Consider the following 117282-nt stretch of genomic DNA (forward strand, 5'->3'; position numbering starts at 1 on the left):
GTCACCGTAGGAGGCACGCAGCACTAAACTGAAAAATGCGGAAAACCAGCCTTTGTGTAAAACACTTAGTCCATTCATTTCTTGTAGACGCGCTAATAACAACACAAAATAATGTAATTATAGCTGCACGATAAGTAATAATTAGTTTCCGACCACGCATTTACATGCCACGCAAACACTTGTGAATGGGCAAATGGCAAATGTATATAAAAATTTCAATAGTTAAATGGCCATATTGCAAAGTATATGTAACATATAAAATATAATGTATTAAATTGATTGGCTGGTCTGGTAAAATCGCAATTAGTTTACAGCTAAAATCCTCACATAAACAAACAGTAATTATATACCAAATACAAAACAATTTTGTCAATAACATAACATACAGCCATAGAAGACGAATAAGTCAAAATATTCATGCTAAAGATATATGGGAAGAAACACATACTAATGAGAGTCCATTTTCGTGTTTCCAGCTCATCATGCCAAATGCCATTAAAATATTTAGTATCCTTGAGTTGAGTTTTTATCCATGTAGCAATAGCTTTTGGATGATAAACATGTCCAATGAATACATTTCTTTAGCAATTCAAATGCACTTTTTGCACCATCAAATTCTTTCGTATTGCTGCTGCCTACTTCGTTTGCCCGTAAAGATGAAATACCTTCATGTTATGCCTGTCTAATTATATTATTAAAAGAAATTAAGTTTATGTGCTACAGATGTACACAGTAAGTATAATTAAGAATAAGATGATAGAATACTAATGTTTGTCATAACATTATCAGCTGGATGCTTTCTAAAATCGAAAGTTGGCTATACTTCATGTGTGAAATTCCTTCAAACATTTGGTACGAATTTGTGCAACGATTTCATGAGCACTTCACATGAACATAAGAGTTTTAAGAAGGTGATAGACAAAAAAACACTGACTCTTTATGAATACTACATGGTTTCTTCATCAATCCTATCATACAAAATAGATTTATTGAGTAATTTACATGAATCTGAAGCATAGCCTATATAAATATCATAGTGCACCAACCTTATATTGAGTTTTTTGTTATACATTTGTCCATATCTCCCGATTGACTAGATTCTTTAAAAGAGGAAAAATCCAATGAAGCATTATCTTTAATATGCTTTTCGTCTAGCTCTTCATCGGGTAGCATCTACATAGGCTGTCAAGTTTTTTCTTCTCGTGCGAGCTGCTTGTCTTTTGAAGGACCTTGATATTTTTCTTTAAAACTGTTGCCTGTTGTGCACGAATTTTTTGAAAAAACTAAAAATTTCTCAATGCCAACAATTTGACTTTGTCACTTTCTCCACTCAGTGTTGTTGGAAGTTCTTCAGCGTGAGGTGGAGGAAAAGCCGAAAAGCAAACTTTACATGAGATAGTCTTTAACTAAGACAAATCACCTTCATCGTTCCTAAACGTAATTTTACTGGAAAATTGTTGATTTCAATAAAGAAAACGAGATCCATTCTTTTGAATGCAGCTTGATTTACATTAACAGTTCTGTGTTTGCGACGTTAAACAACCTGAGGAACAATTCAAGATAAATCAATTGTACCACAGCAACATCCTTTAAATTCCATTTCATTCCATAGGTTTTTGCCAGCTCAAGATTCACGTTACAGCATCTTTGTCGTCATTTGCATGCTTTGTAAATGTATATCGAAAACAGTCAGGGCATTTGACATTTCTAAACGGATAAAACCAATCTTCACAAAATACACACTTGCCTTTTTGAAACATCGCAAATCATTTTCATGTCCAGTGATTTAAGGTACAGATAATTTATTTTTCAAGATCTCTAAAAGGGACGTAAAGACATTAGTCAATGTGAGTGCATGTAACGACATTATGGATCCATTACAACGGTTCTCAAAGAAGCACCTCTTACCTGCCTGTTACTCATTAGTCATTACAATTAATATGTCCAAGATGGCTTAATCTTTATGAAGATACTCAATTTTCGACTCCTCCTTTCCGCCGTATCATTATTATATTTCGATAATACAATTTGAATTCAAAACTCTAGCCTCTAAGTTGTGTTTACACTTTGCACAGTGTACGCAATGAGGATGCAAAACACAAAAGACAATGGCTAGCAATTAACAATAAAATGATTAATTCCTTAAGATAACAGAGCTCGACAGATTGTAAAACGCATAAGACAGCAGCACATTAAGATTGGAAAGTTGTATTATAGCTCCTTCAACATAACAAAACAATTCGTCATTATAATAGTCTTATCCTTCACAATATATGTGTGGTCTATACATAACTACAGTGTTCGCAATCGTTTCCTTAAATCAAACCAAGTGAGCTAAAAAAATCTACTTAATGAGTGTATCAGTGCTGGTTTATTTTTTCATAAGAAGCTTCACAACGCTATGGAATTAACAAAAAATTAGTGGCTATAATCTGGTACCTTAAACAAAGCGGAATTTCTTAAACATTAATGCACATGTGTTTGGTTAGACATCGAGAAAAACATCCTTAAGTTGCTTTGGCAGAACGATGATCAATATTTCCTTATTTACATTTGTGGAATAGTTATTCATGCAAGTGTTGCTAAAGATAATATGGTAAAGCAGATTAGCCTAAACATACAAGAATGGTGAGTGGATCCCTATTTACCAAAAGGATGATGAACTCGACAAAACGATCGCTTGATATAACTGACATGTGTACTAATTATTATTTTCTTCAGGCTTTAGATAATTGATTACAAGAAGGAAGTATACATTACGTCACACCCACGTAATATCTGGTTCTCTTTTGCAAAAAATATCTCTGGGATTTTTCCATCTTAATTTATTTGTTTCTTGTATTTTCTTGGCTATTACGTTTATCTCACAAGCTATCTTCTTCATTTTTTTTCTAAAATCTTCAGCCTGCTCCAACTTTCCATCTTCTTCATACATTATGTAAAGCAGCTGGTAAACTTCAACTAACCATGGATGACTTTCTGAAAACAAACTTTTGATCATGTCCAAAGCTTTCAAAAGATTTTTCTTTGCTTCTTCAAGTCTTCCAGCTTTGAAAAAGCACAGACCAACAACTGCTAAGGTAATGGCAATCCCAGGATTATTATTATCTTCAACGACATGTTCTTTCATCATTTCTAGAGCTTGTTGTGCGTAAACCAAGGCAAAATGGCAATCTGATGGTTTTTCTAAAGACAAGCATCTTGCTAAATTTCTTAAAACAATGGAAATGTAATTTTTTAAGCCAATTTTTTCGTATATTTCCTTTGCATTCTCTAAACAGTTTCTTGCTCCGACGTAATCACCATTCTCAATCAAGCAGAGCCCAACGTTCAAACGAGATCGAGCAACCAAAGTATGGTATATCTCGTGAGTTAACTCACTTCTCATCGTTTGGGCTTGGCGAGTAAAATCGAGGGCTTCTTTCTTCAATCCAAGATGCAAGAAACATAATCCCAGGTTATCAAGTATTAGAGCTTGGTCAAGGCTATAGTTGTCAGCAACGAGTGTGGCTGCTTCCTTGTAAAGGTTGACAGCTTCTTCAAGTTTTCCTTGTTCCTGCTTGCACCATGCCATGTTTGCTAGGACACGTGCAAATTTCTGCTTTTCGTCGATGCGTTTCTTGATGAAATATTCATTTGCCAGTATTTTATTTAAATACATTTCCGCATCACAATAACGAAAAGTTACCAAGTAACATTTTGTTATTTCATTCAAGGCATCAACAAGTAGATCATCACTCTTAGGATCATCTCGAAAGTGAACAAGATCGGTCACGTTGGATTTAAATATTTGTAATGCTGTTTGAAAGTTTTTCTGATTTTTATGGCAGTTTGCAATTTTATTAGAAATCCTTAACAATGTGAGATCGCTGCTGACTTTCTTTTGCAAACGTTTGCTCGTTTGGTACGAAAAGATTGCTGACTCATATTCTTTCCTCTTTTCGTAAGCACATCCAGCAGCATAAGCAAGTTGTGCCGCAACACTCAACGTGGATTTCTGATCATTTTCTCCTTTCTCAATAGACGTGTAAACGATAACCATTGCAGTGGCAACAACATCAGCAAGAAACATGTCGTTCTCAAGCTTCTCTCTTTCCATGGCTTTTAACATCTTTTTGGGATTGATTTCATCAAGCTTGAATTTTTTTAAGCTCTTACCACGCGGCGACAACCTTTGAAACAAAATTTTTTTATGTCGATTTTGCTTAACAACATCGTTGAACACCGAGTTTCCATCAGTTGACACTTTCACAAAATACCGTAACCAACTCAAAAGACCACCATTAGAAGGAATTTCCCATTTGGGAGACGAGGGAGGTGCAATTGATAAAACAGAAACTATGTTTACGTGTTCAACATCTCTTCCAAATAGTGACTTTGCTCGCGGGATTGCTGGTGCCAAAGGACAATTTCCACCGACACATCCGTCTACATATTTTGCTTCGCCAATAACAACTGGAGTGTCAAAGTAAACTGGAGCATTTGAGGATGCAAGCAAGACTTCGTAGGCCTTGTAATCCCGGTAGTCTTTACTTGCTGTATCAAACAGTACGAGATCTTCGTTTTTACCAAGTTTTCTTGTAACAGCTCCCGCTATGTTTTTCAAAGGATTCTTTCCTCCCATATCACTTAAGCTGCAATAACCAAACAGATCATACAGGGTTTCTTTAATGTTGTATTGTGAATATGGTACTATTGGAACGCGAGATAATCCAGGTACGTGAGAGAAAAAGTTGTGCAACCATGACTTTTTGAATATCATCTTAGTTTTTGCACAATACATCTCAATACATTCTTCAACAGTCATCCGTTTCCTTTTATGATGGTCGTTTCCGACTTTATTTCCTCCAACTAAACCAAATGCAATCAAACTTCCTGTACTGGTACCAACTATCATATCATAAACATTGATGGGATGAATGGGATCCTTAACTGCTTCCATGTCCTTGATCAGACGCTCTCGAACGCTTTCATCTTCTAAGAAATGCACTTCATTTTTATCATTGTCTTCGTTCACAAGGTAGTCTACCCTTTCAGGATTCGTTGACACAATCGTTGCTAATCGGAATATGTCGTCCAAAATCTTCAGCTCCATCACACCTTTACTTCCTCCACCATCGAACGACAATATGGCAATTTTCTTTCTGTTGAGACCATTTTTCGTCTCTGACCTGAATATCAAAAGTGATGAAGCATGTCATTTAATGATTTGAATCACCACTCCCTATCTTTCACTCGATCTCATTTACATAAATTCAAGCAGAGATTTTATTCATCTTGTTTACCGGTACGAGGCCATCACGACACTTATTTCTTTAAGAAATTTTCAAAACACGCACGACGTGAGCAATGTACAAGAAAGTCGACCTAAATTGTGTTTTGGGAACGGGGCATTCTGAAAGGCACACCGATAACACTAAGATAACATTTAGCCCTAGACACCCTAATCACGCTCAAGCTGTCATTCAGCAAATATTTATGACCAAACATTTACCACGATGCTGCAAATGGCAATCGTTTGTCTTTAAATTTGAAAACCATGATTGCAAAGTTATTATGCAATAATTAAGAGAGTGCAAATAAACAGTAATATTTCTTGCCACAAAGTTTGGAAAACATCCTGCATCTGCTTTGTACAGAATTTACACGAAATCTGTATGTATGTCAATGTGTCGGCCAATAGACAGCGTAGCTTTTAGCTCATTGTTACAGGGGCGGATCTAGGATTTTTCAAACATCAGTCATAAAACGTGGGAGGCGCTCCGCACCTGAGGGGGGTCTGAGGCATTCTCCCCTGAGAAATTTTGAATTTCAGTGCCTTGAAAATGCCATTTTCATCGTTTTAGAGCAATACAAAATGTATTTTGTGCGTATCGTTTTTGCGTAAAAACAACACATTTTGTTTACGTTTTTTTCAAAAAAAATAATGAAGTGAACAATACTTGAATGTTTTGCCAAATGTTTAGGCTCATTATCATGCCAAATATATGGCTCATTAGCATGTCTAGGAACGTAAAATTTATTTTACAATAATGCTATTTAAAAACAGATATAGTCTTTAAAAATTTCTACCAAATTGTCAGGCATAGACCCCCCTAGAGACCCCCATTCAAACCTCTATGTAATGAGTTAAGTTAGAAATTTGTTACTACAAGTGACAGTTCATAGATATAGAAAAGCTCAGACTACAAACCATGCAAGTTTATTGTAACCCTTTACCCATCTCCACCTTAGTGCCAGCAAATTCACCTTTTGAGAAAAAACTCAAAATTTTTTTCTGCCAAAGATTAAGCAAAAATTATCAGAGTGAAAATTTGCAGTTAAGGACAGCTTAATGCAATAAATATTTATTAGGCATTTCACTAGACTATTATCTTCTCCAAGGTGTGCTATATAGCAATCACTAGTAGCATTGTATTTGCAAATACAAACAGAATGTAACCAACGTGTCTTTAATTATATAATTACATGAATGTTAAAATTGGTTCATGTGTCATGCTTACTGGTTATGATAAATATCTTTTCATATGATCAAAGCTCGTTTAAATGTAAATCTGAAATAATTTAGTTTTGAAATTATAAAATATAATGATCATCAGAAAAATTACCTAGTGATCATGAAAAATACTTTGCTGTTTTACCAAATTTCAAGGTTTATCTGCATACATAGGAAGACATTTCTACTTTATAGAAAATGCTTTTCATACATCAATAGCCCTTTGGAATTTATGGCAAACAATCTGGTATGAGCCAAAGATAACACACCTTTACATCTCTACATGAGGTTTTCAGTTAGAAAAGGGGACAATATGTGACATGGGACATTTCATGTATGTGAAATACTCAGGTTTAATACCATTCCAGTCAAATTGTCAAAATAAAAAGCTTCATGGATCAGAAGACTCAAAATCACAGGTTATAGTAAACAGCTTCTTATGTAATCAATGTTAGTTTTCTCAAATCTTAAACAATATGTAGTATAACTATCCAATGATTGAATGATCAATGATCATAAACTGAAAAGCCCCAAACATTTGTTTATGATAAAGTAAATAATAGTATGGCGCCTTATGGCTACAGATTTTTTGTCCATTGAAATATATTTGCAGGAATGTAGAATTTCGCTGCCATATAACGGCCACGATTCCCCAAGCACTAGAGAAATCATAGCTAAAAGTCCTTCGGCAACAATTTTAGAAGCATCAATCTGCTTATCATACGCCATATTGACATAAATCGCATCACACACTCGCATAAATTAACTTTGATAAATTACATTCATGCATACACTTCACTTGTCCTTTATTTACGATTTTGAATGTAAATTTCTGCTGATAAAACTCAAAAACAAAGTTGGCTTTCTTTTGAACATCAATGACAGAAATGTCACTCGCGAGATCGTCTTTGCCAAGCATTTACAATTTATCCATAAATTTTTCACCCTCTTGAAAAAATTCACACTTTCGACAGCAGCATTCATGTCAATATATGAATTTGTAAAAGATTTCCATAAATTCCATCTGATTGTAGTTTAGTTTCTATCATGCTTATAAAAATTACTATGAAACGATCAAACATTCAATTCAGACAGTGAGCTTGACTAAGTTAATTCAGTTGGCTATCAGACGAAATCTGTCAAACCAATCAGAGTAAAACAAAAATTCAAATGAACCAATTCTAAGATAGCCATTGGACTCCCTTATACGTCCGGCCACCCCTCTTATCAGTCCAGACCATTCCAGACTGTCCACTGATCTGGCCATTGACCAATAAAATAAGCGTTTTTGGCGTTCATAGACTCCTATCAGTCGGTTATTCCAGGTCACTTAAAATTCAACTGATCTGGTTACCAACGAGATATTCATTGGATTAAACATTAGTTTTCAATAATAAATAAAGCTGGATTTTTATCACGAAGTAAATGCGATAATAAAGTAAGAATAATTAATGAATTTTTAATTAATATGAAGAGGTAATTTTTGAATTTCAAACATCAGTCGCGCGACGGATTTGACATACTCTAGATCCTCCCCTGCATTGTTACGTGAAGTAGGCCAAATGGCTGCATAATTTAAGCTGGATTTTTGACAGGCGACGGTTTTTGAGTACGAAGAGCCCATCCATATTTTCCCAAAAGTCGTGCGAATGATTTGATCGAGAATTATTATAAAGAAAAATGCCAACACCAGTGTAATTGAGTAAATACATTACGTAGTAATTATAAATTAATAATAATGGTAATCAGTCATCGCCTCATAAACTGCTCCTCACAATAAGTATGTATTTCTGGAGTATTAAAACTGCATGCTGAATAAGAACCAAACTATCAAAAATTGGATCATATCTGTCAGGAAGATTTAGCAGAGACAATTTTCAAAATCTCTTTCAAAAACAGGAGCTAAGACATTCGATTTTGCTGTTTTTACCACTGCATACCTTTTACTGTGAATTCTTTGGTAATAAAATTTAGAAAAACTATATTTTCGACCATTCTTTGAAAATAACGTTGTTTGACTGCAAAAGCTTCCCACGTTGCAAGTATTTTCCTCATATTTTGACACGTCTCAAGTGTCATTGTTATTTGACGTTATGTAGCTAATACCACACGTACGGTGCTTGCAAGTCTCGAACGGAATGCCCCGCGGCTATCCACAAAAATCCAAAACAACCGCAAGTAAACACAACTTTCATAACTTTCTATCTGCCCTTAAAGGACATCACTGATTTTTTAGAAATCCGTGCCAACAACCAGTCAACTTTTAGTTAATGAATGTTATCTCGCGTATGTATTAAGCTATTTTTACGAAAAATCTTCTCATTGTCCTCCAAACTATAGCCCTGCGTTTTCCCAACTAAAGGGTGTCAAATCGATATATCAGACAACATTCATACCTTAGCTTTCTTTATTTGGAGGACATTCATTTCAAAAATATCTCACTAAAACATGACGCTATCCGTTGCTTCATTTAATAGTTGTAAAGCTAAAATGCAGTCTTTAAATAAAACAGTTGTATTTCAATTATACTATTGACAATTGATAATTTTGTAAGACTTTCGATATTTGCTTTTCGACGTACATTTCTAAATAAATTATGGTTTTACCAGTAAAAGTAGCAGTAATCCTCTAAAAGTACAGCCAATACACAAATAAGACGCACCTCAATAATTTCCTTGAATGTTGCTTGTATTCCTTGATATTTCCTTGTTTGTAAATATTGTTAAGGAAAGAGTTGTGCTCCTTTAACACTTACGATCTTAGGACGGTGGTGTTTGTACTCGTTCTGTTCACAGTTTGCTTTAATACGAACAGTTTGATCATGGACATACCAAATTGTTCTAACCTAATAATAGCAACCACACTTATATATGGATATAAACGTGCCTAGTAGCTACTAGGGCACAATCAATAGCCGTAACGGGTAACTATATATTTAGCATGGCATGTCAATTGCAGGCTCTTTCTTTGTGCAGACATTATGGCCAGAAGAAATCTTTGATTTGTGCAGTTTATATGCTGTTTTGCAAAAATCTGTTATTTCACATGTTTTAAAGAGTGTATCAAAATTGCAGCAAATTTTTTCATTGCAACTGTCATTATAAGCAAAATTATTGATTTCTTTAGAAAATGAATCTCATTCATAGTTTTTCCATTAAATGAACACAAAAATATTTGCATTGTGGGAGTAAAAAATGAGCTGGCTTCGCTACTGATCCACAACTAGAAAATAGCAAGCAAATAATACTGTTAGAATTGTATTTCAAGAATGATTACACTATCCAACTATCTGAAAATCATTCATCAACTCATAACTGTCATTTGTATACCAGAGGACAGAGTTTCTTGATGTATCTTTGATTATGAACATTGTTTCAGGAAGGTTTTAAGATGATACGATGGCAGTGTTTGTGTTTGCTACAGTTTGACCATTTATATTCATGTCTTAATTTTGGAAACTTCTAACGTAACTAAGATTGCATGGGTCAAAAATTGCTGAACAATCGAGAGTCCTAATGGGTAACTACATTGTATGCATGGCATGTTAATTTTGCACTTTTCTTCTTTACCAAGATTTATATTTATAGTATTATGTGTATATATATACTATAGAAAACTATGATTAAAAAAACTACTTTCCTTGCACTCCTTACAATGGCGGTGATGGAAATTGCTTTATTCCAACGGCCGCATTTTTATTTTATTTATACATACAACGTAACAAACATATGTCATCCCCCAAATCACATAAATTACCTGCAATAGAAACATTAAACACGCACGAACTTATCTCACTTACTATTTCTATTTTCTCCGCCCCCCCCCTCTAAAAATTAAGACAGTTACCAAGATTGATAAACCATTCAACAAAATTCATCTTCATGAGTAAATATAAATTATGATGCTTTATTCTGTGTGTTTATTTACCCAGCATCATAGAAATTATAAAAGTATTCGCGTACAGAGACGTTCACTTTTTACTGACACGATTACACGCCAATTAGACACACTTTCACAAGTTATTCTCATGTTAAAAAATCATCGAAAGCTAACGCTGAGCAAGATATACCAGCATTTACATACACAACAGGGGTCTAAGTGAACACGCTTCTTTTGTGTAATAATTAGATCTTTTGAATCTTTTAAAATATCAAAAAGGTGTTATTTCAAATTGTTAAAACTGAGCTAGAACTAGCGAATCTACTTTACATGGTAAGAATTTATCATTGGTTTTGAAATATAATTTATTGCAATCGAGAAACTATTCATATTAAGTTTGCACTTTATGCTCTTTGTGAAATTACCTAAATAGCCCATAACGAAGATAAATTTCAAGTGCTATTTCATTCCTAGCTACGTTGATGTAAATGTTGATGAGGTATAACACACTAGAAGAGTCTTTGACTAGAAAAATTTGTTCCTTTATTAAGTAAACATGTAAAATTGTATGCTACGCGTGCTTCAAGTGAATGGTTGTTTCACTTTTACTTTGTAAATATTTCTATGTGAGCGTAATTTGGTAAGAAAAATGAAATGTAACTGTATATAAATATGTGTAAGGTTTGTCGGCTTTATTTGAAACAATAAATTAATTCAACTGTTAAAGAAGCTTCCAATAAATCAATCTGATTGCACATATTTGTCGGAATCTACTTTTCCTATTTCAAATCTAACAAGGTTTGTGCAGCTGATACGTCTTCTGCCTTTTGATGTAGTTTTACTTTCACAGCTAGATCTAGAAGTCGTCTCGATGCTTCTCTCAATGGAAATACTCGTTTGATTATGGCCTTAGAAAATCTTTTTTTATTATGTATTATTTCAAAAGACAAAAATATGAAATAAATACGTTGCAAATACTTATTGGTAAAAGTAGAAAAACATATTAGAATAGCTTCAAAACATATTGGAATAGCTGGAATCTTTTTAAATGTTCCCTCAATAAATCGCTTAGAGGTTATAATATTATTTTACTATTGCGTGACGACACGTAGAAAGGTCTCAAAGTACAAACGCTCGTGATTGTTTACATTTTTAATTATATTATAAGTACATGTGTCTGATGCTGTAGTAGGTAAGCGGTTGGTTTGGATAAGCTCAACGTCTTTCAAAGCAAATACTTAAGAAGCAATCCAGGTTTCTTGTTTTTCATCAAACTCAAACTAACGCAGTTAACATTTATTTACTTTTGAGACAATTATAAATCAGTCCAAAACTACGTGTCACCGTAGGAGGCACGCAGCACCAAACTGAAAAATGCGGAAAACCAGCCTTTGTCTAAAAACACTTAGTCCATTCATTTCTTTTAGACGCGCTAATAACAACACAAAATAATGTAATTATAGCTGCACGATAAGTAATAATTAGTTTCCGACCACGCATTTATATGCCACGCAAACACTTGTGCATGTGCAAATGGCAAATGTACATAAAAAATTTCAATAGTTAAATGGTTATATTGCAAAGTATATGTAACATATAAAGTATAATGTATTAAATTGATTGGCTGGTCTGGTAAAATCGCAATTAGTTTACAGCTAAAATCCTCACATAAACAAACAGTAATTATATACCAAATACAAAACAATTTTGTCAATAACATAACATACAGCCATAGAAGACGAATAAGTCAAAATATTAATGCTAAAGATATATGAGAAGAAACACATACTAATGAGAGTCCATTTTCGTGTTTCCAGCTCATCATGCCAAATGCCATTAAAATATTTAGTATCCTTGAGTTGAGTTTTTATCCATGTAGCAATAGCTTTTGGATGATAAACATGTCCAATGAATACATTTCTTTAGCAATTCAAATGCACTTTTTGCACCATCAAATTCTTTCGTATTGCTGCTGCCTACTTCGTTTGCCCGTAAAGATGAAATACCTTCATGTTATGCCTGTCTAATTATATTATTAAAAGAAATTAAGTTTATGTGCTACAGATGTACACAGTAAGTATAATTAAGAATAAGATGATAGAATACTAATGTTTGTCATAACATTATCAGCTGGATGCTTTCTAAAATCGAAAGTTGGCTATACTTCATGTGTGAAATTCCCTTCAAACATTTGGTACGAATTTGTGCAACGATTTCCATCGAGCCATATCACTTCACATGAACATAAGAGTTTTAAGAAGGTGATAGACAAAAAAACACTGACTCTTTATGAATACTACATGGTTTCTTCATCAATCCTATCATACAAAATAGATTTATTGAGTAATTTACATGAATCTGAAGCATAGCCTATATAAATATCATAGTGCACCAACCTTATATTGAGTTTTTTGTTATACATTTGTCCATATCTCCCGATTGACTAGATTCTTTAAAAGAGGAAAAATCCAATGAAGCATTATCTTTAATATGCTTTTCGTCTAGCTCTTCATCGGGTAGCATCTACATAGGCTGGCAAGTTTTTTTCTTCTCGTGCGAGCTGCTTGTCTTTTGAAGGACCTTGATATTTTTCTTTAAAACTGTTGCCTGTTGTGCACGAATTTTTTGAAAAAACTAAAAATTTCTCAATGCCAACAATTTGACTTTGTCACTTTCTCCACTCAGTGTTGTTGGAAGTTCTTCAGCGTGAGGTGGAGGAAAAGCCGAAAAGCAAACTTTACATGAGATAGTCTTTAACTAAGACAAATCAACTTCATCGTTCCTAAACGTAATTTTACTGGAAAATTGTTGATTTCAATAAAGAAAACGAGATCAATTCTTTTGAATGCAGCTTGATTTATATTAACAGTTCTGTGTTTGCGACGTTCAACAACCTGAGGAACAATTCAAGATAAATAAATTGTACCACAGCAACATCCTTTAAATTCCATTTCATTCCATAGGTTTTTGCCAGCTCAAGATTCACGTTACAGCATCTTTGTCGTCATTTGCATGCTTTGTAAATGTATATCGAAAACAGTCAGGGCATTTGACATTTCTAAACGGATAAAACAAATCTTCACAAAATACACACTTGCCTTTTTGAAACATCGCAAATCATTTTCATGTTCAGTGATTTAAGGTACAGATAATTTATTTTTCAAGATCTCTAAAAGGGACGTAAAGACATTAGTCAATGTGAGTGCATGTAACGACATTATGGATCCATTACAACGGTTCTCAAAGAAGCACCTCTTACCTGCCTGTTACTCATTAGTCATTACAATTAATATGTCCAAGATGGCTTAATCTTTATGAAGATACTCAATTTTCGACTCCTCCTTTCCGCTGTATCATTATTATATTTCGATAATACAATTTGAATTCAAAACTCTAGCCTCTAAGTTGTGTTTACACTTTTGCACAGTGTACGCAATGAGGATGCAAAACACAAAAAAGACAATGGCTAGCAATTAACAATAAAATGATTAATTCCTTAAGATAACAGAGCTCGACAGATTGTAAAACGCATAAGACAGCAGCACATTAAGATTGGAAAGTTGTATTATAGCTCCTTCAACATAACAAAACAATTCGTCATTATAATAGTCTTATCCTTCACAATATATGTGTGGTCTATACATAACTACAGTGTTCGCAATCGTTTCCTTAAATCAAACCAAGTGAGCTAAAAAAATCTACTTAATGAGTGTATCAGTGCTGGTTTATTTTTTCATAAGAAGCTTCACAACGCTATGGAATTAACAAAAAATTAGTGGCTATAATCTGGTACCTTAAACAAAGCGGAATTTCTTAAACATTAATGCACATGTGTTTGGTTAGACATCGAGAAAACATCCTTAAGTTGCTTTGGCAGAACGATGATCAATATTTCCTTATTTACATTTGTGGAATAGTTATTCATGCAAGTGTTGCTAAAGATAATATGGTAAAGCAGATTAGCCTAAACATACAAGAATGGTGAGTGGATCCCTATTTACCAAAAGGATGATGAACTCGACAAAACGATCGCTTGATATAACTGACATGTGTACTAATTATTATTTTCTTCAGGCTTTAGATAATTGATTACAAGAAGGAAGTATACATTACGTCACACCCACGTAATATCTGGTTCTCTTTTGCAAAAATATCTCTGGGATTTTCCATCTTAATTTATTTGTTTCTTGTATTTTCTTGGCTATTACGTTTATCTCACAAGCTATCTTCTTCATTTTTTTTCTAAAATCTTCAGCCTGCTCCAACTTTCCATCTTCTTCATACATTATGTAAAGCAGCTGGTAAACTTCAACTAACCATGGATGACTTTCTGAAAACAAACTTTTGATCATGTCCAAAGCTTTCAAAAGATTTTTCTTCGCTTCTTCAAGTCTTCCAGCTTTGAAAAAGCACAGACCAACAACTGCTAAGGTAATGGCAATCCCAGGATTATTATTATCTTCAACGACATGTTCTTTCATCATTTCTAGAGCTTGTTGTGCGTAAACCAAGGCAAAATGGCAATCTGATGGTTTTTCTAAAGACAAGCATCTTGCTAAATTTCTTAAAACAATGGAAATGTAATATTTTAAGCCAATTTTTCGTATATTTCCTTTGCATTCTCTAAACAGTTTCTTGCTCCGACGTAATCACCATTCTCAATCAAGCAGAGCCCAACGTTCAAACGAGATCGAGCAACCAAACTATGGTATATCTCGTGAGTTAACTCACTTCTCATCGTTTGGGCTTGGCGAGTAAAATCGAGGGCTTCTTTCTTCAATCCAAGACTCAAGAAACATAATCCCAGATTATCAAGTATTAGAGCTTGGTCAAGGTTATAGTTGTCAGCAACGAGTGTGGCTGCTTCCTTGTAAAGGTCGACAGCTTCTTCAAGTTTTCCTTGTTCCTGCTTGCACCATGCCATGTTTGCTAGGACACGTGCAAATTTCTGCTTTTCGTCGATGCGTTTCTTAATGAAATATTCATTTGCCAGTATTTTATTTAAATACATTTCCGCATCACAATAACGAAAAGTTACCAAGTAACATTTTGTTATTTCATTCAAGGCATCAACAAGTAGATCATCACTCTTAGGATCATCTCGAAAGTGAACAAGATCGGTCACGTTGGATTTAAATATTTGTAATGCTGTTTGAAAGTTTTTCTGATTTTTATGGCAGTTTGCAATTTTATTAGAAATCCTTAACAATGTGAGATCGCTGCTGACTTTCTTTTGCAAACGTTTGCTCGTTTGGTACGAAAAGATTGCTGACTCATATTCTTTCCTCTTTTCGTAAGCACATCCAGCAGCATAAGCAAGTTGTGCCGCAACACTCAACGTGGATTTCTGATCATTTTCTCCTTTCTCAATAGACGTGTAAACGATAACCATTGCAGTGGCAACAACATCAACGAGAAACATGTCGTTCTCAAGCTCTCTCTTTCCATGGCTTTTAACATTTTTGGGATCGATTTCATCAAGCTTGAATTTTTTTAAGCTCTTACCACGCGGCGACAACCTTTGAAACAAAATTTTTTTATGTCGATTTTGCTTAACAACATCGTTGAACACTGCGTTTCCATCAGTGGATACTTTTACAAAATAGCGTAACCAACTGAAAAGACCACCATCAGAAGGAATTTCCCATTTGGGAGACGAGGGAGGCGCGATTGATAAAACTGAAACAATGCTTACGTGTTTAACATCTTTTCCAAATAATTTCCTTACTCGCGGGATTGCTGGTGCCAAAGGACAATTTCCGCCGACACATCCGTCTACATATTTTGCATTGCCAATAACGACTGGAGTGTCAAAGTAAACTGGAGCATTTGAGGATGCTAGCAAGACTTTGTACGCTTTGTAATCGCTGTAGTCTTTGTTTGCTGTATCAAACAGTAGGAGATCTTCGTTTTTACCAAGTTTTCTTGCGACAGCGCCGGCAATGTGTTTCAAAGGATGCTCTCCACCTAAATCACTTAAGCTGCAATCACCAAATTGATTATACAGTGTGTCCTTAACGTTTTCTTGTGAATATGGTACTATTGGAATGTGGGATAACCCAGGTACGTGAGAGAAAAAGTTGTGCAACCATGACTTCTTGAATATCATCTTAGTTTTTGCACAATACATCTCAATACATTCTTCAACAGTCATCCGTTTCCTTTCATGATGGTCGTTTCCAACTTTATTTCCTCCAACTAAACCAAATGCGATCAAACTTCCTGTACTGGTACCAACTATCATATCATAAACATCTGTGGGATGAATGGGATCCTTAACTGCTTCCATGTCCTTGATCAAACGCTTTCGAACGCTTTCATCTTCTAAGAAATGCACTTCATTTTTATCATTGTCTTCGTTCACAAGGTAGTCTACCCTTTCAGGATTCGTTGACACAATCGTTGCTAATCGGAATATGTCGTCCAAAATCTTCAGTTCCATCACACCTTTACTTCCTCCACCATCGAACGACAATATGGCAATTTTCTTTTCTGTTGAGACCATTTTCCTGTCTATCTCCTGAATATTAAAAAGTGATGGAGTCTTAATTTTTAATGATTTGAATAACCACTCTCTCTTTTCATCACTTTCATTTACATAAATTCAAGCAAGTTTTTCAAGACAATATTTATTGGTACGATCAAGAAAGTTATTTCTATATCAAAGTTATAAAAACAAGCACGATGTGAAAAGAAGGCATATTTTGAGACTTATTTTAAGAAAGTTGACCAAAATTGTGTTTGATGTGTGTGAGGGAGGAGGGGGGAGGGTCTTTCTGAAAGGCGCACCGATAAAAATTCATATTTTGCCAAATGCGCACTAATTATTCCAAATTGAAAGTTTAATAGAATTTCTAAAAGCTGTCATTCAGTAAATATTTGTGACCAGACATAAATTTCACTCGGTGCAGCACTTTGCAATCCTTCATATTTAACTCGAAAACAATCATTACAAATTATTATGCCTCAATGAAGAGACAGCAAATAAACAGTAATATATCTCGCCTTGAAGTTTCAAAAACATCTTGTATCCGCTTGGTCTAAAGTTTGCACGAAATTTTATTGTTTTCGAGTTTCGGCTAAGAGACAGTGTAGCTATCAGTCTACAGTTTTAGAGTCTACGATTTTTAAGCACAATGCAACTAGTGGAACTTCTTCGTTAAAGCGAGGACTGTCATCATGCTGTTTGACATGTGGGACAGGAATTAGTGCAGACTGATTTATGAAGAAATAATTTAGAATGTCTTAGTCTAAGAAAATGCCAACACTGTAATAGAGTAAACGTATGACATGAACATCAATTAATGGGCCAATCTTTCTCATGATTGGTTGACGCCAAATGAACTTCCTCTCACAACAAGCTTTTCTAAAGTTTATAACTTTTGCCTCGATTATTGCAATGTTTTTCATCGAAACTGCTGAATGAGAACAAAACTATCAAAATTGGGCAATATCTGTCAGGCAGATTCAACACCAGATCTTGAGGAATCTCTTTCATTAACTTAGTCAATGAAATGACTCGATTCTGGTATTTTACGCATCAACAAAGCGCTAACCAACCAAATCCTTTACATGGAAAATAATAGAATCCTTTAGCTATATCATGAATTTAATTAATTTTTCAAAGCTTTCAAATAAATGGTTATGTCATAACATTTGACTTATCATTAATGATACCAAGCTTTCTGTTCTTATGTTATATCGATTCAGCAGTTTTAAGGTCGTACCATGGGTGGATGACGATTTGTTACTTGATGAAAAGTTAATGTTAAGACAACTGTCGTTATCATGTGCAATTATGTGGTTGAAACCAACCTACATTGGGATTCTTGTTCACTGTGGTTGGCTTGTGCTCAGGCTTTGCAATTGCTCTCAATGTTTTCGTGGCGAGTGAAAATTATTTTTATTACATGTTTCGCTGAATGACTTGAGCATTTTGCCGCTTGGTTTATATTAACACCTGGAATTTAATTATGAGCGATTGAAGTTGTGTGACTTTCTTCTTTATTGCTGCAGTTCTATAAGACAATTTTCGCTGTCGAGCGAGTAGAAATCGTAATATGATGTTTCTGAAGAAACATTTCTATAGCTAACTAATTTCATAAATCCTAAACAACCGCAATTGAACACAAGTTTGATAACTGTATCTGCCCAAGAACATTAATCAAATTTTCCAAAAATTCGTACGTAACAGTCGAATTTCATTTCATAAATGTTACTCGCTATGGCATTAAGCTATTTTCATGAAAATCTCGTCTTTATTGTCCAAACTAGTCCTGCTTTGTCCAAATTAAATGATGTCAAGTTCAAATCGATTAATCAGACAATACCTTAGCTTCCGTTATGGGAAGACATTCAGTACAACAATAACTCACTAAAACATGACGTTATCCATTGCCTCATTTTATACTTGTAAAGCTACAATAAAAATGAGATAGTTAAATAAAACAGTCGAATTTTAGTTGTACTATTAACAATCAACAATTTTATAAGATCTTCGATAGTTTAATTTAACCATGCTCAACACGTTTATTCATGAAAAAATTAATATTTTGTCCGTAAAATAGCTGTAACTCTGGAAAAGAACAGCCGACACAAGTATTACGCACCTCTAAAACCTCCTTGAGTGTAGCTAGCATTCCTTGATATATCCTTGATTGTAAATATTGTTCAGGAAAAAATTGTGCCTCTTTAACATTTAAGATCTTACGACGGCGGTGTTTGTATTTGTTCTGTTCACAATTTGCTTTAATTCGAACATTTTAATCATTGATGTTCTAAATTGTTCTTAGTCTAATAATGACAACTACTTAAATACAGACACAAACATGCCGAATATTTTTCACAATCAATAGCCGTATCGGGTAACTACATATTTAGGATGACATCTCAATTGCATATTCCTTCTTTTATCATACAAATATTGTTGCTAGCTTCAAACTTGACTTTTTTCCAATATTTCCAAAAAAAACTTTTCTCGTTCTTCTTAATACGATTCCTTACAATGGAGGTGACAGAGGTGTTTGTTTTCCAAAGCCTACATTTTAATTGCCGTTATTTATAAAATAGGAAACTCGCGCTACTCTCTATAATCACCGAAATTATGTACGACAGAAACACACGAGTACTTGGTCTCATTAAACATCGAGGATTGTAAGTACTTCTATAGAATCCAAATTATGAATCTTCTTATCTATAAACAGCCTTCTTTTGAGGTTGATAAACCAATCAACAAAACTTATCTTCGTGAATAAAGAATGCCATTTTTATAATACTATTCATTCATTATATAGTTTAATTGGTGATATGAAACAACTAATTTGTGTGAGCATGCAAAATATCATAATATCTAAAGTTTCCGTGCCTGATGCAGGCAATAAACCAGACAAACAAATTTGCTTATCGCTTGCATGTTGATAAAGTATTTTGTTCAAGTTTAAGACTACAAACAACAAAGACTTCGGGAAGTTAAGTCTCAATATTTTCTCGAATACAATACGGAAATTAGTTGATTCTAACCGTATCTCTCGTTTGTAAAAGAATTAAGAGAATTATGATCCTTTGAAATTCAAAAATTGCCAAAAATTCTTTCATGAAAGCGACTGTGTGTATACAAAACAACGTTTAATTTTTTTACCGACTGGCTGACACGTCATTTGTAGCATTATATAACTGTATATTAACATTTTCGAGTATTCTAACATTTTTACAGTCTCCTTCATTGTCTTCTTTATTGAGTTGTATATTTCAACAATACTTATCATATACAGACAACAAAGAATAAGGTTCTGCTTTGAAACATCGCATATTTCAAATGTATATCTACCCAATTCCAAAATTATATTTATTAGGTATGTATACTTTTGTCTCTTTGTAAGATAAACTGAAATCCCGACTTATCCAAAGTGAAAAACCCACGACGAAGAAAGTTTGGAATGGCTGATGTGCCAAATGAGCAAATCTTTCAAAATAAAAACGGACGTCACTTACTTCAGGCTTTTTGGATTATGCGATATAGCTATGTAATCATTTAAATCGTCATTCTATTGAGTGTGACCAATATGGTGTTGTTTCATACAAAGTCTCTAGGATGATTATAGTATATTTCTAAACGAATATTTGCTATGATTACAAATAGGGCAAAATTAATTGATTGCTATGTTCATATAAATGTTGGTGTAGTGCAACACATTAGAGCAGGTTTGGAATGGAGGTGTGCGTTATGTGATTAGTTGTTTTACTTCTAATTTGTATTACTTTTCTATGTACGCATGAATAGCAGCAAACTACAACAACTTTAGGTAACGTGTAACATTTTAGATGTTTCAATTTTGGATTTTAAATTAAATAGATTTAAGTGTCGATAAAGTTTCTCCAATAATAACATGAATTCTAGAGCATTTAGAAAATTATGCTCTGATTCTCTGGCGATGGTTTTGGAATAACTTCTCTAATAACATCTAATTTTGCCTTTAATGTAGTTCTAATTTCAAATAAAGATTTTGAAGAGTCATCTTAATGCCACTCTCACCGCTAACGCTTGTACTGATTGCTAGGTCAACTGTCTGGTGTAACATCTTTGACTGGGCATTATTTCAAAAACGTTATTAAATAAATACGTTACATATAAAGAGGAAACTACTTTTTCTTTCGAGGCAATAGCCTATATCTGATCTGGATGATTTTTGGTTTGTGCTTTTGTCCCAAAAAAGCATAAACTACATGTCTTTCGTACGATTAAAATCGTCACACGACTACGACACGCAACAGGCCGTGTTTTTCATTTTTCTGCCATCAAACCGCGCCAGAAAAGCATGAAACAAAATATCGTTTTGCTTATTTCATCAAAATATCTTGAAATAACTCTAACTCTTTTCACACGCTCACCAAACACAATACTTTGGAGCTAATGGGGATGCAATTAAATAATTTTTAGAATATGCAATAATAATTGATGTAATCATAATTAGATTCCGTCTAGCCATTGCGTTCGTATGGTGTGATTTCATGACGTCAATCGGTAATGTTGATAGGTTACTTCAAAGGGCCGATGCAAATCATGAAATCAAAAGAAGTTCTAGGTACAATATGGATTTTTCTAAAACATGACCGACAGGAAAAACAAGCTATAACACGAAAACACAAATTAGTAAATGCCAAACTTAATTAAAAATCTGAAAATTTTAATTGGCATTACTGCAAAGTACAACAAACTTAAAATCATCGTAAGCACTTATTTTTTTCAGTATTGGCCTGAGTAAATGTTAAACCCTTCAGTGTTGTGTATTTAGTTTTAAAGTGGTACTATGACGAAAATTTTGCCTCTCGTTTTTTTTTCATAGATTAATAGTGTATGTAAAAAAACTCTTCTGGCGAAATTTTAGCGCAATGTGTTTCATGCTGCTCGAGTTACGTAGCGATAAAACTTGAACTTTAAGAGCCGCCATTAAAATGCGCCATATTTGAATTTTCAAGAAGGAAGATGCTTGTGACGTCATAGTCTTAACTCGCGGCTGTTTACAATATAACACAATATACAAATAGAGATTTAAAAGGTTGTATAACTCAATTTGTTTAACATGCCTTCAACACGCTGTGTCGTGCAAGATTGCAGTAATAAGTCTGATAGAAGTACAGGCATTTCATTACATAAAAGCCCAAACGACGAGTCTTTGAGAAGAATTTGGGTTAAATTTGTTCAGACGAAGCGCGCAAACTTTAATCCGAGTTCGCGCGAAATTCGATTTATGATTTGTTCGAATCACTTCTCGGATGATTGTTTTGAGCGTTTATTCCATTTGGGTGGTATGACTAGACGGCTCAAACCTGGTGCCGTACCTACTATTTGGAAGAAATCACAAACACCAACAACGTCAAGAGAGCGGCGTCAGGTTAGCACAAGTTGCAATTGTTATATACTTTCACATATTGCAGATGATAAATTTTCACAATTTGAGAGAACCAATAATACATCCAGGCAAACTTTCAATATATAATATACATTTATACTAAGGTTTTAAAGGAAATACAAAATGAAGTGTCTGTTTCATGCGATGACCTTTGGTCTTTAAACCTAACGAAGCTGCTTGAAGAACACATTCGTTCAGGCAAACTTCGTTAAAGCCAGGGTGATCCAAAATGCATTTCCTTTCATCGATTTCAAACTGATACATTTTACCACGGCATTGCTCTATTTCCATGCAGCATCGGCACTCTTGAGGGTTGACAACAAGATCCAACGAACAATGGCCACATTCACACCTTTAATATTGGCCAAATTGTATGTTTCCATAAAGTTATCATAGCTAACGGCAGACGATTCAGGTCAAAGTAACACACTAAGAATGACATCTTACCATGAAGTAACATCAACACGGGCATCAAAACGATCTTGCAGCATGTCTTCAACCCGCCGTTCTTCTGCGACTGTAGCTTCGTACTCAGCAATTTCATCGGGCGAAGCAAGCGGTTCAATATTATCGACAAATGGCAAAATTTCCGAATTAGATTCGTTCGAATTTGCTGTCAGAAATTCCGATGAAGAAATCGATGCGTTTGTCTCGATCGAAGACTCAGAAAGCGAGCTAGATCTCGATGAATTTGACATTTTTTTGCTCTATTTATGTATTACTTTGTATACTTTCCAATGTGCGCTTCTTGCCGTGTTAAGACTATGACGTCACAGACCTTTCCTGATTGCAAATATTCAAAATGGCCGATTTTAATGGCGGACATGAAAATTAGACATTTCAAATGTTCATAACTCCCTCGTTATATTATTATTTTTGCTTACATTTTACGAAAGCAATAATTGATATGTGCTTAAACTATTGAATGCTAAAATCGATGATTTTTTAACGTTAAGTTTTCGTCATAGAACCACTTTAACTCTTGGGGAGTTGCAGCTCTAGCAATGTGGTCAAAATGACTTCTAACTGCTCAATTTAAAAGTCAAACTATACCTTCAGACCATTGCTATTTGTAATGAATTTCCAATAGAAGAAAATTTTGCCCATAGAGTTTCAAATAAGTTGTTTGTTAATGTAAATATATGCAGGAAGAGCCGGAGTAACTTGTTTTCACTCACCCGAGACACGCCACTGCTCTTGCTTGATTGACATACATATTAACAAGATCTTACACGTAATTTATTTCTCTATAGAATTTGATCGACTGTTAAATTTAACCACAAGTTCTGAAACAGCTTGTTGGCCAGTGTAGTAAAAAGCTGGTTTTTACAAAACAAAAACCCAACTCAAAGCGCTGTTTGTTGTCTCGTTACCAGGAAGTTTAGCGAGTACTCAATATCATTATAGTCTGGATTCGTCGGGCGTAAATCAAAGCGTTCTACCGAAAGTAAGTTATACTACAAGTTCTCAAAATACGTTAAATGCATCTGTATTTCAGAAAACGCCAAGGTAATGCTCGTACTGAAATAAAATTTCTGTTTTTCAAGAAAAAGTAAAATTGAGTATGAAGTGAACATTTGATAGGAAGACGAGTCCAAGATGAGCTACAACACGTTTTCTCTTGAAATATGTCACACTAGTCTTGAACAAGGTAAAAATGGAATACGTAAAAATTTGTCATAATTAACAACAATTTTTGGTGGAGTTAAACTCAAACATGATCATTTTGTTTCGCATGTGTGCTATGTCCAGTTATTTTGCAATGCCTTCAATACAATGTTTTATCATTGCAATGTCAGGTAAAAATATACCTTTGCTGTAATCTTTTTCCATGCATTTAGATCAAAGAAAAGATCAATGTAAGTGAGGCTGTAGCAGAGTGAGTCAGGTGGGGGGTGCTCTCAATCTTAAAAAATGCTTTAAATTAGCCAACTGGGAGACCCTAAAAACTTCAAGTTCTTCCTAACCAAATCTATAAAATATGAACACACCATACAATCGCACGAAATTCATGCAGGTATCAATTGAAACACTTCGTCACAAGGTAGCTACATATAGAAGTTGGTTTCTTATCTCCCATCTTAGCCGGAAATTGTTAAGAGATGTCATCTTTTATTCATTGTTTTTTCTATTCTTTGAAAACTGGTATCCATTCTGCTTGTCTATGAATTTTGTTGGCAAGTGAACTTGTGTCCAGATTCAGTTGCGACAAAAATTTCTGTCTTTTTATAGAAATGAATGTTTGCAGCCGTTCATTTTATTTTTAGAGTTTTTAGAGCCTCATTGCTGTCACACACATCACAACTAAAAGCTGTCGCTTAGAGCCTTTATTCAGTGTTCTGTTTAGATTGTCTATTTTGTTGTATCTCTGTTGAAAGAACAACTTCCTTCTCCTTATAAGTTAAATTTACATAGTGAGGAGCTCTTAGGTCACCTGTCTTCTCTTGTGTTTGATTTTTCATTGCAGTTTTGTACAGTTGTAAAATATGCATATGATATGTTTGTAAATTGTGCTGTGCACTAGACTGTCTAAAAAATTACACAAGAATCGGTTAAAACAACTTTTGCATTCTTTACATCTTATCTGTCAGGGACAAAATATGCAGTACTTGCTTGCTTTATTACTGTATAAGATATTCCATTTGTGTTTTTTTTTGTGTAAGCTCACCATCTTCTAAAAATGCATCATTGGAAAACCTTTGTAGTGCTACTCTTCTGTAGATCGCCTCTTAAGATTGTTGTGCTAAAGCTCCCTCCCTATGCTTCTATATCAGCATGTTCGTGTTTATTCTCATCTTCTTTGCATTACAATAGCCCCAGCTCGTAGTTCGTCCAAGCGTTTCACAGCAAAAATAGTCGTAGAATTCCTTACTTAATTTTGGAAGATGCTCTAAAAGTGCATTTGTATAACATGTAGCTACTGACACACGAGGACTTCTGTTTGCTGCAATAGAGTCCATTACATTTTCTAAATATCTGCTTTCAGAACAGTGTCTTTAAACTTACTCTCAGGTCCATTGGCCATGCTCCACAAAACAATTTTTTGAACTTTCTCCCATCACTCAGAACTAGGCATTGAAAAATTGAACTGCTGGATCAGACATTAGCGTCAGAAAAGCGAGATCTCATTACAGAGATCTGGTTCCTCACATTGAAATAATACACACACATTTGTGTAAAGTCTTCACGGTTTGAAAGTCCCCCATGCATTAGGCACGCCTCCCCCAGATATATCTATAACGACTATCGAAGTTGATCCATTATCACACAATCTCTTGTCAGGAATCTTTTCTAAAAGAAACATACCCTTGCTTAATCGTTTGGATGTAATCGTGCATCACCTAGCCCAAACGAAGTCTTGGTATCACATCCTTTTTTGTGAAGTAGGTTAACAAAGTATGATCAACCTATATTTTGTATCCTTGATAAGAATGACATACCTCAGCAATATCGTACCTTCATCACTGTCTTTTGTTGTTTCAATTCATGAAGGGCAATTTTCAGTTGTGTTACAACTCTCAGAAACATTACTGTCAACTGTAATACAACGTATAAACTACAAGGGAAGTCATAATATAATAACTTATAATTTTGCATGTCTCATGCGACAAACACAACACTTTGCTGCTAACATTATGACGTGTTCTTCCTCATTCCATTTCGTTCAGCAAAAGAGCAGACATGTTGAGCAGAATGCTGCTTTTTGATACGCCTCCTTGGTGCAGAAAATGTGGAGCAAACCACATAGCACAGGGAATACTTTTCAGGTATTTTCTTTCATTTGGTTGTTTTTATTTTTGATTTTCAGCGAGTTACACTCACTTTTTCGGTGTCATTGTTCTTCTTTATCTCCGCCTGATCATCTTTATGAATATTTCTTGATACAGATAATTTTGATTGTCAGACCAGTAATCGAATTTACCTTTTTTGTGGGTGTAATGTCATTGCTCTTGTTTATGTCTGTCTTATCATCTTTGTTAACGTTTATACTGTAAAATGTATTTTTACTTTTGTATCAGGAGTTAAATTCACTTTTTCAGTGGGTTTAATGTCATTGTCGTTTTTAATTTCTGTTTTATTATCATGTGCAAAAAACTCGTGTTGCTCTGATGATTGATGCTTAGGCCAAAATTGTGGGGTAACTGGTTGGTTGAAAGAATTACTTTAAATCCAAAAACTAACATCAAGTCTCTGGAGTTTACTGAATCTTGCTGGATTAGGAAAGTAAACGGGGGGAATTTCTTACGTCAAAGAGATCTTTGTTGTGCTAATATTGGCAAACATTTCAATTTTGTCACAAAGTATTGCAGCCATAATCATTACAACACCACAAACACTATTACAAGTCAGTAGCGGGTGGTGTTTTGCACACCTGTTTCTAGCACATTTGCCTTTCTATTTGGGTTCTAATTGTGTGGGTCATTCGAAACTAATGCAGAGCAGTTTGAAATATCATTTTCTACATTTACAGCAATCAGGTAATTGTATATTTGCAGTTTGCTCACGGAGACCACAAAGATCTAACATAATGAATCACATTGCATATACAACTTTCGGCTGAATCAAGATGGCACAAAGTTTAGTGACTCTCAAGATGTTGTTTATATGCATGTGTTTAACATTTTTTATTCTTGCTAACATTGGTGGCAAAATAGACTTTGAAAGGCTTGATTTTACCACGGATAAATTGCCATTGCGTGGTAGGGAGTAGCTTTCCTCCAGTGAGATGAAAAAAATAAAATACATCCTGGTTTGTTAGACACAGTATTGGTAAGAAAACATTACTGAAAATACATTCCATTTTAAAATACTATATAGAGCAAATCCTATTGGGAGTGCTTTAGCCCTAAATATTCTTTAGAAATTTCTAACTCACAGCGTTATTACAGAAGAAGCATTGGGATGATCTGCATCTTGCTTAGTAAACGCGTAAACCATAGACTTCCTTCTTCGACAACAGCTACAAAGTCCATAACTGTATGGAATCATCTCAAGGCAGTCAATATCCAAACAACCTAAGGTTGTTTCTATGCACCTCCACTGACGGTATCTTGTTGGTGAATTGCTCTTTCCACTCCTCAAGTTGAGTTTTAATTACCAGGTAGAGATATCACAATGTAAGTATTCACAGCATATTGCTTGGCAAATTTCGGGAGTGAACACTCATATCAAGCCTCCTCAATTGGCAGCAGCTTTTTTGAATTTGTTTTGAGAAAAGTCCTATGTACACAACATTACATTCCTGTTACTTTTCATAGTTGTATACGTATTTAATTTAACTATATTTCATATTTACTTAATTTCATTCCATTATATTTCATCTTTACACAACTGAACTATGATAATTGAACATCTACATATTTCATTGAATCATTTTGGTATATTTTTGCAGTTGGCATAAAATAATTTCACAATGATTCAAAAACAGGATTTAAATTTGCCAGAAGTTTAGAAATAACGATGTTCTGAAAGGCTATTTGTGGAATTTTCGTGCAAGTCACGTGGTAACCCGTACGTTGGTATAATTTTAATCCCTGATATATTACACTTCTAGGAGACAGATATTATTACACAACGACATTGACTGCTTGACTTACTTATGTTTTGGCGTATCACATTTTTTTATATCATCAAAAGGACCGAAAATTTTATTCAACGCCGTTGCATGTTTCCAACAACCGAAAACGCACATCTTGAAAAATTTTGCATTTCACGTGAAATAATAAGTTAATAAAAAAACGCAAAGAAGCAACTTTGTAATACAAAGGTGCAGTAAAGTGGGACCGATAAAACGTATGCAAATGAACTTTCATCTTCAAATTTCGTACTATATCTTAGACGTTGACAAGTTATCCAGTTTAATACGCATATCAGTGGGTACACGAACGTGACTCTCAATCTCCATAGTAAGGCAGATATAGCATCAGACATCCTTAAGATGGTTCAGAGCAATGAAAATGTTTTTAATTAAACATATGATCATATAAGACTTTCACCAACATACCTTCCATATTGAAAACTGCAATATTCACAGGATCGTTACAAAACTGTCTCCAAACCTGCCTCGTAACCTCTGTTCCATAGAACTTGTTTGAAAGGTTCTGTATTATAATTGACCATAATCAAATGGGAAAAGTAGCTCTCATTTCTTCTGCGGCAATCTCCAGAATCTAAAATTGACAAGTAGGCATAATGAGAGCAAGAAAAGTGATATAGGAGATATTTTGGAAAGTATAAGCCAGACTGGAAAGTTTGTATTGCCTACCCGAGATCTCGGGTCCGCATTATGGATCTCCTCTCTATTAAATGCCTCATATCTATGAAACAGCTCACACTAAACTGCTAAAATTTATTATTTAAAGGCCAGGACATTTATCAGATCATTTGTGATGGAGGAATGAGTGGGAAAGATTTTTAAACATAAGGGACAAATTTTGGATTATATAAAGAATATTGGAGAATGCTCGAATTGGACCAATCACAGGAAAGTTATTTTCCAAAATTTGGTCACAAAAAATATGGCCATCTATACATTAAATTCTATGGGTCTGCCTGCAACCAGCCCCAGATGTTATTGAACCTATTATTGAACCTACAAACTTAAAGTACTAAATAGAACATAAAAATAACCATTTTTTACATTGGTTGTTATGTATTTCAAATTCCTGACAATCATTCGTCTTGACAAATCTTGGATCCACTACTATCTGGCACTTCTAACCTGAACTTTAATGCAAGCCGAATGACTGTTCAGCATTGAAGATTTCATGTTTACACAATGATATGTAGAAAGGTAAAAATCTTGATAAAACATTAACAGCAACATTAATTAGTTACACAATTGAAAAAAATCACTGGTACTTTTATAGATGAGTTAGATTGTTCATGTTTTCTGGCAGTCATATTTAACACAAGGGGGTTAGGTATTGTTGCTTGTTTTTCTAAAACCACTAGACCAAATCTGCCTACTGAAAATGTAAACAATCTAAATTATCTATAATGTATGAGTTTGAAAGTTGTTGTTGATGTTTTCATTTGTTTTAACCACACATTTAATTTGGCTTTAAGAATGCAATTAGTAAATCTTAAGTAAACATTAAGGCTGATATTATCAGGAACAGCTTTATTATGTGTATTCAAAAATCCTGATACCGCTCGTTATCCAAGCTCTCCTGGCTTAAAGTGAAAAATAAGTGAAATCATAAAATACTCAGTTAGATAAGCCGTTACATGAATACGGCTACTTGGATATGCTACTTTAAGGCTTCATCAACAAATGAGAACAGCAAGGCTACACAGTATGCACAGCAAGTTGGGATTAGCGTTCAAGTTAAAGTTTAGTTCAGCTATCAAGTTTATTGAATGCCTTTATCTAGTAGGTAAATGCAACTGGCAGGGTATTACATAACTGCTCCTAATATTTATCCATTTTTAAAGGCATCATTTAATTAAGTCAATAATTTACCAAAAAAAGTCTAGCATACACTCCACAGACCATAATAAAATTGACAGAAAAATGCTACATTATCCAATGGTTACATTATCCAATTGAATCAAAAGTGCAATTTGCTCATGATGGGAGAATATTAAACAGCTATGTGAGACTGAAAATTTAATAAGTAAAAACAAAAACAAGCATAATAACAAAGCTTCACTTGGCCGAAACAGTTTTTAAAACTGTTTAAAGCCCAAAAACGCATTTCAATATTTGGCTGACCATACTGCGCTTTCCATCACTCAACTGTAGTTACTTTGTTACTCAACAAAAAGCTGTTAAAGTTAAATGCATTATTTTTAATAGGAAAGTTCATTCACTTCATTGGAATACCAAATGCTTTCTTGAATGCAAGATTTGAATTGTCTGATTTGTCTTACCACTTGTACAATACGGTTGCATGCAAAAAAGGTAATGACCTCATGCAAGCAAGCACGTCATGACCTTTTTGTCCAAATATGTTTAATTGCTAACAGTTCAATTGATTTGCTTTGAAAAACCTATATAAAAACTTATATAAACTTATTTAGCAACAATAAAATGACTAAACATTTGATTGCTTTCTATATTTTTATTTAGGAAACTATTCATTGAACTTCAGTCTCCTATGAAATTCTTTTTTGACATTGTGTCAAGGAATTTCACAAACATTACCGTCAAAAATTTATCATTGACAATTTTCAAAGGAGTGTCGTCGAAGATCGTTGTAGTGTCAAAGGTTGCAAGCAAAACTTTATATGTTTTATAATCTTGCTAGTCTTTGCTTTTTGTGTCAAACAGTTCAAAATCTTCCATTTTGCCAAGTTGTTGTCTGGCAACAGCTTAATTAACAACAAATTCGAATAATTGATTTGACAAAATATTTCAAGCTAATTTCACCAAATTTAGAATATGAAAGAATGTTTTATGCAGTGCGGTGTTTTGAAATTAAATGAAGATATGATCTTCGCACTTTGCTGGACAATTTAAGCAATTGTCTCATTTTTCTGAATTTTTCAGGTTCATGAGACAATTGCTTAAATTGTCCAGCAAAGTGCGAAGAACATATCTTCATTTAATTAAATTTAGAATATGTTACTAGAAGTAAAACATTTGTTAAACAAGAATTAAACCATTGAAACCAAAACTTCTGCAAATAACTCTGGTCATCGCCAAATACATCTAAGGCATTAATGCAAAAACATTTTTTTACGATGGTTTTTTCCAATTTTTTTCTCACTAACAAAACAAATTGCGATGGGACTTCCTGTACTGGTAACAACTATCATATCTTAAACATCAATAGGATGAATGGTATCCATACACGCTTCCATAGCATTGATCAGTCATGATGAGTCATCAGACGTTCTTGAATGATTCAGGATCATTTAAAAAATTTAATTCGTCTTAAAAAGATTGTAAAATGTCGTACAAATAGCACTTTTACACCACGATGACTTCAAATTTTAACCCCATTAGAAAAGCAAATTAAAAAATATTTCGATGCTTGTTTTCTGAGGTGCATCCTTCTGATAGTCCCTTTGCTTTCAGTATTCGTGAATCTTTTGAATTTTTGTGTTATTGGATTAAATAATACACGATTTAAGATCATGATCTGTGATGCGAACTCAAATACAATAATTACTTCAAATAAGAAATTTCAGTATACGTCACCTATACGATGGAAATAAGATAAAAAGAACAAATGCAACAGAAGACTACACAAAGTTGCTAACAAGCTATATTTGATTTCCTTTACATGAATATGAAGCTTAATTATGTAAGTGATACGAGCAATTACTAAATTTGGACAGCTATTTACAGGAAGTAAACTTTTGCCTTGATTTTGGAAAAATTGACTGTTCTACTAATTGACGCTTTTGTATACTGTGCACACACCTCTACTGATTAATATACATAAATTTGTATTTAAAAATAGAGCTGTTATATTCGTGATGCTATCTAGATAAATTTTTCATTTCAGTTCCATTCAAAACGTAAATCTAGTGTTCCACTGAATTAACAAAAAAAAAGTAAAAATACAGCCAATACTTAAGATTTGCATGTTATTTTCTTCATCGTTTCCTGTATTTTCCCGAGCTTATCACAGATAATGGTCTTTTTCTTTTCATACTCTTTCGCTCGCTTTGGATCGCCTTTTTTTTCATAAAGTTGGGAAAGAAGATCGTAGATTTCAGCGAGCTGCGGATGACTTTCTGACAGGAAGTTTTTTTAAAAGATTTTTTTCTGCGTTCTCAATTCTTCCACGTTTGAATTGAGAATTACCCATAATCAAGCGGATCGTAGCAATTTCTGGATTATCAAATCTTAGGACTTGCTTCTTTCTGTTTTCCAAAGCCAATTATCTCATGAACCTGAAAAATTCAGGTGACTCAAAGGGATTCGAACCCATGACCTCTGCGGTGCCGGTGCAGTGCTCTGACCAAATGAGCTATGAAGTCACACAGTGGTGAGCAGGTCAATTTTGTTGGGCTAATGAGCCCAACAATTGCTTAAATTGTCCAGTAAAGTGTGAAGATCGTATCTTCATTTAATTTCAAACACCGCACTGCATAAAACATTTTTTCATACAACCCAACATTGTTAAGTTATTTGGCGACAATATGAGGATTATATTTTTGTTCACTTTTCCTCAAATCTTGGGCTTGGCGAACATACACAAGAGCGTCGTTCTTCATTCCAAGGCCTAAGAAGCATAATCCAATATTATTAAGTTTTTCCGCCTTCTCAATGTTATCCAAAGTAAACTCATCCAACTCGTTGTAAACATTGGCAGCTTCCTCAAAATTTCCTTGTTTCTGCTTGCAATACGCTCTATTAATTAATAATTGAATACGTTTCTTTTCACATCCAAACTTATAATCGAATTTTTTTCCAGACAGTTTTCAGCATCGTGATAATGAAAGGTTTTCAGGTAACAGCCAGATTTTTCAATCAAGTTATCAACAATCAGGTCATCATACCTTGAGTGATCGTACTTTGAATTATCAAGATATTCATCAAGATCCTTTATGTTGGCTTCGAATAATCTGATCGCTTGCATGTATTCTCCCTTTTCTTTATGGTATTTTGCTATATCAAAAGAAAACTTAAACACAGCAACAGAATCGCTGACTTTCCTTTGTAGTTGTTGACCTACTTTGTAAGAAACAATTGCCGAATCGTAATCTTTTCTGCAATAGTAGGCACCTCCTGCCGCTTTAGAAAGATGTGCTGCAACATTCAGCGAGGTATGGGGATTTTCTAATTTTTTTTCAAGGAAAATAAGAACGACAAACATTTCAGAAGCGACCACGTCAAAGAGAAACATTTCATTATCAAGCTTCTCTTTTCCCATTGCATCTATCATCTTTTGGGTATCATCTTCGTCGAATTTGAAACCCATCAATTTTTCACCACGAGACCTTTGAAACAAAATATCCTGCCAATTACTATTTGCACAACATCTTCAAAGACTGAACTTGCATCGGTGGATAGATTCACAAAATAGCGCAACCAACTTAAAAGACTACCATTATTAGAAGCTTCCGGACTCAAAGAGGAGGAGGTGCAACCGATAAAACCGAAACTACTTTTGCAGAATTATTTTCACTTGCAAAAATTTTAGTAGCTCGACCAATCGCCTTTATTAAGGGACAATTTCCACCGATACATCCGTCGACAAAGTGTTCATCGCCAATTTTGACTGGAGTGTCAAAGTAAACTGGAGCATTTGAAGTTGCAAGCAAGACCTCCTTGGCTTTGAAATTCCAGTAGTCTTCGCTTGATGTATCAAACAGTACGAGACCTTCTTTTTCTCCTAGTCGTCTTGCAACAACTCCAGGCACGGGTTTAGAAAGATCCTCTCCACTAAAATCACTTAGGTAGAAATCTCCAAATTGTTCATGCAGAATTTTCTCCACGTTATCTTTCGAATATGCTACCAGTGGAATATTGAACAACCAAGATACGGGTAAAATAAGCCATTGTGGCCATGATTTTCTGAATATGTCTTTAGTTTTTGTGTGATTTATTTGAATGCATTCATCTACAGGCATTCGTTCCCTTGCATGGCGATCATTCCCAACTTTATTTCCACCAACTAAACTAAATTAAACCTCCTATACTGGTACCAACTATCATATCGTAAACATCTGTGGGATGAATGGGATCTTCAACTGCTTCCATATCCTTGATCACACGTTTTCGAACGGTACGATCTTTTAAGAAATTCACTACGCTTTCACCATTCTCTTTGTTTGTAAGGTAGTTTTGCGTCTCGGGATTTCTCAAAACAATTGTCGCAAGTCATAAAACGTCGTACAGAATTTTTAGTTCCATCACACCTCGACTTCCTCCACCATCAAAAGACAATATGTTGGTTTTCTTTTCTGCTGAATCCCTTTTGAGGTTTCAAATCTGTATAAAAAGTTATTATGCAGAATATTCCAGTTATTTTAAAAACTTTTCACCAGTCTTTAATTTTTAAATAGACACTGCTAATAAACTATTGGTAAGATATTGCTAATAAACTATTAGATGCCTATGTTGAACGGTTTGTTAGTCAGTTTATTAGACATCAGATACCAAACTATCAATAGTTGTATTTCGAACAAATGTTCTTCGTGGTATAAGTAAAATTTGTGTACATTAGACACACCTATGTTTCTACTGGACTGAAGAGTTTGTTTATGTGCCTTATTCAGTTTTGTTGCATACGTAAAGTAATTTTCGGTTGACACGAAACTAGGTGTTTTGTCTAAACTTTATTTGTCGAATGACCTTTGCTGTGTTTGGAAAAAATTCGGTGTTTTGAAAGGCAATTGCCTTCCTCTCCTCAAAATAGGCAAACGGTCGCAATCAATGCAATGCATTGAAATTCCATGAAAAACCATGCTGAGAGCTTGTTTTAAAAATATCTAATTTAATATCAACTTTTTGCGTTTATTTTTTATTTCTCTTTTGGCTAATTTTTAAATCTTGATCTAATAACGGCTACAGCTTTAGCTTTCCTTACACAGTATAAAGTCAACGTACGCATTGTTGAAGCATCAAGTTACTAGAGCATTTCAACTATTTGCATTTTAATGCCCATGAGATCATCAACATCACGATTTTCCTTAATTATCCCATTCGCACAATTTCCCCTTCTTTTTTATAACTTAAAAACTTTATGGTCTTAATGAAACCACCATCGAAAGTTATTCTTTAATCCTTTCGATCCTTGATCAAACGAAAATTTCATAAAGTATAAAATAAAATAAAACAAAATCCGAAAAAGGACATCGTGTAAAACTTAGATTTGACTTTACAGGATATACTTTTAGACTAAATAGCAAGCTGTGCTGAACACAATCATGTAACGGTCAACAATAACATGATTTCCTCCAACACAAAGAATGAAGTAATAAGTAGCTTAAAGCAGTGGGTTACTTTGTTATTCTTGGCCACCTTATTTTAAAAGAGAACTCTAAGTACTGTATCTCATCTAGCGATGAGATGTTTTCAAATCTCACTTAAGACATTCTATTTTGACCATCTATAGTTGATCATTTAGATGTTTGCATGTAGCTACGTGAAACTACTACTTATAGCAATTCTGCTTTAAGAATTTTTTTTGTTTACTTCATTTCGTTTTAACAGAAACCATTTGCAGACAATTACTCAAATTGGGGCATCAATAAATTTAAAGCATACCACTATCATCTGAAAAGGTACCATTCATGCCAAAACAAGGAACCTAGATTATGAATGAAAAGTTCAAAATCTTTTAAGAAGCTATATTTGAATTCGTTTAGATGAGATATGGATTACTAAAAACTGAGTGATATTAATAAAATGATCAATTGACTGTTCTAGCAAACATCCGATACAAACAACGTCAAATAAATAAGGCATGATAACATTTAATAACTCATAACAATTAAAAAATAATAGGTCAAGACATTATAAAATTTGACTTTAAAAATTTTCTTTATCTGATAGCTTATCAATTGCTCACTCGCAACGTAATTCATGATAGAGACTAGTGATCATAATGATAATACGAAGTTGTACTAAAACATGAAACTTTGCTGTTTTGTTAAGAATTGTAATTTTTTTTATAAAAGTCGTTCAGATTGTGCAGTCTCTTAGCATAAAATTCAAGAAAGAATTACGCTAGGGATTTGGTCTAGGCGTTGTTTACGTAATGTTTTTAACGCCACGCTCAAAAGTGATGACGTTTTAAACTCATGCTTTCCACTTGACAGCAAATAGTCCTGTCATATGCTTTCTTGACAGCATACTATATTCTGATCGGCCAAATTTGGAGAAGGCCGTAATTTACTGATCTACGGCTTTATATATAACGCTGGTCAAGAAAGAATCGGGTGTTACGGAGTAAGATCCTTTACAAAACCGACATTTAAATTTTACAAAATTAACAATAAAGATTATGATAGACAATGTTTCTTTAAAGTTTTTGTGACCTTCACAGAGAATTTCTAGTGAGGATAACTAACCTATCTAAATAGCTTTCGATGTATGAGCCTTCGATGTATGGACCTAGTATATTAAATCACGACAAACATAAATTGCATTCAAACCCCCTCCCCCTAAATATTATTCGATGTATGATTCGTTAGAATTTTTGCCACTCATAACATACTGCAACGTGTTCATGGAAGCTTTGGCACTAATTAAATAAGTGAAACAACTTAAAATAATAACAATATATGACAAAATGTTGAAAAACAAAATAGGGTATGTACAGTATCAAACAGCATGTATCACACAGCAGTGGTTACAAATTGAAAGTACTTTTATTATAGCGCTGGTTGGTTGGAAATTCCTAAAGAACGTTTTAAGCTAAAAGATGTTTTTATTTTGAAAATGAGTCATATAAAAATTTCTATCTTATATTGTCTACAATTATCTTAACATCTTTCAAAACTTAGTTCTAATATCTGAACGCTGTCAGTGCAACCTGGTGCAAAATCAATCAATAAGTGATATTTTCTGCTTAGCAACCGACAATTTCCTCAATTACTTTCTTTATCCAACTGTCAGCAGGAGAGTGTGTTTGTTCATTTTACAGAATGCAACAAATAGAGTTTACTTGGACTGATAAAGTTAATCATATTTATTTTGACATCATTAGTAAATAAAAATGACCTTAGACTTATGTACATTAATGATTCTTCTTAAATATATGTACATGAATGAGTATTCTAATGTCAAGAATCATCTTGGTAATTTTTTAAATACAATACATGTGTTAAACATACAAATAATAATTATCAGTTTCTTCTCTTTTACTTATGAGACCAAACAATTCTCAGAAATGGTGACTAGTCTATTGACCATTCAACTTTCAATTATTTTTGGAAGCTGCTCTAACTTCTAATTACAAAAATGAATTAGTATGACCAGTGGTTTTTATACCTAATCTTTTGCCAAGCCCATTCAAATAATGAAAAATGTAAAATGCTCTGAATCCACTTATTGACTTTTATCGAAAAACTTTAAGAGAGAATGAAGTAATAAAGAACATTAAAAATTAGAGTTTAATTCATGACACGACAAACTCTTGAGAATGCTCTGTGGCTGTGCCATAATGCGATTAGTATAATAAAAGAGCATATCAATACAAATTGTGTTAGAGGTAACAATTATGGCAGTCTAAACCTAACATACAAATCCGAAACGAAACCATCAAACACAACAAACATGGGCTTCTGTAGAGCGTATGAAAACGCACCTTAAATCCAATCTTAAACCTCATAGATTGCATTTCAGGGCATATAAATTGCTCAGGTACTATTGCCCTGCATTTTTTGACCATAAAAATTACGTTTGAGACCAAAAACTGACATTAAAGGCTATTAAGGGTTTCTATTCTCACTTTCACCACACTAGCGTATAATGATTTGGCGAAGGAGGCTTTCTTTCAACATGGCGGCTAAGATGCGCGGAGCGACATGTGCGAGCACAAAAACTTCAAAGGCTCCGATGCGAGTGAGACATCTGCTTACCATCTATTCTGCTTACGATCTGACCAATCAAAATCAACCAACAATTTTTAAATTTTATATAAAGAAACCAAGCGGAAAAAACAAAGTATAAAGGGAATAGTAAGACCATTTCACTCTGAGCTCAATGCTGTATACTTCATAAGAACGCTGGCAGCGTTAGAGGATGCTCAGAAAATGAAATTGACATACAATTTTCTTCAATCAAAATAATTTCGGTGAAGCGGGCCTGGTGTTTGTTCCTTTTTTTTGTACTAAGTACACAAACATTTTGTATACTAACGCCAAATGAAACATAGAATACTGCAAGTAAATGAAACAAATGATATACAATAAGATTTGAATGAGAGCAACATTGGGCCAATAGTGTGTATACCCAAAGATCTTTGTATAAAATAACAACAATGAAACGCATGCGCATGCTGGTTCTTTAGCTGAGTTTCATTAGCCTGTACAAATCGATCTGAGTTCAGCCAATTAATTCAATCTTAGAATTTGCAAAACAATCATGAATAGAAAGAACGTTGTATATATACCAAAAAAATGGAAGAAGATAAAGAGATATAATGTGTTTGGCCAAACGCTCCAAACAAAAATAACGGACAGTTACAACGAAAACATCCAAGTATTACTTATTTTGATTTAGAATTTTACAGAGTCGTTCAATTTGTTCATTGTACTTTGCAGTACTTCCATTTAATGATTTTTACGATAAATATTCAAAATAGCATTGTAACTTTGAGTTGAGCCAATTTTTACCCATAGCAATTTTGGCTAACCGTAAGTAACATTAGGTCATTACGGCGCCGTTTGAACTAGGTCTTTCTATGGCTCTTCTCTTAATAGTCTGTTGTCGGCGCTTTTATCCCGTGGAAAACAAATTTCACGAGATAACACAAATCACTATGACACCGCCACTGGCATGTTTCAATTAGTCAAATCTGATACGTCACTTATTTGTGCTAGATTAGAATTGAATTAACGGATACCTTGACACGTATATCGATGTAATTGGCTAAGGACAGTATTTAGGGGAGGAGCTTTACTGGTCTTAACGTTATTGTGTTAAATGAACAGTTTGTATCAGATAAATCTCTTTACTCGCAGTTTACTAGGACATACAGGTGCAAACGAAAGGTGGCGTATTTTTGACCAAAACGATGTCTTCATCTAAGAATTCTAAGGTGCGTAATGCTTCTGTCTATACAATTGAGTATTTGGCACTGTTGTTTATTTGTCAGTGACTTTTTTTAAAAAACGTACAACTTTTTACATTCATGTTGTAATTATCTAACGGATAACGGTCAGCTATCCAGATGGACTAAACTGTTGAGGGTCAAAAATAATGATCGAAGATTTATAATACTCAACCCATTTCTGCTTTAACTAAAAAACCAGAATTTACTACAGCGTCTTTAGTGAAGGATCGAGTGCTGCAATATGTCTGGTTAGAGTCACTATAGTCCTTGAAGCATTTATATACTTCTTCAATGCTATATTCTTGTACTGTACTTTCAACCTTCTACTCAAATGAGTACCATTATTTGTTTCAGTCTGGCTCCAATGTTTTATAGACGTTAGTATGTGTGCATAGTTATAGCAAAGCATTTCGTTAGTGAACAGAAAATATAAAAGCATCTCGGTTGTTTCTTCATGTTTCGATGAAACATTTTTTCCATTAAATTGATAGATGAAATGGTTTTAAAGCTGAAGGTGTGATCTTATAGTGTCTATATAATAGTACTCAATGTGGACAGAAGCTCCATTAGAGCAGTGTAGTATCTTATCTATAGCAAGTTCATTTACACGGTAGCTCTCAAAAGTAAGTGTCTTCTAAAGTTTTGGTGCATGTTTAGAATCAACATTATGCAACCAACCCATGAAGCGTTACAATACATCAGCAATGCTTTATTCTTGTAATGTACATCAAATTTTTAATCAAATGCATACTATTTGATTCTTCCCAGCTCCAATGTCTTCATACATGTTAGTGTGTGTGAAAAGTTAGCGATGCATTTCAGAATTGAACATGTAGAAGAAATTAAATAATCACGGTTCACTCTGAGTTGATAGATATAATCTACAAGTGTATAGGTCTCAGAGTCTTTGCAAGAATTTTAATGTGGTTTGATAAGACTAATCTGAACGGGGTAGTGTGAAATTTAGCAAGTTCATTTAAATTATAAGCGCACAATTAATCAATATGTTGACAGGTAGAGTCAACAGGTAGCTGTCAACATATTCAAAGAGCGTCGTTTGGAATTTTATTGTATATTCCTCGAAAACAAGCCAACAAATTTAGTATGAAATGTAAACTTGTGTGTCTCGTTTATTATAAGGCATTTGTTTCAAGACAAATAAATAGCAACAATGCAATTGCAATTCTTGATCTTCAGTGCATGACGTTTGACGGGAAACATTCATTTTGCACCAAACGCGCATATATTCCTCAATAATATTAAAGCCAATTATATCTGCTGCTGTGAACTCAAAAAGTTTGAAAGAGCTTAGTACACTTTTTGGGTTAGAAGGAGAATAAGTTAGAGAGCGAATGGAATGAAAAAGGCATTATGATATAAAGAGCAAGTTTGGCAAGTCTGTTTAAATGTTAGTATAGGACAAACATTTACGGACAAAATGTGGTGTATTTTTGATCTAAACGATGTCTTCATCTAAGAATTTTGGGGTACGAATGCATCTGTCTATTGAAATTGAGTGTATGGCACACTTGTTTGTATGCAGCTGTTAACATTCATATTCTAATTATCCAATCAAATATTCAACGTTAAGCCATCCAGTTGGACTAAACTGTTGGAGGTTCAGAAATAATGGTGAAGGATTTATAATACTCAACACAGTTTGTTTTAGCTAATTTAATAAAATAGAATTTACTACAGCGTCTTTACTGTAGGAATAAGTGCTGAAATATGTGTGGATAGAGTCACTTTTATCCCTGAAGCATTTAAATACTTCTTCAGTGCTATATTCTTGTACTGTACTTTCAACCTTCTACACAAATGTGTATCATTATTTGTTTCAGTCTGCCTCCAATGTTTTATAGACGTTTGTATGTGTGCATAGTTAGCGAAGCATTTCGGTAACGAACAGAAGAGATGAAAGAATCTCGGCTCACTATACATTTTTCGATAAAACATTGCTACCAGTGAAACGATACATAAAATGGTCTTAAAGTTGAATGGGTGATCTTAGTGTCTCTATATAATAATACTGAATGTGGTAAAAACCCTTATTTGAGCTGTGTAGTTTCTTATCTGTAGAAAGTTCATTTACAATATGACATAATGGGAGAATAGACAGGTAGCTCACAAAAATGAGTGTCTTCTAGAGTTATAGAGCATGTTTAGAATCAACATCAACCAATCCCCGAAGCATTAAAATACATCAGCAATGCTATATTGCTATACTGTACTTTTAATTTTATAATCTAATGCATATTATTTGATTCTGATCAATTCCAATGTCGTCATACATGTCAGTATGTGTAAAAAGTTAGCAAAGTATTTTTGTATTGATCAGAAGGGATAAAGGAATGACGGTTCACTCTGATTTAATAGATAAAATCTACTTGAGCATATCTCATAGTCTTTGCAAGAATTTTCAATGTGGTTCGATAAGACTAATCTGAACGGGGTAGTGTGATATTTAGCAGGTTCATTTAAATTATAAGCACACAATTGATGAATATGTTGACAGGTAGAGTCAACAGGTAGCTGTGAACCTATTCAAAGAGCGTCGTTTGGAATTTTATTGTATATTCCTCAAAAACAAGCCAACAAATTTAGTATGAAATGTAAACTTGTGTGTCTCGTTTATTATAAGGCATTTGTTTCAAGACAAATAAATAGCACAAATGCAATTGCAATTCTTGATCTTCAGTGCATGACGTTTGACGGGAAACATTAATTTTGCACCGAAAGCGTATATATTCCTCAATAATGTTTAAGCCAATGATATCTGCTGCTGTGAACTCAAAGATTTTGAAAGAACTTAGTACACTTTTTGGGTTAGAAGGAGAATAAGTTAGAGAGCGAATGGAATGAAAAAGGCCTTATGATATAAAGAGCAAGTTTGGCAAGTCTGTTTAAATGTTAGTATAGGACAAACATTTACGGACAAAATGTGGTGTATTTTTGATCTAAACGATGTCTTCATCTAAGAATTTTGGGGTACGAATGCATCTGTCTATTGAAATTGAGTGTATGGCACACTTGTTTGTATGCAGCTGTTAACATTCATATTCTAATTATCCAATCAAATATTCAACGTTAAGCCATCCAGTTGCACTAAACTGTTGGAGGTTCAGAAATAATGGTGAAGGATTTATAATACTCAACACAATTTGTTTTAGCTAATTTAATAAAATAGAATTTACTACAGCGTCTTTACTGTAGGAATAAGTGCTGAAATATGTGTGGATAGAGTCACTTTTATCCCTGAAGCATTTAAATACTTCTTCAGTGCTATATTCTTGTACTGTACTTTCAACCTTCTACACAAATGTGTATCATTATTTTTTTCAGTCTGCCGCCATTAGTTTATAGACGTTTGTATGTGTGCATAGTTAGCGAAGCATTTCGGTAACGAATAGAAGAGATGAAAGAATCTCGGCTCACTCTACATTTTTCGATGAAACATTGCTACCAGTGAAATGATACATAAAATGGTCTTAAAGCTGAATGGGTGATCTTAGTGTCTCTATATAATAATACTGAATGTGGTAAAACCCTTATTTGAGCTGTGTAGTTTCTTATCTGTAGAAAGTTCATTTACAATATGACATAATGGGAGAATAGACAGGTAGCTCTCAAAAATGAGTGTCTTCTAGAGTTATAGAGCATGTTTAGAATCAACATCAACCAATCCCCGAAGCATTAAAATACATCAGCAATGCTATATTGCTATACTGTACTTTTAATTTTATAATCTAACGCATATTATTTGATTCTGATCAATTCCAATGTCGTCATACATGTCAGTATGTGTAAAAAGTTAGCAAAGTATTTTTGTATTGATCAGAAGGGATAAAGGAATGACGGTTCACTCTGATTTAATAGATAAAATCTACTTGAGCATATCTCAGAGTCTTTGCAATAATTTTCAATGTGGTTCGATAAGACTAATCTGAACGGGGTAGTGTGATATTTAGCAGGTTCATTTAAATTATAAGCACACAATTGATGAATATGTTGACAGGTAGAGTCAACAGGTAGCTGTGAACCTATTCGAAGAGCGTCGTTTGGAATTTTATTGTATATTCCTCAAAAACAAGCCAACAAATTTAGTATGAAATGTAAACTTGTGTGTCTCGTTTATTATAAGGCATTTGTTTCAAGACAAATAAATAGCAACAATGCAATTGCAATTCTTGATCTTCAGTGCATGACGTTTGACGGGAAACATTCATTTTGCACCGAACGCGTATATATTCCTCAATAATATTTAAGCCAATGATATCTGCTGCTGTGAACTCAAAGATTTTGAAAGAACTTAGCACAATTTTTGTTAAGACGAACGTCATGAGTTACGTTTGGGAACTAGATCTATGACCGCGGTTTTGATGTAAAGGTTTTTGTTAAGCTGACTCAAAATGTAATCTAAGTTTTCTTTTGCCTTCAATTAAGTGTGGAATTTTTGTTTTAATCATGTGTCAGCATAACACAATTTTAGGAAATAAAACATAAAAATTACGCTTGGCATTTTGTTTTAATTACATGTCAACATAACACATTTTAAATGTAGATATGATCTTCGCACTTTGCTGGACAATTTAAGCAATTGTCTCATGAACCTGAAAAATTCAGGTGACTCCACGGGATTCGAACCCATGACCTCTGCGGTGCCGGTGCAGTGCTCTGACTAACTGAGCTATGAAGTCACACAGTGGTAAGCAGGTCAATTTTGTTGGGTTGATGTTTTCTCGTGAAAGGAATGTCATACGAAAGAATGTTTTATGAAGTGCGGTGTTTGAAATTAAATGTAGATAAGATCTTGGCACTTTATTGGACAATTTAAGCAATTGTCTCATGAACCTGAAAAATTCAGGCGACTCAACGGGATTCGAACCCATGACCTATGCGGTGCCGGTGCAGTGCTCTAATTAACTGAGCTATGAAGTCACACAGTGTAACAATTTTGTTGGGTTGATGTTTTCTCGTGAAAGGAATGTCATACGAAAGAATGTTTTATGCAGTGCGGTGTTTGAAATTAAATGTAGATATGATCTTCGCACTTTGCTGGAAATTTAAGCAATTGTTTCATGAACCTGAAAAATTCAGGTGACTCAACGTACGGCAAAGTGCGAAGATCATATCTATATTTAATTTCAAACACCGCGCTGCATAAAACATTCTATCATATGACATTCCTTTCACGAGAAAACACAGCCCAACAAAATTGACCTGCTCACCAGTGTGTGACTTCATAGCTCAGTTGGTCAGAGCACTGCACTGGCACCGCAGAGGTCATGGGTTCGAATCCCGTTGAGTCACCGGAATTTTTCAGGTTCATGAGCAGTTGCTTAAATTGTCCAGCAAAGTGCGATGATCAGATCTACATTTAATTTCAAACACCGCACTGCATAAAACATTCTTTCATATAACACATTTTTATAGAAAAAAACAAAAAAATTACGTCTACCTGTCACGTTTTTGTTAAAAAACAAGAGCGCCAAAACAACCAATTGTCCGTCTTTGACTTCGCCTCAAATAGGCTACGTCATCAAAATCGTTAAATTTACTTCCGCTTGACGTTACAGATTTCAAAACATCTCTAATTTAAGCTCTCTAATATAAAGGAAGAGCAAACTGAACTCACAAAAAAATAAGACTTAACTTGTACTATTATTTCTTTCAAACGCAGGATTTAAATGTGGAAGTGGATTTAACAAAAAAGAGGATTGACATATTGTCTTTCGATGGAGGAGGAAGTCGAGGTGTAATGGAAGTGAAGATTCTCGACGACGTTTTACGTTTGGCAACGATTGTTTTGAAAACTCCTGAGACTGTGAAATATCTTGTAAAGGAAGAAAATGATGACAAAGAAGAAAACTTCCTGGAAGATCGCGCAGTTCGAGAACGTTTGATCAACGATTTGAGAGACGTTAAGGATCCTATTCATCCAGCTGTAGTGTACGAGATGATAGTTGGTACCAGCACAGGAGGCCTGATCGCGTTTGGTTTAGTTGGCGGAAATAAAGTGGGGAAAGATCACCATACAAGAAAACAAATGAGCATAAATGAATGCATTCAGATGTATCTCACAAAGGCTAGAGAAATTTTTAGGAAGACCTGCTCTCAGAGGTTTTTTTCTCAAATACCTGGGTTGTCTAGCATCCCACTTGTGGCATATTCGCAAGATAACGTAAAAAAAGTCCTGCAGAATCAGTTTGGTGATTGCAGCTTAAGTGATTTAAGTGGTGAGGATCCTTTGAAACCTGTTGCTGGAGCTGTTGCAAGAAAAATCGGCAAAAACAAAGATCTGGTGCTGTTTGATACAGCAAGTGATTACTACAAGAGTTACAAAGCTTACGAAGTCTTACTCGCAACATCAAATGCTCCAGTTTACTTTGACACTCCAGTCAAAATTGGCGACGATGAATTTGTCGATGGAGGCGTTGGTGGAAATTGTCCTTTGGCACAAGCAATTCCCAGAGCACAGGAACTTTTTGGAAGAGATGGTAAACACGTAGAAATAGTTTCTGTTTTATCAATTGCACCTCCCTCGTCTTCAGAATCAGAAATTCCTTCTAATGGTGGTCTTACAAGTTGGTTACATTATTTTGTCAACGAATCAACCAATGGAAACGCAGTGTACAACGACGTTGTGAAGCAACATAAATGTGACAAAATTTTGTTTCAAAGGTTGTCGCCACGTGGTAAGAGCTTACAATCGTTTAAACTTGACGATGTCGATGTCCAAAAGATGTTAGATGATATGGAAAATGAAAAGGCTAAGGATGACATGTTTCTCGTCGACGTTGTTGCCACTGCAATGGTTGTTGTCTTTACGTCTGTTGAAAAAGTGAAAAATGAGCAGAAAACCACGTTGACCACAGCAGCACAACTTGCTAAAGTTGCAGGGCTTGCCTACCAAAGCAGGAAAGAATATGAATCAGCAATCGTTTCGTACCAAACAAGCAAACGTCTGCAAGAGAAAGTCGGAATTGATTTCACTTATTTCGAAGTCTCATATAAAATTGCAAAATGCACGAAAAAACAGGGTAATTTTCAATTGGCAATGAACTTATTCAAATCCAACGTGAAAGACCTTGTCAGTCAACAAGATGATGAAAATAGTTATGATCTGCTTGTCGATAACATGATCGAAATAGCAGACTGTTACCTTGCAACGTTTCGATATGCTGATGCGGAAAAATATTTGAAAGGAAATCCATAAACAGTACATCAAAGAGAAAAAGAAGTTTGCACGTGTCCTAACTAATGAAGCATGGTGCAAGCATGAACTAGGAAAATATGAAGAAGCTGTCAATCTTTATAGAGAGGCAGCTACATACACCGCAGATGACCTCAATGCTGAAAAGGCAGAAATTCTGAATAACATTGGATTATGTTTCGTACGTCTTGGAATGAAAGAAAAAGGGCTTGAATTTGTTCGCCAAGCCCAAGACATAAGAAAGAACTTAAATACACCGAATAAGGATTCTCTAGAGGCTGATTCTCTTTTCTACGTTGGGTTTTGCTTGTTGAAGAAAGGTGACTATGAGGAGGCTATGAAAAATTTGGAGGATGCTAAAGTTAGATACGATCAACTTGGGTCTGAGATAAGCATTTCCTTAGCACTGAGAAATTTGGCAGCATGCCTGTCTTTAAAAGATCACCCAAACTGCGACCTTGCTTTGGTTTACGCCCAACAGGCTCTGGAAAAGATAAAAAATTCTGTCCATCATTACTACAATCCTGGAATTTCTAGAAGCTTGTCAGTTCTTGGTCTCTGCCTTTTCAAGGCGGGAAGATTTGATGAAGCAAAGCAAAACCTGTTAGAAGCTTTGGACATCACCGAAATTTTGTTTTCAGAAGACCATCCATGGCTGATAGACATTTATCAGCTGCTCTACGAATTGTATACAAAAGATGGCGAGCAGAAGGAGGCGGAGAAATACGAAACGAAAAAGATAAGCATAGTCAATGAGATAGAAAAAATGGCTAAGGATGTGGATACGACTAAAGATGTAAGATGGAAGTCTCTTCACGGACTTCCTTTTTTCTGAAAACAATGGAAATGGTTTCATAGTAAAGTTTATATAGCTTGGGTGAGGATAACTATAATAACATGAAGTATACACGGGGAATAGAAAGAACATAGTTAGCTTTACATATGCATAGCTAAGCGTCACCAATCACTTTTTTATATAGCCCAAAAAGGTTCGTGTAAATAACTAATCAGGTAATGAATGTAGAAAGTCACAGAATAAACACTTGAAAAGCATTTAGCAACATTAATCTTTACTGTTTTTCGAAAACAACTTGACAGAAAGATACAACGACAAAGCTATTTGTCGTAAATACGGCAAACTCGCGTTCTTTTACAATTTTGCGATAAGATGGCCGGTTTGTCAATAAGATCTTTCCCAGTGCGTGCCTGCACCTCTGAAATTTATTTATTGCAAGATTCTTTACTGTGATTGCAGTTGATTTGACCTTTCCAAGTTATATCACGAAGCTCGTTCAATGATTCACTACGTTTGTTGCTAAGTTCATAAGTATCATCCGATTCTACTACGTCATGAGCTATGGTCGTGTCCGAGTTGTACGAGAGAGCATACTCATGCGCAAGCTAGCCAGTTGTGTACGTCTTGTCGCAAGCGAAGCTACGGACAAATTTAGGAAAAATATTTATTCATTATAATCCTTCCTATCCATAATACAATTTCTCACAGTATCTTCTAAAAAGGATACAATCGCTAATTACAGATAGGTTTATCGTTTTCCTAACGTTATTGTTCATAACTTTTGTTCCATTTATGTAGAAACAATTAAAGTATGTCATCCGAATCATTAACCGATGACGAACCCGCCGTGTCTGAATTTTATGAAATCAGCGCGCCGCAACGGCCTGATAGTGTTCCCATTAGCGGTGACTCACGTTTATACTCATCGCTTTCGGCTATGGAGGCTAACATGTCAGAAACGAATAAATGTCTGAAAGGTATATTTGACGAGCATAATGCCGCCAAAAAGCGACCACGTGCATCTATTGAAAACAATGAATTATTGATAATAGACGAAGCCGAACAAGGCGAACAGCATGAGAACTCGGCCCCAAAGAGGGCAAAAATTGCCACAAAGTCTGGGCACAATTCTGACGGCAATGACCGCTCATTTGACCAGCAAAGTCCTGAGTCTGAAAGTACTGAGGGAAACCATGAGATTGTGCATGAACAATCAGACGAAACTTTGAGTTTATTCGAAGGACCAGAAATTGATTCAGAAATTGAAAACGCGGTCGATAACGATGATCTTCTTTCTGAAATTGCCCAAACACTATCTTTTAAGGACCACCCGAGCCCCCCATTTCAGAAAAATTGGCAAAAATCATAAACGCCAAGCTTAGCGAAGATTTCGACGCTACCAAATTAAAAGAAATTCTTAATAAATACCCTCGGCCTAAAAATTGCGAGCAAATGTATGTGCCGAGAATAAATCAAGAAATATGGCAAAATATGAAGCCATTTACTAAAAAGGGGGATATCAAAATGGCAAATCTACAAGATTCCACCATCAAAGGTTTATCAGGGCTTGCTAGTAGCATTGACAACCTTTTACAATGCCGGGAAAATAAGACAATTCCAAATTATATAGCTCTTATACCAACACTGCTTGATGTAACTGCTTTATTTGGCCATGTATGCAAAGAACTTTCATACAAGCGCAAAGAGGCAATTCGGCCCATACTTCATCCTGATTTTAAACTGCTCTGTGCAAGGACTCACAAAGTGGGCCCTCTTTTGTTTGGGGAAGACCTAGCAAAATGTGCAAGATATTCGAAGCTCTAGTAAGACAGTAATGAATCTAATACCCAATCCAGGCCAACGGGCACAAACTATTTTTACAAAATGGTTTTCATCAACCCAATCACAGGCACGCAAACCTTTTTTATACCAACAAGGGAGGGCACAGTTCCCTCCCAGAAAACCCCAAAACTTCCAGAACCGGAAAACATTCACAAAGAACTAGAGTTATTAAAAATCAGGTAATGAATCATTAAAAAACTTGATGAATCATGTTCAACAGGCTCAATCCATGTAAGTAAGTCTGGCCACATCAATATATTTCTTTAATCTTTCGTCAAATCATCCCATTTTATATCTGTCTCCAAACTAATTAAAACAGTAGAATTATCTCAAAACAAACGGACAAAAAATATGCAATCATTGAAGGCTTCATTATGTTTTACATTATAATTTTCAAAAAAATACCACTATGCAAATATTTTTCGAAATAGTTAATTATCATTATTTCAATGTAAATATCGTATGCACTTTGTATTGTGATAGATTGAGCAACTTGAATGAACCGTTATTAGAGAGTAGCAAAGCACTAAACAACTGATTGTGTAATTCCAGTTGCAGGAAGAGAAGAAATAAAAATTTGACGTGCAAGTAGTATTCAAACTGATAATGGATGTGAACCAAACTGCAAAAACCAAGTTTCAGGTTTGTTTGTTACTTTCATGAACAAATTGATGAAATTTCCTATTGAACATCTCATTTTCTTACGAACATAGCTAACAACAAAAATTTTGCGGTCAAACGTTCCCTAGCATAATAATTTTTATCAAACGAGCTTTCAGCTCTCTTTACTGCCTTGACTGGTTATAAGAGACGTCAAAGGCTTAACTTACAATTATATATCCACGATAACAAAAGTCTGAAGACAACTTGCAGATTCTGCGATAATTTTACGGCGAAATGTTTCGTTATTACGTTTAATGTACGTTTATATATCAGTTATTCGTGTAAAGCTATATGTAAAAGATTAATCACCAAAAGAAATAATTTAAAGTGAGACAACATCTCCCTTCGGTACTCAATATGACTTGATAACAACATAATGTTTTTTAGTAGCTTATGTTTTATTCTGAAATTTCTTTCTTGTGCTTTCAACGAGATTTTTGACTGTCTATACCACGTCATACGTCTTAAATACTGCCATCATATCGTTGTAAGATGCATTATATAAAATTGCTGATCTCAATTGTTCCGATTGCAGAATGCTTAACCATCCAGACTTAATAGGGGATTTCCCAAGTGCTGTCCACCATTTTTTGCTTACTCATTTGTGTAAGCAATCATCTAAAGACTAAAAACGCGTAGGCGTCATGACATTAAAGTCAAGAGCAGGTCACTTATCGTATAGAATTAGGATATTGAACGAGACTTACCTTAAGTTGAAGTTCGATTGGGATTCTATTAGCATCTACAGAGCAGAGATCCCACGAGATACTACGCATGCGCACATTGGTTATATTTCAAAGATAGTGGTTACATGAACCCCCTAAATGTGCATATAAACGATATTGCAGGGAGGCAGTAACATGATGGGTGGGCGGGTAATCTCTGGTCTGTAGATGCTAATAGAATCCCAATCGAACTTCAACTTCAGATAAGTCTCGTTCAATTTTCTAAGTGTATTAGCATCTACCGCAGAGATCCCACGAGATTTGAAAGTCATGTGGACACACTTCATGCCTACACGCAAATACGACATTAAGTTATAAACTTATTTTAATTGGAGATGTGTTAAACATACCCAGAAATAGTAGCAAATATGAATTTAAAGTATTTCCTTCTCTTGCACTATACATCCAAGTATATGTGTTCTGAAAACCCTGCCAAGTTCAGCTAAAGAGAATTCTCACCCAATATCTTTCTTATTGGGACGCTGCATGAATGGCATTTCCAAACTCCGAATCGCCACGTTGAGACACAAGGTTCTTATTGTAAAACCGATGAAAAACGCAATCAGTCTTCCAACTTGCAGCTTTCAGTATAGAGTTTATCGAAACATCACATTGCTTCGCTTTACTGGTGGCTGCGGCTCTTGTACTATGTGGTTTGAACGTTTCTATATCAATACCTGCAGCTTGCATGACAACCTTTATCCAACGAGATATAGATGACTTTGATACTTTATGAAAGGGTCGAATTGTGCTAAGAAATAGTTGATTTTCCCGACCTGGAATGGGAGCAGTGCGTTTAATATATTCTTCCATGACTGAGGCAACACATAGTCGGTGATCGGCAGGGAATTTTGGTATCACTAAAGTAGGTTGAATGCGTGTTAGTCCAGACTGTTTGACAAGTTGGTCGATATAGAAGATGTATGGAGTGATAGGGCACGCTGCCCTGTGACTAATGCACAGAGCATTACATAACTTTTGAGTTAGCTGTTGTAGGGTTAAGTCTTCTACTGCGGGATATGTCTTTAAATACTCTAAAACAATGGAGGTGACCCAGGTCATTTGATATCTTGGTAGTGCTGGTCTAGAATGGAACACTCCCTTCATAAATCTCTGAACCATATGATGTGTACCAATCGTAGAATTCCCTTCAGTAATAACGAATGAAGATAACATATTTCGAGCAGTGTTTATGCAACTGTAACGCATCCCTTGATCAAATAGGTGCTGTAGAAAGCCTAGAACTACCTGTAAAGTTTGATAAAGGGGATCTGCATTCCGTTTATTAACATAGAGTTGCCACTTGTTAAGGTACACCTGATATTGTTTTTGTGTTCCTGGCCACCTGGAATTAAGTATTGTTGCTTGAGCTGGTGGTGAAATGCCTTTACTTGAGAGTGATCTCCGGATAAGAGACAAGCTATCAGTCTCAGTCTCTCTTTGAGTGGATGTTCTTTAGTTTGATTGAGTGGTAAGCTCACGTTGCTTTTGTTTTTGGGTAGGAGAATGAGTCGGTGAATCATTAATCTTGCCATCATCGGATACCAGGATTGAGTTGGCCAATTCGGCAAAATGAGAATTGTCCGTGCCTGGGCCATTTCTACTTTTTGTAAAACTTGTGATATAACACTAAACGGTGGAAAAGCATAAAGAAACGATTTACTTCAATCAATGCGAAAAGCGTAAATAACCCACTCCTGTGGATCTGGGTGCCACGAGACATAGGGTTTAAGTTGATAGTTTAGTCTAGAAGCGAAGATGTCAAATTTTGGAGTCCTAAAATATGCTGGAAGCTTTGTCAGCCACCACATTAAGTTTCCCAGGGATATAGCTGACAGTTAACCATATGTCTCTGATTCTTCCCCACGCCCATATATCCCTTGCAATTTTATTGCAATGGTGAAAGTAGCAGCCTCCATGTGGTTAATATATGCAAAGGCTGTGGTATTATCGATCATTACTTTAATGTGGGTGTGAGCTAGATCTCTACAGAGAGATTGTAGCCCAAACAGTATTGCTTTGAGTTCCAGACAATGAATGTGCGAGTCTTTTTCGGCGATTGACCATTCGCCTCACGTGAACTGTTTGTTAATACTTGCGTCCCATCCCTTGGTAGAGGCGTCCGTATACAATACGTGGTCGATCGTGACATGATTCAGATGTTTTTTGGACTCATATGCATTATTAATCCACCAAGATACGTCCTCCAGCGCCGAAGGGGAGAGTTTCAATGTCGAATCAAAGTAACCCCTGTTAGACTTAAGGGCTGTTGTTTTGTCCCTATCAAGATCACGATAAAACAGTGGGCCATATTCAACGCCTGGGAAACAAGCTACTATCATACCAATTAGCTTGGCTACTTCCCGTATGCTAGGAGAGTCAGATTTCAGCACCCCCTGGCCACCTCGCATAATTTGTTGTGTTTCTCTATGGATATAGAGATAGTCATATCTATTGAATTTAAAACAAACCCTAAATGTTGTAAAATCTGTGTGGGTTCTATAGCAGATTTATCTTTATGGGGTAGAAATCCTAAATTCTGAGACAATAGTAGAGTGTCATGTACATTTTGCTCGCATTCTGAATAGGAGTAGCTCATTAAAACGGAGTCATCAATGTAACCGCTAGAAATGTGCCCAAGCTCCCTCAGCTTAGAATATACAGGCTGGAGTATCTTTGTAAGTAAGCGTGGAGCGGAAGATAATCTTTGAGTAAGGCATGTGAATTGGTACAGATTACCTTTCCACATAAATTTTAAGTATTTTTGATGCTCTATGTGTATTGGTATTGAGTAATAGGCATCTCTAAGGTCAACGGATGTCATGTAGCGCCCAGGTCACATGAGCTGAGTACAAGTATGGATAGATTCCATTTTAAAGTGGTGATATGTTACAAATGTGTTGAGCTCTTTTAGGTTTAATATCATTCTACAAGATCCTTCTTTCTTTGCTCTAAGAAAGATATTGGAGATAAACTCGTCCTGTTCATGCATGCTTGTAACAATGATACCTTTCTCTTGAAATTTTGTAACTTGACGATCGACATTTTGGACTTCCGAAGGAGACATTTTTATAGAGTGGGGTTGTTTCAGCCGGACTGGGTCTATAAGAAAATCAATCTTGTATCACCTTACAGGTGATAAAATGGAAGGATCGTGAGTTAACCCCCCCACCACTTCCCACTAAATTGTTGTATCCGTCCTGCAACTATACTACAATCATTATCTCCCCCAGATATGATAGAAGTACTACACTCGCGTTTACTAAAACTTACACTGTCAAGAGTAGGAGTCACTGCTTTCTTAGTGTTTTCCCCCATGTCTTGACTTTCCTCTTGGGTTGGTTTTGATAACAGTTGTGTCGTTTGGGTCGGCTTTGCAAATGACCGCCCCGACGTTGGAATAAAAAAGGTAAATTGGAATTATATGAGCTGGTCGACCGTTGATCGTTGCGTTTCCGTTTTTGGCTTGTCAGTTGCTGTGCAGCCTTTTTGCTTTCTTTTACTGTTTTCAGGCGTTCCTTTAAATCATCACCAAACAGTTCTGCAGCAACAGGCTCTTTGTTGCTACAGATTGCCTTGTAATTTTCATCAAGCTCAACTTTGAACAAGTCTTTGCGGTACATGTTCATATCATGATTAGCTGAAGCGAGAAGCACAATAGATGTGGACAGCCTAGATAACCTCTGGTGTTGGTGCAGGGGTTATAGGGTTTGTTCCAAGAGAGGTACTAATCGATCCCGCAATTCAAGAAATCGGAGTGAGGCATTTTATTAAGGCTTCTTGTAATTTTTGTTGACGTGCATCCATGCTACGCGTGGATTTCCAAGCTACGTCCAAAATTTCTGGGTTCACCTTTGTAACTCTTAACAGGTCACAGTTTTCGAGGCGTTTTACCCCTTTCTTCCGTTTTGATAATGTTTGTTCGTTTAGTCTAGTGGACAAAATGATGGTCAGGATTTTAGAAATTTTAGTTTGCAATGGCTGGTCTGTCGGTTCATTCTTAGTCACTTCGTGAATCAGCTCATCTACCAAAGCATCGCTTTGGTTTGCTAGAGCTGGAGCTGTATCTGCAAATACAGCAGCAGCCACGTTGGTTGAGTGTTCCTCCTTAGTTTCACCTTCAGACATAACATCATCATCGTTCATTTGACGTGCAGCATCATAAGCCTGCTTGAGCTCTTTTACGACAGGAGCAAAAGTATTCATGAAGCCAGGGGCGGATCTAGAGTATGTCAAATCCGTCGCGCGACTGATGTTTGAAATTCAAAAATTACCTATTCATATTAATTAAAAATTCATTAATTATTCTTACTTTATTATCGCATTTACTTCGTGATAAAAATCCAGCTTTATTTATTATTGAAAACTAATGACTAATGCAATGATATCTCCTTGGTAACCAGATCAGTTGAATTTTAATTGACCTGGAATAACCGACTGATAAGCGGGGTGGCTTGACTGGTTCGACTTATAAAGGAGTCTATGAACGCCAGAAACGCTATTTTATTGGTCAATGGCCAGATCAGTGGACAGTCTGGAATAATCTCGACCGATAATAGGGAGTCCAATTGCTATCTTACAATTGGTTCATTTGAATTTTTGTCTTACTGTGATTGGTTTGACCGATTTCGACTGATAGCCAACTGAACTAACATAGTCAAGCTCACTGTCTGAATTGAATGTTTGATCGTTCATAGTAATTTTCTGAAGCATGATAGAAACTAAACTACAATCAGATGGAATTTATGGAAATCTTTTACAAATTCATATGTTGACATGAATGCTGCTTTCCAAACTGGGAATTTTTTCAAGAGGGTGAAAAATTTATGGATGAATTGTAAATGTTTGGCAAAGACGATCTCGCGAGCGACATTTCAGTCATCGATGTTCAAAAGCAAGCCAACATTGTTTTGAGTTTTATCAGCAGAAATTTACATCCAAAATCGTAAGTAAAGGACAACTGAAGTGTATGCATGAATGTAATATATCAAAGTCAATTTATGCGAGTGTGTGATGCGATTTATGTTAATATGGCGTATGGTAAGCAGATTGATGCTTCTAAGATTGTTGTTGCCGAAGGACTTTTAGCTATTATTTCTTTAATGCTTGGGGAATCGTGGCCGTTATATGGCAGCGAAATCCTACATTTCTGCAAATATATTTCAATGGACAAAAAATCTGTAGCCATAAGGTGCCATACTATTATTTACTTTATCATAAACAAATGTTTGGGGCTTTTCAGTTTATGATCATTGATCATTCAATCATTGGACAGTTATACTACATATTGTTTAAGATTTGAGAAAACTAACATTGATTACATGAGAAGCTGTTTACTATAACCTGTGATTTTGAGTCTTATGATCCATGAAGCTTTTTTATTTTGACAATTTGACTGGAATGGTATTAAACCTGAGTATTTCACATACATGAAATGTTGTCCCATGTCACATATTGTCCCCTTTTCTAACTGAACACCTCATGTAGAGATGTAAAGGTGTGTTAATCTACGGCTCATACCAGATTGTTGCCATAAATTCCAAAGGGCTATTGATGTATGAAAAGCATTTTCTATAAAGTAAAAATGTCTTCCTATGTATGCAGATAAACCTTGAAATTTGGCAAAACAGCAAAGTATTTTTCATGATCACTAGGTAATTTTTCTGATGATCATTATAATTTCTAAACTAAATTATTTTAGATTTACATTTAAACAAGCTTTGATCATATGGAAAGATATTTATCATAACCAGTAAGCATGACACATAAACCATTTTTAACATTCATGTAATTATATAATTAAAGACATGTTGGTTACATTCTGTTTGCATTTGATAATACAATGCTACTAGTGATTGCTATATAGCACACCTTGCAGAAGATAATAGTCTAGTGAAATGCCTAATAAACATTTATGGCATTAAGCTAACCTTAACTGCAAATTTTTACTCTGATAATTTTTGCTTAATCTTTGGCAGAAAAAAATTTTGAGTTTTTCTCAAAGGGTGAATTTGCTGGCACTGATGTGGAGATGGGTAAAGAGTTACAATAAACTTGCATGGTTTGAAGTCTGAGCTTTTCTATATCTATGAACTGTCACTTGTAGTACCAAATTTCTAACTTAACTTATTACATAGAGGTTTGAATGGGGGTCTCTAGGGGGGTCTATGCCTGACAACTTGGTTGAAATTTTAAAGAATATATCTGTTTTTGAATAACATTATTGTGAAATAAATTTACGTTCCTAGACATGCTAATGAGCCATATATTTGGCATGATAATGAGCCTAAACATTTGGCAAAACATTCAAGTATTGTTCACTTTATTTTTTTTTTTGAAAAAAACGTTAGAAAAATGTGTTGTTTTTACGCAAAAACGATGCCCACAAAATACATTTTGTATTGCTCTAAAACGCTGAAAATGGCATTTTCAAGACTCTGAAATTCAAAATTTCTCAGGGGAGAATGCCTCAGACCCCCCCAGGTGCGGAGCGCCTCCGACGTTTTATGACTGATGTTTGAAAAATCCTAGATCCGCCCCTGCATGAAGCCAGTAAGTTGATCGACTTTCCTGTTCTACGAGATTGTTGTTGTTGGCTTTAGCAGGGTGTTTATATCCAGCCTCGCCAGATTTGCTCATTTTCCCTTGTAGACGAGACCGTTTCTGTTGTGGTTCATCGTCTACATTCACGTCTCCTAATAAGCCCGACAGCGTCGGAATAAAATGGTTATGCAAGAGCGTCAAGTCGTCTGCTTTCTCAATTGCTTCGCTGACTTGTGCTATTTGATGTTGAATAGATTATCCAACCACAGAAAAAACGTTTACCGCGCACACTCAGTGGTTATGTAGATGTTTTGTCCTGGCAATTTATTTAATGGATTATTCGTATATGACCAAACACGCCATTTGTAATGGCGGAGAGTGAGGTAGAGAATGACGAATGTGCGCATGCGTAGTATCTCGTAGGATCTCTGCGGTAGATGCTAATAGAATATTAATTCTATTACGTTATTAGCTATAGTCGTTACGTAGTGTAGTAGAGAGAGCACTGTGCATGAATTAACCAGTTGTGCTGTACATGTGAACCAGTCAGCAGGCGTTAGTTACCGCTTCTCAACGATTTTGGGACTTTTTGGATTGTAAGAAGTTCCCTTTAAAGCGGATTTCCGCTTCCACGAAGTGCGAAGTGTTTTGCGTGAAATTTGATGTGGCGCATGCGCAGTTCTATTCTTTCAGTTCTATTCTGACTCTGCGCATGCGCCTTATCAAATTTCACGCAGAAAACTTCTCACTTCGTGTAAGTGCAAATCTACCTTTACTTTTGAATTTAAGAAGCTAAGTTCCTTTGGTCTATAGTAGTATTTACGCTTTGATTTTTTATTGAAAATATGTCTGACTGCGAGCCTACTCTTGACGCCAAACAAATCGTGTTTCCAACTGAAATCTCTGCAGTACAATATACCATGGCAGAAACCAAATTACTACAAGACACAAGGTTGTAAAGCACTTAGTAATTTAATTACAAGTAATTTCTTGAATTGCTGACGGCTGGTAAGTTTATAACTATGCTTGATTACAGCAACTTTAAATTTTATATTCAACGCATGTATATTTGGATAGCTATAACAGACACAAATGTCCAATACACCGGTGACATATTTTATTGCTGACAGTGGAGAACGTTGATTCATAGAGCACATTCAAGTAGGCATACGTACACGTAGAAATAAAGAATTGATAATTTAACATCGACTTCTTTCAAACTTTTCCAAGCAAAAAAATATTTTTATACCCACGACTTTACCCGCGACATTTTACCCGCAACAGTTAGATACACTCGTCCGCTACTTAGTAGGGAATTAGAACAAATGTGTAACCACTCAAATAAACTGACGATTTCCTTTTGGTAATGACTTTAACAAATCCATGACTGAGGCTAAATTGCCAGGTAAGATTTCGCACCACTCTCACGTTTCGCGCCACACAAAGCGAACTAATTTTTTCTCCAGAAAGGGGAGGGGTCACTTCTCTCCCCGGCAACAACAATTTTGTCAACCGTCCCCCCTCAATTCAGACAACATTTACAAAATTGCTGAAACCTGTCTTGTGTTATTTTCGAATCATACTTTAATAGTATACATAGATGACATATTGATTCTTCCAACAATTTACAAAAGATGCGCAAAAATGATTATAGAAGCCGTTAAATTGTTTTTCAAGTTTAGGTTTTGTTGTTCACGTAGAAAAATCTTTCTTTTTCCAATAACAGAGAACTGTGTTTTTGGGATTTGAGTTTGACTCAACGACCATAAAAATAAAATTAATCTTGGAAAAAATTTCCAAAATCATGCTCGAATTAGTCTTTCAAACATAAAATGCACCATACACGAAGTTGCTCAAGTAATTGGCTTGCTATTTTTTGCTTTCCCGAAGTAAGATATGGCGAGCCCCGTTTCAGATAAATTGAAAATAAAAAAATAATTGCGCTTAAACAATCTCGAGGGAACTTTGATGTGTGGCATATCTTTATCCTCAATACACATTTAATATAAACGACAACATTTTTGAAAATAGACATGTTTCGACATCTCATGATGCCATCCTCAGTATGATTTCACTAATTACTAATAAAATTTTAATCAAACTTCGACTTAAGAAAAGTCTCGTGTAATTTTCTCTGTATATTGTAAACCAACTGTCTTTTCACAAACTTTCACAGCTTTATCCCACTTTCTTACAAACGTTGAAAATAGTGTATTTCTGTCTCCCATTCACAGACTGTCACTCCTTACAAATCCGTACACAAATCGATTGTCTCTACAACGCTGCTTTCCCTCATCTCAATATCAGATTTATCTTTCCCACTTCCCCACGAATGCCTTCATTTTTCTCCATGTCTTTGAGATCTTTTGTTGTCTATTGAAACACGTGTCGGTGTTGCTCTGCGTCGTATGTGTGTCAAATCCCACGCCACTTTCACACCAGAATCTCGGAAAACTTGGGGATCTCTCCTTTGACTAGAAAACGCTATGCTAACCCATTAATGTCAAGTATTTTTTCTCATAGTAATTCCTCCAACCACCCTGCTTAGCCAGACTACTTCAAAGTCATTTCATCCTGCTCCGACACATTCCTGATCCACGAAAGCCTTCTCATCTCCAAACTAAAACCTTTTCTTCACACCTAAGGCAGCTCCATTTCCCTTTAAGCTTCTCTAGTATTAACAACTCACCTTTACTATACATCACATCGCACTAAAGCCTAGGCCACTCTATCGTCCATATATCGATGAAAATTAGAACGAAAACTGCCACAACAAAAATCTTGAACGAAAACCAAACGGAAATTCAACTTCAGAAGGAGTACCTTTCTGCCAAAAGAAGACACCTTTTCCTTTTTGTTATTTTTGTCACTGCAAAGACTACTACATAGACACATTCAATAATAATACCGTTTACGTTTTAGCCGATCTTTGTAAACATGCTTGAAATTTTACGTCGTGTTCGGCATGTATTTCGTGCACGAAGTTTCGTTTTGTTTTCGTTTTCGTAAATATAGACGAAAGTGTGGCCTAGGGTTTACACATTCACAGTAATCTAATACCTCTAACTATGTAAATAAATAAATTGGAAGTTTATATGTGATGATTTTCCGTATAAAACAGTGCTCGATGCCCGAGAGAAGAGCATTAATATATGTAGTGAAATAAGCATATAGACATATAATTCTTGTTAACTTCCTCATTACTATGAAGATATTTTGAGCCAATACGAAACGTCACTCTTTTAATAAATTTCACAAAACTAAGGTGTTTATGGCTATGTTGAAAATAATATGTTGGGCTCTAATATTTATATTGAGTACCCTTAAATTGGTGAAGGAATTCGGTGATTTATAACATGACCTGTAGATCTCGAAGCGTTTTTTGAGTTTCACGTTTATATAATGTTGAAATTTAAAGATAATTACTCATACAGTTGCTTGAAAACAATACGGCTACATTTTTCTTATGACTCACAGCAGAATCCTGTGAACTAGTTTTCATGTGATTAAAAACTAAAATATTACTAAAGTTTAACAAAACCTTTGAAAGCTGGTGTTTCGAATATGTATGGTAATCTAACAAATCATATATGTTATGACAGCAATTAACGGCATGAGTACAACAGTCAAAATTGCTTGTCACCTTATAAATAAACGTTCATTTCAATGTTAATTGCGAATGTATATCATTGTTGTTGTGCATTCAATTGATGTCTAATGCTTCTTCTTGCCTCCCGTTTACTCTGCAAGGAAATTTCTCCTCCCAAATTTCTATCAATTCGAGAACATCTTTTCTTTTGAGCCTATTCTCAACGATCGTTTTCAAGGCCTTAATATTATGATTGCTATGTGGGTCGTTAGCCCATCTAGTGATGACCATTTCTGCCAGGCCCTTTCCACCATTTGGTTTGCATGACTTTCGCATATCAGCCCCTTCAAAATGAGTAAAGTGGTCAAAAGCACTCACCAGATCTTCCGAACTCATACCTTCATGGTCCAGATGCCTATATATTTCGTTTGCTGTAGTGTAATCCATATCCTGAATTTCCAACATATCCCTGTATTTTAGAGGATTTTCCAAATTTTCACTGGTAGAAACACCTTAATTGAAGAGAAATCCTTATAACTTCTTATACGCTCGTTTGAATGCAAAGTTTCATGGTTAGTGAAAGTTATTGTTGGTTTAGAAATTGAATATTTTCTGAAATCTAATTACCTTGTCTGTTAACCTTTTGTAGAGTTAGAAGATTGTTAGAAATTTTCAATGATGTCGGAAATGTGAAAAAAATTTTATGTAGCTACTGAAACTCGGAAAGAAATCGCACAAAAGCGTGAGCGGTAAAATAAGGCAATTAATGCATAAATCTCAATATCCTTAATCTACTTTCTTTTATAGGCTTCCTGTTCTCATATATATATCTGGGAAAGCTCTCATCGTCGATGCCAATTATTAGTGGATCAAACTTTGAAAACATATAAGCAAGATATTTTATGGAATTGTATTGAAAATATGAGGAATTTTGGAGATTTACCAAGGAATTCTCAAACATTGCATTGTTTATCGACCTGCATGTACAGTTCACTATAAAATGTTCCTGATTTTAGATTTTACCTGAAGATGCCTGACAAAGGGGAAGAGAAATTTCACCTCCTTAATCTTTTTCAATGGAGACAAAGGGAGGGGGTTTAAGACAACAGTTCTCTTAAAAGTAATGTCTCTTTTGCAGGGATTTATTGCTATCGCTAATTGGGGGGGGGGGAGGTTCTTATTCATATATTCATGATATGCTGAGTTAATATCTTTTGAAATGTATTGTTATCAAGGGATTTATAACATGCATAAAAGAATAAGAGCCCCACCAATTAGCGATAGCAATACATCCCTGCTTTATTGGACTTTTTTTTATTTGGAGACAGTTTAGTTATAAAAAACAGCATCCTAATAAACTGATATCATCATCATCATCATGTCTTTTCGCGTTTTGTTACGCGGGATTTATAACATGCATATAAGAATAAGAACCCCACAAATTAGCGATAGCAATATGACCCTGCTCTTTTGAACTTTTTTTTCATTTCGAGAAAGTTTAGTTATAAAAAACAGCCTCTCAATAAAGTGATATGAATAGAATTGACAGATTTTTAATTAATACACATTAAAGTAAGACAGAAAAATTGTGATTGCTGTCTCATCGAATGTCGTACATCAAGAATGGTCAGTTTTTGAAATCAGCTGGTAGGTACATATTTTTTTGTTTCTGTGTTATTTAAACTGACATGATTTCAGCAAATTCTATTTTAAATTCTCTTGAGCTATATTTTCCCCCTTCCCTCGTGTCCTGTTGAATATTCTGTGTTCCTGTTTTCATTTAAAGCAAATGCTTTCGACAGATAATGTTAACAAGTTGTTTACTTTAGAATCACACGATGTTTTAGTTGCGATGATGGCGTCATTTATTTTAATTAAATAAAGTTAATTTTAGATTACTAGCTTTTAACACCAGCTTTTTTTACTGTTAAAGATTGCTTATTAGAATTTTTGGTCACATCTATTGATTTTAATCACAACATAACTGCTTGGTAAATTACGATCAGCCACTAAATAGTCTGCTCACGTATAGCGTAATATAAATTTACATGAAATCAATTTCCTGTTTAGGTCCAACAGAGTTTGGACAGACTGTTAGGGCAACTAATTGGTGAATATTTGCCAAGCTATGCTAGTTTCTGTTCTTTGGACTATTAAATATTGCCAAATCTTTAATACTGCATTGGAAATTTAGCTAACGACAATTGCATAATACAATTACCATAGGTTGATGAGAGCCCATTTCGAATCTTGATGAATTTTGCATCAACTTTGCCAGGAAAAGCATTTGAAAACATCTTGTAAATATCCTTTAATTTCTTACTTTCCACAGCTTTTCCATTAATCTCCAATAATCTATCTCCTCTTTTCAAGAGTTCTGTGCTTTCTTCAGAGGAAAATTGACCAACTTTCCAGATGAGAATGCGATCCTTCTCTTCAAAATTTCTTTCCTATGTTTTAAATGATTGAGCACAAAATTCTTTTTGGTAATCTTTATCGACTGCACTATGTGTTTAGTATATAACTGCTTATTTCTGATTTGCTCCCTTGTGTTTTCAGGAGTTTAGAACTCTGCTGAACAGAGTAAGCAAATAGAGTAATTAAAACAAAATTAACCATTAAAATATATCTAGTTTCTTTTTGTTTATCAAAACTTCTATTACGTTCTTACCTTAGAATAGAAATGACCAAGGTTAAGTTTTTCTATGAATTCTTTCGTTTTTTTTATTTTGAAGGTAACCACTGTACTTTTTGAATCATCTGGCCACTCTGATTCAAAACATGTCAAAGGATCATCTGGTTTTTTGGTATATATCCTAAACGTCATCTCCATGTTGTTGAATAACTCAGCGAGCTCGTTATGTTTAAGATTTCGTGTGTCGTGTTCGCCCACATTTGTTATCCAAACGTAAGGCATTATATTGGCATTTGCAGCAGAGTTGTTTTTCTCGACATGGCTTACAATGTGGTACCACTTGTTTGTCGATATATCCTGCTTGTGAACGTAACCTTTTAATTAGACTTGTCTTAAACGTCAGATCAAATTAAATCAGCCCAGCAAACAATATTCAAGAAAGTACATAAGACTTTTTACCATTAAATAGTAGATATTTTAATAGTATAAATTTTCTGAATGTAGTATAATTCAAGAGCAAAGCATTGCAATGAAAGACTGGTAAAATGTTGTTTACAGACCAGTAGCGTAGCTATGCCAGTAAGTTTGGTCGTGCTATATAAGTCTAACAATTAAAATAATTGATTCCAAAAGAAATAAATTATGATCAAATTAGAATAGCACGACCAAACTTTCTGTCTGGTGAGTCACATCTGCCAGGTTGAGACAGATAAAATTGACAAATAACCTAATATATTCGTGTTGTTCTATAACCCACAGGATAGTGTAAAAATAACTCAAATGAATGATGTGACTATAAAATGAGTCTGCCATATGAATTGCAATGATTCTGCAAAGGCAGAAGTTGTCAAGCAATTATAATAAAAGTTGACCTCAAATTAAAATACCTCAACTGAATGAATCTTTAGGCCCAGTTTGCTGTCTGAAGTATTTCTTTTTATAACATGTTCAACAGGCTCATTCCATGTAAGTAAATCTGGCCACATCAATATATTTCTTTGATCTTTTGTCAAATCATCCCATTTTATATCTGTCTCCATACTAGTTAAAACAGTAGAATTATCTCAAAACAAATAGACAAAAAAAGAATGTAATCCCTGAAGGCTTCATCATGGTTTACATTATATTTTTTCTTAAAGATACCACTATGCAAATGTTTTTCACAATAATTAATTATCCTTATTTCAATGTAAATTTCGTATTTACATTGTATTTTGATAGATTGAGCAAATAGAATAAGTCGTTCTTAGTAAGGAGCAAAGCACTATGCAACTGATGGTGTAATTCCAGTTGCAGGAAGAGAAGAAATAAAAATTTGACGTACAAGTAATACTCAAACTGATAATGGATGTGAGCCAAACTGTAAAAACAAAGATTTAGGTTTGTTTGTTACTTTCATGAACAAATTGATGAACTTTCCTATGGAACACCTTGTTTTCGACGAACATAGCTAACAACAAAAATTTTGCGGTCAAACGCTCCCTAGCATAATAATTTTTATCAAACGAGCTTTCAGCTCTCTTTCTACTGCCTTGAGTGGTTATAAGAGACACGCTTGTCTGGAAGTCAAATTACGTGTATTACTCGCGCGAGGTTACACGTTATGCAAGACTTGTAAAACAACATGTTTTTAACCGATATTTTTTTGATTTTGTTCAAAGAAAAACAATCGTAGCATCAAAGGTGATGATTCTTGATCTTTAGTCAGTAAATTATGATGTTTACTATTGAATACGTATTTTAAAATGGAAAATATCAATGGAAAATATTTTTGCCAAAGCTAAATTGCTACTACTATTATTTAGTTTAATGGTTGGCAATAAATTGCATTACTCTATTATGTTGACGTCACAACTTTCGACAGCCATTCTTGCATTGTTGTGCACACTTATGAAGGGTGGTTAGAAAATATCTGTTTGTAAGACTTAAATGTACCTTAACATCGCAAATTATTTAGCCTTGGAGTGTGTGTAACGGAATGTTATTTTTAGGCCATTACTTGATCACAGGTGAAGGCCTAATTATATCAGTAAACGACTATTATATCTATTCTTGATATCGGATCACGCATTTAGTCAACCGAAATTTTATGAACAGAAACAAAACATTGTTTTCTTGTAAGAATCAAATATAAAACGTGTTTTAACAAAAACTTATCATCATTAATGTTGACTACGTTGTTGTCTTATCTATGTATGCGAGTACGTGTAAATTTTGAGTAGTTTTTACTGATTACACAAGCAATTACACAAGCAATTTAAAGCACGTGAAATTCATTTTTTCACCAAAACGTAACATTTTCGAAATGTTTATGTTTCATCCAACAAATTCAGCTCCTTCTTTCTAAAGATTCAATTACATGTACCTGACACACATTAGACAGTGAAAAGGATATTTAAATGACATAGCTAATGCCTTTTGAATCAAATGAAAAAAATCAACTTAAGGTGTGCAAACACACTTGAGCATTTAATGAGATATTGCAATACAATCGTAAGACAATTAATAATCAGTGGTGTAGCCAGCCTGTAAATTTTGCTCCTGCTATGTAAATTGTAGCTTATTAACAAAATTCATTTCTTTAGAAATTTATTGTTTTTACAGTGAGTGAAACATAGCAGGACCGAATTTGCGGGCTGGCTTCGCCATTGTAAATAATAATACATGATGTGCTCTGTGTTTGTTCACTCAGATTGGATTTTATTTTTTAGAGCTATAATAGTGTTTCATACAGTCACTGTGTCTCACAACAAAGTTTTGTCTCTTGATTAAAGCCACTCACTTTTCATTGAAAAATTTTGTTGTTATAATCGCAAATAAATTATACGTTAGTAAATCAAATAACCATCTAGTGTAGGATATTACTTTTTAAACAATGGAAATATCAGATTTCTTTTCATCAAAAATTACATAAGTCAGGCAAAAAATATCAGCATTAAAAACAGCAAAGTTTTGTTATTTAAAATGTCTTTTAATGTGCTGCTAGGCAACTGTATTATGTAAATCATTGCATCAAGCAAAAGAGATCACAAATCAAAATTTACTATTTTCATGCATGATAACTAAACAGAATAAATAAATTCTTCAAAGATTTTTTCAGATAAAAATACTGATAATACAAGACCTTTCCTTGGCATATTACGTGAAAGCAAAAAAAGGATTAAACTAAAATTAAAGCTTTGGGGATTCCCCGATAAAAAAAAGGGGAGTTTAATAATTTCTTATAAATTGTTCACAACGGATAAGTACTTGAATGCCAAAAAATATATTTTTTACTGGATCAAAGTATTCAAACAATAAAATACAGCCCCCAGTGCGAGCATGGTAAAACCAGCAATGTTTGCATTATAGTTCGTATTATCAAAGGCTTAACTTACAATTATAAATCCAAAATAACAAAAGTCTGAAGACAACTTCCCGAATCTGCGATAATTTTACAGCGAAATGTTTCGTTATTGCGTTTAAAGTACGTTTATATATCAGTTATTCGTGTAAAGGTAAATGTAAAAGATTAATCACCAAAACAAATAATTTAAAGTGAGACAACATCTTCCTTCGGTAGTCAATATGACTTGATAACAACATAATGTTTTTTAAAAATTACCTTATGTTTTACTCTGAAATTTCTTTCTTGTCCTTTCCACGAGACTTTTGACTGTCTATACCACGTCGTACGTCTTCAATATTACCATCATATCGTTGTAAGATGCATTATCTAAAATTGCTGATCTCAATTGTTCCGATTGCAGAAGCTTAATCATCAAGAATTAATAGGGGATTTCCCAAGTGCTGTCAACTATTCTTGTCTAGTAATTTGTGTTAGCAATCTTCTAACGACAAAACACGCGTAGGCGTCGGGACATTAAAATCAACAGCAGGTCACTTATCGTATAGAATACTAGTCCTATTACGTCATTGGCTATAGTCGTTACGTAGAGAGAGCACTTTGCATGAATTAACCAGTTGTGTTGTACATGTGAGCCAGTGAGCACGCGTTGGTTATCGCTTTTCATGGACTTTACCCGCGACATTTTACCCGCAACAGTTAGATACACTTGTCCGCTTCTTAGTAGGGAGTTAAAACAAATGTGTAACCACTCAAATAAACCTGACGATTTCCTTTTGGTAATGACCTTAACAAAACCATGAGTGAGGCTAAATTGCCAGGCAAGTTGCTAACCCGCGATTTCACACCACGCTCACGTTTCGCACCACACAAAGCGAACTAATTTTTTCTCCAGAAAGGGGAAAGGGATCACTTCTCTCCCCGGTAACAACAATTTCGACAACCATCACCACCCTCAATGCAGTCAACATTTACAAAATTGCTAAAACCTGTCTTGCGTTATTTACGAATCATACGTTAATAGTATACAAAGATGACATATTGATTCTTGCAACAACTTATAAAAGATAAGCAAAAACGGTTATAGAAGCCATTAATTTGTTTTTCAAGTTTAAGTTTTGTTACTCACGTAGAAAAATCTTTCTTTATTCTGCAACAGAAAACTGTGATTTTGGGTTTTGAGTTAGACTCGACCACTATGAAAATACAAATAACCTCGCTCGGAAAAAATTTCCAAAATCATGCTCGAATTAGTGCACTTTCAAACTCAAAATGCACCATAAGCGAGGGTGTTCAAGTAATTGGCTTGCTAGTTTCCATCTTTCCTGCAGTAAGATATGGCGAGTGCCGTTTCAGATCAATTGAAAATAACAAAATACCAGAACTGAAACAATCTCGAGGGAACTTTGATGTGTGGCATATCTTTATCCTCAAAATCAGTTGACGAATTGAATTGGTGGCGGTCATCACAACCACACGCCACTCATTTCGTTCATACTCCATCGTACCAATTTTCGTGCTATAAATACTGGTTAATTCATGCGCAGTACTCTCTCTCCAACAACGCCTCTACTCCTCGATAATTACTAATAAAATTATAATTAAACTTCGACTTAAGAAAAGTCTCGTTAATTTCCTCTGTATATTGTAAACCAACTGTCTTTTCACAAACTTTCACAGCTTTATCCCACTTTCTTACAAACGCAATTTAATCTATGTCTTATTAAACAGCATTTTCAAACTCTGCTCCACTAATGAGACTTTTCATGCCCGAATAAAAAAACAATAGAACTCTATTCAAGCTCATCCCTCCTTAGCGTCCCAAAGAAAATAGTGTATTTTTGTCTCCCATTCACAGGCTGCCACTCCTTTTAAATCCGCACACAAATCAATCCTCTCTACAACGCTGCTTTCCCTCACCCCAATGTCGGATTTATCTTTCCCACTCCCCCACGAATCTCTTCATTTTTTCCCAAGTCTTTGAGATCTGGTGTTGTCTATTGAAACACGTGTCGGTGTTGCTCCGCGTCGTATGTGGGTCAAATTCCACGCCACTTACACACCAGAATCTCGGAAAACTTGGAGATCTCTCCTTTGACTAGAAAACGCTATGCTAACCCATTAATGTCAAGTATTTTTTCTCATACTAATTCCTCCAACCACCCTGCTTAGCCAGACTACTTCAAAATCATTTCATCCTGCTCCGACACATTCCTGATCCACGAAAGCCTCCTCATCTCCAAACTAAAACCTTCACTTCACACCTAAGGCAGCTCCATTTCCCTTTAAGCTTCTCTAGTATTAACAACTCACCTTTACTATACATCACATCGCACTAAAGCCTAGGCCACTCTATCGTCCATATATCGATGAAAATTAGAACGAAAACTGCCGCAACAAAAATCTTGAACGAAAACTGAACGAAAATTCAACTTCAGAAGGAGTGCCTTTTTCCCAGAAGAAGACATCTTTTCTTTTTTGCTTGTTTTGTCACTGCAAAGGCTAATTGAGTGAATCTAATATCGGCGTTTGATTGTCTTGTTAAATGCTTGCTTTCAACTTCAGGAGCACTTTTATGCCAGAAGAAGACACCTTTTCTTTTTTGCTTGTTTTGTAACTGCAAAGGCTGCTACATAGACACATCCAACAATAATACCGTTTACGTTTTAGCCGATCTTTGTAATCATTGCTTGCCATTTTACGTCGTGTTCGGCATGTATTTCGTGCACGAAGTTTCGTTTTGTTTTCGTTTTCGTAAACATAGACGATAGTGTGGCCTATGCTTTACACATCCACAGTAATCTGATACCTCTTACTATGTAAGTAAATAAATTGGAAGTTTGTAGGCGATGATTCTCCGTATAAAACAGTGCTTGATGCCCCAGAGAAGAGCATTAATATATGTAGTGAAATAAGCATATATACATATAATTCTTGTTAACTTCTTAATTAGTCTAAAGATGTCTTGAGTTAATACAAAACGTTACTCTTTTCATAAATTTCACAAAACTATATTGTTTATGGCTATGTTGAAAATAATACGTTGGGTTCTAAGATTTATATTGAGTACCCTCAAATTGGTGAAGGAATTCAGTGATTTATAACATAACCTGTAAATATTGAAGCGTTTTTTAAGTTCACGTTTGTATAATGTAGAAATTTACAGATAATTACTTATACAGTTGCTTGAAAACAATAGGCCTACATTTTTTTATGACCAACAGCAGAATATTGTCTAAAATAAATCCTGTGAATTAGTTTTCTTGGGATTAAGAACTAAAATACTATTGAAGTTTAACAAAACCTTTGAAAGCTGGTGTTTCGAATATGTATGGTAATCTAAGAAATAATATATGTCGACAGCAATTAACGGCATGAGTGCAACAGGCGAAATTGCTTATATGCTTGTTTTAGTATGTCACCCTATAAATAAACGTTTATTTCAATGTTAATTGCGAATGTATATCATTGTTGTTATGTATTCAATTGATGTCCATTGCTTCTTCTTGCCTCCCGTTTACTCTGCGAGGAAATTTCTTCTCCCAAATTTCTATCAATTCGAGAACATCTTTTCTTTTGAGCCTATTCTCAACGATCGTTTTCAAGGCCTTAATATTATGATTGCTATGTGGGTCGTTAGCCCATCTAGTGATGACCAATTTTGCCAGGCCCTTTCCACCTCTTGGTGTGCATAACCTTCGCATCTCAGCCCCATCAAAGCTGTAAAATAGTCAAAAGCACTCACCAGATCTTCTGAACTCATATCTTCATGGTCCAGATATCTATATATTTCGTTTGCTGTAGTGTAATCCATATCCTGAATTTCCAACATATCTCTGTATTTTGGAGGATTTTCTCCAGTAACGTCAAGCTGTGAAGTGCTTTCCAAATTTTCACTGGCAGAGGCACCTTAATTGAAGAGAAATCGTTATAACTTCTTATACGCTCGTTTGGATGCAAATTGCATGGTTAGTGAAAGTTTTTGTTGGTTTAGAAATTGAATATTTTTTGAAATCTAATTACCTTGTCTGTTAACATTTTGTAGAGTCAGAAGACTGTTAGAAATTTTCAGTCATGTCGGAAATGTAAACACAATTCTATGTAACTACTGAAATTCAGAAAGAATTCGCACAAAAGCGTGAGCGGTTCCATAAGGCAATTAATGCATAAATCTCACTATCCTTAATCTACTTTCTTTTATATGCTTCCGGTTCTCATGTATATATCTAGGTAAGCTCTTATCGTCGATACCAATTTTTAGTGAATCGAACTTTAAAAACATATAAGCAAGATATTTTATGGAATTGTCAATATTGTTGCCAATGAGGTGCCAGGCGGAAACGGATTCTCAATATAAATATTATAGCCCGACAAATATTTTTAAACATAGTCATAAACAATTTGGTTTTATAAAAATTGTTAAAAGAGTGACGTCTTTACTCAAGACATCTTCAGACTAATTAAGAAGTTAACAAGAATATAGATGTATATAGAGCTATTTACATAGTTTGAGGTATCAGGTTACTGTGAATGTGTAAGTGTGATGTGATGTATTGTGTGATGTAAGTGTGATGTAAGTGTGATGTATTGTTAGGGCGAGGTGTTGAGACTAGAAAAGCTTAAGAGGGATGGAGCTGCCTTGGGTGTTAAGTGAAGCTTTTTGTTTGGAGATGAGGAAGCTTTCGTGGATCATGAGGTCGAATGTGTCGGAGCAGAATGAGATGATTTTAAAATCGTCTGGCGAAACAGAGTGGTTGGAGGAGTTACTATGAGAAAGAATACTTGACATTAATGGGTTAGTATAGCGATTTCCAGTCAAAGGAGAGATCCCAAAGTGTTCCGAGATTCTGGTGTGTAAGTGGCGTGTGGTTTGACCCACATACGACGCGGAACAGCATCGACACGTGTATAAATAGACAACAAAAGATCTCAGAGACTTTGGAAAAAATGAAGAGATTCGTGGGGAGTGGGAAAGATAAATCTGACATTGAGATGAGAGAAAGCAGCGTTGTAGAGAGGATTGATTTGTGTGCGGATTTGTAAGGAGTGACAGCCTGTGAATGAGAGACAGAAATACACTATTTTCTTTGGGACAGTAGGCATAGGTGGTTTCTATTCGAATTTTGTGTCAAGGAAATGACGGACAATGTGGTCGAACATATTAGTTGGATAGCAATTGAGTTTGAGCAGTTTTCTGGTGGTTTCAATTTGGGCATGAAAAGTCATATAATTAGAGCAGGGTTTAAAAAAGCGGTGTAATAGGCCAGAGATTAAGTTGCGTTTGTAAGAAAGTGGGATAAAGCTGTGAAATTTTTTAAAAAGACCGGTGAATGTGCGTTTAAGATATAAAGAGGTGGTGAATTTGTCGTTTGAGCGGTAAATTTCAATGTCTAAAAACGGTAGTCGTCCATTATTTTCCGTCTTAGAGGTAAAAGTGATGTTGGGGTGTTGATGATTATTGTAGTCTAAAAAGAGAGGAACGTGATCAAGTGATTTAAAAGGAGAAAGCAAACATCGACATATCGTCTGTTTCTTTATTTATACATATCGTCGTATGTGGGTCAAACCACACGCCACTTACACACCAGAATCTCGGAACACTTGGGGATCTCTCCTTTGACTGGAAAACGCTATATTAACCCATTAATATCAAGTATTCTTTCTCATTGTAACTCCTCCATCCACCCTGCTTCGACATATGATTTTAAAATCATCTCATCCTGCTCCGACATATTCGACCTCATGATCCACGAAAGCCTCCTCATCTCCAAACTAAAACCTCAACTTAACACCCAAGGCAGCTCCATCTCTCTAAAGCCTTTCTAGTCTCAACACCTCACCCTAACAATACATCATACTTACATCACACTTACATCACACTTACATCACAAAATACATCCCATTACACTTACACATTCACAGTAACCTGATACCTCAAACTATGTAAATAGCTCTATATATATCAATATTCTTGTTAACTTCTTAATTAGTCTGAAGATGTCTTGAGTAAAGACGAAACGTCACTCTTTTAATAATTTTTATAAAACCAAATTGTTTATGACTATGTTTAAATATATTTGTCGGGCTCTAATATTTATGGATTGTCTTGAAAATTTGAGGAATTTTGTAGATTTACCACTGAATTCTCAAACATTGCATTGCCGGCATGCAGAAAGTTTTGGCAAAATCAAAAAAAGGAAATTGTCAAAAAATTTTCAAGGTTTAACTCAACTTCCAGAACTAAATTCCTGCCACTGTTCAGAGGTTTCTCTTGTAAAACAAGAGTACGAAAAAGTTTGGTGTACAATGAAAGTCAAACCTCTCAAAATGTTTTCCCTAGGCTCGTATATAATATACCCTTAATATACCTTAGCAATTTGTTTTTCAGGGAATAAGCTTTATTACTAGCATTTGCCTGGTATTTTATTATAATGTAATCGTTTTCGTTTCACTTAAAAACTTACCCCAACTTTTAGCCATTTTTTCCTATTTTAACGATCATTTACCTGCTAATAATTTACGTTCCGATTTTGGAGTATTTGTGTAACCTTCATTACTTTTGCTCTCCATATTTATAAATTTTTTGATTCTTTTTATATCTGAATTACAAAACATAAAGAAATTATCAGAAATAATATATTACTTGCTGTCTCTAATTCAAACCCTCAAATGTCACAAACCACTTATCGCATATTCAAGTGTATTCAAATATAGACCACACAACATGTATGATTACTACTGCTGACAAATCATTTGATTAAATATAGCCAGGCATTTAAAATTAGAATAACATTTCCACCTTCCGGGTATCTAGACACAATGTATGTTATTTTGATTTTACTGAAATCATACAATTAATTACTTCAATGGTTTTACGGCCAAAACCTGACCAAAATAATAAAAACAGTGTACTCTTACTAGAAGTTGCAAAAACTTTTTCTGAGCCATCAAATTTTTGTTCATTTCTTACTTGTCCATCTTGTCCAATAGTTTCTTTCACGGGTTTGATAAAATTGTTTAATTCTACGTTGCCGGTACAAACTTCAAAAAGGAAAAATTTTCTTGGTAAGATTTTTGTATTATATTAATCCAGGCGTTGTCTTCAAAATTTTTTGCAAGCAGGGATGCACACTACAGGTAGTGTGATGCCTCTCCCCCATAATTTCTGAGCTATGTCTTGTATACTTAACGAAAAAAGCTGGTTTTGCAAAAACCAGAAAAAAAATTTGTTTAAAAATTTGGTATTTTGACAGACTATCGATATCAAACACACAAAACAAACACAGCACAATTTAAGCAGAGAATATAATTTTAAATTTTGTGATAGTATAAACAACATGGAATCAGATGTGTTCCTTTTCGCAGTCATGTGTCGTGGGTAGCAAATCGTTGGAAGGGAAAAGTGTTTTATATGATAAGTAGAATGAGAGAAATTTTTGTTTATCGATCTGCATGTACAGTTCATATTAATATGTTCCTGATTTTAGATTTTACCTGAAGACACCGGTTAAAGGGAGGAGAGAAATTTCACCTGCTTACTCTATTTTAATGGAGACAAGAGGAGGGGGCTTAAGACAACAGTTCCCTTAAAAATAATGTCTCATTCGCAGGGATGTATTGCTATCGTTAATTGGGGGGAGGCTCTTACTCATATATTCATGATACGCTGAATTAATATCTTTTGAAATGTATTATTATCAAGGGATTTATAACAAGCATATAAGAATAAGAGCCCCACCAATGAGCGATAGCAAAACATCCCTGCTCTTTTGGACTTTTTTTCATTTCGAGACAGTTTAGTTATAAAAAACAGCATCTCAATAAATTGATATGAATAGAATTGACAGAGCTTCAATTACTACACATTGAAGTAAGACAGAAAAATTGTGATTTGTTGTCTCATCGAATGTTGTACAACACAAATCGTCAGTCTTTGAAATCAGCTGGTAGGTACATAGTTTTTTGTTTCTGTTTTAGTTAAACTGACATGATTTCAGCAAATTCTGTTTTAAATTCTCTTGAGCTAGATTTCCCCCCTTCCCCTGTGTCCTGTTGATTTTTCTGTGTTCCTGTTTCCATTTAAAGCAAATGCTTTTGACAGATAATGTTAACAGGTTGTTTACTTTAACATCACACGATGTTTTAGTTGTAATAATAGCGTCACTGATTTTAATTAAATAAAGTTAAATTTAGATTACTAGCTTTTAACACCAGCTTTTTTTACTGTTAACGTTATACAAGGGTTTCGTGGCAAAAAACTGTTAAATAAAGATTGCTTATTAGAATTTTTGGTCACATCTATTGATTTTAATCGCAACCTAACTGCTTGGTAAATAATGATCAGACACTAAATAGTCTGCTCACGTATAGCGTAATATAAATTTACATGAAATCAATTTCCTGTTTATGTCCAACAAAGTTTGGACAGATTGTTAGGGCAACTAATTGGTGAATATTTGTCAAGCCATGTTAGTTTCTGTTCTTTGGACTATTAAATATTACAGAATCTTTAATACTGCATTGGAAATTTAGCTAACGCAAATTGCATAATACAATTACCATTGGTTTTATTGCCTATCGTAGTTTCATTTGATGAAATCCCATGTCGAATCTTGATGATTTTTGCATCAACTTTGCCAGGAAAAGCTTTAGAAAACATCTTGTAAATATCCTTTAATTTCTTACTTTCCACAGCCTTGCCATTGACCTCCAATAGTCTATCTCCTCTTTTCAAGAGTTCTGTGCTTTCTTCAGAGGAAAATTGACCAACTTTCCAGATGAGAATGTGATCCTTCTCTTCGCAATCCCTTCCTATGTTTTAAATAATTGAGCACAAAATTCTTTTTGGTAATCTTTATCGATTACACTACGTGTTTAGCAATTAACTTCTTATTTATTATTTGCTCCCTTGTCTTTTAGGAGTTTAGAACTCTGCTGAACAGAGTAAGAAATAGAGTAGTTAAAACAAAATAAACCATAAATATATACCTAGTGTCGTTTTGTTAATGGAAAAACGTCTTTTACGTTCTTACCCTTGAATAGAAATGACCAAGGTTAAGTTTTTCTATGAATTCTTTCGGTTTTTTTATTTTGAAGGTAACCACTGTACTTTTTGAATCATCTGGCCACTCTGATTCAAAACATGTCAAAGGATCATCTGGTTTTTTGGTATATACCCTAAACGTCATCTCCTTATTGTTGAATAACTCAGCGAGCTCGTTGTGTTCAAGATTTCGTGTGTCTTGGTCGCCCACATTTGTGATCCAAAGGTAAGGCATTATATTGGCCTTTGCAGCAGAGTTGTTTTTTTCGACATGGCTGACAATGTGGTACCACGTGTTTGTCAATTTATCCTGATTGTGAAAGTAAGCTTTTAGTTAAATTTATCTTAAACTTTAGAACAAATTAAATAAGCCCAGCAAACAATATCCAAGTAAGTACATAAGATTTTTTACAATTAAATAGTGGATATTATATAGTATAAATTTTCTGAATGTAGTACAATTCAACAGCAAAGCATTGCAATGAAAGACTGGTAAAATGTTGTTTACAAACCAGTAGCGTAGCTATGCCAGTAAGTTTGGTCGTGCTATATAAATCTAAAATTATAAACAATTTCTTCCAAAAGAAATAAATTATGATCAAATTAGAATAGCACGACCAAACTTTCCGTCTGGTGAGTCACATCTGCCAGAGTGAGACAGATAAAATTGACAAATAACCTAATATATTCGTGTTATTCTATAACCCACAGGATAGTGTAAAAATAAGTCAAATAAATGATGTGACTATAAAGTGAGTCTGCCATATGAATTGGAATTATTCTGCAAAGGCAGAAGTTGTCAAGCAATAGTGATAAAAGTTGACCTCAAATTAAAATACCTCAAGTGAATGAAACTTTAGGCCCAGTTTGCTGTCTGGAGTATTTCTTTTTATAACATGTTCAACAGGCTCATTCCATGTAAGTAAATCTGGCCACATCAGTATATTTCTTTGATCTTTTGTCAAATCATCCCATTTTATATCTGTCTCCATACTAATTATAACAGTAGAATTATCTCAAAACAAATAGACAAAAAAAATGTAATCCTTGAAGGCTTCATCATGGTTTACATTATAATTTTCAAAAAAATACCACTATGCAAATATTTTTCACAATAATTAATTATCATTATTTCAATGTAAATATCGCGTTCGTGTGTACATTGTATTTTGATAGATTGAGCAAATTGAATAAGTCTTTCTTAGTAAGGAGCAAAGCACTATGCAACTGATGGTGTAATTCCAGTTGCAGGAAGACAAGAAATAAAAATTTGACGTACAAGTAATACTCAAACTGATAATGGATGTGAGCTAAACTGCAAAAAGCAAGTTTTAGGTTTGTTCGTTACTTTCATGAATACATTGATGAAATTTCCTATGGAACATGTCGTTTTCTTACGAACATAGCTAACAACAAAATTTTTGCAGTCAAACGTTCCCTAGCATAATAATTCTTATCAAACGAGCTTTCAGCTCTTTTTCTACTGCCTTGACTGGTTATAATAGACACGCTTATCTGGAAGTCAAATTACGTGTATTACTCCCGCGAGGTTACACGTTAGGCGAGACACTTAAAACAACATGTTTTTAACTTAGATTTTTTTGATTTTGTTCAAAGAAAAACAATCGTATATAATGTTGACATGAATAATGTTCATGTATTCTTACAATAACAAATTTCGATTGTTATTTTATGTTTGTGTTTGTGAACACAACATAAAATAACAATCGAAATTTTATTAACACAAACAAAACATTGTTTTCTTGTAAGAAACAAATATAAAACGTGTTTTAACAAAAACTTATCATCATTAATGTTGACTACGTTGTTATCTTATTTATGTATGCGAATACGTGTAAATTTTGACTAGTTTTTACTGATTACAGAAGCAATTACACAAGCAATTTGAAGCTCGTTAAATTCATTTTTTCACGAAAATGTAACATTTTTAAAATGTTTATGTTTCATCCAAAAAATTCAGCTCCTACTTTATAAAGATTTAATTACATGTATCTGACACACATTAGAGAGTGGAAAGGATATTTAAATGACATAGCTAATGCCTTTTGAATCAAATGAAAAAATCAACTTAAGGTGTGCAAACACACTTGAGCATTTAATGAGATATTGCAATACAATCGTAAGACAATTAATAATCAGTGGTGTAGCCAGCCTGTAAATTTTGGTCCTGCTATGTAAATTGTAGGCTATTAACATAGTTCATTTCTTTAGAAATTTATTGTTTTTACAGTGAGTGAACACGAACAAATTAACATAGCAGGACCGAATTTGCGGGCTGGCTTCGCCATTGTAAATAATAATACATGATGTGCTCTGTGTTTGTTCGCTCAGATTGGATTTTATTTTTTAGAGCTATAATAGTGTTTCATACAGTCACTGTGTCTCACAACAAAGTTTTGTCTCTTGATTAAAGCCACTCACTTTTAATTGAAAAATTTTGTTGTTATAATCGCAAATAAATTATACTTTAGTAAATCAAACAACCATCTAGTGTAGGATATTACTTTTTAAACAATGGAAATATCAGATTTCTTTTCATCGAAAATTACATAAGTCACGCAAAAAATGTCAGCATTAAAAACACCAAAGTTTTGTTATTTAAAATGTCTTTTAATGTGCTGCTAGGCAACTGTATTATGTAAATCATTGCATCAAGCAAAAGAGATCACAAATCAAAATTTACTATTTGCATGCATGATAACTAAACAGAATAAATTCTTCAAAGATTTTTCCAGATAAAAATACTGATAATACAAGACCTTTCCTTGGCATATTACGTGAAAGCAAAAAAAGGATTAAACCAAAATTAAAGCTTTGGGGATTCCCCGATAAAAAAAGGGGAGTTTAATAATTTTTTAAAAATTGTTCACAGCGAATAAGTGCTTGAATATCAAAAAATATATAAGTTACTTAATCAAAGTATAAAACAATAAAATACAGTTCCTAGTGCGAGCATGGTAAACCAGAAATGTTTGCATTATAGTTCGTAATATCAAAGGCTTAAATTACAATTATATATTCAAGATAACAAAAGTCTGAAGGCAACTTGCCGACTCTGCGATAATTTTACAGCGAAATGTTTCGTTATTACGTTTAAAGTACGTTTATATATCAGTTATTCGTGCAAAGGCAAATGTAAAAGATTAATCACCAAAACAAATAACTTAAAGTGAGACAACATCTCCCTTCGGTAGTTAATATGACTTGATAACAACATAATGTTTTTTAAAAAGTACCTTACGTTGTATTCTGAAATTTCTTTATTGTGCTTTCCACGAGACTATTGACTGCCTATACCACGTCATACGTCTTAAATACTGACATCATATTGTTGTAAGATGCATTATCTTGAATTGCTGATCTCAATTGTTCCGATCATCCAGACCTCATAGGGGATTTCCCAAGTGCTGTCAACTATTTCTTGTCAACTCATTTGTGTAAGCAATCTTCTAAAGACTAAACACGCGTAGGCGTCATGACATTAAAATCAACAGCAGGTCACTTCTCGTATAGAATACTAATTCTATTACGTTATTAGCTATAGTCGTTACGTAGGTAGGAGATAGAGCACTGTGCATGAATTAACCAGTTGTGCTGTACATGTGAACCAGTGAGCACGCGTTGGTTATCGCTTGCCATGGATTTTGGACTTTTTGGATTGGAAGAAGTTCCCTATAAAGCAGATTTCCGCTTCCACGAAGTGCGAAGTATTTTGCTTAAAATTTGATGTAGCGCATGCGCAGTTCTATTCTTTCAGTTGTCTTCTGACTCTGCGCATGCGCCTCATCAAATTTCACGCAGAAAACTCCGCACATCGTGTAAGTCGAAATCTACCTTTACCTTGGAATTTAAGAAGCTAAGTTTCTTTGGTCTATAGTAGTATTTACGCTTTGATTTTTTATTGAAAATATGTCTGCCTGCGAGCTTACTCTTGACGCCAAACAAATCGTGTTTTAAACTGAAAGCTCTGCAGTACAATATACCATGGCAGAAACCAAATTACTACAAGACACAAGGTTGTAAAGCACTTAGTAATTTAATTACGAGTAATTTCTTGAATTGCTGACGGTTGGTAAGTTTATAACTATGCTTGATTACAACAACTTTAAATTTTAAATCCATCGCATGTATATTTGGATAGCTATAACAGACACAAATGTCCAATACACCGGTGACATATTTTATTGTTGACTGCGGAGAACGTTGATTCATAGAGCATATTCAAGTGGGCAAACGTATACGTAGAAATAAAGATTTGATAATTTAACATCGACTTCTTTCAAAATTTTCCAAGCAAAAAAATGTTTTTTTAAACCCACGACTTTACCCGCGACATTTTAGCCGCAACATTTTAGCCGCAACAGTTAGATACACTCGTCCGCTTCTTAGTAGGGAATTAAAACAAATGTGTAACCACTCAAATAAACCTGACGATTTCTGTTTAGTAATGACCTTAACAAAACCATGAGAGAATCTAAATTGCCAGGCAAGATGCTAACCCGCGATTTCACACCACGCTCACGTTTTGCGCCACACAAAGCGAACTAATTTTTTCTCCAGAAAGGGGAGGGGTTACTTCTCTCCCCGGCAACAACAATTTCGACAACCATTTCGCCCTCAATTCAGACAACATTTACAAAATTGCTGAAACCTGTCTTGTGTTATTTACGAATCATACTTTAATAGTATACAAAGATGACATATTGATTCTTGCAACAACATACAAAGATGCGAAAAAACGGTTATAGAAGCCATTAAATTGTTTTCAAGTTTAGGTCTATTCACGTAGAAAAATCTTTCTTCATCCCGCAACAGAAAACTGTGATTTTGGGTTTTGAGTTAGACTCGACCACTATGAAAATACAAATAACCTCGGAAAAATTTTCCAAAATCATGCTCAAATTTCTGCTCTTTCAAACTCAAAATGCACCAAACTATTCAAGCTCATGACTCCTTAGCGTCGCAAAGAAAATAGTGTATTTTTGTCTCCCATTCACAGGCTGTCACTCCTTACAAATCCGCACACAAATGAATTGTCTCTACAACGCTGCTTTCCCTTACCTCAATGTCGGATTCCCACTCCCCCCCGAATCTCTTCATTTTTTCCCAAGTCTCTGAGATCTGGTGTTGTCTACTTAAACACGTGTCGATGCTGTTCCGCGTCGTATGTGGGTCAAATTCCACGCCACTTACACACCAGAATATCGGAAAACTTGAGGATCTCTCCTTTGACTGGAAAACGCCATACTAAACCTTTAATGTCAAGTATTTTTCTCATACTAATTCCTCCAACCACCCTGCTTAGCCAGACTATTTCAAAATCATTTCATCCTGCTCCGACACTTTCGTGTTCCACGAAAGCCTTCTCATCTCCAAACTAAAGCCTTCACTTTACACCCAAGGCAGCTCCATCCCCCTTTAAGCTTTTCTAGTCTTAACAACTCACCGTAACTATTCATTGCATCGCACTTAAGCCTAGGCCACTCTATCGTCCATATATCGACGAAAATTAGAACGGAAACTGCCGCAACAAAAATCTTGAACGAAAACTCAACGAAAATTTCGTTTTCGTGCATATTTGAAGAGTTGAACTTTTCACCATTTTTGTTAACAAAAACGCATGCAATTGGCTAATAATCTAAAACTTTCTACACAAAGATGGCGGGTGGCATGAGGTTTTAATAAATTTGATGCGAGAAAAAGCAATTTGTCGTTATTTGCAGGTATTTTATGAGTATGTTTTCTTTGTCGATTGTCGTAACTCATCAATCAAATTGTTAAATCCCAGCCAATCACGTCGTTTATTAAATGGGTGAATCTAGTATCGGCGTTTGATTGTCTTGTTAAATGCTTGCTTTCAACTTCAGGAGTACCTTTATGCCAGAAGAAGACACCTTTTCTTTTTTGCTTGTTTTGTCACTGCAAAGGCTACTACATAGACACATCCAACAATAATACCGTTTACGTTTTAGCCGATCTTTGTAAACATGCTTGCCATTTTACGTCGTGTTCGGTATGTATTTCATGCACGAAGTTTCGTTTTGTTTTCGTTTTCGTTTTCGTGCATATAGACGATAGTGTGGCCTAGGCTTTACACATCCACAGTAATCTGATAACTCTAACCATGTAAATAAATAAATTGGAAGTTTATATGTGATGATTCTCCGTATAAAACAGTGCTCGATGCCCGAGAGCAGAGCGTAAATATATGTAGTGAAATAAGTATAATACATATAATTCTTGTTAACTCCCTAATTAGTCTGAAGATATCTTGAGCCAATACGAAACGTCACTCTTTTAATAAATTTCACAAAACCAAATTGTTTATGGCTACGTTGAAAATAATATGTTGGGCTCTAATATTTATATTGAGTACCCTTAAATTGGTGAAAAAATTTGGTGATTTATAACATGAACTGTTTTTAAGGGGAGCGTTTTTTTGAGTTTCACGTTTATATAAGATTGAAATTTACAGATAATTACTCATACAGTTGCTTGAAAACAATACGCCTAATAAACTGACAGCAGAATATTGTCTAAAATAAATCCTGTGAATTAGTTTTCCTGGGATTAAAAAGTAAAATACTACTGAAGTTTAACAAAACCTTTGAAAGCTGGTGTTTCGAATATGTATGGCAATCTAACAAATCATATCTGTCGACAGCAAGTAACGGCATGAGTGCAGCAGGCGAAATTGTTTATATGCTTGTTTTAGTAAGTTAATTACGAATGTATATCAGCGTTGTTATGTATTCAATTGATGTCAAATGCTTCTTCTTGCCTCCCGTTTACTCTGCGAGGAAATTTCTTCTCCCACTTTTCTAACAATTCGAGAACATCTTTTCTTTTGAGCCTATTCTCAACGATCGTTTTCAAGGCTTTAATATTATGATTGCTATTTGGATCGTTAGCCCATCTAGTGATGACCATTTCTGCCAGGCCCTTTCCACCATTTGGTTTGCATGACTTTCGCATATCAGCCCCTTCAAAATGAGTAAAGTGGTCAAAAGCACTCACCAGATCTTCCGAACTCATATCCTCATGGTCCAGATGCCTATATATTTCGTTTGCTGTAGTGTAATCCATATCCTGAATTTCCAACATATCTCTGTATTTTGGAGGATTTTCTCCAGTAACGACAAGCTGTGAAGTGCTTTCCGAATTTTCACTGGCAGAAGCACCTTAATTGAAGAGAAATCCTTATAACTTCTTATACGCTCGTTTGGATGCAAAGTTGCATGGTTATTAAAGTTAATGCTGGTTTAGCAATTGCATATTTTCTGAAAGCTAATTACCTTGCCTCAGTTGAAAATTTGCCGTCTCCGGTTCATAATTGTCACCCATAACTTCCGAACTTCTGTAAGAGAAAATTCAAGGGACGCTTACTTTCTTACGAAAAAATTGCATTAGATTTTTAATTTTTCAAGGTTTTACCAGTAGACTAAACTGCAATGATCAGGGGCAGATCTAGGAGATTATGAAAGAGGGGACCGAACTCTTTGTATTAGTTTGAAAACTGAAACTTGTTCAATTTGTTGGGGTTTTTCTAGCGAAAGGGGGGCTACTTCGCCTCCTCATATCAGCCGCTGATGATAAATTTTGATAACCATATTCATTTAAAAGAAGAACGAAGAATAAAATGTTTGAAAGACATGGACAAAGATGATTTTCCTCTGGACAGTTTTAATTGTACATTATGCTGCCCATGTTGTTTACATTATTACGAAAATATTTACCAGTAATTTTCTTTATTATATGTTTGTAATTGATGATCGTCCAGGTTAATAAAGTCCTGAGAAGGACTGTTTTTGTTGTTGTAGACTGACGTTTCGACAACCTTAGCGGTAGTCATCTTCAGAGTCATTTGACCTGGACGATCATCAATTACAAACATATAACGATACTCCCGGGTTCAAACCATTTACTTTAATTTTCTTTATGTTAGTCATGGCGGTAAGTTAGGATAATTCACGCGAGTTGCATTTTCTAGACCTATTTTGCACGTAGAATCCGAATCCGGCTGTTATTTAAACTGACAAGGCTGCATCAAAGAGTTATTGCTTGATATGACGTAATTTAGCCTCCATCATTTGTGAAATTCTTATTTCGAAAATTTTAAGTCGTTGTTGAAACGAATGCATGCAAAAAAGGTCTACAGGACCGATTTTTTAAAGTAACATTCACTCGACTAGGTTTTTATTACACAACAAATTATACTTGAAGCCTTGGTTAACTATTTGGTACGTGATCTCCCCGTTATACAGATATGTTATAGTAAATGTATTGCAATTCTTAAGGCCCGTTCACACAATCCGATTTCGTCGGATCCGAAATATAAAGTGAGCTTCCGACAGTCGGATCCGTCAATCTAAAAAATTGGATGGAAATAGAACGTGCTCTGTTTTCATCGGACAAGATCAAAAGAAGCCGACTAGCCAAATTACATAGATTTGAAAAAGGCTTAAAAACAAGAACAAAAATATCATAAATATATCGATAAATACACTGGATAACACAAATGGTTGTTTAAACGACTATAGATATCTAAACGATTAAAACGAATATAAATATGAGCAAAATGATCAGACCGTCTGAACAAGCAACCAAAAGTCGGAACCGAAAAATTCGGATCGTGTGAACGGGCCTTAACAAAGAACCATGCCATAGGAAAGTTGAAATTAGACTATAAAAGTAAACATTAGAATTTGTATAGTAAGCAATAATAACAAAACAAATTGGTGCATTTTTCATTATCCAAACTCAAATCGTAAGAGCTTTCCTCTTCACACGAATCCTAACTTTTACTCATTTACTTGTTCCACCTTCTTTTTGTTTCTTTTGTCCATAATACGTACTTTTCAAGTGCACCAAACAATTCTTCACACACATCCGTACCAAGTCGGACGAACATTTTCAGAAACATTGGATCTGTGCTTGCAAGTTTCCTACACAAGAGCTTCGCTTTGCGTAAAAGACTTGCCACGAATCATTTCAGATCCAGTAAATGCATGAAGTCTGACCAACTTGTAAGAGTGCACAAGTTGTGAACTTCAAGTGAAGGAGCTTTCTTGTCTTGCCAACTCCGTATCAATGTAAACTTGCTTTTAATGGTGATTGTTTCTATTCCAAGTAAGATGACGGGGATGTTGACATCACCAGATCTTGATCGCACCACACATGTTGCTGCTTCGTCATTACGATTCTTTACAGCAAGCTGAATCAAATACTCAATTTTAGTTCAAAATGATGCACAACTGCCCGGAGTTCTGCATGCCGGTATAATCTGCATTCTTGACTTAGCAACAACTATTCGTAGCATTTACTTTATAACTATTCGTAGCTTAGTGAAGATACCAAAGACATTTAAAGATCTTGCCATTTGACTATTCTCTGATTTCCCAAGGTAATATGGCGTTGTCTACGGTGCATGTCATGCAAACAAAGTTCAAGTAATAAAGAATAGACGAGAACGAAACCTTCGCGGTGGTAGCGACAAGTATGCTGTTAGAGCAAACATTTGCGGGTGCCTGCTGATTTTTTCCGTTTAAATAAAATTCTACTGATTAGAGCCAATTTGATATACTAACGAATATTTTCTGTTGGGTAGAAGTTAGCTGATTTTATTGCTGCATACAGATCTTATGTGCGAACTTTTCAAGCGGCTATGATAATAAGTTGTGACGTCATAAGTGAGACACATTTAATGTATGAACTATATACTTATAGGGCCAACGCCACGTTCTTCTTTATTTTTTTTAACTTTTTCGCCTAAAAAATGAATCCTGCTCATTGATTTTGTATAATATGCTAAAATACGTATTGTAGAGACAGATGGCTGGAAATTTATTAGCTAAACCGCTGTTTAGCACGTACACCTCTAGCGCTGACATGCAAAGCGCCGGCTCGTATTTTTGTTTTTCCAAGAAAATACTTTTTTTGAGTTCGATTGTTAGAAGCACATTAGAAAGTTTAAAACCGTTTTAGTCATCCAAATGGGTTAGGGTTATGGTGAGTGTTAAGGTTAGGGTGAGGTATCAATGTGAACTATTATTAGAAGGCAGAATTAACATCAGTTGAAGGATATCACTTCAAGCACCATTTTACCAGTAGAATTTAAGGTTAGGCCATTTACAAAAACCTATAATTTCCCTCCGGATATTGCTTGCACCCACTGTATTTTTAGACAGCGCTAGAGGTGTGCGCCAAGCTGCAGTAGCCCCAATTTATTTGTTATAGATGATACTTTTTCGAAACATTCTCTGTTATGTAAGTCTAGATTTGATATATCGAAGCAATGGCATGATGACTCTATCAATGCGATTTATTTATGTCTTTTTTCTTGTTAATCTCATGATTCTCAAGTAAATAGCTTAAAATACTCTGCGAAAAAATTGCATTAGCTCAATCTTGTTGAAATTTTTGAGCTTTGTTGTGATGCTTTCAATAGCCTCACAGAAATAGCACGACAGTGATCAAATGTTTTAAAGAGCAGCAAAAATAAATTACTGAATTAGGTACACCATAGAGAGAGCAGGTGTTAAGAATACAGGGGCACCACTAAAAGACAATGACTGCTCAATATTGCTGGCTTTGCTTTGCATTTTGATGATTACTAATTGCACAATAATGACAAAAATTCCGAGTAATGGCGCACAAAAAATATGCAACGCGTTTCACATGCGAGTTGCCATTCTATGTATTCTCCATTTCATTATAGACGTGTGTTTCACTTATGACGTCACAAGTTAATAAAGTTCGCACAAAAAATGCCAAAAAAGTTCAATTTCATGTCTGATTTCAAATATACAGGTTCGATGGCGAATTTTTTTCATTCGATAAAAAAAAATTACAGGATCAAAATTTGTTGCACAAGCACTTTGCAGCCAATTGGGACAACAAAACGTTGAATTCATCAAAAAGGTGTGGGTTGAAAGCAGTAAAGAATCATAAGAATCGTAATGACGAAGCAGTTACATGTGTGGTGCGATCAAGCTCTGATGACGTCAACATTCCTGTCATCTTACTTGGAATGTTACCAATCACCAATAAAAGGAAGTTTACATTGATACGGTGTTGGCAAGACAAGAAAGCTCCTTCACCTGAAGTTTTCAACTTGTGCACTCTTACAAGTTTGGAAAAGGAAGCGTTGGTCAGACTTTATGCATTTACTGGGTCTGAAATGATTCGTGGCAAGTCTTTTACGCAAAGTAAAGCCCTTGTGTAGAAAACTTGCAAGCACCGATCCAATGTTTTTGGAAATGTTCAGCCGACGTGGTAGGGAGATGCATTTGAAAAGTACGTATTATCTATCTTTATATGGAGAAAAGAAACAAAATGAAGGTCGAACAAGTAAATGACACAAGATCAGCTATTTTCTGGAAGAAGTTTGGCAAAAATCACAAAGTCATAGACAGAGTAATGCCTACATGTAGCTGTTGCTCCTATTTCCTTGTGGCTTTTCATGCACACATGCCTACTACTTGCCATAATTAACGGTCGAACATCAAGCTCAAAGTTATGGATTCTGTAAGGATCTTCGCAGATTGAAGACCAAACAAAAATAATATAGATCTTATTGATTTTTCATATTTTTTGAAATAGTTAATACTATTAAGTGTGACCAGTTTTTAAATTGTTTTCACATGCATTCTATTTAAGCCCACAGCATTGACATAGAGGTATTCAAATCTTCACCAAACTTCGAACAAATTCTATTTTACACTTGACTGAACTACGCTTAGCAAGTGGATTACCTTTTTATGTACTCTAGTTAGCTAAATTCAATGTTAATAAACATAAATTACCACGACAAAGATAGATATTACTTAATTCAAAAAGTTTTATAGTTTGTATTATAGAAGGTTTTCATACAATGTTCTGTCCCCTTGATTAAAAATCGTACAAAGTCATTTGCATAATTTTTATTATGCACTTGTTGAGAAGGATTGAAAATGAACTCGTTAGCTATGTTCACTCCAAATCGATTATTTTCAATCCTTTAATTCAACTCGTGTATAAAATCGTACGCCCTACCAGCAATGAAGTAATCTATTATAATGCTGCAAACACAAGCTTCGATGTGGCGGATGTCAACTTTGACGTTGCGAATACAAATTGTGCAAACAAGGGTAAGAATTTAGGGGGAAATTAATTGTACGCCATATAATAGTATGTTCGAAATATGCAAATTTATTACAGATATGGCCAAATTTTCTCGAAACTTAGTTTATTTGCTTTGTCGTAAAAGCAATTACAATTTTAAGATGAAAAAATCCTGTAGATGCTAGAACAACAAAATTAAGCAAAAAAAATCGCGCAAAAATAATTCCAGGGCAAAACAACCTGGCAACACTGTTCGCAAGGGACTCCCCTTTAGCACATGGATTCCCCTCATCGAGCCACTCATATTTCTACGTTCCAAACATCTAAAGCGTTGCGCGCTTTGCGCACATATTGCTTTTGCTTTTATTTGTATATTGACATTGTTTGTTATTAAAGTTAGTTCATTTAAGTTTTGATCATTGACAGAATTTAAACTGTACAGCGTTTCTATACAGACTTCTCACTCGACGAATAGTGTCGCTCGCCAACATGATTGTTTGTTTATATACCTATATGGCTCAAGCCAACTGCAAACTTTTAACACATCCATTTAGTGGTCAGCTGAAGATGTCAGAAGGAAATACGAAACGTCACATTACAATTTCTTTTTGTACATTTCTACAGTTAATATCGTTTATATATCGCTTTTTGACCTCTCGTATTTGTGTTGTAATACGCTTTCCGATTCGAACAATTGTGGCTACCGACGAATGTTATGAATATTTGTAACATACCAATATTGTCGTAGTAAATTTGCTACCTGAACACAGGCAGCCAACACATCGAACGAGCAATTGTCCCACGAAATTTGTCACTGAAATTTATGATCTTTTACGATAAATGGCTAAGAAATATTTTGGTATCAGTTGGATGACAACTAACGAGTCAAACATTGTCTGGCAACATTACCAGCATTACATTATATTTCATGCATTTTGTCATTTAATTACCTCTGCCGTATGAAAAAACTGTCTTTAGTTTTTCACAAAAAACGACTGACTTGCTGTAACATTTGTCTTTCGTTGACTAATATAGTTGTTCAGGAAGTGAGTACAGAAAGGAATGCACACTGGACATTCAGGTGAGGTGATCTGGAACTTTACGAAGATGGATGGATAATGGAAGATAAAAAATAGATAGACAGTCGTGGTATTGAACAGACATCTAACCAAACTTAGCATTAGAGAATATTGATATAAAGAGTCTGACAGCCAGAAACACCAATGGTCTCCTGTGATTCTTAATCATTGTGATCAACAAAATGGAAATGTATAGCAGTTTAGAATTTTAAAATTTTACACCATTACATTATTTATTTAACTTTAAATGTGTTGAAACCTGAAAGCATAAAGCAAATTAAAGCACATTTATTTTGAAATTATTTTGCCCACTTGTATTACATATATATATATGTAAGCTCTCCATCACTTGTTCTACAGTATAAACAAATCTAAATCAACTTATCAAGAAAGGTAAGATAACATTGAAAATTCTAGACATTTTATTCTCCATTTCCCTGGTTTTTTGTTAGACGATGGTTTGATATCACTTTATGTACTAAATTTTGACATATTTTTATAGAATATAATCTTGCCAATTGTGTTTTATGCTTTGAATGTGCCAGTGGCAATTTGTTAACAACATATTCATGTAGTATAAAGGGAAAATCAGTAATAGTCATTTTACATTATATATAACATTTTTAATGTTCAAGGTAACTGTTAAGGAAACTAATTACCATCTTAGATATATTACATATTTGTAAAATAAAATCTACAAATTTTGGCTGTCACTATTTGTACATATTTGTATATATATCAAAATGGAAAGTTGCTATTAGTCACCTTGAACATTGAAATATTGATAAAGTGGCTTTTGTGTGTGCATGCACACATGAATGTACATGCACATATATATATACAAGCACCAAGTCGAAGCTCAATAAATCATTAATAAAATCCAGAGAAACTCTTACATTGAATACAAAATATAACAATTCTTTCTATAGTTACAACTTTGAGTTTCCCAGCATTTTATTCTTTGATTCATTATATGCATTTTGACACTTCCAAGTGACATTTGTCTTGTGGAAAACTGAATCTGGCATTGTTGGTGAACACTTTTTGTGGAACCACTCCAAGCATTTGTCACACTGAGTACAACCATAGGTCTGGGTTTTCAAGATCTTTCTGGTTCCATGGCATTCGACAGTGTAGCACATCAGTGAAAATTTCAATTTTCTTTGATTTGACTCTTGTCATCAATTTTCCTTTTCTTTGTCGAAGGGGGAGTGAACTCATATTTTTTCAGACAACTCAACAAGTGTGATCGCATGGAACCTTCATTATACATCAAAGTTGTTGGATCTTGGTTAAAAAGTAATGACACAAGAAATGCAATTGCAAACACCCCACAGTCAACATAATTGGATTGATAGTGGACATGTGGTATGTTGATTGTGATTGATGGTGATGGCTCATGGAGTAGGTTAGCAATTTGTTGTTAAAGAACTGACTCTTCCATTGTACAAACTGTCATATAAATTGACTGAAGCAGGCTGACAGTCAATATTTGAAACCAATACCCAGTGATGAGTACCTGTGTGGAGAATCTGGAAAAAAGTACCCTGATGTACTGGTTTCTAAACCAGTGTTGTGTTTTCTAGACCAAGTACGACAGGAAATTGTTTCTGCAAAACATTATGTGCAGCACCAATGATGTGATCTGTTAACTTTTTTCCGGTGATGATTATATTTATGTCAATGTCACTAAGTTTAAAAAATCCACGCTTTGGGGTCTGAACGATCTTTTCCAGTTTATCACCTGATTCTTTGTTCAAGGGCTCAATAGGTCTGTAATGGAAAGAGTTTATTTCATCTGTCACAATATTTGAATCATTTCGTCCAATCTTTGCTAGCTTTCCTTCTATTTCTGTTAATGTTGAAGCATAACTCTTTTAAAGTTGCTGCTTTTGCACCACTTCGACCTGACCAGGATTTTTCTTTGCCGATTTTGGGATGGGTTTAAACGGATTTACTAAACACTTGCTATTTTGACGCTACATTTTGGGGCAGATTTCTTTGTATCTGGCACTTCCAACACTAAACCATTTTCCTTTGGAGAAACATCAGTCAGTATTTTATAACATTCATCCAATTTGACCTTTTACTCATGCAAAACATTGCCATTTCCCCATCCCTCAGCAACATAAGTTAAATTCTTTATTTGTCCCAACCGTTCTCTGCACCTTGCGGCTTCTGTTCTATGTGAAGATGGCTTTCGTTTTAGCTCAGCTACAATGGTGGGGAAAATGTTCTTGTCCTTAGTTACGTGGATTTCGTTTTCCTTTGGTGCTTCGACGGTTCGTGAAGAATCATCGGAGTGACATTGGCTTACCTCAAATGTCTTTGTTTCCATTACAGACGTGCAACCTATTCGATCAACTGTTAAAAATGGAGATTCCGTGTACGACTTCGGTAGTTTATCAAATGACCAAAATGGAAAGTTCTCGAAAATCGCAAAGAAGTGCTTACATGGCAACCTGTGTCTTTCCCAGTCATAACAATCACAGCTTGGAAGATCACCTGGATCACTTCCAAACGACAATGTATAAAACTTGCATATGCCGTCTTGACTACGAACTTTGAAAATTCCATGCATTTCGTCAACAACCATGATGTTTGATGCAAGGGTATCTTCTGACGATGCAAGTCTTTCCATACAATGCCTAATCATAGAGTGTGGTCTTTCGTGAAGGTATGACGGGACATCATAATTGTACTGCCTGTAATTGCTCTGCAATTTCGTATTTAATTCGACGTATCTGTAAAATTAGACAAGAATTTCCAACGTTGTTGCTGCTAAAATACTAGCGCTAAAGCAGAGCAGCATTCCCAGCCCGTTTTTGTACCTCTACAAATCATATATTTTGTGTTTAATCAATGGAAAGAATGGCATCGAATTTCTAAAGAAATGAACAATAATGTTGCTGAGAAATCTGGTTTGTTGGAGGAGATCGGGCTGGCTTTTGCCATCGCCTAGAGACTTGTTCAAGTAAATAAAAGAAAAAATAAGTACTTGAAATAAAGATCGGGCAAAAAGTCTTCAATTAGCACTGTCAGCATGACGCTCAACGTTGAATTCTTGTAGCCATCCAAATATTCATGCTTGAAAGCTTTGTTTTGCCTTTCCACGCCATTATTTGTGTTTATGACTGTTAGCAGTCGATCTTTTCGAAAGGTCCACACCCATTTCTATAAATTTTGTCCGCGCGAGAAAATTAACGAAATCATTATGTATTGTAATTATTGATGAGCACTGTAAGAATGATATTATTAGCAAATTATAAAATTCTCTTGCCTTGTATTGGGATAACCATGTATTGCCAAACCAGTTGCGCAGTTTTGGGTTTGTCTTCCATTCTTCTGATCAGTGGCGTGGTGGCAGGGGGCAGGCCAGGGCCCCCTAGCTGTTGATTTTAGGGGGCGCTGAATTGGATACGAGTAATCAAGTTTTAAATATGGGCTGTAAAAAATTAAAAACGCATTTGAAACAGAACAGTTATTTTCCCAGTTATATATTCAGTGGATGAAGTTAACTTTAGGGAATTGGGAAGAAAGGAAGTAGACGGACCAAATGAAACCTTGTCAGGGGTCGATTAAAGAATAAGATATTGATGAGCATTCTAGAATTAGATGTTTCGTTTGTGGCACAACGCGTGCATGATTTTGTCACGATGACTGTAGACAACATACATGCAGGGAGAAACTAGAACGCTAATTGGGATGAATATTCTTATATTCAGCTTTGCCCGCTGATTTCTATTGAATTTAACATCGCCAACAAAAGAAATCAACAGCAAGGCAGAGCTGAATATATGAATATTTACACCACCCCCAGTTAGCATTCTAGTTTCGCCTATATACACGGCCAAACTGTCCTCTTAAGGGGCGCAACAAGGCCTAAAATGTGTAATTTTTTGCTTATCTTAATCAATGTTTTTTGCTTCCCTCACAGACAGTAATCGTTACTGGCATTGTATCTTATTATTAATCCGAGCGTAGTAATATATTTTTTAAAAATGACAGTAGTGCAGTCATCGGTAAATTGCTATCATAAATCATAGTCTAACGTGAAGTAGCCCTTAATGATACCGCAGCATGTACTGTGTTATTGTTGGTATTGTGTTATTTACATTTTCATCGTTACGACGACACATTTGTCATTTTCAGTAGTAAAGCAAGTTATTATACGGTAAAACTTTTAAATCACTTAAAGCTTCTTCGTAAATGTTCAAGATTCATTTATCCGCAGTTATCGAATGTGAATAACAGCATACATTTAATTGAAATTAAGATATTTTTAAACAACAACATTTGAAGACCAATTAAATTAATGTCTCAAAATGCAAAACTCATTTTGAGCTTCCATTGCTGGCAATACAGATTTAATTCACAAAACAAACATTTCATTTGATAATTCCATTTGTGTTGGGAAATCTATTTTAATATTATTTATTGTACATCATGGATCATGGGGCAATGTTAAAGACTAACTACAATGTCTAATTCTTTCAACACCACGAAGAGAAAAAAGTCGGGTGCTGAGTATCGGAGATTAAAGAAAGCTAGATTAGAAGAATTTTCGAAGCTTGGGGGAGTTTTGCTTGATTACTTTAAACCTATACAAAATTACCCACCATGCATTTTGTTACAAACAACAGAGGAGTTAGAATTAAAACTCAGGTGAACGCCGAGCATAAGTGAAGACCTTAAACAAGTGCATGCGCAAGAAATATCTGAGGCGACAGATGTAAACGATCAAGATGAGCATACTTTCAAATAAATAAAAAGCAATGATTCTGTTGGTGAATGCCCTGAATTTGACAGCTTTGTTAATTCAAATGAACGTAACGAAGGCGAAGGCATCTCAGAATCTGCTGAAAATGAATTGAATCGAAATATTTCTATTGATACGAAAGAAAACACTTTGTCCCTGGGAGTTGTTGGTCTTAATCTTAGCATTAGCGAAAAAAGGCGTTTACTTAAAATAAATCCATGCCAACCATCCCAGTTTGTTTTGAAACAAAGGAGGATAGTACAAGGAGATCGCACTCGTTATTGCTCCCAGCAGGTTTTTTTCCACGATGATGGAACAAGACGAAAATGGATTTCCTACTCTAAGTGAAGACAGCTTGTTTTGCATACCGTGCATTCTGTTTACAGATTTAACGTCTAGGGAGAAAATATTCGGTCAAATCAAGGAAAATCTTTGCAAGCATTAGTTTCTCCAAATGGAAAAAGCAGTATATTAGAATTCTGGAGCATGAAAATGCAATTCTCATCTAAACGCAAAAGTTGCAGAAGCTCTTTTCCTTCAAGAAAACTCAATATCGGATCAGTTTCATCACCAGGGGAAAATCGAGTCTGAAAGACGTAAAAAGGAAGTTGTTTTAAACAAAACAGTTTTGAAATGTGTGATAGATGTTATTATGTTTCTTGGAAGACAAGGGCTTTCCTTTAGGTCACTGTGAATCACTGACAAATTTCTATCTTAATACAGAAAACTTTTGGAAACGCTTAAATTATTGTCAGAGTACGATGAACCCTTCAATGAGCATCTTGAGAAAGTTCGTGATCCAAGTGAAGCAATCGACAAAGGATGGTGGTAAACTGATAAAAGGAATCAAAGGACGTGGCTCATGGCTAACGTTTTTGAGCAATGATATTCAAAATAAGTTAATATCATTGGTAAAGAAATATCTTCTATAATTGTACAAAAAATACGAAACTGCAAAGCATGGGCATTGATTGCTGATATAACTCATACCGAGCAATTGAGTATATGCGTAAGGCTTGTTAATGAAACTGGCGAGTGTTCTGAACACGTTTTGTCATGCCCAAAAGCAATTGGAACAACTGCACATGACCTATACACTGCTATTACAACAATATTACAATTGCATGGAGTTTCATTTGAAAAGCTTGTTGCCCAAACGTATGACGGAGCATCCAGTATGAGCGGATGTTATAATGGTTTGCAGGCAATTGTAAAAGAGAAAATCGGAAACCACATCATCTATGTTCACTGCTATGCGCATACGCTAAATCTCGTCTTGTCCGATTCAGCTTGTGTTGCTATTGATGTCATTACTCTTTTTGACTCTTTCGAAAAACGGCACGTTCTCTTTAATAATTCTCATAAATAACACGAATTGTTTCAATTGGTTCAAAAGAATGAAAACCTCAAATTTTTTTCGATTTAACGTCTTAATACAGTTCGATGGAATGCAAGAGAATTTTCTCTAAACGTATTTCTTTAAGGTTCAAGTGCATCATGCGAGTGCTCCAAAAGTGGCTGAGGAAAAGTCGTTCACTGAAAGTCAGCGAGCAACAGCAAATGGATTGCAAGCAGCTTTTCAGACAAAGCAATTTGTTGCGACTGCCTGTCTTTCCAAGAAATTTTGGAATTACTGGACCTTTAGTCGATATCTACTGAGCGTAAATGCTGACTTTGGAAAAGCAATGGATATGGTTGATAGCTCAATTTCTAGAATTCAAATCATACGTAACAAACCAGAAAAATCATTGAAATGTCCGATTCTTTGCGTTAGATGTCGAATGGAGGTCTACACGACCTCGTCGTCGACGACCAATGGACGGAGAACAAGCCAGAGATGATTTGGCAGATTCCCCAAAAGCACAATGGAGGCGAGACATTTTATAAAGTGCTAGATTCCATTCAATCTTCAATGAAGAATCGTTTTGAAAAGAATCGACCACTAATGAAATCATTGGCTTTATTCGCACCTAATCAATTTGACGAGCTCTCGAGCAAGTACAAGACACCTCACGGTCTTCAATCTGCAGTGAAAGCCTTTGTGATGTGTATAAGATAGATTCCCAAAGATGCGCTACTAAACTGTTAAGCTTTGCAGAAACATTTAAAAAATTTCACTGTTCTCAGTTTTCAACTCAAAATGACCATGATCATAATGAGCAGAACTTTGAAACTATCGATGATGGTGATGGTGATGATGATGATGAAAATCATTCTGATACTGACATAAGTAAGCATTCGAATAATGCGTCAATTACCGAGAAGGCTAAAAATCCGTCATTCCTAGATGCCTTGAAGCTGCTTTGTTTTCCAAAGTACCATTTAGTCGACGCATACCCAACATTATGCAAAGTTTATTCAATTGCAGTGGCCATACCCATTAGCTCAGCAACTGCTGAACGTTCTTTTTCTTCGTTGAAGAGAGTAAAAACGAGGATTCGATCTACGATGGTACAGGAACGAACCTGGAATCATTGCTTTTAATGGAAGTTGAAAGGAAACTCTCCTTTTATCGACAAAGATAGAATCATAACTTTACTCGGGAAAACCTCCCAGCGCTTGCAAAGGCATTAATATAAATATATTTTACTATGAAAAACAAATAACGTAACAGACATATAATTGCTTGATGATACTTGGTTTTTTAGTTACTTTCTTTTTTATGAAGATTCATGTTTGTGTTTTATAATATAAAAATAAATAAAATACTTGAAAATAGCTATAAGAAAAGGTGAAAGGGGCGCAAAGTTTGTGTTGGCCACCGCAGTAAAAACTATGCCACCACGCCACTGCTTCTGATGACTTAAAATTTTTAACATTTTCCTCGTAATCAGCCTCCGTCCTCGCTCTGGCAATTAATCGTAGTTTTGCAAGAATCATATTTTTTAACGGGAGCAGTCCGTTGCTGCTTTTTGAAAGCCATCGCTCCCACGCTTGCTCTCGATGGAAATCGCAAATGTACGTCTGACATTCTGTAATATAGACGTTTCTGATTAACAGTCTGGTGAATGAATAACAATCCATTTTTTGACTCAGGCAAAACTGTGTTGTCATCATCATCGTCATCTTCGTCTTCTTCGTTATCATCACTATTTTCTTGAGTAATCAAAGACTATGCTGAATATTTAGCAAGCGGGCGAAAGAAGAAAGACTCGTCGGGACACCTCAGTTTCAGTCTTCGATTTTCTTTAAATTCTTGGTCAAATTTTGAAAATCGTTTTTGATGACTGCCTTGTAAATGTGGCTGCGTATGGTTTGTTTGAAGGATAAAATCTGATTGGTTTAGCGGGTGCCTTTGTTGCTTTGTACAGGTCTTGCTCCACATAGATTTTAAGATGCCTCCTAACTTTAACTGAGCAAGCCCCAGCAACAACCAATTTTGGATCTTGAAACAAGCATCTTATCAATCCTTGATGAAGACCTCCAGCCTACATATAGAGGAGCCGATTATAAAACGTAAGGTTTAAAAACAATATAGCAAGACATTGACTTGCACCGTACAAAAACTAGGACTAAATATATCCTTACGCTTCCTATAGGGTGAGTTTTGTGCTCAGATAGGCAAGGCAACTGGATATGGATCCACCTTTCTCCATTGGCATTTCCACCTTTTGTAAGCATTCCTAAGTTTTTCGACATCGATTTTGTCGCCAAACCGTTTGCTCTTTAATCTAAAGGCGCGTAAATTTATCAAAACCTGTGTGAGTAAAGTTTCAAGGCAAATTGATTTGACACCTCCAGACATTTTGTTGTTTACACCTGACAGATCGAGCAATGCATACGAATAAACACCTTTTTAAAATTCCCTAAATCTGGAAATCTGATCTATTCTCTCATGTGAACTTGTGCTGAACAGTTCAATTTTCTTGTTCCTTGAACCATGTTTCTGTGCTTCTTAAACGAGTGGTCGCTAGAATTTGACTAAAAGATATAAACATGTTGGTAAATAATTACACCTAAAAGGAAAGGCAGCTGAAGAAATTCATGAAGGAGAAAGAAACCAAGATTACATCAGAATGTTAAAAATACAATAAAACTCAAAGTTTCCCTCAAAGCTCTTCACACTGGAAGTTTAATTGCAACGTACTATAAGGTTAGCAACGTCGTTTCACTTTCATTTTACTTTTATTAAATCTGTAGTATTGCATTAGCAGATGAATAATATATCTATTATTGTTCTGTTTTTCTTCTTTTGGCTTGAATGCCTATCTACCCCATGACGACAATCGTAGACCCTATGGTTCACTTGAACGAACGGTATATGGTCAAATGGAAGCTGGCCATCTTCCCACTAAACCTTGTGATTGGCACTTGTGAGATCTAACATTTTTTCGATTAAAAATAGAATAAGTGATTTCATTTAGTTCAAATTGAACCATTATATTCAACATTACTGTGTGATTTACGTGGTTGTATTCTGTACACATTAAACGAAACCTTTTTAACGAAAAACTATGCTTTGCCTCTTGCTCTTTTTTAGACTAAAGTACTACCTATGAACTGGTTTTCGCCTTTTTTGCGATAAGTGTAGTTTCCCTATTCCTTGCTCGTTCGACACACAACGACAGACTGAGGATAGTAAGACTCAAATGTGCATGGACATTATTACAGTACTTCTTATATTAAAGAATATGACAACATTCAGGTTTCATATAACAATTTGATCTGGACAACAGAAATAAGGAAAGCATATAGATCGATATATATTAGTTATATTTTGAGAAAAAAATACAAACCTGTGTTCCCAAATCCTTTTTTTGCTTTATTTCCACATAAATTAGTTGTGCTTGCCAACTGTACTCTCTAAGGAGACTGCCTCTACATTTTGCACAAGTCCAGAGCGTTCAGACAGTTTGATTTTAAATAAAGTCGCTGCTGAAATGTCAATAATTTTCATATGTATAAAAATATATGCTTGTTCTTATAAGAACAGTTTACCAGCGGAAACATAAACAGAAATTTAACTTCGTTTGTTTTGTGTGGTGATGTACAATATGCGGAGACTGTTTACTATTTTAAATTATTTCCATTTTCCCGCGATAAGTTTTAAATTGCCACGAATTAAGGCTTTACACGCAAAATTATTACGCAGAATCCACGCAATACGAAAAATAAGCCTCGGGTGTCGGAAATCATCTTCGTAAGAAGTTTCCGAATGCGCCTACTTTTGCTAGATGTCCGAGTGTGCATTCCGTACAGAAATGAGAATATGCAATAATCAAGGTTAATAACCAAGGAACGCCGCGCGGATCTGGGCACGAGACACCCTGTGCAGTTAGCACACAAATTTAGATAATAGGATACAGCAAGGTGTACGTCATTAGGAAAGTACGGTTGCAGAGTAAACAGCATTATTTTTTCTCGAAAAATGTGTTCGCCCGACAAGGCGTTTAACTTTATTGGGGATCGAATTTGTTTTTCGTGTTCTTCTTTCTTATTTATCAGCTGCTCTACGAATTGTATAAAAAAGATGACTAGCAGAAGTAGGCGAAGAAATACGAAACGAAAAAAACAAGCCTAGTCAGCGAGATAAAAAAAATGGCCAAGGATGTGGATACGACTAGAGATATAAGATGGAAGTCTCTTCAAGACTTCCTTTTTTCTGAAAACAATGGAAATGATTTCAAAGTTTAGTTTACATAGGTAAGGATTACTAGCATTTACTTGGGTAAGGATTGTAACACTTTTCTCCTTTGCGCGTTAGCACAAAACAGTTATGCGTCTGCCGATTCGTTTTTGGGACTGTATACTATCCTATTGTAGTAGTCGCAGTCGACACACACTTCTCAATTTTACTCAATATAACTATTCCAATATAACTATTCCACATCACGGAGAATCTTAAACATTTCAAGCTTTTAAATTCACAGGCAGCGACAGAAGAGTCTGACTTTCATCGTGTTACAACTAATAAAGTATTAACATAAGTCTCTATTACCGTTCTTTCATAAGTTCCTAATATCAAATAGCAATTATCTATTACTTATTTACATAAGTTCCGACAAGGATAGCTGAAATAACATGAAGTAGCTACATAAAAAGAAAGAACATACTTACACATTACACATATGCATAGCTAAGCGACACCAATCAGTTTTTTACATTGCCCAAAAAGGTTCGTGTAAATAACTAATCATGTAATGAATGTGGAAAGTCACAGAATAAAAACTTGAAAAGCATTTAGCAACATTAATCTTTACTGTTTTTCGAAAACAACTTGACAGAAAGATACAACGACAAAGCATTAGAACAAGGACTTCTTAAGCTATCATTTAAATTATTTAAACTCTCTCGAGGAACAATTCTTTGTAACTATATATTTATTTCATGGAGATCTCTGGACTTTCGAAAAGATATGGATTTTCCACTTTAGAGATTTGCGAGACAAATTCCACAGTATCTAAACACCCGCCAATTTTACGAATAACCACATTCAATGTTTGAAAAGTATGGTTTCTTAGAAGTTTATTTTTAAGGGGAGGAGTCACAATTTTTCAGATATTTCACACATGACATTGCCAAATAAGGTAAATATAGAAGAGCAGAGGGGCCGATTGCACGAAGCATGGATAGCTTTATCCATTGGATAGCAAAATGTTTTAAATGGTTAAAAACTTTTTAAAAAGGTAAAATGTAAGGTTTGAACTGAGCAATCATTATAATAAAATATTGCTTCTAAGATAACAAAGTTTCTTGGTTGTATGCAACCTTTTAACTAGTACGCTTGCTATTATTTCGGCAGGATTTCGCCATTTTTGTCACCTATTTGTCGTAAGTACGGCAAACTCGCGTTCGTTTACAATTTTGCGATAAGATGGCCGGTTTGTCAATAAGATCTTTCCCTGTGCGTGCCTGCATCTCTGCAATTTATTTATTGCAAGATTCTTTAATGTGATTGCAGTTGATTTGACCTTTCTAAGTTATGTCACGAAGCTCGTTCAATGATTCATTACGTTTGTTGCTAAGTTCATAAGTACCATCCAATCAAATTGTATGTTTGGAATAAAAGCCGGTTACGAAAGTCTATCTAAACATTTGAACTTTACAATACAAACGAACTAAGTTGACTGCAGCTGGTTGGATGTTTCACATTATGTCACACATTATAGCTCTCGGGCTTGTGACATATATATGTTGGTTTGCTGTACCCGGAACAAGTAAGACGTCATTGACAATTTTTATAATAAAGCCTAATTTACGTTAGCAACTTCCATTGTTAATGTCAATAAATCAGATAATGGCATTCAATTATGTCTGATCAAATGAGTTTCTTTAACTTGTTTACAAAGTATAATATAAAACAAATTCCGAAGAAACAAGACATCTTGAGATTGCAAAATATGAATCAAAACAAGACGAGAAGTAAACTGTAAATTTTCGACTTTATTTCAAAGTCATCCTTTCTGTCATATTTTGCAATCTCAAGATGTCTTGTTTCTTCGGAATTTGTTTTATATTATACTTTTTCAAATTGTCGGCTGGTCATGGTTTTTAACTTGTTTACATTTAGTAAATATTCTTTGACAAACATTTTGTTTGATTGTTTTGATGATTTGATATTTGATATACCATCTGTTTTAATTGCTATGATTTTACAAGATGGGGGTGGGTGGCAACAAAACAAATTTTTATTGCATTGTTATTGTTACCAATCAAAGTTGCTAGCACAAATGATGTGGGCCTTTGATTAAAGTTTGATCTGTGCCCCTGCATGAAGTTTAACTCAATAATGTGCTAAACTTCAGTAAATACACAGCCACTTACAGATTTTTGATTGCCATTTAAACTCCCAAATTATGCAGTTTAATCAACTGTTTTGACAGTCAGTAATCATTGAAACATTTACCTTACCGTGTTTGCTTTGCGACAGCATATCATTAGACACAAAAACTTTTCCTACCTTAATGTCATTACTTACCTTTCATTGTACAGGTCTATTTTCATGGCATCCGACACTGATGATACTTGGTGTGAGTAAACTGTAATAGATAATATACCATCAAATTTTTATCGTCAATTACCAATAACCAAGCCAACAAATATGCATACAACTTTTAAAGGATTTGATTATAATAAAAAAATATTGGATGTTTTGAATGTAATGTAAATCAGTGTGATCAGATTTGATAATTTTTATTACCATATCTGCTCTGGTAAGCTTAGACAGCCCTACCTGATTATATAAATAATTGAAACAGGGGGGAGGCATTCTACATGGATCAACACATTAGTCATAATAAATTAGTTCTGTATAGTCACACTCATGTAAAATGGTGTTACACAATGTACAGTTTTTGTAAATAAATAAAATGAGATAAGTGTAATATGCAATAAAATACAGAGTGCTAATTACTTGAATGTTTTAGAAATCAACTTTCAAAGTTTTGTGTTAACATATGGCCTTAGTACTGGTAGAGCTAAGAATGTTTTACATCTTAATTTTAGTTTGGTTTTTTGATGCTGGAGGCAATTCTAATATTTTCAAAAAACAGTAACCTTTTCCCAAATGCAACTCGAGCAATCAAGGTTCGGTATCATTGGATCCTCCAAATTTTGGCAACATCTTGTGCTGTTGGAGGATTTCTTGTCATCTTTATAAACAAGAAACGAAGCAACAAGCCACATTTCATATCCTGGCATGGCATTCTTGGAGCCATTACTGTGTTCCTAACATGTATTCAAACATCCATGGGTACTGGATTACTATATCCCAAATTACCATTATTTAATACATTAAAGTTAGTCACATTAAAGAGACTTCACGCTTTATCTGGAGCTCTTATTTTCATTCTCAGTTGTTTGGTAATTTTCCTAAGTCTCTATTCAAATTGGTTTGTAAGGAAGGCTGGGTTGTATACTTTTAGTTGGTGGACATGTGCTGTTTGTATTATACTGCTAGCAGCTTTTGTAAATAACCAAATTGCGCAAACGTATTTGTTTAAGAAAAAGTGATGTAATCAACTATCAAAACGTTACAGTTGAATAAAAAAGTAATAAAATTTATACCTTGAAGCACTGGTCACCATGTTGGAAAAGTGTCATTAAATGTTTTCTCTTTTCATCTGCTTTTTTATGTGTTTTTCATTTTTATCCCCTTATTTTCATGAACTTTGTTTGCAAAATACCTCATGACATTTATATTTGCAATCCTAAATCAGATATATTTGCCTTATTAGATTTATGGTCAAATAATCCGACTAGAAAACTTTTATTTACGGATTTTATAGATTATTTACCATTTTAAAGCGTGCGATGCATGATGGTAATATTATCAAGTTATATTAATTTCAATAAATTGACTGAAATAATTGAATTATAAATTAAACTGAATGAATTAACAATCAATACATGGCAAGTTTTCTTCAATAATTCGAGAGTTGTCCTGACTATCAATATCAACATCATACTACTCAAAAGGTCGAATTAATGAAAAATTTCACAGGGCATATTGATCAAATAGTGGCAAGATTGTTCAATTAGAACCAGTAGAGCAAGGTTTTTCCGGATGCTCAAAACTAATTTACAAATACCACACAATCATAAACAGATATTAGGCCACTTGGAAGAGGAAAGGCGAGGTTGGCAGGCTGCAGCACTTCCCCCAATGCTTAAATTGCAACCAACCTCCACGGAATTACAAAACAATGGGGCTCACCCACTACGGCTGGTGCTCACAATGGCATTGATAAAATATTGTTTTGTATCTTTTTGCCAACACGGCGGCCGTGACGTGCATGCAAACCACACAATTATTTACTTTAAAATGTTGAAAAATTTGAAAATGCCCACTTTCTCCTTGAAAATGCCCACTTTCTCCTCAAATTTCTGAATGTCGTCCCACATTCAGACACCTCCCCGCTCTCCCTCACTCTTAATTTGCTCCCGACGGATCTAATTATAATACAGGAAAACAAGATGTGATCAGAGTTAGTATCAAATTTAGTGAACTGTGGCCAAGTTGCTTCAAAAACGTTTACCATACATTATTTCATAAACGCTCGAGACATTTGAAAATTCTACTGGTCTTTAAGGGGGGGGGAGTGACACATACGTGGCGTGTAATATTATTTCTATCATTATTTTGCTATATATTTAGATCTAAATGGATTGAATGAGCCAAAGTTTACAGGTGAGGGGGAAAGCCGACTATTTTTCCATCACATAGATCAACATATAACCATCGCATGCAACAGCTCTCGAGTACGCAAATAAATAAGAATTATTTCAGTGAACTTCGAAAACAAATAACGCAAGACAAAATTAGTAAAAATGACTAAAGCAATCACAACAACTCTTCATGGTGAACATGCTAATTTCTCCAAATATTATTCACATTGCAATTTTCAATTCATGACTTTCCAATTTTCTAATCATGATAAATAAGTTAGAATACTACATTTATTCATGTTACTGTTCGACAAACAATAACATGATTACTAAATATAAATTAAATTACAGCACCTAGTTCTAGATATTTTATGACAAAATAATATCTCAGCTCTACGTAAAAATAAAAAATTCATAGGAAACATGCAAAATTAAATTTAGTCGAAAGTATCTTATGCTGAATTTGGATTATTTTTCCATGTCAATTTAAATGTTTCTTCAACATTCCTAGCCATATTTGCTATCTCTTCGTCTATACTTATCATTTTCCCCTTGTAACTTTCCGCATTCATCATGTCGCCGTCCTTCACAGAAATCTTGGAGAGAAGCTTGTAAACTTCGACCAACAATGGATGATTCTCTGACAACAAATGTTCTATCATATCAGCAGCCTTTAAAAGATGCTCTTTTGCTTCTTCGAAACGTCTAGCTTTGAAGAGACACAAACCAATGGTCGAAAGGATTTTAGCAATTTCAGAATTATTATCACCCACATTTCTCCCCATGTTATCTAGAGATTGTTGTGCGTAGTCCATTGCACGATTATGATTACCAGGATGTTTCAACGACAAACATATTGCTAAATTTCTTAATACCATGGAAATTTTAAGTTCATTTCCGAGTTCATGGTAAATGTTTTTAGCCTTTATTAGATTATTATATGCTTTGTCGTATTCGCCATACTCTATCAAGCATAACCCAACATTGTTAACAGATTCTGCTACTAGTGGATCATATTTCTGTTCACTTAACCTAACTCTCATATCTTTAGCTTGCAAAACGAAATAGCTGGCTTTTTCTTTCATTCCAAGACTTAAGAAACATAACCCCACGTTGTTACAAATTTTCGCATTGTCAAAGTTATCGTTGTTAATGGTAAATTTGGCTGCCTTCTTATAAAGATTGACAGCTTCCTCAAGTTTTCCTAGTTGCTGTTCGCACCATGCGATGTAGGTTAGGACATGTACATATCCCTTCTTTTCAGTGATGTCATTTTTGAGAACTTCATTCAAATAGTTTTTTGCCTCAGCATAGGAAAAAGTTGTAATGTAGCTGTCTGCTAAGTCAATCAAGGAATCAACTAGTAGCGCATCGCTCTTTGGATCATCTTGTTTGCGAACAAGGTACTTCACGTTGGATTTGAAAAGGTCAATAGCTCTTTGATACTTTCCCAGTGCTTTCCAGCATTTTGCGATGTTATAAGAAGTCTTGACCATGGTAAAATCACTGCTTAATTTTCCGCACAAACGTGTGCTTGTGAAGTAAGAAGATATTGCCGAGTCATATTCTTTCTTGCTTTGGTACGCATGTCCCACAGCTTCAGCAAGTTTTGCTGCGAATTTTAGGGAGGTTTTCTCACAATATTTTCCTTTACCAACAAATGTGAGAACGACAAACATTGCAGAGGCGACAACATCTACAAGAAACATGTGATTTTGTACCTTTTCATTTTCCATGGCTGTTAACATCTTTCGAACATCGATTTCATCCAGTTGAAATTTTTTCAAGCTCTCACCACGTGGAGATAACCTTTGAAACGAAGTTTTCCTATTGTTTTTAACAACATTTTTGAATATTGCATTGCCATCAATTGTTTTGTTTACAAAATAATGCAACCAATTTGAAAGGCTTTCAGGAATTTCCAATTCGGAATACGAAGGAGGGGCAATGGACAAAGCAGAAGTTACTCTTACGCGTTCACCACCTTTTCCGAATAGTTTCATTGCTCGCGGAATCGCTTGTGCCAAGGGACAATTTCCACCAACACCTCCGTCGACAAAATCTTCATTGCCAATATGGACAGGTGTATTAAAGTAAACTGGCGCATTTGAGGTTGCGAGCAGAACTTGGTAAGTTTTGTAAAGTTCATAGTCTTCGCTTGCTGTATCGAATAGTTCCAGTTTTTGCTTGCTACCAAGCTTTCTAGCCACAGCACCAGCAACACATTTCGAACCGTTGATTTTGTGAAAATCTTCCAAGTTACAATCTCCAAACTGATCCGTCAAAACTTTCTTTACGTTGGCTTGTGAATATGTTTCAAAAGGAATGCTGGACAATATTGGAAAAAAAGAAAGAAAAAATTGCATCCACGACTTTTTAAAGATGAGCTTGGTTTTTGTAAGATACATCTGAATGCATTCATCAACACTCATCCGTTCTCTTTCATGGTGATCTTTTCCAACTCTTTTTCCACCAATCAAACCAAACGCAACAAGACCACCTGTACTGGTACCAACTATCATATCGTAAATATCGGCAGGATGAATGGGATCTTTGACTGCTTTCAAATCATTGATCAGACGTTTTCGAACTGCACGATTTTCCAAGAAATTTACTTTGCTTTCATCATTACTTTCCTTTACAAGATAATTCAATGTCCAGGGATTTCTCAACACAATTGTTGCCAACCGCAAAACGTCATTCAAGATAAACACTTCCATCACACCTCGACTTCCACCACCGTCAAAAGACAATATGTCAACATTTTTAACTGCTGAACCCATTCACACGTTGAAGACCTGAACAGAAAAATATACTGTTTTATCTTTTCCCGGCAATTTTTCGTAATAACGTATTTTATCTAATTTACCTTAGAAAAGGAAAGGTCGATAGCATCAAAGGAAACGTAGGTCGTTGTGTACTTACGAACAGAGAACTTCGCCACAAGACCATATGTTTGTTGTTTACCGTTAGAACAAGTAGCACGTGAGACAAGAATGAAAGTTCTCACGAACCTTCATTGAGATTATATTATCTAGATAACGCAATAAGTATAAGCTCCTTCATGAAGAACGCTTATTCCCAATGTTTTTTTCAACGCAAGTGTTCATTTCATAACTCGTCTGTAATTTACATAACCACAACAAACAAACAAGTTTTTAATAATATACAAAAATTCAAGAGGATGCTTTAAGACTGGTTCACACGAGTAAAATAAGCACAAACGTCGAGACTTTTGTTTCTATTGCTGTCAAGAGATTTATAAAGACAAAGAGATTGGGATTTTCTTTAAATCTTCTTTTTGTTCTTCTATTGTTCTTCTCTTAGCTTATGCTCGAATTTTTTCCTAATGCTTGCACTCATGTCGATGCTTATGTCATGTGCTTCGTTAACTATATTTGTTTTAATTTTGTCTACGCTTGTGCTTATCCTTATTTCACTCGTGTAAACTAGGCTTAAGAGACTGTTCATATGAGCCGGTAGCCGGGATCAAGCGAAGCATTAAATCATTTTGGCAAATGGAAAAGATTAAATCTTCACAACAAAAACTTATTTCAGCAATTTCTCTATGCTCTGACTTTGCAAATTTACAAAACCTTTAAAATGAAAACAAATAATTTGTCCTGATTTGAAAGTTTTGACTAAAATGACAAATGACGCTTGTAAGAAAAGGTGTAACTTTTGCGCTTTAAGTTTATACTCCTTTCAATGATTCAAAATCATTTTACGTCTTGCTGAATCCCGGTTACCGGGCTCATTTGAACAGCCCTAAGTCCACAAGCATTAACTATAGGAAGTGTAAAAAAGAAAGTCTTAAGCCTGGTTCACACGAGTGAAATAAGGATAAGTACGTAGACAAAAGATAATATCGATAATCATAAACAAAGATAATCATCGAAGCATGCGACATAAGCACCGACATAAGCGCAAGCATAAGGAAAAAATTCAAGCATAAGCTAGAAGAACAAAAAAAGAACAAAAAGAAAATTTAAAGAAAGTCCCAATGCCTTTGTCTTTATAAACTTCTAGAGCAATAGAAGGAAAAGTCTCAACGTTCGTGCTTATTTTACTTGTGTGAACCAGGTTTTAATTGTAAATTGACTTATTGTGATTATTTCAAAGCAATCATTATGCAAAGGATTTTGAGCTAAAAATAATGATCAGGCATTTGTGGGCATAGCTATATTGTTCATTATTGAAATTATCACGATGCATCATCCGTTGAATGGATTTTAATGGAACTTAATACTGCATGCAAATCATGCATATGAGCATAGGATTACTAAATACGGGGCCTGTAGGCTAAGGCAAAGTTAAGGGCCTTTAAGCGATACCTATTCCTCCCACTAAATACAGTTTTCCTTTGCTTTGCATTTCCTGTTAGTAACCTCATAGGGTAAAAAAATGGGAAAAGTTCATTTTAAAGTTAAAATGAAATTTCAAAAATCATTGACATGGTCAGGGACATAGGAAAGTAAATGCTTAATGAGTTCTGAGCATATAACATTTTAAAAGTAGAAAAAGCCCTTTTTCCTCTGCATTCAATTGCTCGTAATATTTCAGCAGTGTAAATTATCTAAGTTAGGTCCTGATTATATGGAAGCGAGCTGGCTCTGAAAGCGAGCTAGCCCGAGGATTTCAAGGGATTGAAAGGAGCCGAAACTTCAAGGTTAAAAATTACAACTGTTTGCAAAGCACCACACGTCACTCCAGTTGTAATTCTCAAATTAGGGCAAATTGATTGTTTCAATTTTAAATGTTTTGAAAAGTTATTAAATCAGAAAATTGTGAAACTGCTTCAGATGATTTATCTGATGATTAGTATTGAATCGTTTCCATTTGCCAATATCATTTAACGCTTGGCTGAATCCCCGGTTACTGGGATCATGTAATCAGCTCCTAAAGCACATTTAGCTGGCCCGTAAAGCAAAAACGCTCAAATCCTAATTGTGTCCAAGATACAACTGGTCTTAAGCTTAAGCCTACTCAGCCTACTGGATAATCCGCCCTTGTCCCCAATTATCGATATTCATACGCCCATGTTTATGCCTTCACAACTTCATCGACTTTAAGAAGGCTTTTGATCGTGTGTGGCATGATGGCTTTTGGAAAGTCCTAAGGAATTACAACATCAACGGCAGGCTTATTGATGTAATAAAGGCTCTTTATGATGGATCAACTAGTGCAGCTCTTCTGAATAACGAGACTGGAGAATCATTCAGGACAACAGTTGGGGTTCGTCAAGGATGCCTGCTCTCTCCGGTTCTGTTCAACATCTTCCTAGAAAACATCATGACAGAGACACTATCTGAATTCCATCCATCAATAAGCATCAATGGTAGACCACTTAGCAATCTTCGATTCGCTGATGATATCGACCTTATAGGCGGTAGCGAGCAAGAGCTTCAAGACCTCACCACAAAACTTGAAGAAGCAGCAAAAGCCTTTGGAATGGAAATCAGTGCAGAGAAAAGTAAGGTTCTTGTCAACAGCATCAGCAAGCAAGGACCGACCAACATCACATTGAATGGACAAGCTTTAGAGGAGGTAGACAGTTTGAAATACCTGGGGTCCATCATCACTAAGGATGGCAATTCAACAAAAGAGATCAAAACAAGACTTGGCACAGCTACAGCAGCAATGACTAGACTCGGCACAATCTGGAAGAGCACAAACATCAGCCACCCTGTTAAGATCAAGTTCTACAAATCACTGGTGATTTCCATCCTCTTATATGGATGTGTAAGCTGGACGTTGAATGCAGAAACAGAAAGGCGGATCCAGGCATTTGAGAACAAGTCCTACAGAAAACTACTAGGCATCCATTACTCACGGCACAAGACCAACCAGTATGTCAGACCAACAACATCATTATTTGCACAAACAACTGAAATGTCAACAAAGAATTCAAATTACAATTGCAACTGGCTAATAGTCAAGCGGATATCGTTGTTCTAACTGATACGCTTTAGTCTTTTCGATTTCAAGTGAGGAAGTTATTGGTAGCGATTATATTGTCTACCGGAAAGACCGCACCGGAAATGGAGCTAGACATGGCGGTGGTGTTTTGATCGCGACGAAGAAAGACATAATCACCTCAATACGAGAACACCAAGATCTACCTTCTGAGTTACTATTTGTTGATATAATCACGAACGGAGGGACGAAATTAACAATTGGAACATTTTACAGGCCACCAAATAGTGACTTGAAGCCTCTGGAAGACCTTCGGTCATACCTTTCTTCGATTACAACCACAGATCTTCTCATTACTGGAGATTTTAACCTAAGCGAATTTGATTGGTCTACGAACCATCCTACTAAATCATCTGAACATCACAACCTCCTGTCTGAAATAGTTCAAGACTATTTCTTGTATCAAATGCTTGACGAGCCTACTCGTGGGAACAACATATTAGACTTAGTACCAACGACTAACATCGACCTGATAAATAACTTGGAAGTCGGTGAACCATTCACTGATCATAATTCAATAACATTCGTCGTAAACACTCGCCCCTACCAACAACGGATCTCAACTAAAGAAAATTATGTATTCAACAAGACAAACTGGAATCATTTAAGATCTTTGTTCAGTTATTCACCCTGGTACTTTACAATATAACAACAAGACATAAATGCAGAACTGGGAAGCATGGAAAGACCGTCATTTTGCAGCGGTAAACGAAAGTATTCCCAAGTACCGGCATAGAAGATAAAACATCGCTCCATGGATTACGAATGATTTAATTAAATTGTGCAGGAAAAAGAAACACCTTTATAAAAAGCAAAAAAATCCAACAATGAAAATCACTGGGCCGCTTATCGTACTTTGAGCACTTCTTTGAAAAAGAAATGCAACTCAGTTAAATGGAGACATCTTGAGGCACTCGCAGATAGATTGCAGGTAGAGAATAATTCCAAGCCTTTTTGGAACTACATGCGTTCAATAAGAAAAGGAACTAACGACCTATTGTTCCTAAAAGATGGAAGTGTAGAACTTACTGGGGATCAGGAGATTGCACAACATATGTATGCATATTTTACAGCGGTACTTACACAAGAACAAAAGCCTCTTCCGGAATTTGATCATGTTCTCAATGAAAAGTTGTGCAATGTATTATGTACACAAAGCGAAGTGGAACAATATCTGAAAAACCTAAATATACACAAATCCCCAGGTCCTGATAAATTATCGCCTCGTATCCTAAAAGAATTTGCACTGGAACTATCTACGTCACTTTGTAAATTATTTAACATGTCGTTCCAATCCGTCTCACTACCTAACGACTGGAAAATTGCACATGTTATTCCAATTTATAAAAAGGGACCAAAATATAGAAAGGAAAACTATCGCCAGCTCTCGCTAACATTTATCATCAGTAAAACGGCGGAGAAGATTGTGAAATCGAGAGTTGTCTGATTTTGGACGGAACACCAACTACTAAACCCAAGCCAATTTGAATACCTGGAGAGCTGATCGACAGTGTCACAACTTTTAAGCTGTTATAATGACTGGTGCTTAACAAGAAATTCGTCTAAAGTGTCTGATGTAATATTTCTGGACCTGTCAAAAGCGTTCGACAGTGTTTCTCATAAAGCGCTTACTTTAAAACTGAATAGGTACGGGATAGATGGGCAGCTGCACCTGTAGTTCAAGAACTTCTTAACCAATCGAAAACAAAGAGTTACGGTACATGGATCGTATTCGGATTGGTCACCAGTTACATCTGGTGTCCCTCAAGGCTAAGTACTGGGACCGGTTATGTTCCTTATTTATGTGAACGAAATACCTGGCATCATCACGTCTACTGCCAAATTATTTGCCTACGATACTAAAATCTACCGACAGATAAATAATATCGATGATTCTATTGCTTTACAGACAGATCTGACAACACTCGACCTATGGGCGGATCGTTGGCAGATGAAATTTAATTCTACCAAATATGAATTCATGAGAATTACACATAACAGAGACAAAAAGTCCACGCGGTACAATATATCGAGTACAGTGTTGAGGAATGTATCTAATTACAAAGATCTTGGAGTTATTATGAATAGTGATCTGAAATGGTCAAAACAAGTTGAACAAATAATTCACAAAGCAAATAAGGTTCTTAGCTTACATAAACGCACAGTAGGCGGTAAAAACAAAGATATTTTTTCAAACTTGTACAAAACCTTGGTTCGTCCAATCTTGGAATACGCCTGCCCGGTGTGGTCACCACACCTCATCAAAGTCATCGATGAAATTGAGAAGATACAAAGAAGAGCCTCGCGAATTGCCTTAGGTCAAAGAAGATAAGAGATGGCGTGCACGGAGAGGTGTAAAATTCTTAAATGGAACTCTTTAGTACAAAGGAGAGATTTCCTTTCCTTAGTGGAATGTTATAAAACTATATTCAATCTAAATGGATTGAATTTCAGCGACTATTTTGAACTTTGTAAAAACACTAAATCGAGATCTAACCACCCATATAAACTACAACTCAAACTCGCAAAACTGAACTGTTACAAAAATTCTTTCTTTGTCAGAATTATCAAACCCTGGAATAATCTTCCTATTAATTTATTTAATTTTTGTGACAGCCCTAACGTTCGTGAGTTTAAATCAAAATTGAAGAAACATGAATATTTATTGAATCGTCATTTTATAATTGATATTTAGCTGTGTCTTATTTGACTTTTTATTTTTTATTTACTAGTTCTGTAAGATTTTTTACATAAATAGGAGACCCTTAATATGGGGCCAACCTCTGGGTTTCCTTTTTCTTAATAATTATGTATTTACATGTTGTTCTGCAATAAAGTATTGTGAAACAGATATGAGCTCAACCAATCAAATCAATCGAAACAACCAATCTGTCGAAGAGAATTTGCAAATTAATCATAAATACATTTTAGTGGAAATATTAAAACGTTTGTTTTAAATTTGTCTGTCTTGCATTATTGCTATTTTATTAAAGAAATAAAAGATGTTTTTGGTGTTTGCACAGGCTTATGCAAACCTCGAAGACGTTTGTGAGAACTCTCAAGCAGGTGAAACCTTCGACCTTCGGTTTGGGGCTTGCACTGATCAGCTCTCGAGTTCTCCCTAAGGTCTCCTCGGTTTGCATAGGCTTGTGCAAACACAGAAAACATCTTTTATTTCGTAACTATCAGTAGAAAAAAGCATTGCCTTCATAGTTTTGAAACAACCATTGTTAGTAAATTCCCTCACACAGTGACGAACAGCATCCAGCATTGCGTGCACACAAAATTTCCTTCTTTCTTATATCTATTCCATTTTTCACTCGTGTGCGTATCGAAACATCTCTGATAAAAATATTCGTTGTCATCAAGTTACTCCTGAACAAATCGCCAACAACGTCGTTTTGGTGTATTTGTAAGTTTAAACTTATACCAATATTCCATTTCACTTATAGAAGTTGTATGGTTTGTCTTTTCAAATTTACATTTTTTACGCACGCGATTTGTTATCTTTAATGTTCTGTAGCTTTTTAAAGTGAAATATCTTTGAAATCTATTGGCTATAAGTCTTACGTTTGTCTAATATTGTGCAATTGCGATTTGCGTGGGAAGCACCAACTGTGGCTTCACATGCATGTTTGTTTGTACATTATATTATCTAGTTCAAACCAACAAAATTAACAAAAATTTGATATATCACAACAATTTCTATCTGCGATCATTGTGGTTGTATCAAATTTATTTATTTCTGTATGTCGTTTCTCTTTGTGTCGCTATTGTTCGTTTCTATTCTGTTGCGTTGAAATTACAGAATTTGTTCACTATTCAATGTACCAAAAATGCAACTCGGTTGACATATCCTATGTTTCCCTACTCAGTCAATTAGCTTCCCTACTTAGTTTTTGGGAATAGCAACTTTTCAGTCGTGATAGGAAGTTGTAATTTTAATGAAACGATACCTTATAATCAAAAGAATATATGTGCCAACAATTTGCAGTACATGGAAATTTTAATATTGGCCCCTCCCAATGTTTAAACTTGTACATAGTATATCGTGTACTTCAATTAAGAAAAAAAGATGTTTACTGTGTTGGCACAATCTTATGCAAACTGAGGAGACCTTTGGGAGAACTCGAGAGCTGATCAGTGCAAGCCCGAGACCGAAGGTCGAAAGTTGCATCTGCTCGAGACACCTGCCAGTGCAAACACGAAAAACATCTTTTCTTTCTTTTATAAAATACCAATAATGTGAAACAGACAAGTTTAAAACAAACGTTTTAATTTTCCCTCTAAAACGTATTCATGATCAATTTGCAAATTCTCTTTAACTGATTGATTGTTTTGATTGATTTGATTGGTTGAGCTCAAATCTGCTTTGCACAGGCTAATGCAAACGACTATAGACCAATCACTGCACGCGTTTTATTGTACTTATTTTATAACTGTTTATTCCTTAAAACATTAAAGCAATTTATGAATGTTTTCTTAATACGCATGTGATTGACATAGTGGCAGCCAGTAAATTGCATTTTCTGACTAATAGCTTTAACACTGAGCTGGCTAAATGCAGCCATTCATCTAATAATAAATTAACAGCACCAAGTTGCACAAACAAATGGATCTAATCAATGGCGTTGCGTGACAAATTTTGCAGAAGAACACGTAGTGCTTCTCCCACATTTCTCCCACATGTATTCAGTTGGGACAATATCAGGCTTATTGAATTGCAGGTTACATACAAAACTTTATTCGAAAATCGGTTTTATAGTTTAAAAGCGATATGAAAATGATATTACCGACTAATATTGCGTTACACCGATCACTTCCCTAAAAGGCTATGGGTGTAATGCTTCACACGGCGTGCTACGCCCTTGAATTTCATATTCATCCACTATATTATCATATGACAGTTTTGCTATGTCTATAATGGGGAATTAGTTCAAATGTAAACATATAGTTTGGGAAAGCTATGCATAACTACCACGAACACATTACTCAAAAACTGCAATATTTTTGTGGTTTGAATAAGTAGGTATAGAACTTTCAACAACTCAGAAAAACAACATAAGCCGCGCAGCCTTTTGCACTTTTGTCATTGTTTTAAAGTTTTCACCAGCATTGATTTTTGCCATTTTTTCCGCATTATATATATATTTACCAGTATTCTTTATCTTTACTAGAATTATTAAAACGTTGGAAATTTTTTACTTTTATAATTTTTTTATAAAAGGACTGGCACTACGTAACAAACACGGTTTTCATCCCCCGATACATCACTCGAGTTTTCTAGTAAAATTATAATTCCATGATATGTCCACATTGTATTGTCTGTTTGAGTGCAATACAAGCTTTAAAGAGCAACCACGAAATATGATAATAAATCATGAGACCAAAATTTGGATGACACGTGTAATTAAACAAAGTATGAATATTATCAGGAAAAACTTTCGTATTTGGGAACATGAATAGTGGTTTTTTATCTCGCACATAAAAATAACTTATTTTAAAATGAAAACTTTCAAATTTTAGATTTGAACGCCAAAATGGATACAACAGAAAAGAAGATTGACATATTGTCTTTTGATGGTGGAGGAAGTCGAGGTGTAATGGAAGTGAAGATTCTCAACGACGTTTTACGATTAACAACGATTGTGTTGAGAAATCCTGAGACCCTGGAATATCTTGCAAACGAAAAAAGTAACAAAAGCAAAGATCATTTCTTAAAACATCAGGACATCCGAGAAAGTGTGATCAATGATTTGATAGAAGTCGAGGATCCAATTCATCCTGCTGATGTGTACGATATGATAGTAGGTACTAGTACAGGAGCTCTGATTGCATTTGGTTTGGTTGGCGGAAAAAGAGTTGCAAAAGATCAAATAAGAGAAAGGTTGAGTGTGGATGAATGCGTTCAGATGTACTTCAAAAACTGGCGAGATATTCCGGAAGACCTGGTCCCACTGGTTTTATTCTTACATACCTGTGGTGTCCAGCATCCCACTTGTGGCATATTCACAAGATAACGTAAAGAAAGCCCTGAAGGATCAGTTTGGTGATTGCAGCTTAAGTGATCTAGGCGGAGTGGATCCTTTGAAGAACGTTGCTGGAGCTGTTGCAAGAAAACTTGGCAAAAACGGCGATCTCGTACTTTTTGATACAGCAAGCGAAGACTACAATAATTACAAGGCTTACGAAGTCTTGCTCGCCTCCTCAAATGCTCCAATATACTTTGATACTCCAGTAAAAATTGGCAACGATGAATTTGTAGATGGAGGCGTTGGTGGCAATTGTCCTTTGAAACAAGCAATTCCCAGAGCACAGGAACTTTTTGGAAAAGATGGTAAACACGTAGAAATAGTTTCTGTTTTATCAATTGCACCCCCCTCGTCTTCCGAATCAGAAATTCCTTCCGACGGTGGTCTTTCGAGTTGGTTATACTATTTTGTGAATGCATCCACCGATGGACATGCAGTTTTTAAGGAGGTTGTAATGCAAAACAGAGGGAACAAAACTTTGTTTCAAAGGTTATCGCCACGTGGTGAAAGTTTAAAAAAATTCAAGCTTGATGAAATTGATGTCCAAAATATGATAGTTGCCATGGATGAGGAAAAGGTTGACAACGACATGTTTCTCGTCGACGTTGTTGCCTCTGCGACGGTTGTCGTTCTCACGTCCATTTCTAAAAAACGAAATTATCAAAAAAGATGTCCAGAAATCGCTTCACAACTTGCTGAAGCTGCAGGACTTGCATATCAAAATAAGGGAGAATATGAGGCAGCAATCACCGCGTACAAAACAAGCAAACGTCTCCTGCAAAGAAAAGTCAGCGTTGACGAACGTGACGATTTTACCATGATGAAGATTTCTTATAACATCGCAAAATGCACAAAAAAATGGGAAATTTTCAATTGGCTATTAATTTACTCAAAACCAACGTGAAAGACCTTGTTGGCCATCAAGGTGACCCACAGTGTGATATCAATATCTTACTGGCTGATTCTTTGATTGAGATAGCAGATTGTTACATGGAAACCTTTCGATATGTTGACGCGGAAACATATTTAGATAAAGTCCTCATAAATTCCAATAAAGAGAAGGAGAAATTTGCTCGCGTCCTAACCTATGAAGCTTGGTGCAAGCAGCAACTAGGAAAATATGACGAAGCTGTCAATCTTTACAGGGAGGCAGCTACATACACCGCAGACGACGTTAATCCTGAAAAGGCAGAAATTCTCAATAACATTGGATTGTGTTTCTTAAGTCTTGGAATGAAAGAAAAGGCCTTGAATTTGTTCGCCGCCCAAGATGTGAGAGAGTTAAGTAACGGCAAAATGATCCTCTGTTGGCCGAATCTTTTTTCAACGTTGGGTTTTGCTTGTTGAAGAACGGTGACTACGAGGGAGCTAAGAAAAATCTAACGGATGCTAAAGATATATACGATCACATTGGAGACGAGAAAAGCATTTCTTTAATATTGAGAAATTTAGCAAGATGCCTATCTTTAAAAGATTCACCAAATCACAACCGTGCTTTGGTCTATGCCCAACAAGCTCAGGAGAAAATGAAGAAATATATCCTTGATTATCATAATCCCGGAATCGCCGTTAACCTGTCAGTTCTTGGTCTGTGCCTTTTTAATGCAGGAAAATTTAAAGAAGCAAAGATGAACCTGTTAGAAGCTTTGGATATAATTGAAAATTTGTTTTCCGGGGATCATCCAATGCTCATAGAAATTTACCAGCTACTCTACGATTTATTTGTGAAAGATGATGACCTGCCGAAAGCGGAAAATTACAAAAGAAAAAAAACGACGATAGAGAGCGAGATAATGAAAATGGTCGAGAATATAGAAACGACCAGTATAGTAAGGTGGAAGT

The 117282-nt window shown here is 35.1% G+C and overlaps 5 protein-coding genes, 1 non-coding gene and 2 pseudogenes across 15 annotated transcripts; 4 read left to right on the forward strand and 4 right to left on the reverse strand.

Moving 5' to 3' along the window:
* The first annotated feature begins 38735 nt into the window (after window positions 1-38735).
* On the forward strand, window positions 38736-47235 carry LOC124434856. 2 transcript variants are annotated; one of them, XM_046984776.1, is made up of 2 exons: window positions 38736-38954; window positions 44650-47235. In XM_046984776.1, exons 1-2 carry the CDS (start codon window positions 38931-38933, stop codon window positions 46183-46185), a joined length of 1560 nt encoding a protein of 519 aa, XP_046840732.1. In that variant the 5' UTR covers window positions 38736-38930; the 3' UTR covers window positions 46186-47235. The 2 variants fall into 2 exon arrangements, with proteins under 2 accessions (XP_046840732.1, XP_046840733.1); XM_046984777.1 differs by lacking the exon at window positions 38736-38954 and adding an exon at window positions 39481-39592.
* Trnaa-ggc lies at window positions 44205-44279 on the forward strand. Its single transcript has one exon. It is a non-coding gene; the product is annotated as a tRNA-Ala (tRNA).
* Window positions 47236-53498: 6263 nt separating the features above from the next.
* LOC124435105 lies at window positions 53499-54414 on the reverse strand (annotated as a pseudogene).
* Window positions 54415-60185: 5771 nt separating this feature from the next.
* LOC124433953 lies at window positions 60186-78780 on the reverse strand. 7 transcript variants are annotated; one of them, XM_046983821.1, is made up of 8 exons: window positions 78622-78780; window positions 76204-76357; window positions 75354-75674; window positions 74881-75132; window positions 73240-73362; window positions 72828-72920; window positions 70145-70230; window positions 60186-60796 (listed from the first exon to the last, which is right to left on the reverse strand). In XM_046983821.1, exons 4-8 carry the CDS (start codon window positions 74978-74980, stop codon window positions 60455-60457), a joined length of 744 nt encoding a protein of 247 aa, XP_046839777.1. In that variant the 5' UTR covers window positions 74981-75132; window positions 75354-75674; window positions 76204-76357; window positions 78622-78780; the 3' UTR covers window positions 60186-60454. The 7 variants fall into 7 exon arrangements, with proteins under 7 accessions (XP_046839777.1, XP_046839773.1, XP_046839775.1 ...); XM_046983817.1 differs by lacking the exons at window positions 70145-70230; window positions 72828-72920; window positions 73240-73362; window positions 74881-75132 and adding an exon at window positions 62562-62790 and having other exon boundaries at window positions 60186-60852; XM_046983819.1 differs by lacking the exons at window positions 70145-70230; window positions 72828-72920; window positions 73240-73362; window positions 74881-75132 and adding an exon at window positions 62562-62790 and having other exon boundaries at window positions 60186-60852; window positions 78627-78777.
* On the reverse strand, window positions 69234-88552 carry LOC124433954. 3 transcript variants are annotated; one of them, XM_046983823.1, is made up of 5 exons: window positions 88438-88552; window positions 84241-84599; window positions 82681-82742; window positions 82117-82566; window positions 69234-69781 (listed from the first exon to the last, which is right to left on the reverse strand). In XM_046983823.1, the coding sequence occupies exons 2-4, from the start codon at window positions 84306-84308 to the stop codon at window positions 82139-82141; spliced, it is 558 nt and encodes a 185-aa protein (XP_046839779.1). In that variant the 5' UTR covers window positions 84309-84599; window positions 88438-88552; the 3' UTR covers window positions 69234-69781; window positions 82117-82138. The 3 variants fall into 3 exon arrangements, with proteins under 3 accessions (XP_046839779.1, XP_046839778.1, XP_046839780.1); XM_046983822.1 differs by lacking the exon at window positions 69234-69781 and having other exon boundaries at window positions 81605-82566; XM_046983824.1 differs by lacking the exons at window positions 69234-69781; window positions 84241-84599 and having other exon boundaries at window positions 81605-82566.
* Window positions 88553-90652: 2100 nt separating this feature from the next.
* Window positions 90653-96349, reverse strand: LOC124435106. Its single transcript, XM_046985056.1, has 3 exons — window positions 96035-96349; window positions 91565-91740; window positions 90653-91310 (listed from the first exon to the last, which is right to left on the reverse strand). Exons 1-3 carry the CDS (start codon window positions 96347-96349, stop codon window positions 90653-90655), a joined length of 1149 nt encoding a protein of 382 aa, XP_046841012.1.
* A 3799-nt stretch (window positions 96350-100148) lies between these two features.
* Window positions 100149-102345, forward strand: LOC124434433 (transmembrane reductase CYB561D2-like). The gene is made up of 3 exons (XM_046984329.1): window positions 100149-100482; window positions 101258-101295; window positions 101771-102345. The coding sequence occupies exons 1-3, from the start codon at window positions 100407-100409 to the stop codon at window positions 102275-102277; spliced, it is 621 nt and encodes a 206-aa protein (XP_046840285.1). The 5' UTR covers window positions 100149-100406; the 3' UTR covers window positions 102278-102345.
* Window positions 102346-111197: 8852 nt separating this feature from the next.
* Window positions 111198-112103, forward strand: LOC124435108 (annotated as a pseudogene).
* The last annotated feature ends 5179 nt before the right edge of the window (window positions 112104-117282 follow it).

Source organism: Xenia sp. Carnegie-2017, unplaced genomic scaffold (genome assembly GCF_021976095.1).
Source record: "Xenia sp. Carnegie-2017 unplaced genomic scaffold, XeniaSp_v1 HiC_scaffold_14, whole genome shotgun sequence".
In the NCBI taxonomy this organism is placed as follows: domain Eukaryota; kingdom Metazoa; phylum Cnidaria; class Anthozoa; order Malacalcyonacea; family Xeniidae; genus Xenia; species Xenia sp. Carnegie-2017.

Bases quoted from the DNA above. Each gene is read 5' to 3' on its own strand.
- LOC124433953 (XM_046983816.1), bottom strand. From the start codon at position 64,015: ATGGAGACAGATATAAAATGGGATGATTTGACAAAAGATCAAAGAAAT. The intron at 63,336-63,862 runs GTATTTTAATTT...TACGTTCACAAG, and splicing joins TAAAGATTCATTCAGTTGAG to CAGGATATATCGACAAACAA. The intron at 60,853-62,561 runs GTAATTGTATTA...TCTTCAATTAAG, and splicing joins TGGGCTCTCATCAACCTATG to GTGTTTCTACCAGTGAAAAT.
- LOC124433954 (XM_046983823.1), bottom strand. From the start codon at position 84,308: ATGTTTCTGAAAATGTTCGTCCGACTTGGTACGGATGTGTGTGAAGAA. The intron at 82,743-84,240 runs GTACGTATTATG...TTTCTCTTACAG, and splicing joins TTGTTTGGTGCACTTGAAAA to AAGTTCGGAAGTTATGGGTG. The intron at 82,567-82,680 runs GTAATTAGCTTT...TCTTCAATTAAG, and splicing joins AAATTTTCAACTGAGGCAAG to GTGCTTCTGCCAGTGAAAAT.
- LOC124434856 (XM_046984776.1), top strand. From the start codon at position 38,931: ATGTCTTCATCTAAGAATTCTAAG. The intron at 38,955-44,649 runs GTGCGTAATGCT...TTTCAAACGCAG, and splicing joins CTTCATCTAAGAATTCTAAG to GATTTAAATGTGGAAGTGGA.
- LOC124434433 (XM_046984329.1), top strand. From the start codon at position 100,407: ATGTTTCACATTATGTCACACATTATAGCTCTCGGGCTTGTGACATAT. The intron at 100,483-101,257 runs GTAAGACGTCAT...TTCATTGTACAG, and splicing joins GTTTGCTGTACCCGGAACAA to GTCTATTTTCATGGCATCCG. The intron at 101,296-101,770 runs GTGAGTAAACTG...TCTTAATTTTAG, and splicing joins CGACACTGATGATACTTGGT to TTTGGTTTTTTGATGCTGGA.
- LOC124435106 (XM_046985056.1), bottom strand. From the start codon at position 96,349: ATGGATTGTTATTCATTCACCAGACTGTTAATCAGAAACGTCTATATT. The intron at 91,741-96,034 runs GTATTTTATTTA...CAAAATTTATAG, and splicing joins TTTCTTATAGCTATTTTCAA to AAATGGGTGTGGACCTTTCG. The intron at 91,311-91,564 runs GTACTTATTTTT...CTAATTTTACAG, and splicing joins TTGCCCGATCTTTATTTCAA to ATACGTCGAATTAAATACGA.